The 138,481-nt window shown below is 47.4% G+C and overlaps 1 protein-coding gene across 1 annotated transcript; it reads left to right on the top strand.

Annotated features, from left to right (window-relative positions):
• Nucleotides 1-17,700: 17,700 nt before the first annotated feature.
• Nucleotides 17,701-116,011, top strand: LSM11 (LSM11, U7 small nuclear RNA associated). The gene is made up of 4 exons (XM_069653923.1): nucleotides 17,701-18,937; nucleotides 64,881-65,020; nucleotides 92,736-92,819; nucleotides 112,702-116,011. Exons 1-4 carry the CDS (start codon nucleotides 17,881-17,883, stop codon nucleotides 113,080-113,082), a joined length of 1,662 nt encoding a protein of 553 aa, XP_069510024.1. The 5' UTR covers nucleotides 17,701-17,880; the 3' UTR covers nucleotides 113,083-116,011.
• The last annotated feature ends 22,470 nt before the right edge of the window (nucleotides 116,012-138,481 follow it).

Raw genomic sequence — 138,481 nt, 5'->3', positions numbered from 1 at the left:
GTGCTGACGGCAGGCCTCAGGCCGCAGCACCAAATTCGCCGGCATATATTTGCAATGTAGTAAAATGAATTCGGGTGCCGACGGCAGGCCTCAGGCCGCAGCACCAAATTCATGAATTTGGTGCTGCGGCCTGAGGCCTGCCGTCGGCACCCGAATTCGTTTTACTACATTGCAAATATATGCCGGCGGCAGCTTGCAGGCCGCCGCCGGCACATATTTGCACGTCAGTAAAATGAATTTGGTGCTGCGGCCTGAGGCCTGCCGTCGGCACCCGAATTCATTTTACTACATTGCAAATATATGCCGGCGGCAGCTTGCAGGCACCGCCGGCACATATTTGCACGAGGGGGGCGGGTCCGGGGGCATCTGGGGATTTGCTTTGAAATATTTTCTTTATTAAAAGCTCTGAAGACTAATTGAAAGCTTGTGATACGACAGCAGATGAGGAGTTCGCGAACTCCCCCTGATTACAGGCAAAGCAGTATTTAAGATGTCTGGGGAGAGGGCGATGAGGGTGAGGGGGGGGATTGAGCGGAAGTGAAGCTGAGGTCAATGGAGGCTGGAAGGTGAGGGAGGGCGAGTGGAGGCTGAAGAGGCAAATGGACGGAAGCATGAGGAAAATGAAAGCTAGCTAGAAGGAAAGGCTGAGACCTGGGGGAGTGGGGGAATGGGGGTAGAAGGAAAGAGAGGCTGTGGGGAGTGTGGGGGGGCACGAAGCCCGGTGGCAGGAGGGGTAAAAGGCTGGAATGCTCTCGCAGTGTAGGCTTGTAGCTAGGCCGTGGGGGGTTGCAGGGACAGGGGGCACCGAACAGAAGGGTGTCAGGACCTGCTCCCAGTGGTGGAAATGGAAAACATGGAAAAAGGGATCCCACAAGTGCTGGCGTGGGGGTGGTATTTGGTGGAGGGGGCGGAGCTGGCAGTTGAACTCCACTCAATTGAAATCTTCACAATAATTCTTTAAACGGTGCAATTTCTTTCATGCTGCTTCTTACCACACTGTACATCAATTCCACCTTAAATCCTTTCCATGGCAGTGGTGCACCCAAAATACTGTTGGTAATGTAGTGATTTTTAGTACATAAACGGACCCATAGATATGTTCTACAGTAAAATGTTACATGGGTAGCTCAGCAATTTGAGAGACCGTTGCTGAGATGTTATATATTAAACATTGCTTGTTAATCGTATGACTTTTTGCAATTCCTTATAATAAAAAAAAAACAAGTGCTATAAAATGTGTTTGGCCAGGGCATGGGTTGGGCTAGTCGTTTGCTTATATTCAGGGCTGAGATCGGGGTATTTCTGCCCCTGTAGTGAAAGTCAATAGTTGGCACCCATGAACCCACAGTTTAACTTCCTAATAACTACTGTCAGCACAACAGAAGCATGTATTTGTAATTAAGCAGTTTGATAAGCATGTAACATGTTTGTAAATTTAACCTATGATGAGACACAAAGGAAAGGGCAAAACATTACACTGTATCTAAGTGATAGTCCAACAAAAAAAAAAATACACATTTCAAAGAACACTAGTGAATGGAAGTTTAAGCGCATTTTTGAGTTTGGAAATGACTTTTTTTTCTATGAAAGTGTAAGATGCCCGGTTGGCAAGCAGTAGTGTGCCCAGCATGTAGGAAGCCAGCTTTCCACAATGATGGCGCCCGCCCCAGTGATAGTCATGGCCATTGATTCCAGTGGTGTCCCTTCCAGGGCAGAAGAAAGACCACAGGCGAGCAAATGGAGCCTGCAAACGTGCGAGTGACTGCTGGGCAAAGGAGGACAGAGCAGATTGGATCACCGAGCCCCCAGCTCCCCTCTGGGAAGCTTGGAGGTCGGTACTGCTAGGGTGGCCAACTGTCCCGGATTTCGCTGGATTGTCCTGCAATTAGGGACTCTGTCCCGCAGTTTGCAGAGTGGCTGTGCTGGAGACAGGTTGCCTCCAGCACAGCCACTCTGCAAACTGAAGTGGCCATCTACACAGCATGGCTCTGCCACCTGCTGCTTTCTTTACCCGGGCGGTTCCGCAGCCCTGGCTCCTTTTGATGATCCATTCTTGTATGAAATGTCACAATACACTGATATCGTAACCATTTTTTTCTTAATGCACTGAGCGATAATGCTTTATTAGGCCACTTCCTGTGATGTCATGGTGGGGGCGTGGTCTAATGACATCACTTCCTGTGGGGTGTGGTCAAATGACATCACTTCCTGTGGGGTGTGGTCAAATGACATCACTTCCTGTGATGTCACTCTTGGGGGTGTGGCACTGTGATGTCACTTCCGCTACCCCTGGCATTTTGGTGAAATGACGTCCCTGCCTGGAACACGAGGGGATTCTGGCTACTCTTCTCAGAAAGGATCTCAGACTTACAGAGGTTTGATGTGTTGTGCTTCCAGGAGACGTGGTTGAGGGAAGTGCATGTATGTGACGGATATGCTGCCTACTTAAACCCAGCTCCAAAGGAGCTAACTGGTCGACCCTACATGGGTCTGTTAACCTTTATTAAATTGGATTCGGGTTGGAATATCAAAAAAGCTGAATGTCCCAATCCATATGTACTGATCATGGCTTTGGAACAAACGAGGCAGGCTCAGCAAACTGAATTTTGTTGATGAACAGATATTATTGAAAGGTTGAAGTACTCAACCGCAACAATAAAAAAAGAAATACAAAATTACAATTTAAAAAAAGACTAGGCCGATGTGGACCCTGGTGCCGCTTTACCGGCCTTTGAACTGTACCATCGTGGAAATGACTATCCTGAACAGACACTGGAGCAAAGTGAACTGGCCTCCTGCAGTCCTGCGAGTGCTCGTAGAAGACTCAGTGGACATGTGTTTAGATGCTGGGGCCCTACATGTAAATTATGTGCTTAAAGTGATCCCAGTTAAATGGATGTGAAACTGTGTTCCCGTAGGTTTGTAGGCATGCTCTAAATGGTGCCAGTAGCTAGCAACGGCGCCATTCAGTGGTGGAAGTTTCACTTACCCCAGGTTAATAAAGAGTTTTGTAACATGTGGTCGAACTGCCAACATTCCACCGGTGGTTCACCAACCGTGACTGTCACCCACCGGTTGTGTTTAGAGTGTGTTGATATGTGTTGTATGTCTATGACTATGACTATGTGAGCCCCATGTGTGTGGCAGTGGCATATCCTATTTGTTGTCGATCATACCATTCTGAAGTGGCCCAAGTAATGTCGGTCTGTAACGGGCAGGGGATCATTTATGTTTCAGTAACGTTTGTTTGTTATGAAAAAGGAGGAGTGTGGTGTGTGACCCTCCCAAGTGTGTTGCCCCTTTTAAGGGAATGTGTCCCTCCCATTTGTATTGCCCTTATAACATGGGCCATGACTTTGTCATGGCCCAAGCTAATAAAAGGAGCCCTTGCAGGCCCTGCACCAGAACGGCTGTAGACTCCCAAAGAGGAACGACTGACTCTGTCTCTCATTTAGGCCTGCAGGCCCACACCATGTAAGCATGGGCCTGCAGGCCATGATGCTGAGGGACCCTCAAGCCTGCAAGGTGGCAAGGGTCCGCATGGTCAAGGGTATGGCCTGCCCTGGCCCCATATAAGACTGGGTGTCCCCCGGCAATCCCCTGAGGCACTGGGCCTCCAAGGTGCTGATGACAGTAGCATCGTTAACAGCAATTATGAATGCTCAATAGTACACTGGTTTAAAAGTACGATATTGCCACTTCAGCTCGTTCTGAATCATAAATATTAAGAGCAACAATTCTATAAAACAAAATAGGTGCCAATTAAGGAGCTCCAAGGCAATAAACCTGCAGTCGCTCCGTTGTTCACAATTATTGGCACCCAATTTAAGAGTGTTAGAAGAGCTCTAAATGAACAGGAAGTTATTTCTGTGTATGCAGTAAATCCGTCTAAAAGTGCCTGTTCAAGGAGCTGAAAAGCAATGCGCAAACAGCCCAAAGTCGCTCTGTTGTTCACGATGTTAGAAGAGCTTTAAATTCACAGTAATAGTGATTTCTAATAAGCTGGGGAGCAGAGATGGCAACCAATTGTTCTTCCCCGTAAACCCAACCCCTTTGGGTTTGCCCCACAGATAAATGAGACATTGGATTTAGTGTTGCCAATAAAAGGCTGTCGATTTTATTGCAGATACACAAATCCTAAAAACATATTTGTAATTTATTTATAAATTACACTCCTAATATAAAGTCTCATCTCTAGTTGTACTTTTGGGCATATGGGCCAGAGGGTGCCCTCCTGGCCGGACCACCATCATCTTCCCACGACTTTGCGACAACGTTCGTTGTCCTTTCCTTCTCTGCTTCTTCCTTTCTCGTCGTTATTTTTCTTTCTGGGTCGGTGGTTTGTGGGAAAAGAAATTCAGTCGCCTGCGTTCGCAGGATGACTTTTGGTGCTCTGTTCGAAGTACCAAAGAGGACTGGAGTTTCCCTCCAGTGGCCTCTCCTTATATTTCTCATACATAGCATAAAGCTATGCCATTTGTTCTTTGTCTGGGTGCTTGGATGCACCCCTGGCTGGCTGGCACCAATGGCCCTTCACACTTTGATGTAACAGGGCTTTCTTCTTTTGTTGCTGTTGTCCTTTCCTCCCCGCCTCATCCTGTTCTTAGATCTTACTCACCTAGCTGCTATTAGCACCCTGGTGTGCCTCCCTTCCTGTCTGGTGTTGGTGATATTGGGCCATGAGTAATGGCGGGTGAATGCGGCAGGGATTTCTGATGATTGTTGCTGTTTATATCCCTGTTATATTCCTTATGTCCTATGGCATTGCCCCTTAGCCCCGGCTTATTCCCTCGTGCTCTGTAGCACCATGTGTCCCTCATTCCGCGGCACTGGCTATAAGCTGGGGAGGAGAGATGGCAACCAATTGTTCTTCCCAGCAAACCCAACCCCTTTGGGTTTTCCCCATAGATGAATGAGACATTGGATTTAGTGTTGGCAATAAAAGGCTGTGACTTTTATTGCACGTACATTAATCATAAAAACATATTTGTAATTTATTTATAAAATATTTATAAATTACACTCATAATAAAAAGTCTCATCTCTAGTTTGGGCACATGGGCCAGAGGGTGTTCTCCTGGCCCATGGCGTTCTTACTTATCTATCCCCTTTAGCAGCCAGCCCCCCTTGGCCTTGTGCCGGCGTTCCGGCCAAGTCCACAGTCGGGCGACATCTGATATGTTTGGGGCCCTTGCTGTTGAGCAAATTGTCAACCTTTAGCTCCTTTTCCCACTTTACCATGTCTATAGTATTATCGTAGGCTGCCCCCTTTATCTACAGTAGAACTATGGACTAAATTGTTGGATTCTTTCCAGGTGGCCAGGGTCCTCTACTATTGCTATCTAGGCTATCATAACTATTTCAGCTTATTTACCCCTTGGTCAGCTCTCCCTGAATGCCTGGTGCCCCACATTAGCTGCTTCTTACCCAGGAAATAAGGTCAAACTTTATGCGGTTTGATTAGTGACCCCTGGCAAATTTTATTCATGGGAAAACCCACTCCAATTCTAATAGTAGTAACAACATTAATGTAGGAGAGGCCCCAATACCCAGCCTATGATTTTGTTGCTTGTGTTTGCATGTCTTTATTGTTGAGCTCCCTCCACGCTCCTATGTGTGTGATAACTGGATTCCTGTTGAATATTCTGTTTACCCCCAGCCAATACCTGTTTTTCTTTAAAACACCCTCCTGCCGTTTGGTGTTGAATTGCTGGCTCCTTCTACTTTTTTCTCCCTGGCTGTTCAATGTTGGGTAAATGGTGACTTTTAACTCTTTGCCAATAGAGACCCTTGTTGGAGCCCTTTCTTTCCACCCCTCTGTTCAGTCTCTTAATGGCTAATCTCTCTGGTGTTATGGGAGGCCGTCCCGTCACGGTCCTGATGATACCAAATCTTCAGGCCCTCCTTCACGGAATACTACCCATTCATGCTCACGTGCCCTGCCAGGACGCAATGTTGTTTCTGCATGCCATTGTTCCCTTACTTTGATTGACCCGAGAGAGGGTTTCTTGTTTTGTCACCATCATTGTGCTTGTATTAAGTCAGACCTTATGCCTTTTCCTAGCAGTCTGTCCCAACACCCGATCTGTTTTGACATTCTGGGCTCCTACGCCCCCTTTCCGTGCTGCTGCTCCTGTCCTGAAAATGTGCTGCTTGTCGGGTCTACTACCCCCTGTGATTTCATCACGAAGGATGCTGCTGCTCATGCATGATAGCCGGGATCTACCACCTTCTGCATATAGGTGGTCCATTCTGCCATGCCTTTGGCACTGCCACAATTTTTTCCTGTGCAGCCCATAGTTCTACAGTGATCTTGTGGGGAAGATTTCCAGCAGCTTACTGTTTCAGGTCTACCCGTGTCCCTGCCATGCCTTTGGCCACCGAACATGGCAGCAACTTTCCCAACTGTGTGACCCCTAGCCCTAAAGCATCCCTGTGCCCCAGACGGGCTTGTACTTGTAAGTGTGTAGGTATTACTTCTTGCCGCTTTTAGGGAACTACAGTTTAGCACACTCAAATATCTTGCCTTAACGCACCTGCCACGCTGTGGCCTCATTGTAAGCAGTTTAGTTTAAAACATGCAGCTGTGCCGTGTGCCCCATTCTACTTTAACCTGGGGTATGTTGCCAACGATTTGGCATTTTGAAACAACCTGTGTTTTGAGGGGTTGCAGTACTGGCGCCTTATGGCGTTTACTTAATGTACAAAATGGCATTTCTAAACTTCTCGTAATACGCTATGCTGACCCTTATCGCATTGGCTTTCATTTTTACATAATGCCTGTGACTTATATAAGTCCCAGACCCCTATTAAATCAACCATAATGTCAGTTACATACCTGCATGTTAGAGTTGTATAATCTGTACCATGGCTACCCCTATTTTTCGTCGCTCTTTTCCAGCTCGCTGTTATTCCTTATGCTGAAAACATTTGATTAGTGCCTTAAAGCTACTTATTCTGTATTGAAACCGGCAGCAACCATGTATCTCTTGATGGGTTTTTTTGGGAGGCCTTTGTGCAGCTTCCTTAACTATCACAGTTACACTTATTGTACCCAAACCTTCAGGGCAGCCCTTGCTGCCCTTTGCGTTCTTCATTCTCCCATGTGCTTGTCCCCCTCTAACATCTCCTTGCTGGTGACCACAGACTGCGTCTGACGATTCACGCTGTCGTCATTGCTAGTGGCTACTTGTTTGATCTGAAGTGCAATCAGTGCTGCCCACCAACTTTCTCTGCTTTAGTTGGATTGGGCCCCTGCGTACCAACCCTTTTTGTTTCCTTGATCGAACGTCCGACTTAGTTGCGTGTTTTGCAGTGGCAAAAGATTTCCCTTGAGCTGCTTCATTAAGTGGCTGTACTAAGCAATTTATGTTTGTCCTTTGCCATGAAAGATGACCTTTTCTTAAATTGTGTCATCTGAGGTATAGTTTGCCCCCATTCTTCCCTTAATACACCCTGTAATCGCTGCCTGAGCCACTTTGGCTGCCAACGGTATCAACCAGGCGTTATGTAACGTATATCTGTGCAATTATTTCGTTAGTTACTGAACTCGGTTCCCTGGCCCAACCCAGTCAGTTACATTTGTGATGGGTGTGCTTGCACCCCCAATTTGACCCCTACTATATTTGGCTACCTACTGCCTTGTGACTGCCGGATTTCGAGTTTTTCGTGTGCCCTTGCCAGGATTCTAATAACATCATGCGGTGCTCTTATTGCAGTATACTGCGTACGCAGAATAATTCTGTTGTGCTCCATTCGGAGTTGTGCGAACTGGAGACCACTTCTTTCGGGTTCTCCTTGATTGGAACAGCACCGTGCAGTGCTCTTCTTGTTGGTGGTCGGTCAAAAGGCCGAAAAAAAAATCTCGAATAACAAAAATCTCGAAAAAAAAGGCCAAAAAAAAAAATATCGAATTTTTTTTTTTTATATATATATGTATTTTTTTGGGTCAGGTAAGTAAAAAACATAGGGGTAAAATAAAAAAAAAATAGAAAAAAGAGGGGTTGGGGGAACCCCCCATTTAAAAAAAAAAACGTCAAAAAAAAATTTGATATTTTTTTTTTTCAGCCTTTTTTTTCGAGATTTTTTTTTCGAGATTTATAAGTTCAGTATTATGACTATAAACCCTTCTTGTTGTAGTTGCAGTATTCTGCGTATGCAGAACAATTCTGCTGTGCTCAGTTCGGAGTGTTGTGCGAACTGGAGACCCCTTCTTTCGGGTTCTCCTTTTATTCGCAATACATTGTCTGATTCTTTGTCAATTCCCGCCGGATATCGTTTTCGTGTGGCCTTGCCGGATTTTGACAGCACTGTGTGGCACACTTACTGTTGTATTTGCAGTAATAATCCTGTAGTGCTCTGTTCAGTGTGTTGTGCGAACTGGAGAACCCTTCTTTCGGGTTCTCCTTTTCTTAGCCCTACATTATCTGGTTCATTGTCAGTCTTGCTTTTATTCTTCTCTCGATTGCTCTTCCTATGTTTCTTTCCTGGCTGGCTTGCTGTTTTCTTTCATGCTGCTGTTGTCATCCCTTTTCTTCTTGTGCTGTCTTTCTCGTTTGTTTCCATCTTCGTGCGATTTTCGTTTCATCGCTTGCCATTCCCCTGTTGCGGATGTTGCAGCTGAATTCGGTTCCTTTTGCTCGTCTTTCACCATCTTCTGCCCAAAGTCTGCTTTAGTTTCTTGGTAATATACTTTGTTCGGAAATTACTGCAGCCCTCTTCTTGCACCGTTCCCTCGGTCTCTGCTGCAATTGTTTACTATTATTCGGGTCTCTTATCTCCTCCTTTTGCTCTTTGACTTATTTTGTGTAGGTTTATTTGAGCACATATACTGTGTTTCTGCCCTCTTCTAGTGGCGTTCACTCAGTCTCTGATGAAAATTATTTAGCACTCCTTCTTCCCAATGAAAATGGTACTACTTTTCTCGACACAAACAAAAAAAGGGTTCCCTATTAGGGAACTCCTGTCCCCTGCATACTATCCATGGTCTGAATATTTCAGACAAAAAAGTTGTGTGTGGTATACCATGCCTATGAAAGCACACCTATAGATAGGGTAACTATGCTGGCCTGTAACCGTTTTTGAATGGAAATTCAGTTTCTCAAAATATACTTTAGTTAATACATATAGGATTATTACATTAGTAATTCAAATGACAATTTCATGTTTTCACAGGATCATGGTATTTATTGTACAGTTGGCCCAGCGCGTTTGAGTTTTGACTCATGATCAGGGGCAAGAAGTTTTTCAAAAATTTCTACAAAAAACATTAGAAAAGATAACCTAAATTAGACTCATAACTCACCGTTGATACTCAACTCAATTCAGTGAAAGTTACTTGGTCCACATTAGCGATCTTTCAATTCTCATAATTACATTCAAAGTTACATGAAAAGAATTACAGATTCTAACATGTGCAGGAAAAATCCACCTCTCAACAAAATCACACTAACCAACAAGTTCATAGGTAGTGGTAAACACCTAGATAAATGTGCTTGGCTGGGGATCTCCATGTAGATAAAAAAATCAAAAGACCCGTTCTGTTTTCGGTCGAGTAATCTGACTTTTGCACTGCCCTCTGCTCTAAACTTGTAACTTGTGTGTAAATGTACACAGGAAAATAATAAAGCTGTCATATTTACAAGATTTTCATGCGTAAGAAGGCCTGGTGCGAACCTTATCTGGAGGCCTGGCTGACACTTGTTTGTGTTCATTGAATTTCCAACATTAGCCATGTTGAAGGCATTCTTTTGTTAAATTATGCCAAGCGATGCCGTGCTTACAGCTGGGCTCTTGAGCTGACCCGTCCCTCCTTCCTTCACTGTTGTGTTGTTGTGACTCCGCCAGACTAGAGACAGAAAACTGGGTTTTCTGCAGCCGCTCCCTCTGTGCAGCTCTGTTTTGTTTATTATTACAAGAGTAACTCAGTGTTCTGAACACGCCTCTGTTTTTCCTGTCTTCCTCGTGGTGCCTGTTCGATATTCAACATCCGGAAGGAAGCAGCAATTTTACAATAATCTTTTTGAAAGTTGAGTGACAGCCGTAGAACGTTAGTAACTGCGAGCGTGATGAATGAAATTGACTAAAATTCTTTGCGGACCGCCTTGACTGCAGCTCTGTGAAGCCAGACAGAGGTAGTCCGCCTTGGCAGTTGCTTGGCAACCGCGGCCGGTCCATCTTCTCGATGTCCTTTTCCGCTCACTGCATCCCCGTGAAGAAGCTTGTGGCTGTGTCCTTGTTCCTGTCGGCCTCCGCTCTAATGATTTATTTTGCTGGCGAAACTCCACTATACAGGTACTTTGACTTTATCGATGCCTCTCCTCGTGGTCCCGGCAGTCGTTTGTGCATGCTGGAACTGCTGGTTTTCTTGGGTGAAGTCAACTTGCTTGCTGGTTACTTCTGAGCAGGGCAATGCTCACGACATCTGGTTTACCTCGAGCCAAGTGAAAAGCTTGTTGAGTGTATGAGCAGGACAATGCTCAAAAAGAAATTCAGTCTCCTGCGTTTACGGGATGTCTTTTGGTGCTCCGTTCGGAGTATCAGAGGACTGGAGTTTCCCTCCAGTTGCCTCTCCTTATATTTCTCATACATAGCCTGAAGCTATGCCATTTGTTCTTTGTCTGGGTACTTGGATGCACCCCTGGCCCGCTAGCGCCGACGGCCCTTCACACTTTGGTGTGACAGCCCTTTGTTCTTTGGTGGCTGTTGTCCCTTCCTCATCCTGTTCTTAGATCTTAGTCACGTAGCTGCTATTAGCACCCTGGTGTGGCTCCCCTCCGGCCTGGTTTTGGTGATATTGGGCCATGTGTGATGGTGGGTGAATGCGACAGGGATTGCTGATAATTGCTGCTGTTTATATCCCGGTTGTATACCTTATGTCCTATGGCATTGCTCCTTAGCCCCCTGTCTATTCCCTCGTGTCCTGTAGCTCGATGCGTCCGTCATTCCGGGGCACTGGCCACAAAGCATCAGGTCCGTGTGAAAACACCAATTCATGGAGCTCAATGGCAATCGCCCACAATCGCTCCGTTGTTCACAGTAATTACCACACCGCAATATGCTGAATTTAAAGATGTTAACAGAGCTCTAACTTAACAAAAGTAGTTATTTCTAGCAAAGCATCAGGTCCATGTGGAAGCACCAGTTCAAGGAGCTCAAGGGCACCAGCCCGCAGTCTATAAGAAGACACAGATTTTGCATGTCTTAGTATGTCTCTGGAAGCAGCGCTGGTCATTGGGCCGGCTCTCACTGGATCGGAGTTCCGGCACTAGATGTGTAGCCGGATTTTGGCATCCAGCACAAGTCAGCCGCGGCAAACCCCACACCCATGTTCTGCGCTGGGTTACTTTGAGAAAATTGAACAAAATAAATAAAAGCGCCCGCAACGGCACGCAGTAGGGCGGCAGAGCAGTTTATTGCTGCTATGAGCGTTCTGCTGGCTCCGCCCCCCCACGTATACACAGCAGGACTTTGATACAGGTCACAGCTGCAGGAAAAGCAGGCTGGGTCACCAGAGGAAGTTACAGTCCTCCGCCACAACCCGGTTTATTTATGTAATGTTTGTCGGATACTTGTATCAGACAAACATTGTATAAATAAATAAATACACTTATTAACATTGAAACTATCCCACAAGATGCGGCTGCTCAACTGCTTTCAGATGGGAGCTGCAGGAGCAGTGCCAGGTGTGGTGCAAGTAAAAGAAAACGTTGCTGATGGCGAACCAGCAGGTTTTCCTCGGTTTAAACCAGGATTTCCCTACAGATTATCTGCTCTTTCACCATTAGCTAGAGTAATTGCTCTTCTTAATGACTCTTTCAAGTCTGCTTAAACTACTCCTCTGCATGAGCTAGGATCGCAGTGTAGACTAACATTGCTGTTGGCAGTTCAGGTGCAGATTGCTGGTACGGGTTTCTCCCGTGTACATTGTGGCGGTGCCCCTTTAAGGGTACGCACGCGACGGAGTGACGTCAACTCCGTCGCGTGCCAGTTTAAATAAACGGGGCGGCTCCTGGTGACGTCAGTTCACCGGGGAGCCCACACCGACAACATCTCCGTCTCTGTGTCTCATTACCACAGGGGGTGGGGGGCTCACGGAGGCGGCCTATCGGAGACCGCTAACAGTGGCGACGAGACCGGGATCGCTTCCTGGGACACGCGGGGGAGTTCCGCCGCAGCGCAGATGATCGGATGTGAGCGCGCGACGAACTCCGACCGCAGAGAAGGAGCGACGCACGCGGCCGGCGGCCATTTTGATGAACAGGCCTCGGAGACTCACGGCTTCATAACGAAGCGTCGGTGAGCCATCCGGGCTTAATTTTTGGAAACTTCAGCGGCGGATGGTCGCTGAACACAGCACATGTCAATTTCATGAGGAAATTTTGACAATTTTCACGATTATTGTCGAGCAGAGGCAGGGAGACTCCATGGGGAGCCTGCTGTTGCAATAGGAGTCTATCTCTTCCTCTACTCAATTTTTGGACACACTATTGTCTGCATGCTGGCTGGAGTGACACCTTCACGAAGATCACGGCTGGTGGTGAGTTGCGGCCCCTTTCTTGCCAATCTTGTGGGGTGCCTGTGCGCTTTCCACCATGAACCAGGATGCTGCTGCTGCTGCTCCTGCTGTTGTGGCTCCGGCACCGCCTGTGCTTCCACCTGCCCCTCTGCCGAAACCACCGGGGTCCCTACAGCCAATGCCTGAGTTTGATATCTCGGGTGCTCCATCGGGCCTGGGACAGAGGTGGAAGATGTGGATGGATAGGCTGGAGATGTACTTCAGGGCCACAATGGAAACAACGGACGACGGCAAGCTGGCCACCCTCCTGTACTCTGCTGGTCCGGCGGTGCATGAGGTATTTATGTCCCTGCAGCCGGTGGACGGATCGTTTGCTGCGGCAAAGGAGGCACTCCATAATCATTTTCTGCCAATGGCCAATGCGGACTATGAACGTTTTCTTATGGGAACGGCTCGCCAAAAAGATGATGAGACTCTGGATGTATTCTTTGGGCGGCTGCGGCGTCTGGCAGCACCGTGTGCCTGGAATGACCCCGAGGTCATGATTAGGAACCAACTCATTCAAGGGTGCAGCTCTGGGAAACTGAGACGCCAGATCCTGCGAGAGCCGGGCATCACCCTCCCTCGCATCCTAGAACTGGGGAGGTGCCACGAGGTCTCTGAACTGCGGGCAACCAGGATGGAAGCGGGTATTCGCCCAGCCAAGGTGGAGGAGATCTGTGCGGTCGGAAGAGGCCGCGGGTTGAGGCGCCCCATGAACAATCAGAGCCAGCGCGCGCAGGGATCGAATGTCTCCTGCCCGAAGTGTGGCTATGATCTCCCGCACCCCGCGGAGTGCCCGGCAACGGGAGTCAAGTGTGGAAGATGCGGAGGCCCTGACCATTTCGCCAGAATGTGTAAGTCTGCCGCCCCCAAAATTGTGCCGAGGGGACCAGTTCGAGACGGCTTCTTCCGGCCCCAGAGGGCCTCCAACGTTGCCCAGGTGGACCAAGGTGACGAAGGAGCCCCTCAGGAGGAGGACGAGGATGAGGAGAACGTGTTTTTCGTGTCCAGTGTGAGCGTACTCAAGTCCCGCTCCAAAAGACAACCCAGGTGTAACGTGTTGGTTAATGGAGACTCTGTGCCGATGCTAGTGGACACTGGCGCATCTGTAAATGTAATGGCCCGCCAGCATTACAAGACCATGCTGGCCCCGCCTGCGCTGGCTGCGCCGAGGGCACGCATATTCACCTTTGGCGGGGACCGGCCTTTGCCTCTAGACGGTGTATTCGTGGCCCGTGTGCAGTATGGGGACTCACACATACGGGCTCGATTCTACGTTACACCGGTGAGCGACAACACCCTGCTCTGCTGTGCTGCGGCGGAGGCACTGGGTATTGTCACGTTCGCATACGCAGTATACTTAGAGGACATCCAGGTCCTCCTGGCCAAACATGGATCCCTGTTTGAGGGCATTGGACAGCTGGTGGGTGAGCCGGTCCGGCTCCATATCGATGAATCCATACAACCAGTGGCGCTGAAGCACCGACGGGTCCCTTTCCATCTCAGGGATCTGGTGGATCGGGAACTTGACAACCTCGTGGGGTTGGACATAATCGAAAAGGTTGAAGGACCCACCCCCTGGGTGTCCCCCATTGTCATCGCCCGCAAGCCCAAGCAACCCGATGCTGTAAGGATTTGTGTGGACATGCGGCTGCCCAATAAGGCCATAAAGAGGGAGCGACACCTCACCCCCACCATCGATGACATTATTGCAGAGCTGCAGGGTGCAAGGTTCTTCTCTAAGCTCGACCTGAGATCGGGCTATCATCAGGTGGTCTTGCACCCCGAGTCCAGATACATTACTACCTTTACCACACATCGGGGTCTCTATCGATATAAAAGACTAAGCTTTGGGGTGTCCTCGGCAGCGGAGGTTTTTCAAAACATAATAAGAGGTGCACTGGCGGATCTGGAGGGCGTCCTTAATATCAGCGATGATATTCTAGTGTACGCCAAATCGGAAACGGAGCATCTGTCACGCCTGTCCAAGACTTTTGAACGGCTACGGCTGCTGGGCCTCACTTTACACAAGGAAAAGTGCGAATTTCTGAAGACGGAGATCGAATTCTTTGGGTTCGTATTCAAGGCGGATGGGGTGTCACCAGATCCCCGCAAAGTGAGAGACATCAAGGAGGCGCGCCCGCCCGAAAATGTTGCGGAGGTGAGGAGTTTTCTGGGGATGGTTACTTACTGCGGCCGTTTCATCAGAAATCTCGCATCCCGCTCTGAGCCCCTGAGGTCGCTCACCAAGAAGGACACCACCTGGCAGTGGGGCCCTTTGGAACAGGCGGCGTTTGACGATATTAGAGGGGCGTTAGCGGCGCATGACACCATGGCATTCTTTGACCCGAGCCTGCAGACGGAGATCGTGGTGGACGCCAGCCCATATGGGCTAGGGGCATTGCTCACGCAAGTGGGAAAAGACCAGGAGGTCCGGCCAATAGCATACGCCAGCAAGGCCCTGTCTGACACTGAGCAACGTTACTCTCAAATCGAGAGGGAGGCCCTGGCGGTGCTGTGGGGCTGTCGGCACTTCCGCCTCTACATTCTGGGGCGTCCCGTGACCGTAGTCACTGACCACAAGCCGCTGTTGCCGATCATGGCGGGCTCGTCATCTCGCCCGCCAGTGAGGATTGAGCGTTGGATGCTCGCCCTGCTGGAGTATAGGGTGTCATTGATCTACCGTCCCGGTGCCAACAATGCGGCGGACTACCTATCTCGACACCCCAGGAACGACTCGCAGGTGTCGGCGTCGGTGGAGGAGGCCGACGAACACGTCTGCCTGGTCATAGAGACTGCGACACCAAACTCCATGCAGGTGGAGGAACTTGAGGCGGCTTCGAAAAGCGACGAGTGTTTCTCCATCCTGAAGGAGGCCATGCAGAAGGGTGCCTGGAAGACAGTGCTGGAGGCGGTGGAGCGAAGAACATGTGAGGCCTGGGTCACTCTCGAGCAGTTGTGGAGAGTGAGAGAGGAACTAACATTCTCCGAGTCGGGGCTACTGCTAAGAGGGGAAAGGATCGTAGTGCCCCAGGCCAAAGTGGCACAGGTCATCGCGCTGGCGCACCAAGGTCATCAAGGGGCCCCCAAAACGAAAGCTCGCCTCCGTCAGAAGGTGTGGTTTCCTGAGTTGGAGCGGAAGGTGGAGGAGTTCGTGGCCTCTTGTGTGTGGTGTCAGGCGGCGGCCCCGGCCCAGAAGGAACCGTCCATTGAAGCAATGCCCCGCGGGACTCGACCATGGGAAGTGGTGCACGCCGACTCTGGGTCTACATCCAGAGGCACGCATTTTCTAGTGGTGGTAGACGAGTGGTCGAGGTACCCGGAAGTTGAGTTTATAGACTCAGTGGCGTTTGAGAACGTGGTGGTGGCGCTGGAGAAGATCTTTGCCACTCATGGCCTCCCCTCTGTGCTGTGCTCGGACAACGGAGCCCCATTCCAGGGGGAGAGTTTCGCAGAGCTCATGAGAGAGTATGGAATTCAACACCGGCGGGTCACCCCGCTGTGGCCCCGCGCCAACGGGGAGGCCGAGCGAATGATGCGCACCCTCAACAAGGTGTTCCGCATTGCCCATGGAAAAGGGGAGTGTTTGCAGAGGGCTCTGTACGTATTCCTACGAGGGTACCGCACCACCCCTCATTCGTCTACGGGGGTGGCTCCGGCAGAAGCACTATTCCAGCGGTGCCCGAGGGATGTCATACCGGAGGTGGGGGACAGAGACCCCGCCGTCATCGACAATGAGCAGGTGGAAGAGGACAGACAGGTCAGGACACAGATGGAGAACATCCGGAGGGGGCTCAGACCCCCACACATCGCGTTGGGGGATAAGGTGCTGGTAAGAAATCGTCACCCTCATGGAAAACTGTCTCTCACGTATGAACCCGCCCCCCTGGACGTGGTAGCTGTCAAGGGGTCAATGGTGACTGCCTCGGATGGAACTTCATCGGTAACCAGGAATGCGTCGTTCTTCAGGAAGATTGGTGACCCCAGAGTGGACAACCCGGACAGCCGAGAAAGTGAAGGCGCTCTGGATGAAGGTGGGGGAGAACGCGCCGTAGTGGAATCGCCGGCTCGAGGCGGACCCAGTCCAGGAACACCAGCCAGGGACGGTGGCAGGAGGTACCCCCTGAGATCAGGGCGTGGGAAACCTGCCCGTCTCAGTGATTATGTTATCGACTGAGCTGGGAGGCTGACCGGGGACTAATGGTCAGGCCATGACAGGTACACACGGGGGATCCGGGGTGGCTGTCAATAAATGGGGGTTTTTGTTGAAACTTATAGAGTGATATGTGTCATATATGTGTGCTAGTTAAGTACTCCTATTTCCAATTTGTTGTTATGGAAAAGGAGGAGTGTGGCGGTGCCCCTTTAAGGGTACGCACGCGACGGAGTGACGTCAACTCCGTCGCGTGCCAGTTTAAATAAACGGGGCGGCTCCTGGTGACGTCAGTTCACCGGGGAGCCCACACCGACAACATCTCCGTCTCTGTGTCTCATTACCACAGGGGGTGGGGGGCTCACGGAGGCGGCCTATCGGAGACCGCTAACATACATGTGCGGGTCGGATTGGGCCACAAAATTGTCTCAGGCAACAATGAAAAAGTGGCCCATAGTTGTAAATGGCAATTCATTCCTTTTCTTACCCTGTTTGTATAGTACCCAAGGGGGATATTTTTTTAGAAAATGGGATGCAAATTGTGCATTTTAAAGAATATTTACTCAGCAGCAGTGGTCAAAACAATTATTCACATAGTGAAGTAACTAATCACCAGTGTCATGGAAGTGGTTTAAAGTGTAATTAATATATAGTTTGGAAAAAAGAAGCAGCATGAAAGAAATTGCACCGTTTTAAACTATTATTTTGGATATTTCCTTCGACAGAAGCGGAGGTCAACTGCCAACTTCCCCCCTCCCCCAAACCCCGCCTCCTCATTTTCTGACAGATAGCATTTTCTGACGTTACACCTGCGATTGCGATCTGTATAGACGATGTTCGCTTCCCACTAAGGCAGGCACTGATTAACCTCCCAAGAAAACCAAACCGCTTCTATTCCCACCCTACACTGAAACAATCTTACATCACACAGACTCCCTGCTCAAGCTCTCATTCAAGTAATCACTCGAAAAACCCACAACGTTCAGAAAAAAAATACTCCTTCCGGGTGAGGGGAGGAATTGAGTGCAAACAAGCAACATGCCGATGCCGGCGCGCATTGGACCAATAGGCTCGAGTCCCCCATCTGCTTCCAGGGGGAGACATTTCCAGACGGCGGACAGAATGTGTTGGTACACCACTGCGCTGTAGTTGCCGCTTCAAGGTAGTGCATGGAGGAGGGAGAGCGGCATCGGGCCTCACGGAGTCGAGGAACGGGCCAGGGTGAAGGCCACGCCAGAGGCCGGGACTTGAGTGGTCCGTTTCTCCGGGAGGGAACACGGAACCCGGGGAAAGGCCTCCGCGGAACCAGGGATTCAAGCGATCCGTTCCCCAGGGAGGGTGGCAGGGGGTCGGAGAAACGCCGCTATCGAGCTAGGGATTTGAGTGAACCCGTACCCAGGGAAGGACGCCGGAGCCTGGGTGAAGCACGCCCCAGTACCAGGGACTCGTCTGATTACGGTCGCAGGGAGGGAGGGCGCACAAGGGCAGCCAATGATACCTTCACCAACGAAGGAGGAGGGGTTCGGGGTCGGGTCCGTGATGTGGCCCCCAGAGACCTCGTCTCCAGGGAGGAGGGTAGGCATCCCGAGAGTGGACGAGATGGAGTCGCCGGCGTTCCCCTCTCAAGAGGGGGTGGCCGTGCTGGGGTCCCTAGTGATCCCCATTACAGGGAACGAGGCGGGGCCTCTGGGGGCGGCTACAGTAGACCCGCAAGGGATAGAGGCTATGCTCTAGAAACGGGCCGCTTAGGGGCACCCACTGATCTCTTCCCTGGGGAAGGAAGTCGGGCTGCTGCAGTAGGCAATGCTGGGGCCCTCAGTGAACCGGTAGCGGGTGAGGGGGGCCGAACCCCACGTGTATGCCACGCTGGATTGCCCACTAATGCATCTCCTAGGGAAGAAGCTGACAGCCCTCCAGGACCAGAGCTTGACGTGGGTTCTGAGCTCTTTAACCCACTCCTGGTACTCTACTCACCAAAGGTACCACTGCCATTTCCCGAGATCCGTGCTTTCAACAATTTGGCAGAATATGAGAGTTTCCAGCGCCGCGGCAGAACCCCAAGATCCCGTGGACCTGCGGCCAGCAAGCCCCGCAAGGGCAAGAAACCACCCCCTGACCCTGAGCGTATCCAGCGTCTCAAGAGCATGATCGTCAGCGGAGACACAAAACCTCAACCTCGCAGGAAGGGTCATCGTGGTCCTAAGAATGTGCTCACCAAGATGCCATGTGAGTACCAGTGTGTGAAATCTAATGGGGGAGATGGCGTTGTCAAGTGGAAAGAATAAAGTTTGTGAGTTGTGTATCTATTTTAATTTGTATTTGGGGATACATGGTGCAGGCGAACCTGGCTACGGAGCAACACACTGCAGGAAATATTGATGGTAAGGGAGTTGCAATGTATGTGGCAGTGGCATGGTGTAGTATTATCGTTCGGAATCATCATCTGTTAGTATGATAGAGTATTATATGTATTCCCCGGCTCCCCGCCCGCGCGTGAGTGGAACGTTGAGAGAATGCTGGGAGTGGATGAGAGCGTTCTAAGGGAGACCTTTAAAGTAGATTGTGAGAGTATGAAAGGAGACGTAGTGCGGGGCGCCGGTATATTGAATAAATGTAAATAAAGAATTTACCTACCTCCGAGTCCTCGACACTTCAAATGGCGACGAGGATGCCGGCGCCCTGAGGACCCACGAAGAGGAGTGAGAGCAGCTGCTCCGAACAGATAGGAACTACTTCACATGGGATTTTATGGGTGTGGGATGTGGTGCAAGAAGCAGAGGTATTGATTGAAGGGAAAGGTCTTCAGTTCCTTCCCGAATTGCAAGAGGGTTGGGCAGGTGCAGTCTGGATTATCATCAATATAGTGTCCCAGTAGGTAGGGGAGTAACCAGAAAAGGCCTGTTCCTTGTTTTTGTCAATGTCTGTAAGTTTCGTCATGAGCTGCCAGGAGGAGCACAGCCCACCTGACCTACTAGCCTTACAAAATGTTAGCCCAAAAATGACCCCCCCCCCCCCCCCAAGCATGCAATCACTAAGCAAACAAGCACAGCATTTTTAGGGCATTTTAAAGGGATTAGGTTCCTTTTATTCAAGTCTTGAGTCACAAAGGTTACAGGTAAAACGGAAGGCGAAGACCTACTGATCCCCACCACCCTGGTTGCTCTTTCAACTGTAACTCCTGGAATTTCTTGGAGGGAACCTTCCATACTATCATCCATTCCCGAACTCGCTGTGACTCACAGCTACGTGCTCGGCAACACAGAGGGAAGGGAATACAAAACACTACACATCTCCCTTTCTTCCACAACAAAAAGTACAGAGGGATAAGGTACATGGATCGGTCAGGATACCACACACCTCCCTATCAGCTTAACACAGATCCGCGAGTGGTCATACCCAATGTCGGAGAGAGATGATCAAAAGCAAAATGGACTACATAGACAGATGATGCACACCGACTCAATGACCAGGAGTGGAAACGGCCACAATCGGGACCACAACTCTCTGGAGGCCAAGAAAAACATAAACATACTCGCAGCATACACACACCTTGATTGGCCAAAATGGAAGTCAAGTAGACAACTATATAACAGCAGCAAACACCATATCAATGCACGTATGCCCTGACTCATATCATTTTAAAACCTTTCACTTCTATCGTTAAGTGGGGGATACTTTGCATAATCCATATCCATGCGTGTAATGCACTGAGTCATTAAGAATAAAAGCAAAATGTGCACCATTTTAACCCAATTCCACGACCTGTCGCATTAATGATTTTTAAGACCCTTTTTTTTTTTTTAAAACTATGACAGTATTTACAATCTCAATTTTTTTCAACATTGTTACAGACTTATTTTGCAACCTCTATTGCTGCACAAAGACCTGCTGATCTTTGTAACCATTGTATGCCATAGTACTTCCAACACTCCACAGACCCTTTTAATATTTTCAACTGAGGTCAAGCCTAAAATCACAAAAGCAATAAACATGGACAACACGTTTCCTTTTACTGTTCCACTAAGCATTAATAACTTTACAAAGGCATAACCGCATAGCGTCCTGTTTGACTGTTCACAGAACATAGTTGCAATTCAACCCTCAAGATGGGTAAGAAGTAAAAAGTCACCCCCCGCTGCCCACATGATTACACTAGTAAATCCCTTCCATGATGCGTCTCACTGGTACCGATCACATCTGTCACCGTTGACGCTGCGCTTTCCAGCGTTTCTTACATCTCAGTAAATTTAAAAGGTACTTTCTATGCACTCACATACGCTTCAGAGCGTGCACACGCTCAACAGTCCTTTCCTTGAAGCCAGATGTTTTCCTATGCATCGCGCGCCTCTCATTCTGACGTGTTTATTTCACCCCGAGCAGTCGAAGGAAATGGAGCTCCTGCTCGACATTTTTCGAACTTTCAACTTAATTGAAATACATATCAGGACAAATGACGGTGCTGCGACTTGACCATATTGGCGGTCTTAATTCAGAACAGCCCTCAGGTATTTTGTGCCGTTTGGCACTGTTTTTCATTAAATACATCCCACACTGGCTGGGATATGTGCCACAGGTGGGCCAAACTGAGGGGATATGATAAAGTATTTTTTAATTTTTTTTTTATGTTTGAGTCTGCAAAACTTTTAAAAAAAGAGAACAAATTCAAATCCATTAAGAAGGATGCAAGACGGAGTGAACACTGGATACGTAGAGAAGAGAGAGGAGAAAGAAAAGGCAATAAACTAGACCGAATTCATGTTCACAAATTTCAAGATCGCATTACTCATTTAACGTGTATCTTTCCAAGCCGAAAGGTTCTTAAGATTAGCAAGTACAGCTAGTTTAGTCAGCCTTAAATTCAGACAGTCTCTTCTCTAAAGATTCCAAGAATGTTACCAGAGCGAAAATTAACTTCCTGTCAGCTCCCTCGAACATCCTTTTCCACCAATTCTCTCTAGATAAACTGCGTCTAGCGTTCAAAAGTTTACCCATATCCTCGTTCTAATGTCTTTGAACTTTTTGCAGTATAAGATCAAGTGCTTTAGAGTTTCGTTTTCAGAATCACAGAATCTACACAGACGAATTTGGGTGGTGATGGGCGTAAATTCAAAAGTTCTTTGGTTAAGAATAGTTTCAATCGGAATTTCATATAAAGTCCTCGCTTTTTTACACAAGGAAATAATTCAATGTAGCTCGGTATCGAACCTCGAGCTCTTGCTTCAGGTGCAGCGAGGTTCATACCGCGATGAGCATTTCGGGTGTCACAAGTTTCACACCAATCGGCGTCCCACAGTTTCTTTTTGACCTGATTTGGATTTTGTATCAACGTTTCTCTGTCCGCGTTGACTTGTTCTAGAATGGCTAGACATCGACCCTCCCATTCTTCTTGTATTGAGGCGATAGATGGGATTACTTTTCGTTTGTCTCAAAATAGAGAATTGTGGGAGGTTATCTGTGCTCGTGATTTTTCTGAAGAGAGCCAGAGTGTTCCATGATACATAGGCATTTATGAATGTTAACTCTAATTCATATCAGGTACACGCCGAGGGTGATCCTTTCGGTAAGTGCAAGATTCGATTCCAGTAGGTGTTCTCACACCATGACCATATCTCGTACGGGCACCCCAACATGGCCTCGTCTCCAAAGATTAACGATGGCACAACCTTGGCCTTATAGTATTCAAGGGCCGGTTTTATGGAAAATTTTCCGCACTTCATATTTAGCATTGCACCTTGAACAGCTAAGAGCTTGCATTTTCTTTTGATCCTTTGGACCATCGGGTTGTCATTTATATTTGAGCTGAGCAAAACTCCCAAATATGGTACCTGACTGACACAATTAATCAGTTTGCCTCCGACATACCATTTGAATTTTGTTTTTCGGGTGGGTGTTACACCGGTTAGGCTTTGGAGATCAAGGATCTCAGTTTTTGAGGCATTTATCTCAAGTCCGTTTTTAACGGTATAATGTTCTAGTGCCCTCATCTGTAAGCCAATCGGTGTTGAATCGATGAGGATTATGTCGTCGGCGTAAAGCATATGCCCAATGTGGGCTCCACTGACCTTTGGTGGAAAAGCTCTTACTTCACCTAGGTCTTTATGAACGTCATGAATGAAGAAGCTGAATAAGCAAGCTCCCAGGGGACAGCCTTGCTTCACGCCTCTTGATGTTTGTATGGCCGTTGATAGAGAGCCCTTTTGATCGAGTCTGATTTTTACTGTCTTGTCAGAGTAGAGTTCTTGCACCGCTTTCAGTAGGCTCAATGGGCATTTATGTTTTATCATTTTGGCCCAGAGCATGTTGCGATCGACACTATCAAAGGCGTGAGCCAGGTCAACAAAGGCTAAATAGATCTTTGATTTCTTCTTTATCGCGTCCATTTTTAAGATGTTAAGGATGAAAAGATTCAACGAGCACCCAACGCCCTTTGTAAATCCAGTTTGTCGGATATCAGCAGCCCCAACGTCTTTGATCCATGATGTTATGTGGTTGAGGACTTGGGTTGCAAAGATCTTTCCGATCACATCAAGGAGGGCTATGGGTCTGAAATTTTTGGGGTCAGACCGTTTACCTTTTTTGAAGATCGGCACAATCAAAGCACATTTCCATGTTTTTGGCACCCTTCCTTCTTTTAGGATGTTACAGAAAAGGTTATAACAAAAATCAGCCCACTCCTCTGGATTTTGTTTTAGCATCCAATTAGTCAGGCCGTTGGGGCCAGGAGCTCGAGAGAGGCTTAGATTTTCGATGTTTTTCAAGATGTTATCTTTCGAAATCTTAAGGGCCCATGCACTGTGGTGCTCGATGGTTTCGGGACCCTTCTTTTGTTGGTTCTTGAATAGCTCAGTGTAATCGATCCACTGGGCCTCGGTGACTGTGGTGACCTTTAAAGAACGTTGACAGGCTTTCTGTATTGTTAATTAAGGACCAAAATGATTTTTAATTTTTTTTTCAATCAGGATCTTTGTCATCAACCTCGGCATCGTTTTGTAAAATATGATTTTTTTATGGCCTATCTCTATACGATGCTTTTGCTTTTTTCATTTCCAACTGGTAGTTGTGTGTGGAACTCTTCTTAGCATCTCGTAAAGATTTCCTCCATGTCCTTTTTCTGGCAACGATTTCCGGATCGTAGGAGTGCTGGTGACGAAACCCTATTTTTTGTGGACCAAGATTATGTTCGATGTATTTCTCCAGTAATCTTGGGTATTCGATTTGGACCTTAGATAGGGTTTCGTTATTCGAATGAAGGATGGTTGCGATATCTATGATGTGGTCTCTGTTTCGACCTGGCATCACGCTTATATTCGGGTTCCAAAGTTCTTTCTCAATGCGCCCCATGCCAGAAATTTGGATCTGTTACTAAGTTGTGGTCACTTTGTTTCATCAGGATCACAATTAGTTCGGATATTTTATTCACAATGGCATATGTAGAAATAGTCAAGGATCGAGGCTTTTTTTCCTTGAAACAGGTTGCTTTGGGAGGAATGTCCCCTCTGATGATTCCATTTAATAAAGCTAATTCACGATCTTCCATCTCGTCGTTCCATGCTGCTTTGATGTTGTAGGGATCTTTCGTTTTTCTATATGACTTATTTTTCAATGTGGAGTCAGGTTTCAGCTCAACGCATTCCATATTAAGATCGCTGCATAAGATTAAGTTTGGTGCTACACTAGACTCCGTGATGCGGTCAATTGTATCACAGATTAGTTCTAGGAAGTCCGATTCACCCACAGCGGCGTGCTGCCAATATATATTTATAATGTGGATAATCGTTATTTTGTGAGGTAAGTTTACATTTAGTTCGATGGTCGCAATCTGCAGGTATGGTGATGGATTTTCAGTACTTATTATTTTTATTTATTTTTTTCCATTGTTATTAGACCAGCCATTGGTCTACCCATACTTTGCTTGATTGCTGGGTTCAAAGCTATTTCAAAACCATCAGCACAAGGTAATTTTTCAAGCCACGTTTCCTGGAGGCAAATCACGTTCAATTTTTCAAGAACATTAGATGATTTTCCAAAGAGGTGCTTAAATCCTCTCGTGTTCCAGGAGCCCATCAATAATGATTCCTCGGGCGTGTCGGGTTGGCGTTAGAGCTCCTCACAGTTGTTTAGTGACGCTGATAGCCAACTCCTGAAGCCTAGACCCGTATCAACGATTTTCGGTCTTAAGGGTTGTTCACTGCCATTTGGTACATTCAGGTCGTTCTTCATAGTAATTTTGATTGTTTTATGGGACTACCGCGATTAACGTAGTCCTGATCATCTGTTCAAAGGGATCTAGAGGAGGGTCGAATAGTGTTCCCTTTCGGGGCATCAGACGGCTCTTTAGTTTTTTGTCCTCCCTTCCCGTTTGATTGGTTACTTGTTTGTGGTCTTACTTGTGCAGGTGTTTTTGCATCACACTTCTTTTATATCAAATCCAAGAGAATGTAGTTCTGAATTGCAGTTTAGAATCGGGTTGTAAATTAATTGTGAAGGAATGTGCAGTAAGACTGGCAGTTGCGGACTCAATTACAAATTCGACAATTTTTATGTCTTCTGTAGACCCTGCACGTAGTTTGGGAATGTGTCCAAGCAACTGAAGCACATTGCATCTATTCAAAATTAGAGAATCGCCCGATCTGAATATTCTCTCAATCAGAAGACGATTTTCAATTGGTAAGTTGGAACTTTTACTGTTTGTGAGAGTCTCCTTTTGCTTGAGGTCTCTTATCATTTCTCCATTGTTGAAGAAGATTGGATTGAGAAATTGGTAGTTGTTTTCAGTTGTGTTCGTTGACCGTTTTTCTTCAACTTCCAAACAAGCCTTTTCCTTTCCTACAGTATGTTTTTTTTTACAAATTTGTTAAATCGACTACAGGGTTCAGTCTCTTTAGAGCTCGATCTCTTTTTTTTGGCGATTGTCATGAATCTAGGTTGACCGCCAAGATTCAAAGGTGCATCTTTGGATTTTGCAACTGGATGCGTCTGAAAGGTACATGTTCTTTTGGAGGTCGTCCCAACTGCTACTTTGAGCAGGGAAGGGTGTACCGGAGACGGTTCAGGTTCCTCGTCCAAGATGTAATCCAGAATGTCTTCAGCTTTTATATCTTCGTCAGTAGATCCATTTTCCAGGTCGACTTTGTGAGTAGACAAGTTTGCCAGTAGTTCGATCATTCTCTCGTCTACGTTTTGTTGTTTTTTTTAGAGCGTTTGAAGTGTTTAGCGTGTGTGGTGATTGTTGGTCCCCCATATTTCGATTTTTGGTGTGGGATTTCAGTGACGATGGTCGAAGACTCGTTTGTTGGTTCTGTTAATATTTTAGCGTTTAGAGCCTTAATGTTTCTTAGAAATGTATTAAAATGTTTAGCTCTTACATCTTTTATGGTTCTTAAGTTTTTTTGTTTTCATTGTTTGCTTCTGCACCTTGCAAAATTCACCTGTGTTTTTTCTTTCTTTTTTTTTTTTTTCCCACCTCAGATGGCTTTCTTTTTTCAAAGATTTTCATCGTCGGGTGATTCCGTTCGCCTCCCTAATTTGAAGCCACAAAATGAGGGATTGGCGCACCATCAGCGGTTGCAGGGGCGAGAACATCTGCTGGTGTTGCAGTCAGAATGACACGTTTTGTTGTAGCTACCATCGAGGAAGTAATTACGTCGCTCTAAGGCAATTCTGCGTTTGTTTTGCGGTCAGATGATCAGAACCGTCAACTGCCTGGCTATACACCAATTCAGAATCTTGCCTGGGTTGTTGTACTCTTGGCACAGTAGAACTGGCACATGGGACTTCATTGGAACATGGAACAAGGCAACTCTTTTGCACTGATTTTATTCCACTGAAATTGTCAGTGCTCGTAAATTGGTGCTTTTGGAGGGTCGCTATGGCCCCTCGTGCGACTTCTGACAGTGGTTGTTTGTCTTTGGAGTTGTTTCTCAATTGGTCTCTTAGTAGAGTGTTTAACATCTCGTTATTCGTAAGTCCATTTGATTCTTGTTTTTTCAAGTCATGTAGGGCCTGTTCCATTTTAGTTATTTTAGAGTTAATTGTAATTAAAAGGCTTGTTTGGTCTCTGAATGCTTCATTCAAATGCTCGTAAAGCTTTAGCAACGGGGCCACAGTGATTGTCAGAGCGGACGTCAGGTTTGGCCGTAGCTCATTAATTATTTGCTCAACAACTGTGGTGCAGGACTCCCGTTCACTATCTGGTCGAGTTCTGTTATGGCGTCTAGGCAGTGTCGGACGTATTTTCGGGAAATCGCGTTCCATGAATGAAGAATCAGACATAGCATCTCCAGACGACCCATCCGAGGTGGTTGAGCTCTGATTAGATCTTCTACTAGAGTTAATTTTGGGTTTTGTTACAGTTCTGGTACCATTTGTCTTATTACATGGTAATCTTTTTTTGAGAGCAAAGTAGAAAAGGTATTGCACTTGAGTCGAGTTTTCTCCTTTTAGATGGAATGTTTGGCTCTGACTAATAGGAGCTTTGCACTCAGAAGTCAGACACACTGATTTTTCCATAACTCTCGAATCTGCAATTTCTTTGCCTAATTGTTCTAATCCCAGAGATTTGAGTTTTGCATTAGTGGAAATAGATGCATTCAGTTCTTTCAAGTTTTTTAGTAGCTTGTCGGCTACCATTAATGAGTTGCGACGCTCAGGTTTTTTGGGGCAAGCTGAGTGCGGATTGCATGGGACAGGACAAGGTGCGTGCGTTTCGCCAACCAACCTCACCGGGGGCAGCGGCGACTTGTCACCTGTGGCAGTCGTTTGCAAATGTGGTGCGACGACGCTCGCATCTTCCAAGTTGGTTTCTGGTAGGGGATTGGCGACTTCCAGAATGTTCAGTTGAATGTTGTCTGATAGACAATTGGGGTGCTGTGCAGTGACACTTAGATTGCCAGAGATATGATCTTGTGTACGTTTTTTAACAGTTCGCCATGTTAAATTTTTAAGCGTTGGAATCAATGGTTTGCAATGATGTGGGTTACTTTCTCTGATTTGGCACTCCTGATTCCTTTGGATGATAGACTTGTCTCTGTTGCAAGCGAAGGGGAGATGCTTGGATTCATCGAGCCATCCATCCCATTTCAGTTTTTCAGCGTGAGCGACAGTCAGATGTAGGCACCTTGTTAGTACGGATCGTGTTAGATTTTTCAAATGTATGAACCGCCATTGGGTTACAAAACACATCTGTTCGATTTGGGGAAGGGGGGGCAGGGCTAAACAAGACAAACTGCAGTCCGCCCCCTTCTCCACCCCCCGCTCCGAGCCCTGCTCTGGTGCACGTAGATTACAGCCAAACGTCAAAGAATTTTCAAGACAACAGTTTAGAGGGGCAACCAACACATCAGTTACTTGGGGAGCCTGGTGAGACACTCTCGTGGAGTCCGTGTCCATGCTAGAGTCCAGCTGAAGACAGGAGCCCGAAGGGGAGAGGCGTAAGAATTATACGAGCCAAGCGGAGGATCTTCCAGATGGCTTTGTGGCGCTCGGGTTTGGGCATGATGCAGTCCAAATCAAGAAGACGCTCTTTTTGATGTTTGGACAGCTTGGGCTTGTTGTGATATTTTCAATCTCTGGAGCACCAGGAACACTCCAACGCACTCCGCGTCCAGAGGTGTGTTTTTAAACAGTAGACAGCAGTAGAGATGAAAGAGGTACTCCAGCAGGGAAAAGAGCTGTGAACACCAGGAACACTCCGAATCCCTCTGTTTATACCTCTCAAACTCAAAATTAAACACAACCATACCTCTACAGCACAGCCAACCACACGGCACTTTACTACACTGCAACAGCGAAACAGACCGTGCATAGCCTCGCACAACAGCACATGACAAGCACCTACCGAAAATTCACACACATGCTTGCAGCTCTTGCACTTTTTCCCACTCTGTCCTACTAATTTGACCCCGCCCACCCCCTTCTACCCACACACCTTGCAGTCTTACTTTTCAGATCCAGTAAGGGACCACTTGGGTGGTGGTAGTGTGCGGTATAAATATCCTATAACATAACCAAATGCATCCATATGCTTGCCGCTTGATGATTTCAATTTCAGAAAAACACAGGAGCTCCTTTTAAATGTTTCTGGTGTTTGCTGAGTGTAAGCACTGCATGCGGATTTCCTTGGTTCAGAGATTTGACATTTGTTAAATGCTTAACATTAGTCTCTGATCCACTAGTAGCTTGGTTGGTAGCAAATGCCTGTTTAGATTCCTTGAAGCGCTTCTTTAATAATGATAAGGCCAGTTGCTTTAATGTATAGTGCTTCGCGCAAAGCTATACTTCCATTTAAGCTTCCTTGATGATGATCCTGGGTGTTTAAATTTCCAGCGCTTTGCCTTGCTTAAGTTTATCCCAGGATCTCTCTATGTAATGGTGCTTTGGCATACTTACAGCGCTTCACCTTTATCTTGATGTCATCCCTGGGTGGTGAGTCGTCTTTTCTGGGGTGGTGGGTCTTCTCATCTGGCTATCCCCTTCCACAGCTCCTTAACTGTATGGAGGATCGGTTTCCAGGCCCACTCAGACCACTTGTCGCCAGTGTAATAATTGAACGTCTGTGACTCGGGTGCGTAGAAGCAGGTTCCTTTTATTCAAGTCTTAGTCACATAGGTTACAGGTAAAAGGGAAGGAGAAGACCCACTGGTCCCCACCACCCAGGTCGCTCTTCCAACTGTAACTCCTGGAAGCTCTTGGAGAGAACCTTCCATACTATCATGCATTTCAAAACTCACTCTGAATCACAGCTACATGCTCAACAACACAGAGAACGGAATGCCAGACAGAACTATGCTGGCATACAGAGGTTACAATTTGGACCAGCTGGCACTTGATCAATAATAACGATAGTGGGCAAAGAAATTGGTAATATTGACATATAAAGGTCATAATGGCAATATTACCCATCAGGTTAGCAATTCAGATGATCCATTAGGGGATTTGCTATTCTTTTCAACTGATAAAGTATTATTAATAACGAAAGCAGGAAGGATTTTATGCTGCGTTGTAAACAAAGTCCATTACGCTGATTAATTAGGCTAATGGTCTCATCAGGGTGCAAAATGTACAATCGTCACTAGACGTTGGTTAGCGATATTTGACTCTTGGCGAGTAAGAAATGGTGTGATGTTTGTATGCATATAATTGAAGGGGCAAATACATTTTTAATAACTGGCCAGTAGCTTGCAAGTTTTTGCACTCTGGTTTCGTGCAGGATGACCCATCTATCACAACTTCATTGTATTGCTAGTTTATCCAACCCCTTGTCCTTGCAGGTATAGACTATCTCCTCCAGTGCATTATTGCCACCCTCTATCAGCTGTCCCACATGTACCTGATATATGATATGGCATTTGTAACGCGCCTATACACAAGTGTTTCAAGGCGCGACGAGGCAGGGAGGGGGGAACAAGGGGAAGACGGACAACGATCCTACTAGGCCAGGTATCATTTAGATCGCGCAAGTGCAGGGGTAGAGGGAAGGGAAAAAGTGCAAGGGGGAGGGGGGGGAAGTGCAGTACAGGGTAAGTAGAATAAAAAAAAAATAATAGGGCCAGCTGGTGGTAAGTGCAGACAAGTGCTGGGAAGGGGGGGGGCTGTAGGGATACAGAGACAGTCCCGCAGTGCAGGGGTTGCCAGGGAGGCAGTGCAAGTGGAGAGTGGCTGGGCCAAGGACCGAGGTCGGTGAGAGTGGCCCAGTTGCAGATTCAGTGCAGTTTCAGTGAAGAATTTAGCCGGGGAGAGGGAGAGAGAGAGAAAGCAGAAGCAAAGAGGAAGGTTTTGAGGGGCTTCCGGAACCGGAGATGGTTCTCCTCAAGTTTCAGGGAGGCAGGGGAGGGCGAGTTACATCTCGCCCTCCCCACCTAATCTCTGCCCCCCCCGTTTCCGAACTCTGCTTACTTCTTCCACATGCTGTTTTCCATTATCAATCTTCCCCTTATTCCTGCAAAGATCTATAGTCGCTCTCTAGCTATGCCAGCCATACCAACCGTCCTAACACCCACCCACATATCCAGGATGTAGTCCCTAATCTGCCATGGCACAATACTACTTTTCATCAACAATCCTGCATACACTTGTCCACAGCAAAGGATGAGAGGGAAGAATGTATGGGGAAAAGGAGGCACGGGGGCACATATATTTTGTGCACAAGTCGCGTATCATTGAGCCAGAAGATCTGAGTACTCCTCCCATCTTTCCTGTTTAACAAAAATTGTGTGCTCTTGGGCAAATCACTGTGCTGCAGTTTCCTTATCTGTCAAATAAAGGAATACCTAGACATAAATGGAGCACCAGTAGTATAACATGCTACATTACATCCAAAAGATTGGAGAGGAAAGAGGACAGGTATAGACTAACAGCGACGTTGCAGACTTTAGAACCAGTAGATCCAGGTTCTAATCTAGGCATCCACATTTAACCAAACCTCTTTGACCATAGGCAACCAGCATAAAGTGCAATTTTGCACCAAGGAGAGGCACTGAGAGGTATAATCTAATGGCTAAAACAAAGACTTTGGAACCGGATCCATTTCAGTGTAGAAACCAGCTTCTGCCTGATCGGTTAAGTCAGTGTGTGTTTTAACTTTTGATAGTCTAAGTAGGTGTTGCTGACAGTTATCAATTAGTTTATTCACTTGTGCATTGTAAGGTTTCAAAGAAATATTATAAAAAAAAATATACACTGGTGGTCATTAGGGTGCAGGATAATTTTTGTTGCTTCCTATGGTGTTATTGATTGGCCAAATGCACACCTATGTTTAGAAATATTTGTGCAGGGGAGGTAAGGACAGTCTTGGCACTAGGCTCTGGAGCAAGAGATAGATGGTATCCAAGAGAATGGATACCCCAGACCCCTAAGACTGTCAACGTTCAATGGGTTTAATTATTTTGGTTCAAAGAGTAGTATTCAACAATTGGTTAAAAACATAGATAAGAAATTAGATATTATAAGGACTACGAAGATCTGTATTTTCTACTTATAAATTAAATGTATCTCAGATTCCAATATTGAGCTCAACGCGTTTCAGGTGAAACATCTCTTCATCAGGAGCAATAGTTACATCTGTCAATAAAGAAGTGAAAGAATAGATTTGTTCAGTGACAGTTATTCGGAAAGTCTATAGTAGATATCATCTAACTCTTGCGTATAACCCTCCCAATTATACATGCATATTAATAACCAATTGAAAGCCTCAAATTAAATGTTAGAAGAGATCACATGGAGAAATGCTGTAGCACAAAGTTCCCAAAATAGATTGTGGGGGAGGGTGGGGGTTCCTGCTGTGATAGTCTGTTTTACAGTCAAACATTATTTATAATCAATATGTAAGCCTCATGGTAATCATAAGAATTGTTCCAAATTCATAAAGTCAATAGTAAAGAAGTACCTGTAGCTGAGAATAGCCCATCAAGGACCCAAACTACAAAAAACACAAACAAAACATTGTTTAAAAAAAAATGTAATAGAGACAAATAGGCAGTATGCTGGGAGTGTGTTACGGTGTGCTCTGAACAGTCTTTCTAGCATTTTCTTCAAGGCAATTGAACATGGAGAAGCCTACAGAACACCCAGCACCTCGTGGAGTGTGTTAGTGTTTCTATGGGCTTTGGCTGGGAGGCTTTGATCGGCTACACTAAACCACACGAAGGAACCAGGTGAGTGGTGCTGTGGCTGTGTTCTGACTGTTTGGGCTATGCTTTACAGCAACATCAATCAATCTAATATGTCACGTTTTAAAACAAAGGCATCCACAAAGCCCAGGACGCAGAAACTTAGAAATGGTAACCCTTATGTAAAGCCACCATTAAGTTGTGGCGAAAAGGAACATGAAGGTAGTGGTGAGGCTCGTGTGCTGACCCGCTCTACTGCAGCAGACAACAGAGCGGTACATAGCAGCCCGGCAGCTATTGGTAAAATCACCACCTATTTCTAGTCTGCAGATATTCATACTAAACCAGGACGGACACAGGAGCCTGCCAGCTTTAACACAGCCCTATTGGATTATGCGAATACACACTATGTGGACATTGATAATATTTTGTTACTGTCACTGTACTAGGAACTTACCCGCTCCGTTGCCAGGTGTAACGCCAATTGCTATTGTAGAAGGCCAGGAAATTCATTTCGGCACGAACAGTGTCACCAAAGCAATAATACATGGGAACGCTAAGAGTTGGCCCGCCCCGCAAAGCCCTGTCCCATTGGCTGAAGTAGCAATGGAGGGTACATCAACAAACTTCCAGGTTATGCAAGCAAACTCGCAGCGACTGTCTGTCGCCGAACCTCTTTCCAGGAACTATTAAGGAAACGGTAGACATATTTTATTTATATCGCGCCCATACACAAGTGTTTCAGGGCGTGACTAGGCAAGGGAGGGGTACAAGGGAGGACAGAACAACGATCTTACTAGGCCCAGTGACATTGAGAACGTGCAAGGTCAGGGGAGAGGGAAGGGGGAAAGTGCAAGGTGCAGCGGGGAGTGGAAAGTGCTGAACACAAGATCTAAACGGTAGTGTGGCAAGTGCATTAGTAAGGCGCAGACAAACGGTGTCTAATAAGTGCAGGAAGGAGACTGTAGGGTTGCAGATACAGACCCAAGTGCCAGGGTTGCCAGGAGGCAGTGCAGGTATGCGGCTGGGTGGGCAGAGATCTGGGCCCAAAATTGGAGGGTAGAGGGTGCCCAGTTCCGAAACAGATAGAGATCAAGCAGAAGAGGAAGAGAGAAGGCAGAAGCAAAGAGGATGGTCTTGAGGTGCTTCCGGACAGAACCGAAGATGATTCTCAAGTTTCAGAGATGCAGGGAGGCTGTTCGAGAGGGAGGCCCCCGCCGAAGGAGGAGATCTAGCCCCAACTCGTTGCTTGGAGAAGCGACTGGCCCGATGGAGTTGGAGGAGCGAAGAGCTTGAGTAGAAAGGTATTTCCGAAGGGAGAGTTGAAGGTATTGCAAACAAAGGCCCCAGAGGGCCTTGTGGACAATGAAAAGGGTATTGAACTTGATCCTTGCAGCCCCTGGGAGTCGAAGAAGAGATTTCAGAGCGGGAGGGATACGATCCCAGGGCTTGTGGCCAAGACAAGTCTCTAAGTCCTGTTCTGGATGAGTTGCAGAGGGCGGAGAGTAGTAGCAGATAGCTTTAGAAAGTGGCTGTTGCAGTAGTCCAGCCTGGCGAGAACCAGAGCTCTAGAGACAGAGCTTCTGGGGGAAGGAGAGGAAAAGAATACCGCTCAGGAGGTGCAGTTGGTAGTTTGTCTTTGCGGATGTTCAGGAGATCAGTTCTGTGTTTCTGGCTGTTCTGAAGCCTGGCTAATGGTCATGGAGACAGCCAACATAATCAGTGTGAAGATTAAGCTGGGAGATAGCCAGCCTTTCCAGGAGTTTGCCCAGGAAGGGGGTGATGGAGATTAGGCGATAGTTAGCCGGGCAGGAGGGGTCGGCTGTGGGTTTCTTGAGAAGATGGTGCACAAAAGAGTGCTTCAGAGGGGAGGGGGTGTTCCAGAGGCGAAGGAATGGTTGTAGAAGTTGGCCAGTGCAGTAGTAAGGGTGTCAATATGGTCCTTGATGGTTTTGGACGAACAGGGAAGAACCTGTTTTGACAAGACTTTCATAGATTGGACTTGTCTGGAGAACAGTGGAAAGAAAGAGGGAGGATAGGTGGCTGGAGGTAGCGGAGAATGAAGAGGGAAGAGGAGGCGAGGGCGAGGGGGTGGACAGGATATCCTGGGTTTTAGAGATGAAATGAGAGGCCAGAGCCGTGCAGACCAGGGAGGGGACGGGTGAAGTAGACTGCAGCAGGATTGGTCAGCTCCACAGCTCCATGCAGATTTTAAAGAGTTTGGTCGAGTTGTTAGATGCCGCAGAGACGCAGTCTTGGATGTGAGCTCCCTTCCTAGTGCAGACAGAGCCAGTATTGCCTTTGGAGTCGGCGGCAGGCCAGTTTGTCGGAGGATGCGCAAGATGCCCGCAATTTCCTCTCATCCACCCTACACTTGCATTTAAGGGTGACTAGGTCAGGGTTGCACTTGGCTTTGGACTTCACGTGGATCCTCATAACGGGCAAGAACATTGAGAGTATCGGAGCTGGCAGAGTGGAGCTTGGCAAGGGCAGTGTCAGGATGAGTCAGCCAGAGGTGGAGGAGGGAGAGAGAAAGTGGCAGCGAAAGCCTCACCTGACGCACGCTTCATGGGCCGGATGGCCGGGAAGGTATGTGGCAGTGCTGGAGCAGGACTAGCTTGCGGGGTATAGTGGGAGAGATGGGAGGTAAGGAGAAAGCAATTGCTCCAGGAGAGGGTAGTGGTGAGAGGGTTGGAGAGGGGGAGGTCAGAGGAGATGAAAACATGCAGAGTGAGTCAGGTCAAAGGGAAGAATAGAAAGAGGGAGAGGGTCGCGAAAGAGTAGGACAGGAAACATGCAGGTGGATATTGAGGTTTCCAAGGAGGGAGGGAGATGAGTGGTCGAGGCCAGGTGTTACATTTCCCTGTTTTCGCCCCCTCAACGCGGCATCCCAGGCCTTTCTCTGTGCAAAGGTGACATGTCACAGAGCTCCGTTTTATTCCCTCTGGAGGTTACAATGGCGGCGGAAACCTGGCACAACGTTTCGTTGCCCTGGTAGCAGCGACCACGCTGTCACATGATGCCAAATTAACGAGCAGCTGATTATCGGGTATGCCTCCGGCGTACTTTAAAAAGAAGCTGGGCTTACTGCTTCTAATTGAGAGCTACTCCCGACACCGACTTGCAACTTATTTTCTTTCCTGCTTACCTGGCACTTGACTCGGCTTTCGGCTAACTGACTTCCTTCCGCCTGATCCTTGTTCCTGAAAAACGTCCTTCTGGTTTCCGACTCAGCTACGTCCATGGACTGTTTCTTGGAGCTCCGATTCCGTGTCCGTTCTCCTGTCATCAACTGCTGCTCTGTTCAAGGACCTTTCAGTCTATGGTCTCTCACGAACCAGCGTGTGTGCTACAGGTTTGTGAATCATTCGTTGTCTTCTTTGTGCTCCACTGTAGTGCGACCACGATGTGTGCAGTCTGAGGCATACAAACTGGTGTTATCAGCCTTTCAGCGTCCCCGCGCTCTTCACATGTTCCACTCATTTCTGCTACGACATGCTCCTGTACCTAGCCAATACCAACAATAACAGATACGTACACCACCTTTCCAGTACTGTTACCTTTTAGAACTTAATCAATACTGCCAATAACAGGCTAACCGCGCTTCTTGAAATGTTATCCTTTGATTCATCTATTACTCGTGGGAAATCCTTGCATCGTATACTTCTGCTGTCACCACAGTTTCAGGGGAAACTCTGATGGCGTCATTTCAGTGCATAACCTGGGACGCTCTGCAGCTCTAGCAGTTTTGCACCATCCCGGTCCTAGTGCGACCCGTGCCGTTCGGGCATACTTACCTTTACTAATCCCCCGTTTTATTATTTTACACCTTTCGTTGATTAGCTTAGCTCTTTTTGGATTCCTGGGTTCTTCGTTTTGCTCCACATACTACATCGGTAAGTAAATACCAGTTATTCTTCTATCCTGTATTTAGTTTAGTGTGACTTATCAAGTAAAACTGAACTCTATTCTTTAGGTTCCAGAAAGGGATCTTACAAGTATTATTATTCTGCACATACAGGCAGGTGGCACTCTTTTGGTTCGTGACTGTAGCCTACTGCTGGTAGGGTAGTGGGTACTAATCCTCTTGCTTTCTTTTACAGCTTTGAGACATAAGAGTTGTGCGCCCTGCTCTTTTGTGTGATTTACTCCTGTGACTGTTTGGATATCATTGGCAGAGGGGTGTGTCATAAGAGGTTTCCTTCTAGAGAGGGGGCTTGGGGTAAGGAATAACCCAGGCTCTTCAATCAAGGCCAGCAGAACCATTGATTCACTCATCCGGGTTCAGTCCAGGTTTGTTGAGTAACACCAGGAGGGAGTAGGAGAGGTCAGCCCACTCGGAGAGGAAAGAGGTAGTCTGACCAGGTGACCGGTAGATAGCAATGGTGAGAGAGTGGGCGAGAGAGGGAGAGAAAGCCTACAGACCAGGCATTCAAAGGAGGAGTAGACCTGCAAAGGAATCACAGAGGCAGGAATCCACTCTGGGAAAGGCTACGCCCACACCAGAACGGTTGAATCTGGGCGCAGAGAGGATCTTGTAGCCGTGTCAAACTCGTTACAGAGCTGGCCGTGAACCATGTCTTGGTGAGACCGAGGACATTGAGGCTGGGTTCTTCCAGGAAATGGCAGGTGTCAGAGGAGTGTTTGACAACCGAGCGAGAGTTGAGAGTGGCAATATGGAGAAGGTTGCCAGCCTTGAAAGACTTCTGGGGAGGGGTACACATTGGGGGTATGTACTGTGGAGGTGTAGAAGGAGCCCAGGTGGGGGGGGGTATGGGAGGAAGGAGGAGAGGGCGAGGAAGCCAAGGAGGAGGCAGAGGTGGGAGGCAACGAAGCCAGAGAGGAGTGAGAGGGCACAGCAGGAGAAGGAAGGAAGTTGATGAGGCGCGGGAAGCTCTATCAAAGGAGGAGGCCTGAGGGCCTTGGGCCAGGACGGTGCCATTCAGGTAGACATTAATGATTACTTTAGAGGAGTTGAAATGGTCCAGGAGGGCCTCCCACTGGGTGCCACCATTAATGAGAGAAGGAGATCAGAGACCATGTGAGGAGTCCAAAGATCATGTGTAGGAACGACAAAGAGGATGTCGTGAGGGTTTGTCTGGAGGAAGCGCTGGTGTAGGTGTCAGCGATAGGGAGACCAGGGTTTGAGATCAAGATATCCTTTTAACTTCTTCCTACCAGATTTAGTGAGACTGGAGGGATAGTCAATGGTGAAGCAATTAGAGAAGATGGGGGGGGGGGCGTGAGGGGGGACAAGAGTGCCTTAAGTGATGTGGAGGAGGGTGAAGAGGAGAGAGGGGGGGGGGTGTGTTGCGAGTGAGAGAAGAGTGGAGTGGGGAGCACAAGAAGGGGGGGCAAGACAGGAACAGCAGGACTGAGTAGCGCAATGCAGTCACTGGGTGCCAAAATCAAAAACCCACAAGGGAACAGCTACATTCGAATTGGCAGCAAAGGTGGAAACGGTACAGCCACAAGGGCAGGCTAAATTCGGATTTGGCCGCAGAGGTGGAATAACGTACAGCCACAAGAAATTTCAAATTGGCAGCAAAGATGGATACAGTACAGCCACAAGAGAAGGCTACATTTAAATTGTAAGCAGAGGTGGAAAACAGTACAGCAACAGGCAGAAGGAGTGAGAAGTCCGGGAGGGGAGCTGAAGTTGGTAAAGTCTTTGGGGGGAGCAAATTGAGGGAGAGGCAACTAACCCATGGTCGTTGAGGTGTGAGTGTACAGTAGATCAGGCTCCCAACAGGGAGTCCCATTTAACTGCTGAGGGGTGTAGGGAGAACCTCATAGGACGACCAGGCAGCAGACAGGGCCTTGGAAAGTGGGCCTTTGCAAGGGCTGGGGCGGCTAAAGCCTGTCGGTCCACCATAGGCCAGTAAGTATTGTAGCTATCCAATCCAAAGCCATGGTGGCAGATGCTGGTGGCCCCAGTGAGCGTTCAGTAGCCGGAAAAGGTGGTGGCCATGTTTAAAATGCCACAAGGCCCAGGGAAAGTCCTCCTAATGTGGCTCTCACCACAGCAGTGAGCATTCTGGGCAGCGGCACAGTGTGGGGACAAAAGAATAGCTCATGTGCGGACAAAAGAATAGCTCATGTGCAATGGAGATGCACGGCCCGTAGGTGTACCATCAGTAGTCTTGTGGGGTCCATGCAGGAGACAGCCAACACTGGCCCAGAGAAGAAGGAAATGATGTTGATGATCTAACAAACGTGACGTGCTGTAGTAACATGCCAGATCTCAGCAATAACATCAATAACACAGATGGTGTTGCATTTTGTAGTACAAATCCTGCTTAAATTGTGTGAAGTCATTTTGGAGGTGGTGAAAAATCAGGGTGCGGTTTTAAGGCAATTGAACAATCCATCTTTAAATAAGGCGAAGTGCAAAAAAAGCATTGAACAGACCGAACCAGCCATAACAGAATTGGTACACGAAAATGTGGAACAAGTCATCCTAATACCTGCGGGAACAAACACGCGGGATGAAGCCGAAGTTGAATAAGACCTTTCCATGTATAAATCTTGTAAGGAAAGACACTTGGCTAAACAGGCTAGAATGCGGAGACCAGCAGCAAACAGACTAACCCTCACCAAAGCTCAAACTGAACCTGCTGATCCACTAAACTCTACATCAATAATGCCGGAGCAGGTTCCAAAATGGCCGCCGGTGAGTAGGGACGTGTGTTCCCATGCTCTGACCCTGGCCGAGAATAAGCAGACCCATCTGCAAGCTCTGTCGGTGGGTTGGGCACCATGGTGGAAGTCAGAATAAAGAGCACATAGGGGGGTATCTACTGGTGGCAGGTTGGCTCCCCCTCCTTCTTTTATGCCGTAGCTGTGAGGATTCCCATTAACGGAAGAACCTCAAAGGGCGTTGTCCCGGAATGGAAAAGGTGAAGGCCCAACCAGTGTAGAAGAGAATGAGCCAGACGAAGAATTGTGCTGTGGAAGTCAGATGGTAAAAGAGCAGTTCCAGAATAACTACAGAGGAAGGGAAAGGACGGCGGCGAGGACAAGCGTGCCGTGGCTACGGCATGTGGAGAAAGTAACAGCTGGTTTTCGTGTCGGGCAAAGGTCATGGGAGTTGGGGTGATCCGGATCGAACACAGCATTGAGGATATTAACGTGGAGATGCAGTAGGTGCTGGCTGCAGCAACGTGCTAACCCCCCAGGCAGAGGCGCAATGGAAAAATGAAGCGGACCGGGCATGCCACAGGAATCGTCAAAGAGCATGTAGCTTTCCCCCTCTGCACTGACGGGGGGGGCTTAGTGGTGGAGCAACGGCGGGTGCTCCCTGGATGTACAGCAACGGCAGCCCGTCTGAGGGAGAAGCTGTGCGGGGAAAGGCTTAAAACCTGAGACAAGAGCACTGCCCATTATTATAGTGGGTGAAGCCAACGTGCAGTTGGAATCTTTGTAATGGGCTCAATGCAGCATTAACGCTGAAGGACACCAGGCAGTGACCGCAAGTGCCCAAAGCAGGGTACTGTGGAATTCCTTGTAAAGCTCTGGTAATACTTGTTTAGCAGCTGTGTGGGCTCACAGTGGGAAAGTGAATGACTATAGATTGCATTCTGGTTGGAAGGTTAGAGGAGCTGCTGACTCTTTGGCCCACTTTTGATTTCGATCATTGAACCTGCAACAGTAAGAGCCCTTTAAAGATACCGTGATTTGGGCAGGGATAGAGACATTGCACTGTGGAAGGTGGTATACAGTTGACCGGATAACTTTGAGGGAATGGTTCAGTTGTATATGTGATAGAGGGCAATGTAAGGAGTAGTGGCACTAGGCTAAAAGAAAGCCAGTACTGGGTCTGGGTGTTATTTCATGGACCTTACTGAGTGGGGCTATATATTAGAAGCTGCACAAGTGGAACCCATAGTGGAACTAATATCATCCCGGAAGTAGGTGCACTGCTCAGAAATGCAGAGAAAGTGAGTGGGGTCAGCCACAATAACAGCAGTGGTACCTGGAACATTGCACCTTGAATGTGGTGGAGTGGTGGAAGGGTGGGCCACAATTATTGACTGAAGCAGAAACAAGTGAAGGTTACTCAGTGACTGGTGCTGAAAGGGGAACAAAGGTGACAAAAACGTAAAGCCACGCTGGCTGATGGCAGCGGAAACCTGCAACCAATTGTAAGTGGAAATTAATAATGATCGACGGCTGCTCAGGCAGAGAGGGTTAAATGTAAAAGCAAGCTGAACTGTTTTAGGACCACAGAGAGTGAACCTAAAAAGCTAACAAGGCCCTAATGTCAAAATCAAAAGATAAGGCAGCCCACGCTAGACTTTGACAGCCACCCGCGGGACAGGAAGGATTGCTCGAGCAGTGTTGGAAGCAGGGTGGAGAAGCACAGGCAGGCTCGACTAAAAAGCGCAGTGGGAAGGAAGAGAAAAGCGACAGATCGGAGCCTGGATAAATACTGTTTAGCAAAGAGGACCTTAAGGAATGTTGTTTGGAGATGGAAGGGAGGCTTACTGATAATTTTCAACAGCAATTCACATCACTGCGGGAAGAGTTGAGAGCCTCCTTGGCAGAAGTTACGCGGAAATGAAAGAACTAGGTGGCAGAGTTGATATTACAGAACAAGGCTTGAGAGTTGTCTGAGGAGGTCCGAAAAAACAGCAAATTGTTGGAGAACTTGGCTAGAGTCTCCAATAACTTGGAAGTACAAGCTGAAGATTTAGAGAGCCGATCAAGAAGATCTAACATTTGCATCAAAGTCTTAAGTGAATCGGTTACGGATGCAGATTTAAAGACTATGGTTCAACAATGTTTTGGCGGTTTGTTGACAAAAATATAGCCGAAGGTTGTAGGGATTGATCGGATTCACAGGATGGGCCCATGAAGGAGAGAGACCGGAGCTAGACCCAGGGATGTGGTGGCTGTTATGACGAAGAGAGACATGGGTCCAGCAACATGGATTTTGAGAGAAAACAGATTGTGTTTAAATGGACCTTTCCTTTTGGATTATTTACTATAGAAGGGACGCAACATCGCATAACTACGTGTTCCGTGTGCTACATGTAGAAGAGGAAGAGAGCCATGCAGGGTTTTTTGCACAACAAGGAATGCAGTGATGGGATTGGGTGCTGGTAAAAGATAGAGAGGGGGTTGGTATCTATGTAAAAGGCCCTTGAGGGATGGAGCTGGGAGGATGGTTGGAAGGGAGTGGCGCTGGAACCTCCTAAAGGGCTGATATCTATTATTCTGAGGAGGGGGGACTTAAGCGACTATAAGTGATTATAATAATTGCCAGATATAACTGTTGGTCAGGGAGGAGGACCTGGGGTAAAGTCCTGGGACTCAAGGGAGGTGGTAGGAAACGTCCCGCTGGCAATGTCACCAGGATTTATATCGAGCCTTAGCTTGGGGTATTTGTCCTGAAGTTATCATGGGCCTGGGAGGTGGGGGGGGCAAATTGGGAGGGGGGTGAGGAGAGGAGGGGTGGGAATGCCGAACAAAAGGAAAAGGCAGTGGTATTCATGGGGGAAGGCCTCAGACTGTCGTGAAACTAGGTATATAGAAAAAATTCTAAGTATTTTAGTAGGTTGAATTCCCCCGGCTAAACAGAGAAAGGTAGAGATGATAATTAAAAGAGAAAATGTGGATGTTATAATGTTGCAAGAGACGCATATTCGAAAGGTCGACAGGGCGCTAGGGAGATTTCGAATGTTTGATAGAATATACCAATCTAATGCAGGGGAAAGACTCTGGGTGTACTAATAGGTATTAAAAACCTTTGAAGGAACGGTGGTGCGACAGAAAGTAGACTCGGAGGGTAGCTATCCATTTGTACAATTGCAAATGGAACAGAAATTGGTAACTTAAGCTACAGTGTATGTGCCAAATACAGGTCAGGTGGCATATATATTGGATGTCTTAAACAAACTAGAAGAATTTGCTAACGGTGACATAATATTAACAGGGGATATTGATATGGCTTGGGACCATAAAGTAGATGGGACGGGGGTAGGGGGAAAAGGCACTATACAACCGTCATGAGCGCTGAAGAGAAGATTTGAGAAGTTGCGGGATGTGTGGAGGATGAGAAAGAGTGATGAAGGGGTATACTTGTTTCTCACATGCATGTTTACCATTCTCTATCAAGCATAGGCTGTGTGGGTAATGGCAGAACTGTTGGGTGAAGTGAAAGAAGTTGAACTGGGATCAATTGCACTGTCGGATCATGCCCCTTTGGTTGTTCAGTTTAAGGATATGGGTTCACAGTCGGGATTATGGGCGTGGACATTTCCTAGAGATCTTTTACATGGTGAGGTAATAGCTGATGTTCGAGCCAAGAATGAGGAATATTTTGCTATAAATACCTCTCATGAGGTGTCACCAGAGGCCCCATGGGATGCTTTTAAAGCAGTTATCCGGGGAGAGCTTATAGCGCTCAGAGTGCAGAGGGAGAAGATGAGGGCCAAGTTAGAAATAGATTTAGAATCTCAACTGCGGGAGATACAAATAGCTATAGCTAATTGGAGAACGCGGGCGTTCACTAATAAATTGAAAGTGGTGAATAGCCAGCTAAATTTATTGCGAACTAGAAACGCTGAGAGGTCTTTGTTGATAACTAAGCAGAGCTATTAAATCGGGGCCAACAAAGCAGACAGGCTGCTGGCTTATCAATTGAGGGGAGCGCAAGCTGCAAAATTGATACAAGAAATAAATCAATCGGATGGGTGAGTGGCAACGGGGACAGTGGAGATAACTGAAGCATTTGCTCAATATTATGAAACCTTGTATGTGTCAGACTACCCGGGGAAGGAAAGATTCAATAATATTTGAGCGAGACAAACTTGCCTAAAAGAACTCCAAAAAAGCGGACAGACCTGCATAAGAAAATAACAGAGGAAGTGTTGATAGCTATAAAGGCTTTGTCTATGAATAAAGCTCTGAGACCGGATGGATTTCTGGCAATGCTTTATAAGAAGTATGCTAAGCAACTGGCCCCGATGTTGACGGGACAATTCAATGCTATAGGGATTAAAGGGGCAGTCACGCCTACAATGTCGGATGCTAAGATAGTGATATTTGGTAAACCGGGGAAGAATCTGACGAGATGTGGCTCCTATAGACCTATTGCTTTGTTAAACATTGATCCAAAGTTGTACACAAGTATCCTGGAAGCGAGATTAGCACCTTGCTTGCCTGGATCAATTAGGATTTATAGTCGGTAGGCAAACCTTGGATAATATACGAAGAGCTGCACATATATTGGAAGGGGTTCAAATTAAACTCCCTGCAATTATAGTTTTCTCTAGGTGCTGAAGAGGCATTTGATGGGATAGAATGGCCTTTTTTGTTTAAAGTGATGGGACAGATGGGTATGGGAACTAAATTTGTTCAAATGGTGCAGGCCAATTATCAGTCTCCTTCAATACGATTTACGATTAATAAACAAATCTCACATAGCATCAGAATTAGTAGGGGTACTGGGCAAGGTTGCCCGCTTTGCCTCTCTTATACGCTTTGCATTTGGAACCATTTCTAAGTTAAATTAGGGTGAGAGAGGAAGTTCAGGGCATTTGGTTTGGGAATGTGGTACATCAAATTGCAGCTTTCACAGATGATAGGTACTGATACTGCAGGAACCCAGACAATCGATACCAACTTTATTGCTTGCATTGTGGAGAATTGAACGGGTGGCAGGGCTGAAGGTTAATATGTGGAAGTCGGACATTTTGGAATTGGGTCTGTCCCCAAGTCAGAAGAAGGAGCTATCTGCTTATTCGCCATTTACAGAGGCGGATATGTATATAAAATACGTCTGGGAGGGAGGATATTATAACAAGGATGCTTTCTCGGCTGTATGAATGCAACTACCCACAATTGTTACAGCAAGTGAAAAATCTGGGTAGATGCAACTCGTTACAAATTACATGGTTAGGTAGGATAGCCATAGTTAAGATGGTGTCTCTTCCCAGATTGTTATACAAGTTTCAAAATCTTCCAGTAATGATCCCTAGATCATACTTTAAGGAACTTAATAACGAAATCCGGAAGTATATTTGGCGGCATAAGGCGCAGGGCTTTTCATGTTTTAACGGCTTCTAGAGAAATATGGGGTAATGGCATTGCAGCACTTTGAAAAGTATTTTAAGGCCGCACAACTAGGGGTGCTCCGTAAATGGTTTAAGGATGATACTGGGAAACTATGGGTATGAATGGATCGAACAGTGGCTGGATGCCCACTAGAAGGGATGCTATGGTTGAAACGACAAGATAGACCTCCAAATGTAAGAGCTAGTCGCGTATTCTCAGTATTGGTAGAGGTATGGGATTGCCTGATAGATGGAGGTGCCTTATCCACACGTCTGTCACCATTCACCCCACTGTTTGAGAACCCACCATTTTATCCAGAGATGGCAAGGGGATTATTTAAGCAAAGGTGGAGAGTGGGCTGTATAAAGATAGGGGATATGGTACAGGGAGGGGCCATAAGCACGTTTTGAAGAGTGTAAAGAAAGAGTGGGGCTAGAGGAAAGAGGCTAGAATATTACCAATTACGACATTGGCTAAATAGTTCAGAGGTGAAGGAAGTGGCGGAGAGAGAGCTCATAATGTTTGAGAGATTCATCGCCACCCAATATACAAATGGTCTCTAAATTGTACTTGATCCTTCTTGAAGAGAAAAAAGAACATATTTGGGGAAATCTTGTTTTTTTGAAAATGTTAATAAAAATACTTTAAAAAATAATAATGCCGGAGCAAATTCAAATTAAGAAAACCAGGCAGAATTCCACCAAGAGACGGGCTGGTGGACAGAAGCCACTCGGCACACTGACCAGTTGGCTTTTTGTTGAACCTGTAAAAGTCAACAAGAGGTAATTTTGTGAGAGTTCACTGTGTCGCAGCTGAGATATCCCCATTGATGCAGAGTTACCAAAAGTCTATCTTGAACGTGGGATATGTGGTTGACTGTCCGCATGTACTAGCCCCACAGGTGGTCATGCACAATTTAACTGAGTCAACCGCCCCAAGGTGAGGGTGGCGGGTAAACAGGCAGTACTAGAAGATGCCATGGGATGGAAATTGTTCAGGAAGTTCCTAATGCAGCCGAAACTGAGTTTTAGGAATAGTCAGCTGGAACACCAGGCAACATATCCATCTCATAGACCCAAAGGACTCTCTTCCTCTACTCCATGAATTCAATGTTATCTACATACAAGAAACTTTGCTCACAGCCAAGATCCACATGGAGGGCTTTACTCTATTCCTGCAGACTGCGGCAAGGGGCCCTAGAGGTCAACCAAATTTACTTTAGTTTATTTGTAGTGCGCATCCATGAACCTGTAGGCGTTAGGGCAAAGGCATAGACTAACAGAAACAATTAACACATAATACAGAGCAAGACCACTGAGAAATAGGTTGAACTCTAGGGAAGACAGGATGAGGCTCCATGACCGGATAAGTGGAACAACAAGGTCTTAAGCTCTTTCTTAAAGAGAGGAAGGGAGGAATGGCCTTGCAATGCCAGTGGCAGCGAGTTCCATCTCAAGGGAGCAGCACTAAAGAAGGCTTCCGTCTGTGCCTTCTTAGTTCTGCATCTCGGCAGTTTCTCAACCACCGATTTCCACAATTAGGCTTCTCCCTGATATGATCTTGCAGTTAGGTGGACATGATCCCCAGTCTACATTTGAAGGTGATGACTAGAAGTCTAAAAGTAATACGTGCTTCCACTGGAAGCCTATGCAGTGAACATCTCGCCTCATGGTTAGTAAGCCCCACAACAACTCTGACTGCGCTGTATTGTACCATTTGGAGTCTGTCTATAACTACTTTGCGGACTCCTACAAGAAGGCTACTGCAGTAATCACTTTTCGCCCCTATTAATTGCTTGTGCAATTGATTCTGTGTTGGCTTGTGAGAAGTACGGTCTGAGGTGAGCCAGTAATTTGACATAATAGATAGCTGCTGATACCGTACTCCCTGCATGGTATTTCATATTTAGCAGCTGGTCATTGGTTACTCCAAGGATTTTTACTTTAGGTTGAGGCGAAATACTCACCTCCCCCAGTTGAAAATGCTTGTAGGTAGGGTCCAGCTTAGCCAGAGTCGCTGGCGAGCCCACGATCATGAGCGCATTCTTCCCTCTATTTAATGCCAGATCGTTGCGCATCATCCAATTCTCAATGATGGTAAATATTCTGTTAAGTTCAAGTTCATCTTGAGAATAGGAGCCTGTAAGAGGGATAACGCACGGAGTGTTGTCGGCGTAGTTGGAAAATAGGACCCCTTCCTGTTCCAAGTGTGCGAAGAATGGGGCCATTAAAATATTGTAGATGCATGGTAGCCCATACTGCACTGGAATAGGAGGGGCCATTGCTTCATCAACACAAACCCTGCTTACCCTATTTGCCAGAAAGGATCCGATCCAACGCACTGCATGAGGAGAGAAGTTAGCCACTCCTTCAATCTATCTAAAAGAATGCCGTGGTCCACCAGATCGAATGCTGCCAATTGGTCCAGAGAGATGAGAAGGGATGTAACGCCTTTGTCAATTCGACCCAAGAGCCTGGACTTCAACTCCTATAAGAAGGTCTCTGTGACAAAACCATGTCTGAATCCGGATTGAAGGGGGTTCAGGAAGGGGAATTGATTCAGATGCTGTGCTATCTGAATATAAGCAATGCGGTCTAAAATTCAGGAGGAAGGGAGTATTCGATATGGGCCTGTAATTTAATGGGTTGTCTTGTGCCTGTCCTGTTTTTATCAAAATAGGGGTAATCCATTCCTGCTTCAGGTCATCTGGTACGATACCCGAAATAAGGGAGGAGTTAATAAATTTCATATCGCCTCCAAAAGAACTGGTGGGCATGTCTTGATGATGAGGGAAGAGCATGGGTGACTCTTCCGTTTGGTAGCCTGCCTTCCTTCAATTCCTCCACTGAGATGGAACTAAAATTGAAGACTGGGTTTAGATGGTCTCTGACAAAGGATTTGGGCTCACTAATGCTGAAGCTTTCGGTAAGGGGGGCTTTTATAATGGTGCTGCCATCTCGAATATCTAAGTTTTTGGAGCATAGCATTTTAGATTTGCTGACGCCAATTAGAATCTTTCATGAGTGGGAGGCCTGGGGCTGGGGAGTGATCGCTTACTCTTTCAGAATTTGAAACCGCTCTTTAGAATATGAGATTGCGTTAGAGATCCTGGAATTGTGGAAATTCTTTTTTGCTTCGTCTATCACAGATTTATCGATTTTGGAGCCCCTTCTGTAGGCCGCGAGAGCTATGGAGTTTGGAATTGCTTTCCATAGAATAGAATAATTTAAGCAAGGAAGATCTCATATTTTGAAGTTCAGAGGAGAACTAAGGCTTTTTTTTTCCCCCTCCCGTCAATCTGCTTTCTTTTTACTTTAGAGGGGCCAGCGTATTCGCCACGTGGTCCAGAGTGGCTTTACGATTAAAAGGCATGGAATCAGGCGAGCCTCGTTCTGCATGAACAAGCCTGTGCTCCAAAAGGGATTACATTTTTTTCTAGGATCAGCTGTTTCAAGTTCCGTGTCAGAATAACATGGGAGCTCTTATGCTTGTTTTTAATTGGGAACGGCACTGTGAAGGGAAAATGCACAAAGGCATGATCTGACCAGGGACAGGGGGAGATCAGGATGTTGTGAAAAGACACGTGAGTTATTGATATCCGGTCCAATGTGTGCCCCAATTAAATGGGTTGGAGCATGGATTATATGGTCCAACCCCAGATCTGTAAGCGACTGTTGTAGCTCAGCAGCTGCAGTCTCATCAGGGCGGTCTAGCCAATAGTTAAAATCACCAAATAAAATGAAGCATCAATTTGGCTTTAACAGTGGGAGCAGATAATTAGAGCGGGCTGAAATAGTTTTCAGATAGAGAGGGTGGGCGATCAGCAAGAGGTTAACAGTCGCTTCCGCATTCATGACTACTTTGACATGCTTAGCTTCAATGCCCTCCATTATGTATCCTTGCATTTCCCAGGCCGACAAGGTATCTTTGAATATCATAGCGACTGTTGGGGAGAATTCTCATAAATGGCTAATTTCCCTTACCTAATGAGTCCCTGAGCAGCTTTGCTAGATTTCTAGGAGGATTTATTTTTTCACCTGGTAAGAGTGTGAGCCTTTTTTCCACTCCTACATGTGTTTTGCTGTGTGTGTTTTTACCATTTGCGTGATCTTGGGCTCTGGAACCTCACCTACTCCATGAGCACCATTTTTGTGTGTGTTACGCAGCACCTTCAGTGCAATAACACAGGGTTGTCTTTTTTAAACTTCCCTCTGACTCCACTTTTCTGGGAATGACTACTGTCTCCCAGAAACATGTAAAGTTGCCATTAACCTTTAAACTACAGACCCAGTACACCCAATCTTATATGGAGTATTGGAAAGGGTTAAATTATAACCCTTTTTGTCTGTCTTGTGGGGCTGTTTTTCGCTTCCTTTACATTAAGACTTGGCTGGTGGCAGTGGTAACTACCCTAACTTTTCTACCGCGGTTATCTTTATATAACAATGGTATTGTTTTAGGCTATCATATTAGCCTCAAACATAAACCTGCTTGACCAAATACGTTTTATTTCGACTCCGGCTGGGGATTGACAGCCAGGCTGTATGAATGGGGGAAAACTGCATAAAAAGCAGGTCTCTGGGACTGGAAAGGCAGAGTCGCCACTGGAACGCAAGAACCAATGAGGAGCTGACAGAAGAGGACCCCTTCAACGACTGTGCCGCCCGGTGAAGCCCTGATGCAGGTCCGAATTGTCAGAATCCGCCGACAGAAGATCCTCAAGGAAACCTCTTCCCTTGAGCTGGTGGGACCAACCAGTTCACCCAAACTGCAAGCCAGGACCCCTCCTCTCGTCGAATTCGCTGTACAGAGCTACAGTGGGCCGGATAGCCAGGAAGGTCAGACCCTGCTTGGGTTTTAAGGAGCGCACCTTTTTATTTGTTGATTTGCTCTGCTGCTGGTTTCTTCCCTGGGTAGTGGAGGACCCTCCAGTCTTCCTACTTCGTGTCAGTCCGACAGTCGCTTCAGGAACCGTGAGCCTGCAGGAACTACCAGGAACGTCGGCCTCCGCTACAGCTTCCTCTCCGTTTTAAGGTACTGTGCCAACTAGGTTGCTCGTTTCGTTCAGCCATGGGGAAAGTGTGTGAAATGTTTCTCCAATCCGAGGGCTTGTCCTTCTCTTCTTTTTAAACTAACTTTTCTACCACCCAACCTCATCCGTGGCACGAACTGTACTGCAAACTATTTTTAAACAGTTAGCAGGCGCTCCTCTCCATGAAGAACATGGCATGATAACCTGTTCTGAGATGAGTTTGCAGCACACGCTTTTTGCTGTACTGCGAACTACCCTGAACCGTGTGATCTTGAGCAAAAGACTTTTGTCCTATTGACTTTGGCCCTAAGCCTTTTCTACCTGATTCTATCAATGTAGTTCCTCTTGTTCTATTGCCCTGAGTACTTACCTGTTGGTGTGGTTCAAATTCTATTAACTTTCTTTCCCTCCCTTTTAAATTGCTGGAGTGCCATTTTGCTCCCACTTCATTTTGTGAGCTTAACTTGTCTGGGATTTAAGGGGTGTGGTGTATTGAGAGTTTCTTTTAATTTTCTTTTTTTTAAACTGCTTATAATGGTGTAATGTTATACAACTGTAAAGTGAAATAAATGTATATTATTTTACTTGAAAACCTTGAGTCAGTGTTTGCCTGAATCGTAGTAATTACTGTCCTTTGTGTAACGATTTGATACTGCTCACTTACTCTTGAGATAAGTCTGGCTGCTCTGCTACTGCTACCACTTTAACTGAGTAGTACAGGCTTGTACCAAAGGTGAATTTGTACTGTCACTTGTAGTCTTAATTGTGTGTGGTGTTGCAAAGGGTACTGCATATAATTCTGCCTAACAGCGACACCTCCTCCCCCGATCTGTGGTTCTATCTTGTTTTAGCACAGTAACCCGCTAGGATGGAGTGTAAGTGCAGGTCCGTCAGAACTAGAGCTCCAGGTTTCCGTCGGGGCGCAGATATCAAGGTTATTGTGTTCTAAGTAATCTGCAACCTCGTGTGCATGTTTTACCAGTGATTTGGTGTTAAGGAGCACGCAGCGCAGGGTGTCTACGGGGATCTGTGGATATAAAACAGAAGCTTGCTGATTGTAAAACAGGCTGAGAGGCCTCCTGCACCATAGGTGTGTCAATAAGCGCAGTTACTACTGCTATGGAATGAAGGACCACTGAGGCATCAGAAGGAATCGCTGGATTAGGAGCAGATAACCCAGTCTCCTTATTGACACTGCCATCTACGGATGGGTGTATGTCTAGAGGGATGGGTGAGGGCGTTACTACGGTAGATACAGTAGATCAGGGACTTACCGTTGAGGTCTTGGCTGGGGACGGGTGGGTAAATTTATTTCTGGCTGCCTCTATTGCAGCCAGGACTTCCTGCTATGCCATGACTGGCTGAAAACAAACAGTCTGCAGTATGTCCGTCACGTCCGGCCACTGACCGGCACAGACCGGCTAGATGCTTTCGCGCCACCGGGTTTATTGAGAAATAGGCCCAGAACTACACAGAATGCTGGGTAATGTAGTTCTTTTAACCTGCAAATGCTTGCAGAAAGCAGAAAATCTGTTTAAAGTCGCACTCCAATACCAAAGTAACAAGTACGTTTCAAAGAGAGCTAGAGATGTATCAATGCTATTAAGAGCAAATCAAAATGTCATAAACAAATTCAGGATACCAATAGGTTAAAACACAGTAAAAACGAGGAGTTAAAATGCAGCAGTAATAAAGGTAGATCGATGGACAAAGAAGTGAGGAAAGCATTTTTATAACCGGCACAGACCGGCTAGATGCTTACTCGCTGGTGCGTTCACGCCGGGTTTATTCAGAAATGGGCCCTGGCGGGCTAATTATGGGTATCAAGCAAGGCCTTTGACATCTGGAAAATTGATCACGAGCACAAAGAACGTACCGGCCATCGAGGCAGTGGTGAATGGGGTGGGTGAACAAACAGCGGTACTGTTAATATCTATGTATCGCAGGACATCGAAAACTTGGACCAGATCTACAAGACCATTGACCGAATATTTTCTTTCTGGGTAGCTGCTGGGGACTGTGAATTCGTGAATTTGTACTGCTAGGTGGGGATTTAAATGCAGGGTGCAAGGAAACTAGCCCCAAATATAGATGCGTCAAACCAATGGGTGTATTGAAAAACCGTAGAGGGCATAAAAAAGGGAAGGCTTGGCTTGACATGCTGAAGGAGTGGGATATGTTGGTGTACAATGGATGTACCCTGGGTGATTGGCCCGGGTCAGTGTACATGCTCCATGGGAAAGAAAGCTTCTACACTAGACTACTTTTTTGGTACCAATGCCTATTTCGAAAGACTGCAGAAGCTGGAAACCAGAAGTATGGAGTATAGTGACCATTATATGCTTATACTCACTATCCATTTACAAATAGAATCTGGAGGCCCGCGGGGGGGGGGGGGTGACTTAGAGGTTAACCATGGGGGAAAAACAGGATATACAGGACGCCTCAAAATCTATGCAAGGCATTGAGATACATCAACTAACTTATTACACACAAGGTGGAATTATGGGCAGGGCAGAGTGTAAGCCGCATTAGTATATGGCTGGAGCAACTGACTGTTGATACAGGGATGGTCAGACAAAGCCAGTTGGCCATTCATGAAGGCGAACCCTCGAAGGCCTTCGACATCGAAATACGAGATGCTAAAAGGCTAATGCGTAGACAGATGAGGAGTCAGAGGAGAGGCTTACTCTAACCCTTGCACCGAGGCTAAAATGAAAAGAATAAAAAGAGAGTACAAGTGTTGGTTGAGAAGAAGAAAGTACATAGCCCTTAATGGGCAGTGGCAACAGGGTTTCTCGGTAACTAGATCTATATGGCAAACGCTGTCCAAGGCTACGTGAGATACTCGAAGCTCCACAATAAATCCTATACCTGAGTGCAAATGGATAGAGTAATTTAGGTCTAATGTTGTGAGCACAGTAGGTGTAAATTTGTAATGAAGATATGAGGGGAGGCGGCTACTAGCCGTAAGTGTGGATTACATTTACACTGCCATAATAAAATAGAAGGGCCCACGAGCCCCGGGGCCCAGCGGGCTGTCCAATGCGTACTGAAAGTCGACCTAAGTGCATGGGCACTGGTGTGGAAAATTCTACTTGAAAAGTTGTGCAAAGAAAAAGCAGTTCCAGTGACTTGGTTAACGGCCAACCTATTGCCGTTCTATAAAAAGGGTGATCAAGAAAGCCTGGAGAATTGCAGATTATTATCACTGTTGGATGTAACGGGTAAACTGTTTAGTACGTTTGTGTTGCATGCCTTGCAGGGCTGGGCAGATGAAAACAATATACTGGATTTCACACAAACTGGCTTCCGCCCCGGGTCAGCGACCACACACTATTAGAGTTTTGGATACACTTATCGGTGAGGACGCCAAAAAGGGGAACCCTGCATTATACCTGATATTGGTGGATTTCAGTGCAGCATTTGATACAGTGAATTGGGCGCGGTTATGGCAGAAGCTGCGCACATGGGGTTGTCCCAAATTGTTACTGGCTGTACTTATCCAATTGTATTCAGGGAACAGTGTACAAGTGCGGTTGAATAACCTGGGATCCATGATGACCCCTGTTATGGTCAAGAGGGGTGTCGGACAAGGATGTGTTCTGGCCCCTGTCGGATTTGCAGTTAAGACTATTGGCAGGGGAATGGGTGCGCAGATAAGATCGGCTCTCGACATATAGCCAGTTTATTGTACACTGATGACCTTGTCTTGCTCAACCGCACAATAAGGGGCGTAAAAAATAAATAAATATTGACTGAGTATGCAAACCAGTACGACTTGAACATGAGCAAGACAAAAATTATGGCAGTATCGGGTAGTAAGATAGCCAGGGCCAGCTTGCAGACAGACTCCCATAAGGTGGAGTATGTTGGTAGCTATACATATTTGGGAGTGGTTTTACAACCGATGGAGATTATGGGGCTATAATTGATTGCAAGAAAAAGGCCAGACAGCTAACCTGTCTAAACAAACTTGCGAACCAAACAGCTGGTTATTCACTTGAAGGGATCCTAAAGTTGTACAAACTGAGCTTTTCACCAGCCATTCTCTATGGACTTTAAGCACTAGCCATGAAGGAAGTTGTGGAAGGACCATTTTGGAGGAAGCTCTTGAATTTGTCTCATACCACGGCAATGGCCTATTTGCACCTAAAATTGGGATTAGTGTCCCTCATGAGGCAAGCACTTATACGAAGGGGCTCACTCTATATTAAATCAAAAAAGTCTGCCCAAATGCCAACTGTTGCAACTTATTGGCTCAACGTATACACCATGTAGCTCTAATAAGTATGTAAAATTGCATGAGGAGTCCATCACTAACTTTGATTCGACCCCTGTGTTTGAGCAGGGTGCAAAGTACGATGTACTGAAGGCACTATATAAAAATACGGTGGAGCAGTGAGACTGGCTAAATAATTGTATCTACTTGCAAACACTAAATCATTTCAAATAGGTTCTGGGTATTGGCCATTGTTACCTTTTAAAACACAACAGTATCTTTTGAAATGCCCTAGTCTGGCAGTTCCATTGTTGTAAATTGCGTACTAACCAGTTGCCACTGCTAGCATTACAAGGTGCCTACATTAAGCTCCCAGTGGAGCAGAGAATGTGCTGTATCTGTAAGATACAGGAGAATATTGAATCACCTAGACATGTATTAACTCTTTGCCCTGAGATGGGATCTACTTAATATGACAAAGCTGGGGCAGTTTATTGGGAGCTGCGAGGCCATAAAAAGTGATGAATTTTGGGGCTACTGTTTAAATACTGACCTCAAAACTGTGCGCATAGCATTATATCATATTTGGAAAGTGATACTCGAACGCTTGTATAAGTAATATGAAAAACGATCGAGTAGCTATACGAAATTACTGACTTAGAAATTTTAGAGGGCTATACAATTAATTATTTAGCTTGGATATATGGATTTTATGTATATGTGAAATTAAGTTTAAAACAACATTTTATGACCACGTAAGAGTGTATTATTAGAGCAATTAAGCTAATATATATGTGATTAAGATGTGACAAAATTGTGTATAGGTTCCTTAAGTGTATGTTTTTGTAAATGTTCTTTTATGAATCGCTACAAATAAAATAAATAAATACAAATGAATACATTTAAAATTGCAGTGAGGCACTTTTTGCTGGCTTTGTGACTTGTTTTTCTACCAGCCAGGCTTACTCTGAAGCCTGGCAGTGTAGGGCTCTGTGTTTTAGTGGTCTGCTTTAGAGTCATTATGACTCTTAAGGAGTTGGGGTTCCATAAAGGTAACCCTAAGTCTCCCAGAGATGGAGCTTACCTATCTGTTAATCATGTAGCTAGATTGTGTTGCGTGCTTTTTCGCCTGTGTAACATCGTTCCTCTTGGCGGACTACATTTTACATGAATGAGTCTGGAGGTTGCATTTTGCCTCGAAGACCTGAAGGGTACCATAACTATTCAGGAGGTGGCCATCTTTGGCCCCCTGGGATTGTGTGTGTTCCGGGACTGGGTTCTGTATCTAAACTAAAACCAATTTGGCATATGCTTGTCTGGGACAGTGTGCATGTCTTCCTTTTACGTGAAAGCATTCCAGAATGCATGGGTGTGCTTTGAGTGATTGAATTATGCTTGGTGTGAGATTGGGTGCAGTGTTCACTTAATGGTTTCCCAAGGGGTTAAAATCAGTCCCTGCTTGCCCACTCGCAACAACACGCTTCTACAGTCCTTAGAAACTGACAGTACAAAGGAGGACAGAAGGAACCTTCTGCAGTGCTCTCTTCTCCTGATCTGGTTGGTAAAACTAGATGACAGCCCCTGCTCGAAGTCCTTGTCTCCTTAGAGCACCTGCCTGGCTTTGCATAGCCGGACCCAGACGCATGTGCCTCTTCACTGCCAGACCCCTGCATCTCGGGCACGCACTCTGGTTGCAACTCCCCTCACCTGGAAAGTTGCAGAGGCTGCGCTTCCTCAAATCCTGTTATTGCACCTCTGTACTCGGCGTTCCGGTCAATCTTTCATTGTTGGCTCCGCTCTGGTATTCACACTTCATTGGGGTCTTGGCAAGTCGGCCCCCATTCGCATGAACGGGTTCATGTGCTCGAGAATGCAGTGGGAAGGAACCCCGCATTACTGGCAACAGCAGCTGACTCCACTGTTTTCTCCTCCGGCTTGGACACCTGAACTGGAAATCTATAATCGTCTTTCCCAAGCGCCTGTGGGTCCCATCTGCGTCCGTGCGCCGTCGCTGCACTGCAGCCTACAGTGGTCACTGAACAACCCATGTAGCAACTGCCAGTGGAAACCAGAACTGCTTTTCCGGTCCCATCCGAAGCTGCTGGCAGACATTTCTTTGTTTATTTCTGCAAGTGTCCAACAGACGTTTTGAGACTGGCCAGTTGCCCATTTACTCGTGTCCAATCATTGAGTCTTCGAGTGCGAGTGAGAGATGCCTTAACGAAACAGGGATACATATAAATGAAACGGCGCAAAAATGCAGAATTTCAAGGTGAAGGGGTTCTGCAGACTCTGAGGAAGTCCGTGGTTCACAGTATGTGTTCCCTAAATTAAAGCCAGTCGTCATCGAGGTTTTATAGTACTGGGTCTAGCACCAAAGCAAAAATCCTTAATCCATAATGTCCACATCGCCAGTGAATGTATAACCATGTGATAAAAAAATAGGTGTATAGAACACAAATTGCACAATGGTGAGCAGTGTTGCCCACACATTATCTGTTTTTTTTTCCTTCCATATTTGGAGCATCTATTTTTTTTGTGTCAACTTTAATGGGGCACTTGTGGAAGTTGAAGCGACCTACTGGCATTTTGCTGTAATTATTCCACAAAACAGTATGAATCGTTTGCCCCAACACTTAACTCTGTTTTGCCACTCTACACTAGGGTGCAAGAATTCAAGCTACTAGTCAGCCAATAGTCACTTGCCACATCTATGCTATACATACACGCAGCACACCATTTCTTATTCAGAGTCAACCAACTGGTAGTTTCGAGTGCACATTTTGCAACCTGCTAACACTATACCTATGCGACTCGCACACATCAATTTAAATTCTCCAGCATGGGGTCTGGCATGGATTCACATGCTCATGAATATTCCCCGTCGTCAGGCTGGGAATCCTCGGTAAAGAAAAAACCAGTATCAGTTTTGTTTCTGATCTGTCTTTCGTAGTAGTAACCAATCACTGGTCTCTGCGTCATACTGACCACAGCCAATGACTGCCCTCTACCTAAGCACCGCCTCTGGCAGCCATCTTCAGATTTTTACCGCACGTTCATGTGTTGGGATCCTCGTGCTATTGCTCTCGAGCGTTAGTGCTATTTTTTCATGTTTTTTGCTCAAAAACTTCGTTTTTTCGGTCAAAAGAGCCTCAAGCTCCACCGACTCTCCATCCGATCAACGGGGACCCGTGTCGGATTCGTCTGCGCCCCTCAAGGGTGAAGATTTCGTCGAGCTACGCTTTGGAGGACTCCAGAAGCTTCTCAGGCCCGGACATGGCCCAGGAGAAGGGAAGCTCGACGCCCGGAAAGCTGTTCAGGGTCTGCCCTGGATGCCAGCTGCAGAACGTCTTTAAGGAGGACGAACACTCCTTTTGTCTCTACTGCTTACATGAGGACAAGACGCACGTGGAGAAGGACTGTGCGTTTTGCAGCAATATGTCGGAGCGGACCATGAAGGACCGCCATCAACGTCTCGCCAACTGGCTGGAAGGGAAGAGCCCGTCAGGCGAGAAGAAGAGGAAGAAATCCGAGCGGTCTTCTAAGACCTTTGAGGACGCCCCGGCGACGGGGGTCCAACACAAGGCCAAGCACCGCGAGTCCGCTGGCACCGGGAGCGCCGAACGGTCGGGCTCTACGGGCGCCAGGCAGGGCGCACCCTCCCCGGCACCTTCAACCACGAGCCAACGCTCTGGGTCGGGTAAGAGGAAGGGCGAGCACCCGGCAAAGCTCCTGGAGAGGCCCCGGTCGAGCTCGAAGGCCCCATCGGAGGGGGAGTGAGGCAGTGTCCCCCCCCCTCAAGGATAAGGCGGTGAGCGCACCTAAGGTGGTGAAGGCCTTAATCCATCCGGCCAAGCCCTCTATCGATACTGTCGCGGCGACCCTGGCTCAGCCTGTGGAGGCTACACCAGTGGTGGCGACCTCGGGGCTCAGTCTCCCTGCCACCTCGGAGGGAGTCCTCTTTTGTGCCCATCGATAGGACCCCCGTGAAATCCCCGGCGGGGAAGAAAAAGGGGGGGCAGGGCGTCGTCGTAGATTCGGCTTCAACCTCGGAGGAAGAGCTGATCGAGGTCTTAAGCCACGGCCTTGGCGTGGAAGAAGACCGGCCCGTCGGGATGGATCCCGACGCAGGTGACGACGACATCGTCGAGGGTGCCGACGGGGCCCCTGATCGCCCGTCGGATTCCCCTCTGCCAGCGCCGCAAGACAACTCGGCGGCCATTTTGTTGGCTATACAGTCCTTATGCTCAGAGATAAGGACGAGACTACCGTTGCCGACGGAGGAACCTCTCCCGTCCGGGGATCCTGAACCGGGACCTTCTGGCGTTCCCCCGCCCAAGTAAAGAAGGATTCACCCTCCACCTCCTTTTCAGCCGTCGCGCACCGTCCAGCCCTCCTCCCCGTCCACCCGAGGGGATGATACGGGGACTGACACGGTAGCGACGGGTACGGACGACGAGGTATACGACGAGGATCTACCGTCACCTCCCACCAGGGCTTCTCCGCCCGACGAGATTGGTTCGATCCACTCCATGATCGCCAGGGCATCCGAGCTTTTCCAACTCTGCCCTGAGGAGAAGAAAAAGGAAGGATTCCTTTATCAACGGCGCGAGGCCAAGAGGAAGACGGTCCTCGCGGTGCCTCTACTGGACGACATTTGGGATGAGGGCCTCGCCCTCCTCAAGAACCCTTCCACTACGCCAGCTAGAAGAGACCGGTACGAGAAGAAGTACCGGGTCCCGGACGCGGCCCCCCTGTGCCTCCGGGCGCAGCCTACCCCGGACTCCGTCGTCTCCGCGGCGGCCAGGAAGAAAGCGGGGGGGGGTGCGGCCTCCACATCGACTTCCCCACCGGACGGCGAGGGAAAGAAATTGGACACTATGGGACGCAGGGTCATCTCGTCTGCAGCGACGACGATTAAAGCGGCCAACGCCTTAGCTATCGTGGCCCGCTACGACAGGGAGCTATGGTACAAACTGGCTCCCCTGCTGGACTTCCTACCGGACGACAAGAGGGCGGATGCCCTGGAGATCCTACAGAAAGCTGAGGTGGCGTCGGACCACGCCATCACTATTGCGACGGACATCGCCGACACTGGGTTTCGCCAGTTGGGCAATGGCGTGTGCCTTAGGCGGCGTGGATGGCTCAAGGCTACGGACTTCCGTCAAGACGTACAGACCAGAGTCCTGGACATGCCGTTCGATGGGAACAACCTGTTTGGGAAAACAGTGGACGATTCCCTTCAGGCCATTAAAGCGGACACTGAGACGGCCCGGGCCCGGGGTTCTGCAGCAACGACGGACGCCCTTTCGGAGCAGCGGAGGCAAGGGCACCTCCAAAGGTTCCGGCGGCGGTTTCTCCACCTACCGTCAAGCGGCCCGCTCGTCGTCTCAGGAGGCCTACAGAGGACGAGGCAAGTCTGGCGGACCCCGCCGTCGTCGCCAAGGAGGTCAAGGCGGCAAAGCCTCGTTGAAACAGGATTGAACCGACCGTGGGGTCAGGCCCCCACCGATGCACCCCAGTGGGAGGCCGGCTGGCGAGCTTCGTCAGCGTGTCGGAGTCCATCTCCACCGACCGTTGGGTGCTGGACGCCTTAGCCCGGGGCCACGCGCTCAAGTTTCAAAGAAGGTGCCCACGCGTCGTCCCCCCCGTGGCCAGCAAAGAGCTTCACGTCCCTCAGCTTCTCCTGGAGGTAAGGGCGATGCTCAGGAATGGCGCCATCGAACTCGTCCCAAAGAGGCTTCGGGGCTCCGGAGTTTATTTGAGATACTTCCTCGCGAAGAAGAAGACGGGAGGATGGCGCCCCATCCTAGACCTGCGACGTCTGAACAAATTCATCAAGGCGCAGAAGTTCCGGATGGTCACCCTCCAGCACGTCCTGGGTCAGCTGGAGGAAGGAGACTTCCTATCGTCGTTGGATTTGGAGGATGCCTACTTCCATATTCCCATCCTAAAGGGGCACCGAAAATTCCTCAGGTTTGTGGTCCAAGGGCGTCACTACCAGTTCAAAGCCCTCCCCTTCGGACTACGGTCGGCACCCAGGGTATTCACCAAGTGCCTTGCACCGGTGGCGGCGCAGCTGCGCCGCGAGGGGATCCACATCTACCCCTACCTGGACGACTGGCTCATCCGAGCCAAGACGAGGGAGCTCGCCGTGGAGCACACGGCAAGGACCGTCCAACTTCTCACGGACCTGGGATTCTCCGTGAACTACGCCAAGTCCCACCTGGTACCCGCGCAAAACGCACTGTTTCTGGGAGCGAAGCTCGACAGTGTCCCTTCTGGCCTCCCCGTCGGAGGAAAGGACCAGGTCCATCCTGGGCAAGGTACAGCGGATGTTGGCTTCCGACGCGGCCAAGGTGAGGTCCATCAAGTCCCTCCTCGGAATGATGTCTTCTTGCATCTACCTCATTCCCATGTGCAGGCTCCGGATGCGCCCGTTGCAGGAGTTCCTGGACGCGCGCTGGATCCAAACGACGGGCGGCTTCGAGGAGAGGATCACACTCGACGAGAGTTTCCGCCGAGCGGTCCGGTGGTGGGGCACCCGCGCGCATCTGACGGCGGGCATGGACTTCCAGACCCCAGACCACCAGGAGACAGTGACCACGGATGCCTCCCTGGAAGGGTGGGGAGCGCACACCGAAAACCTGCACGCGAGAGGCCTTTGGCTCCCGACGGAGAAGTCCCTCCATATCAACGTCCTGGAGCTCCGTGCAGTGTTCTGGGCCCTCAGGTCCTTCCTTCCGTCCCTCAAGGGCAAGGTGGTGAGGATCTTCACCGACAACACCACCACCATGTTTTACATCAGGAAACAGGGCGGAACCAGGTCCCCAGCACTGTCCAAGGAGGCGCAGGACCTGTGGCGTTGGGCCGTCGCCCAAAGGATGTTTCTGGTGCCGTTTCATCTGGCAGGGATAAAAAAACACCATCGCCGACTCACTCAGCAGGGAGCTGCGCTCGTGCCACGAGTGGGAACTACGGCAGGATCTAGTGGATCGCCTCTTCCGACGGTGGGGCACACCCCAGATCGACCTGTTCGCGGCGGCGACGAACTCCAAGTGCCGGAGGTTCGCCAGCAGGTTTCCCCAGGCGAGGAGCATGGGCGATGCTTTCTCGTTCCCCTGGGAGGGCCTGTTCCTCTACGCGTTCCCTCCTTTGCCACTGCTAATCCGGCTCGTCAACCAGCTCAAGAGGTCACGGTGCAGGATGATCCTCGTCGCACCTGCGTGGCCGAGGCAGATATGGTTCCCGGACCTTCTGGACTTGTCAACGTCCCCGCCAATCAAGCTGCCGGTGGACGCGGATCTACTCTCCAGGGAAGGAGGCGCCATCCTCCACCACGACCCGAAATCGCTGAACTTGCAGGCCTGGCTCCTGCAGCGCTAGAGTTTGGAGGATACGACACACCGGCCGACTGCAGAGAGGTTCTTGCAAAGGCCAGGGCGTCCTCGACTCTTAAATGCTACGGACACAAATGGAAGAGGTTCTCTGTCTGGTGCCACGCACAGAAGATTAACCCTCTACGGATTACGGCTCCCCAGGTACTGCCGTACCTGCTGACGCTGGCCAAAGCTGGACTGGCACACGCGTCCATCAAGATTCATCTTGCTGCGATCTCCCGATACACCAGAACCACGGGGCGGACGTCCTTGTGGTCTCATCGTCTGGTGAAAGAGTTCATGAAGGGACTGTTCAGATCGTTCCCGCCGGTGAAGGCTCCGGCCCCGGCGTGGGAGCTCAACGTGGTGCTGACCAAGCTCATGGGACCTCCGTTCGAGCCTCTGCACTCGGCCCCGTTGAAGTTTCTGTTGTGGAAAACAGCGTTTCTTGTGGCCATCACCTCCGCACGACGGGTGGGAGAGATCCAGGCCCTTTCCTGCAAGGCCCCGTACTTGACTTTTCACGACACGAGGGTAGTGCTCAGGACGCACCCCTCCTTCATGCCCAAGGTACCGTCGGACTTCCATCTCAACGAACCCTTGGTGTTGCCTGTGTTCTTCCCGTCGCCTTCGTCGCCGGCTGAGAGGACTTTGCACTCGCTGGATGTGGCTAGAGCGCTGAAGTTCTACGTGGACCGCACGAATTGTTTTCGGAAGACGTCACAACTCTTTGTGAACTTTGGACCGGTCAATCAGGGGAAGGCTCTCTCGAAGGCTTCCATTTCCAGATGGCTCTCCGGCTGTATCATGTACTGTCATCGGTTGGCAAACCGACCTCTGCCTGGCCGAGCCCATTCCACCAGAGCGATCGCAGCTACCACGGCGTTCCTTTCTGGTGTGCCCCTGCTGGACATATGTAGGGCTGCTACGTGGAGGTCGACGCACACCTTCACGAAATTCTACTGCGTCGATCGGGATTCCAGGGAGGAGTCCAGGGTCGGCCAAGTGGTGCTGCGCAACCTGTTCGCCTGAGGTGAGCCTGGTGAGGAGGTAAGATGCTTAATGTTGAGTTTGATGTGATGCTTAATGTTGAGCCTTTGCCACCTCCCGTGGTTGTGCATGTGTGTACTGCTATGTATTCTTTATTCATGAGCATGTGAATCCATGCCAGACCCCATGCTGGAGAAGGAACAAGTTACTTACCTGTAACTGTTGTTCTCCAGCATGGGTCTAGCATGGATTCACATGCGAACCCTCCCGCCTACCCCTCGGCGGCTCTTCACTTGGTCATACTGCCACTTCACGTGCTTCCAAATCTGAAGATGGCTGCCAGAGGCGGTGCTTAGGTAGAGGGCAGTCATTGGCTGTGGTCAGTATGACGCAGAGACCAGTGATTGGTTACTACTACGAAAGACAGATCAGAAACGAAACTAATACTGGTTTTTTCTTTACCGAGGATTCCCAGCCTGACGACGGGGAATATTCATGAGCATGTGAATCCATGCCAGACCCATGCTGGAGAACAACAGTTACAGGTAAGTAACTTGTTCCATCCCTCTCAATAGACCTCAAATGACATAACTTTATAACCAATTTACAGACCACTACCCTGCCAGTGTACCCTAGCACTGTGGGCCCACAAGGCTCTCTGGACGCAAACTCCTCTATGCCTTTAAAAGAGATCTGGACATAGAACCTAGCTCCACTGCACACATCAGCAAAATTAATTTGCATGTTACATCTCTCCCGACTAACATAATCCACCGCCCTCTCCTTCAAATCTGTCAGAGCTTCTGGAGACCATGTAAATGGCAGTATGAATCCCAGCAACATTGCACCACTCCCTTCCCCCTGCACTTGCGCGATCTTACTGTCACATGGCCTAGTGAGATCTGTGTCTTTCCTCTGTTCCCCCTCCCTTACCTCGTCGCGCCTTGAAACACTTGTGTATAGGCGCGTTATAAATGCCATATCATATGCCTGATAAAAGCACATTTTTAGCTTCAGCCCGTAATGCGGCCATAACTCTTGTAGAACTCCCTTAAATACCAGAAGGAATCCTAATTACTTCCAGTTAGCTAACACAATTATCAGTATCCGTCATGTTTAATGCCGAAGTGTTGCCACAGATTTTCTTTACGTGCACGCAAAAAATGCGGGGGGTACGTTTGGGTGACAAAATATTGGATGGGGGAGGGTGGGTCTTTCCTTCCCGCTACATTTTGTGCCGATAGAATCGGTGAAAATGTGCTTTAAAATGCACTCTTCTTGGAAGCTTTCCTACCATGTCTTTAGCAATTCGAGCAACATAGTGATTGTTTAGTGAAAGCTAAATCTTCATTCATCTAAAAAGTGTACCAATAGCTTGTTCTTGGACAGAGAAGGTGGTCTAAAAGAAGGAAGTGCAGTCTCCTGATTTTCTATGAAAGGTTGAAAACTGAATCCCCCTAAAAGTTGGATCCAAAAACATTAGATGCATCTGGTGTAACCATCAAAAATGCTTCCCTGAATAAGAGAAAACCTATTCCACAAATGACTTGCCAAAAACATCACCACCAGCAAAATTACTTTCATAGAGCTCTACATTCTTCAAAAGGCTCAAAAAAGCAACAAGACCAAATCTCTGGCCAGCACCAGAATGAGGTCTACCAATAGCAAATCTTCTTAGAAACCCGCCAATCAGTGAGTTCTCCCAGTCACCTCCGAGGCACGCCCAGCGGTTCTCTGCCATATTCCTAACCCATGGCTGCTGAAGTGGCACAAAAGAAAATCCATATTGTATTTCTTAAGACGGGAAGAGGTACTTCTGCAAGAGTCTGGCTGATTTGCCTTTACCAAGATTGAGTACCTTACATAAACTGCAAGGACAGATGCATTAAACTGGTGTAGTAGGGAGGCTCATCGCCAAAATGTGTCCAAATAAAAGTGTCTGTCCTCGGTCCAAAAATCTACTCTAACCCTACCACTAATCTACAGAAGTGTTCAGCATCCAAAATGAAAATAGTACCAGGGGAATGACTCCCTTCTCCGTGTGAAGGGGCTCAGTTTTTTTCTTATCTAACGATCCTTTGCTCAAACTTTTGATTCAACAAAGAGTATGGTTAGGAGAATAACTCCCTTCTTCTGACCCACCTTGCACAGCCTTGAGAGCAGTCTTCGTAAAGTCTTTAACAATAGTCCTCAAAAGTCTCTTTACTTCTTCACAAGAACCCTGTCTCATTATGTTATGAATATTACTTCCAGACAGCTGTTGGTGTCTAGTATCCCCTTTGCTCTTATCTAGATTACCACTGTGACGAGGGAGATTCCTCCCGATGCACTCTTGACATGCATTGGGTCTAGGGTGGAGACTGGACCACAAACCTTGATAGTCTGAGTTTTTTTAGTCTGTCGATTTGTGGGGTTTTCTGATCAAAATGTTCTTTTAAGAGACATTGTCAATGTTTAGGCCAGGCAATACTGTGATAACTGTGCTATATGGTCTATTGCCTTCTCAAGTTTGGCATACTATTGATGCGCCAGGGGACCACTCCGGTGGTGATAGTACGCAGTACAAATGTCCTTTAACATTATCATACTTTCAAAGGTGCCATGGTATGCATGCAAGTGTTTACCTTGAGAAGCTTGGCGTTGTTGGGTACTGCATGGAGCAAGTGCCAGTATTTAAAAGGATAGGCTGATTGCGGGTGTGTAAATTAGGAGTGGTACATTAAGAAAATAGGCTGTTAAATGTTACTGCATGTTGTAGCAGATTTAAGATTTTGAGGAAAGTGGTTATTTAAAAAATCTCTTGTAACCTTGTGTCCTAAGGGAGGGTGGTGGGTTTACAAGTTTGGGATTAAATAAGGAATCTCTGTGCTTCTCTCCCCAGTGAATGAAGGTAGTCCTCTGGGAGAACTTCACCGCTGTGTCCGTGACCGTGTGAAAGTCAACGTCCACATTCGCACCTTTAAGGGACTGCGTGGAGTGTGCTCTGGGTTCCTTGTGGCCTTCGACAAATTCTGGAACATGGTAATTATTCAGAATTCTGTATGATAGTATAACACTTGCCGCACTCATTCAGTTCAGCAAGGAGGGGGCTGTAGGTATGCATTAGGTTTCAAATGTTTACATGGCGAGGCAAGTAAATGGCGGCTCAGCAGTCTACACACCGCGGCAACGTATATCGCCCTGGATCGTCTATCTGTAAGTCAGAGGCTTCATGCAAGATACGGCCTTCAAAGGGTCCAGGAAACGATCATCCGCTATAGCAAAAACAGTTAATGATAAACTAGCAATCCTCTGGGGAGGCCTGCACTCTGTTTCTGCGTGACCACAAAACTTGAAATTGAGGATTGTCTATATACGTATATGGCAGCAATAGCCCCTTCTCATTAAGGGGCTAATATCTTTTTGTAAAGGCCTGGTAAGAACTCCCTGCCACCGTTAACACACTTCACACATTGCATCACAGCTAGCCTTGCCAATAAATCTCATTGCTGTTGGGTACTGTGGGAAGGATGTGCTGTGCAAGGAGAACGGCAACAGGGCATATACCCTGTGTGCATTATGTACAGGGCGCCACACAGTCTGACCTGTGTATGCTGCAGCCTGGCTAATGCTCTTGGGGCTTTATATTAGCCATGCCTGTAGATGCGCTCTCAAAGGCTATATACCCTGTTGGTATAGTGGGTGGGGGTATTGCAATGGGGCATGATACCTCGCCTGTGGGCAGGACGTCTTTGACAGGGCATAGATGTAGTTATGGCCGCAGTTCGTTTTGGATCACAAGCGGCGTGTGGTGGGGCGATGTGCTAATTTTCCAAGTAACCATGACCTGAAATGCGATTTGATGTTTGGATCTTAGCCATAATCTCTTATGTAACGTGTTATACTTTTTTCTTTCAACATGGACTAGTATGGCATCGTGGGGTGAATGTGTATGTAATGCAATTATGTGTGTTTTATGAATACATATGTATATATTATATGGATTGAAATAAGGATTTGTTAAGCAGGAGCTAAAAGCAGCTCCAGGGTATCGGAGTCGTGCAGTAAGCAGGAGCTACAGCTTGATAACAAGGATACAGCTTCTCAAACTTTTACAACTTCCAAACGAGACGCACTCTATAACCTTTGTCCGTTATGTATGCCTCGCTATGCTTAAATGTCTGTGTGTGTGTGTGTCACTACAGCATTCTCAAACGCACAGTTAAGGTCTGATGGGTAAGTGTGTTTGGTACTTATTGACCTGACTAGTCAAAACGAACTTGTAACTGTTGGTGTTAAGTTGAACAGGCTCTTCTAGACCAGCCAGTTTCAAACCCTAATATATATACACAATGCTGTAGATCTGATTGTAAGTCTTTTGGAAACGGCTCAACCTGCAGAGTTGACCCTAACCCATAAGCAGCTACCGAGGGGTTGACTGATATGCCAGCCCATTTTGATATGTTGACAGTGAAGGCCTCCGGGCTCCATTGAGTCTCGCGTACACACAAATCCACTTTATCCGAAAGCCTTGCTGTCCTGACACAAGAGTTGCATGCACCAGACAGAGAGAAAATCTGTAGCCAGAGGCCCCTGATCGCTATTCGAAAAAAGAATGTTTCAACAGGAAAGAAATCTAAAAAGAATGTTAAGTCTTCAGCCTCTTCCCTTGACTGCCTCTTATTGACGACATCTGCATCAGCGGGACCAGATGTGCCCTTCTAGCGAACCAGACAGCTCCCCTATATACCCGTAGCAATTCTCCTTCAGTTTGGCAGGATCTCCAGTAGATTCACAGAAATGCTTCCTGTCGAAAGATCATTTTGATCACCATCAGAGAAGTCACTTAATCCCCAGAACTGTTGCTCTCTCACTTTGTGAGTACCGACCGTTGTCTGTCAGCAGTCGGAAATTTCAGAAGAAACCCGTATTGTTTCCCTGCTTTCAGATTGTCTTTGGAAAGTTGATCTATGCACCCCGAGGCGATATTCTACCCTTAACATTGGGGCATAAACTTGCCATTGGGTACTGCTCGGCATTGACACGAGTGTCCCACGCTGGCATTGAAAGAAAGCCATTAATTCCTTTGTGATACTGGGATTGTCCTAGAACGTAAACCTAGTTCTGACATTTTATATAGTGGTTCCTAGTAAAGTGAAGGAAAATGTCAAATCTTTCATTTTGCCAGAGATGATTCTGTTTTTTCAGAGAAGTTTGATATTGCCAGCATGAAAATGTGGTCTCTGCTTCTACATCTCTTGGTTTTTATCAGCAACACTTCTTTCCAAGGGCTCGGTTTTGCTTGAATAGCTTTCCTGTAAAAATTATTTATAGGTGATGTGTTATGCATGAACGTACTCGCTACAGCACACAGATGCTTTCTGCTAGTGATCTGAAGGCTACTTAAGATTCTTTTTGGATTGTTGGACATCAGTCCGGCTTTCCCATGGGACATTGCACACCTTATGATGAGCAATTACTGCTTAGATCATGATTACTCATTGTGACCTGCCAAATGTTTTCGACTTTAGCACCCGTTATCCCCATCCAGCATATGAGTAACCATGGTTTAGATCTTCATTTGGGCCCTCTACAGTGTCTTCTTTAGAAGGTATCGACTCATCGTGATATATTTCCACCATCCTCTAGAGTTGTTGATTTGTGATGTTTTTTAAGATGAAATTATTTTGGAAGTGGGTATCCATTAGAATAAATTACTTAGTATTAGTAATGTTCCTTTAGATGGGTAGGATACTGCTTCTACACATTCCTTTTTGACACTGCCTCCTATGCCACTGTGTGAATAAGATAACTTTTGACCAACATCCTTTTATACCCCAATAACGATTAGTTTATTTTGGTTGTGTATAGCACAGTTGGGTGATTGAGTAAGTGTCTGCAAGAGGCTCCATTTTAAAAAAAAGAAAAAAAAAAAGTTTGAATACCGGAGCGTCCTTTGCAGCAATCCCAGATGCTGAACCCGAGTGATAATAACCCATGTCAACAAGCAAAGAATCTTCCGGTCTGTCCAGTACTGCAGCTGTTGAACAAAAACAAGAAAGTAAGCTGGGTGCCAGATCTGGACATTTTGCAACCTATTGAAGGGTGGCCCTTTTCAAAGCAGTCTATTTGAATGATGTGCAAGATTAAACCTTTCTTCGTGTCGCCTGAACACCGGTACCAATGTGATCACTGGCCTTGAGGTGGGGAAAATTGCAGTATACCTTCTTTATGTGGAGGTCCCTAATTGCTTGTGTTTCTGGATCTCTTGCTTTTTTACAGTCAAACATTGTGTCCTTGTATCTGATTTACTGACCTGCCTAGGGGTAGGCGATGGGTTCTTGGGAGTGCTTGTCCTTTCGCTCTGGTTGAACGTATGGTTGGCCAGGTATAGGTCTTCAGGTTCAGGCTCATTCTCCTGACAGGTAGTCTAAAGGGGCTTTCCCCTGCATGCCATGTTTTTTTTTTTTAACATCCTCGTGCAGCCACCAAGGGATTCGGAGATAAAGCATCTCTATCAACCATAATGGTGGTGATGCCAAATTGTATCAGACGGTGGTGTCCACTGTGGGACTGTCTCAGTGCTAGCAAAGCCGGATCATCATTTTTTCAAGTGTAATCTGGCAAAAATATAATTCCTTCTCGCTTTCTCACCTTATCCCTATCTTCCCTGCTCATGCTTGGTTGTTTGCACTTGCATCAATCTGCATTACTTTGCCCCATATATCCGGTAAATTATTTGCCATTTTGATCCATAAACAATCAATGTTCTACTCTTGCTCGGCCCACGGCTACTATGCCAACCCTGCCCTACTATCACATTGCCAAATCAATCGACTTTAAAGCGTGACTCTCACCACACACCCAACGGCCGCCTATGGTGCCTCTTTTATTACAGCCTCAACTGAGTTGCCATTGACCTATCTGCCAGCACTATACTGCCATATTGTATGACCGCTTTACCTGCTGTTAGGACCAATTGCTAAATACTGTCCTTGCTATTAAAAACCTTAATTGTGAATACCTCGCACCTGAATACGAGTCGCCATAGCCAATTGTTAAATGCTGTCTTTGCTATTACAAACTTGAATTGTGACTAGCTCATACCTGAATACTGGTCGCCATAGCCAATTGTTAATTACGTTTCTTGATATCGCAAACCTAAATCGTGATTACCTCGTTCCTTAATACAGGCTGCCCAACTCGTCTGCCTATTCAGCAACTGCGTCTCATAATAACGTGCTGAAAAATCTATCTGGTTTCATTACAGCTTCACCTCCCTGATGATGCCTAACTAGGCTGGAACACATGTATGGGGTTGCTGTGCTACTCTTGTTCAGAGGAGAATTGCCTAGCATTTCGGTGCTGGACTGCCCCTGGGCAGGACAAAGACTGATATGCAGGGACATTTCTTCTCTGTGAAAAGAACAGTGAACTAAAGACTTGGTTGAGACTCTCCCAGGGGCCATCCACCCAAGAATAAGTCAATGGGCTGTGTTTGTGCTGGTAGAGAGTTTCCCAGACCCCCCTCTGGTTTGATTACAGCTCTCGCTGCTCAGTTTCGAAATCTCGCTGCTATTGACTGTTTTACACGACGAATATCATTTGCTGCTACTCCACATGTTGTGTACCTCGCCTAGCCTTCCACTAGAATTACCACACCATGAACCTAAAACTAAATATTTTCTATAGCTGCCTGTTTCTAGTACTGCCTGTCATTTATTGCTGCCTGCCCTCTGTACTGTTTACCAGTTACACAGCCCAACTCCTTGCACCCTCCTCATCTCCCCTTGTGATATGGCCATTTCTATCCTGGGTGCAGAGGAGTAACCCCCCAACCACCCCTCGTTCCCCTCCTACCTGCACACCCTAGCCTGTCCATACCTATACTAACGTGAAAAGAAGCCACCACAGCCAAAACCCCTGACTCCTTAGTCCGCAGATTCACCTTGCTGAGATCTAGCACCAAACCAACACAATTCCATGCCTGCCCAAAGTCAACTGAACTCGGGAACTTCATGCTGGGCCGGCGGTCCTCGCGTCCCTCTGTCCCACTTGTTCAATCTCCCCCTCCATAACTGAATTTACCGACCGCCCCTCTCCCCAAACTGCACAATCACCATCCATACCGTTTACTTAGCCCTGGGCCTTTCCACAGACTTTCAGGAAAACCGACTCTATCTCTTAGCAGAACCTAAAAACGACCACAAAAACTATCCTACTGGGGGATCTTAACTTGGGCCTCAACGATCCTAAGGACAAGCAAGCCAAAGCCTTGACCAAAGAACTTAAAGATTTGGGATTTGTACAAAGGGTCACTGAACCCGCACATTCCAAAGGACGCACACTTGAGTGGGTTGCAGACCTCAACTGCTCTGCCACCATTAGTTCCAACACCCCTTGCCCCTGGACCGACCACCGCCTCATTCACTTCACTATCCCCACCACTTCCAAGCCAAACACTCCCATACCCCATCACTAGCCAGGATTGCACGTAAACTTACCAAAGTCAATATGCAACCTTTTCTAGAAGTCCGTGCTTCAAGCCTCCCTTCTCCAAAGCCCCAGTGATTCTAGCAGAAATGTACAACCGCACCCTTAAATTAGCAATTGATACCATAGCGCCGCTTGAACAAAAAAAAGCTAAAGTCTTGAAGCATGCAAACTCCTGGTTCACCTCCGAGCTTCAGGAATTACACACCCTCAAGCGCAAAGCACTCACCAAATGGCAAAACAATCCACAAGACCCCCTCAAGGAAGATTTAAAAAACGATCAAACCAATATAAAAAGGCCATTATCACGGCCAAAGCTAACTCGTACAACACCAGAATTTCCAATGCCGCATCTGAATCTAAAGAAATGTTTGCCATCTTTAGAGAACTAGCTGCTCCTGCCACCAATGCCCAAGACATCGATAAAAATGAAGCCTGGTGCTCAAGTATCCAAACAGCCATGCTGAACAAAATTGACCTCCTGCAGACAAAAATTCAAGTACACCATAAAGCCCTTGATAAAACCAACCTCCCCTCTCCCACCGAGGACGCACTACACCAGGACAGAAACTTATTTTCCTTCAGGGATGTCTCAGTATCTGAAGTTGTGGCTCTGCTCAAACATCTAAAACCATCCAATTGTAAATGGGACATCTGTCCAGCCAAAATAGTCAAAGGATGTGCTGAAACCCTTGCTCCGTTTCTGATGGCATTCATTAATGCCTCTGGCATCGTCCCACCCTGCCTAAAAGAAGCCTGGGTTCGCCCGCTCTTGAAAAGCAAACCACTACCGTCCCATTACCATAGTACCGTTTTTGTTAAAAATCCTTGATAAAGCGGCCTATATGCCAATCCAGCACTTCCTTGAATCCAATTGCATTTTAGGAAAGGGGCAATCGGGCTTTCGCCTGGGCCATGGAACTGAAACTGCCCTACTGGATTTTAAAAAACCAACTGGCGGAGAAAATGGATGAGGGCAAACCCGCTCTTCTCTTGATTTTATCTGCAGCTTTCGATCTCATGGGCCACAAGATCCTCTGCAGACACCTCACTAAGTCGGCACAATTCCCACCACAAGCCACTACCTGGGTCACCTCGTTCTTAGAAGGGAGAGCTATGAAAGTATCCTCAGACCAGGCCTGTGCAACACCTACCACCATCCATTGAGGTGTTCGCTAAGGCTCCTGCACTTCGCCTACTCTTCAGTTGGTTCACCAAACCGCTTTTTGACATCCTTGACGCTTGCCTTGACGCTCGCGGCATATTTTATACGAACTATGCTGACGACACGCAGGTCCTCCTTCTCTCTGGCTCATCTGAACATGATGCCATGACACTGCATCTGGTCTACTCCACCATCCAAGCGTGGATGGCAGCAAACTGGCTATGCCTCAATGGGGCTAAAAACAGAAATCCTCATAGTTGGCTCCAGGTAAATTCTCAGTGAGCTGGATAAACAATATATCGCCTTCATGGGGTATCTGGTCCTTGCATCGAAAGCCATACCATCGAATGCATTTGCATTGATATTTCTTACATCTAAAAAATTTGCAACGAATGCATGTTTGTGGAGTAAAGGGTTAATTTTTGTTTTGGTGGATTTTTAAGGGTAAAAAACGTGGGTTTGGTGGGGTGGGCCCAAAAAAAGAAAAAAACATGCAAAGGCACCTCGCTGCAAGGGATTTGATGCAATGACCATAAACCCTTCATGGTAGACAATACAATAATTTCTGTCTCGACCTCAATAAAGACTTTAGGGGTCTAACTTGACTCGACACTCTCCATGACTCCCCAGGTCAGCGCCATTGCCTCCTCGGCTGCATTCACAACTAAATTCATTAATGCAGTTAAGCCATACCTCTCCAAACAAAATTGCCTCTCAATAGCTAGAGCCACCATTGGGGCCAAACTCTATTATTGCAACATACTCTTTGCTGGCACATCCTACAAAAACCTGCACTGACTCCAAGTTATTCAAAATAATGGGCTCAGGACCGCATTAAATATTCCTAATAGGGAGCACATCTCCCAGGCCAGGCGCGAGGCCCAGTGGCTTCCCATCAAAGAGCGTATCACTTTCAAGATGATATCCATAACGTACAAATGCATCGCACTCACAGCCCCCTCTTATCTCTGACAAAATTGTCAGAAACAACTCTGCCAGACCAAGAAGAGTGAATTACACCAACCAACTTCACCAACCAACTGATCTTTCCCACCGTAAAAAGGGCCAAAGCAGGAGGTGCCAGTTTCCTCTTCCTTGCGCCTAAACAATGGAATGCTGGCCCAACCACCCTCAGGAAGCAGCCCTCAAAACCACTCTCCTCAACTAGCCCTGCTTGCCCCCTTCTGTTATAGCGGACAGTCATCCCATATCCACTTAGCTTCATCACCTGGCTCTTTGCTAACTCCTATTTCCCCCTTCTTCTATGTACCCTTCATGTGTTTGTCATGTGTTTTCTTAATTCTCCCCATTGTCACTATTGTATTGGTTCACTGTAACCACGAACCACTTTTCTTATGTCCTCCATTTTTTATTTTTTTATGTTGTCATGTAACTTAGAAAAGTTTGTGCCTGCAACAGCGCCACAATTCCCAGGGGCTGCATTGGGCGCTTTACAAATGTAAAAAAATAAGATTACTATTTGAATCGTTGCTCTGGCCAAATCTCTGGGGTGCACTTTAGAGTGCACTGTTAATTAATATTTGCTTGTTAGCAGCAGATGCCACTTGCATACTATTCCTGCTCTATTGGTGATTACATTTAGAATGTAGTCCTTTTCTTCCAGCCACAAGTTTCTAGTCCACTGTGCAAATTGTTACCCACCATACAGCTTATAAAGTATGTCTTGTTTTCAGTATCAGTTGTCAACTCTGTTTCAAGGCCCAGACCCTCCCCTTTTATTGGAATTTCGGGCTAGAGGCAACCAAAGGCATCCATTAAGAAAGATTGCATTATTTTAGCTTGCAGGTGGTTGCCTGCACATGAAAATCCACGAACTATCCCCTCTAGGGATGTGGATTGTAATCCCGGTCACTAATGCGGTCCCTCTCTCTCGCACACTCCCTTCTGCTCCCCCACCCCTTCCCTCCACTTACCTGCTTTTTCGCTCTTCTTTGAAAACACTTCCGTCTGCAGCTCATCGGCTCCCAAGGCACTACTTTTGCCCTTCCTTTGCCTTTTTTTTAATTATTTATTTTTTGCAAAACTCGACTTTCCACAACAGAAAAAAATGCTTTTAGTACCCCAGTTGTACGGGCCAGGGTACTAATAGCAATAAAACCCTCAAAGGGGGGCATTACCACTTCAGGTACCTGAACTGGTAATCCCCCCGCCCCCCACCCGGGGCTTATTGCTTAATTAATGTCCCCCTGTGACTGGCACCTGGTCCCTTATGTGTCTTGGCCATGCCCCCCTAGTCCATTCTTCCCCTGCATCCCTAAACCAGCACGTGCCCTCTTTGGCTCCCCTCAGCACTTGCCCTACCTTTAGGGGCTCCCATCACTCATGCACTTCTCCCACCCATCCATTCTCTAATCCCCGTGCACTTAATGTCACTGCACTTGCATGGTGCATCGAGCAAATGTCACAAGGCCTAGTAGGACCATTTTATCTCCCTATAGCTATGAGGTGTCCCTACCCATATAAATAACTAAGGTGCTCATCGGTCATCCGGAAATGTCCAAATAAAAAAAAAACGCTGTCTTAACACTAATCCTATCTGACCCTACCACTATTCAAAACAAACTAAGGCCAGGAGAATGACACCCTTCTCCTGGTAAAGCAAGGTTCTGGTTTGCTTTAGGGTTATTTTAGTATCTTATTTTCAAATCGTCTTTAGCCACCTCGGTCACCAGGGCTTGCAATTGTCGGTCTTTGGGCTTTCCCTCTTCTTGTGGGATTACCTTCCAAGGGTTCTTTCGTGAAGTTTGTTTGATCCTTAAATCCACATGGTTTGGGTGGGTATGACTGTGGGTAATACATTCTCTTGGTTGGGGTCTCTATTCTTTATTACCTCCCTACCCTCAAAGGGGGGAGGCTTCCCCTTGGGAGAAGGGGCACATTCCCTAAATTCTTCACACCAGGGAATAACACATTGACATGTTTTCATGACACCATCAGCCCCTTAGGAGTCCGAATTAGCTCCTGGTTGTTGGTTTCAAGCCAAACAGGTTTTCCCAGCCTAAAAGCAGGTGCTAAATAGCCCCCCGCAATTTCAAACCCTGAATTTTGAGTATGTTATTAACACCAACCTTTCCTTAAAGTCAACCACCATATCACCAAGCAATTGAAAAATTTGTTTCAATAATTTTGGGCTTTGAGGAAGAAAAAATAAATAAATCGAGAATATAACTGTGTGTATATATATGTGTGTGTGTGTGTGTATGTATATATATATATATATATATATTTCTGATGTTTGTTAATCTGCTTAGAATCACATGCTGTGCATAGGTCCGACATCCAGTGGTCACTGCGGAGTATTGCATTTTGTTTTTCGTAGTCGAAAAGGGGACGTCGACAAGGCGTGTCTGTAACACTATCCCTATAGTGACGTGCGTTGTACCCACAATCCCTCACGCGTCGAGGTCCCTCAGATTGTTTTTTTCCGCCCAGCTTATGGTCGCCTTACGCGGAGCTCCTAGAGAGACATTGCAAAACAATTACTACGGACCTCGGTCCTTAATATATACTTATTGTAAAGATCCCTCCCCTCGACGTTAGCTGTGAAGCTGTTTCTCCGCCGTGCAAGTTTTCGACGGAGAGGAAGAGACGGAGGAGATCCCTCGGCGCTGCCGAACACGTGGCCAGGCCTCGCCGGCCAACATAGAGTAGGGAGAGTGGGGGTTCGAACTTCTATCTTCTCGTCGAGAATGTCTTTCTTTCTCCCCTATCTTTCCCTTGGGGTTGTTATCACCAGTTTTTATTGCCTCAGCTATCGAGAGGACACCTTTTAAGTTTTGCCCACGCTGTAGGGGCAAATACACTTGGAAGGACAAACGCAAGCTCTGTAATCGTTGCTTGCCCCTCGATCATAAAGAGGACAGCTGCGCGGCCTGTAAGCTCTTGAAACCAAGAACTCTTAAAGAACGGAAAGTTAAGAGGTGGGCGGACTACGCTATGTCGAAGTCAGTTTCCTCACCCGCCGCTGCTGTTACAGAAAGTGACGAGGAGGGTGATAACTCGACGTCCATTACGGAAGTCATTAACCCCCAGAAGGAGCGCTCGCGCTCCTCGACGTCCGTCCCCGGCCCCGACGGGCTCGGCTCACGCCCTGCTTATGGGGATGAACACCCCGGCGACAAGGACGCACACAGACCCCATAGGCCTAAGCACACAACCCACGGCTCTTCTTCGTCGAGGACGAAGGATCCACCAGCGCCGAAGGGGACGCAGGGCACTCCGGCGTCGACCTCAGACCGCAAGGGTCTCAAGCCCCACCCGTAAACGCAGCCGCGACCAGCGATTGGGCTTTCATCTAACACGGGCGCTACCTCAAAAACATCCGACGTAACGCTCCATAGAGCAGCCGTCGAAAAACAACGCGCAGCGCAGGCAACGCCGACTCCAGAACCCTCGACTGACGAACTCGTCGTCGAGAGTCTGCCGAGAATTGTTTCCGAGGATAAACGTAAGCGGACGACGAAACAGACGTCGAATACCGCACCCAAGGAAATAGAAACGCCGAAAAAGCACAAGAGTAGCCAGGAACTGCCCCATTCATCTAAAGGCACTTCTGAACTACCGGAGGGCTTTTCTGAGGGCGACTGAAACCTTTCGTCGACTTTGTGGGAGCGTTCGAAGCGTTTTGAAGGTGATAACACTGATTTCCCCCCTCTAGACTATTCAGGGGTTCCCCATGAGACCATGGAAAGACTCCATTCTTGTATGGAAAAGATGGAGAGGTTTTTGGGTAGCCAAAACCCACCCACACCCAAAAGACCAAGAGAATGGACCCAGGATGACCCTAGGGTCAAGATTCCTAGGCTGTTTCCCCCTTCTACAGATGCATATGACCTCACTGAAGAGGAGCAATACCTCCAGGAAGATGAGGAGTGTTTAGGTGGAGAGGAAGAACATGAGGAGGAGAGGTTTGAGGAAGACCCTTACACTAGCACAGGAGCTTTTGAGGAAGATACAGCTACCTCACAGCCCTGGCACTCCCCATCAGTGCAGCCTTGGCAATCCCCATCAGTGCACTCAGACCCTGATGTCTTTCACCCTTCTCCTCCCAAGGACTCGCCTATTGGCAACACCTCCCCCATAGATGACCAGCCCTCACTTAATGCACTATTGCGCAAGGCAGCAGCGCATTTTGAAATAGACACAGGGGAGACTCTTCCGGACATAGACTTTGTAGAAAAAGTTATTAAAGAAAAAGCCCCGGTCAGTCAATCCATTCCGCTCCTGGCTTCTATAAAGAGAAGAATAACTCCTTCCCTTTCCAATCCGGCCTTAGTCAGAGGGGTCAACCCTCGGATAGAAAAGCTCTTCAGCCCTTCGTCTTCTGACCCTTTGTACATCAGGGGACATTCTATTCCGGACTCTCTGGTAGTTACTAACGCAAGAAAGAGAGCGGGGGTACCACTATCTACTAGTGAGGCACCACCTGACAAAGAGGGCAAGAAGCTCTATGCACTTGGGAAGAGAATCACGACCTCCGCCGCCTTCTCAACTAGGATTGCGAATAACAATTCCCTATTAGCTAGCTACGCAGATGCACAGTGGAGCAAGCTGCGCAGCGAAGCAGAGGACGCACCAGAACCCCTGCGTTCACGCCTGTTGGCTACCATATCAGAGGGAACTCTTGTAAACCAGGGCATCATAAAGAACTCCTTGGATGCCGCAGAGACAGCTGGACGTTCCCTGGTTCAGGGAATACTTCTCAAACGCCATGTCTGGCTGCGCAATTCGGGATTTAAGCCAGAAACCCAGGCTTCCCTAATAAATAAGCCCATAGAGCAAACACATCTGTTTGGAAAAGCAGTTGATGAGGCCCTAGAACATGCGAAGAAGGAGTTTGATACCATCAAGACTCTTGACCAAATTTCTAGGCCACCTAACGGACGCAGCTATGGCAATAGACGCTCCTTTCGTGGCTAACGCCAGCAGCAAAGCCAACAACAATTTTACTCTGCTACCAACTGGCCCTCTAACCAAAGCACCCAGTTCAGTCAAAGAGGCCAACGTCGTGGCAAAGGAAGAGGGCGCGGCTCCAGTCCAAAAGGCCCCACGCCCAATACCAACAAATGACCCAAAGATTCGGGTCCCCTCCCATGCATCACCGGTCGGGGGGCGGCTAACATCGTTCCTTTCAGCATGGGAGGGAATAACGTCAGACCGCTGGGTATTATCCACCATAGCCCACGGATACTGCATCGAATTCAACGGTTCCCCAAAATACAGACCCCCACGGAACCGGCGCATGACACCGGAACACCTCACTATTCTTCTTCAAGAAGTAGAAGAGCTACTGAAAAAAGAAGCTATAGAGGCTGTCCCCCTATCGCAGGTAACAGAAGGTATTTATTCAGTGTACTTCCTTGTACCCAAAAAGGATTTAACCATGCGCCCTGTATTAGATCTGCGTCCAGCGAACAATTTTGTCAAACCCCAAAAGTTTCGTATGGTAACCTTGCAGGATGTAATCCCACTGTTATCACAGGGGGATTACATGACAACACTAGACATGAAAGATGCATACTTTCATATTTTAATGTTGCCAGCGCACAGAAAATACCTCAGGTTCAAGATAGAGAACAAACACTACCAGTTCAAAGTACTACCCTTCGGGATAGCATCTGCACCAAGGGTATTTACGAAAGTACTGGCAGTAGCAGCGGCCCACCTGCGCAGATTATCCATCCCGGTTTACCCGTACCTCGACGACTGGCTCATAACAGGGGATTCTTACGAAACATGCTTCTCCAATACCCAAAAGACCGTAGACCTTTTGTCCCAACTGGGCTTCTCCATCAACGAAAAGAAGTCCAGCTTAGACCCCAGCCAAATCAAACAATTCCTAGGGGCTCTAATTCGAACAAAGGACGGCCTCGTCTTCCCCTCCAACGAGAGGGTCCAAAACATGCTGTTTCAGATCCCCCATTATGTGGCAGGTCGAGAGGTTACAGTACGCAAAGCAATGCGTTTGCTAGGGATGATGGCGTCATGTATTTATTTGGTACCTCACGCGCGCCTGCGCATGCGCCCAATGCAAGAGTGGCTCTACAGCCAGTGGTGTCAGGCCAGCGGACAATGGGACGATCTAGTGGTGGTCTCGCAGGCCTTGGTTCTCTCGCTACGGTGGTGGACAAAAGAAAACCTGTTATTAGGGAAAACTTTTGCCACACCCGCAGTGGAAGCCACTCTAACCACAGACGCATCCCTTACAGGATGGGGGGCTCACCTATCCCATCACACTGCTCACGGAGTGTGGACTCCGAGCTTAGCATCCAAACATATAAACCTGCTGGAACTATTAGCAGTGTTCAAAGCACTGAAAGCCTTTCAGGAACACTTACAAGGAAAGACAGTGATGGTCCTCACAGACAGCACCACAGCCATGTACTATCACAACAAGCAAGGGGGCACTCACTCTCCAGGACTGTCCAAGCTGTCCCAGAATATATGGAAGTGGGCTCTCAAACACAACATGTTTCTACTATCACAACATGTACCAGGGGAACTCAATCTGCTAGCAAACGAACTCAGCAGAGACTTCCCCCTACCCAAAGAGTACGAATGGCAATTGCAAGAAGACATCGTCTTAAACGTCTTCACGCAATGGGGTTTCCCGGAAATAGACCTGTTCGCAACCCTGGAGAACTCACAATGCCAAAGTTACGCCTCCAGGTACCCCCAGAACCAGTCCAAGGGGAACGGTCTGTTGATTCAATGGTCAGGGAAATTTGTTTACGCCTTTCCCCCGACTCCCCTCCTCAACAAGGTGGTGCACAAGATGCACCAAGAGCAGGTGACCATGATACTAGTGGCCCCAATGTGGGCCCGGCAGCCATGGTTCGCTCACTTGATGGAGATGCCCCTATCTCCCCCAATGAAACTTCCTTGCCCGTACAACATGCTGTCACAAGACAAGGGCAGGACACTGCATCCATGCCCTCAGATCATGAACTTAGCAGCCTGGCTCCTGAGATCATAGAATTTGGACATTTACATCTCCCTCACAGATGTATGGACATCCTCGGGGAAGCCAGAAAACCTAATACTCGCCACTGCTATTCTAGCAAGTGGAAAAGATTTGTCATCTGGTGTAGAAGTAAGAACATCAACCCGGTTGACTGCTCTGCCACTAACATTATTCTATACTTGACCCATTTACTGGATTCAGGTCTAGTGTTTAATTCCATTAAAGTCCACCTAGCGGCACTTTCTGCATACACCACTTCCCAACGTAGTGTCGTGTTGGAAGATACCAGTTATAAAGGCCTTCATGGAAGGGGTAAAGAGAATACACCCCACAATAGCTAGCCCAGCTCCCGGATGGGACTTAAACGTGGTACTTTCTAGACTCATGGACACTGTAACGCTCACCTGATTCCCGTAGAGGCGCCGGTCTTGACTGGGCGTATACCGTATCTTCAAAGGTGATGTGTAACACACAGCTGGCTCTTTGGGCTGGACCTCTGTGCACTGTATGTCTGACTCGAAGGGTAAGATGTCTGCAGATAGAAAATATGGGATTAAGGAACTGGGTTATTGAATGTCTCTCTCTTCTTCCCTTTCTCTTCTCCTGTAGAACCCCAAAGGTTAACGCTCTCACCTTAGGTAAGTGAACGCCGTGCTCTCCATCTGCCTCGGGGCAGGGTGCTGTAACCAGTTTCTTCACTGGATAAGGGGAGCAGGCCTCTTGACTTCAGAGGACTGCTGTCCGTCGTTTACTGCACGAACGGTAAGTTTCGAGTAATTCTAATGTCTTTAAAGTCTTTAGTAATGATGTTTCTTGTTTTGCAGGGTTCCGGCGATGGCGGATGACTGGCTGAAGTGAGTTGAAGATGGAGCCCGTGTGATGAATAGAAGCGCCTGGAAGCACGTAAGTAAGCGCTTGTTGCCTGCTTCACGATGCGCTCTAACTGTCTTTTTATTTTGCAGGTACAAGTTCGGAGCGGCTGCAGGGTGCCGGAATACCCACTGGGTTAGATGTGGAAAGGAGTAATGGCACGTGAGTATTAAAGTTCCCCAATGTCTTTAAACGCACCTTGTTTTGTCTTTCAGATGCGGGATGCAGTGCCGAAGGCCTCCGGAGCGTGCGAAGAGTTGGTAAGCTTTTGTCTTTCAGATGCCGGAATGCAGCGCGAGGCGTTGGTGACAGCCGATGGACCAGGTAAGTGAAGAGCTGTCACTGAAGACCGTAATGCTAACCTGTTCTTTCTTGTCTTTATAGGTGTTGCTGAAGACTGGATTCAGGATGGTAAGCCTTTTTCCTTAGGCCCAGGATCAGATGCAGAAGACACGATGAGCGTTCTGCTGCAGAGGATGCAGAATAACGCAAAGCAAGATTCATCCATCGGGTGTGGTTTAAATAGCCTCCTGTAGTGCTTAGGTGTCTCCTTCCACAGCCACGCCTAGGTAAGAAAAGAGTTCCTGCTTTCCAGAAGAGTTCCAGTGTTCTGAATCTAGGGAGTGGCTCCTGCCACACCCAACAGGAAAAGTAGTTCCAAACAGAAGAGGATCAGAGGCTCAACTGGCAGGCAAGTAAGCAGCATGGTCTGCTGCAGGTAAGTCCACCCAAGCATTATGAGCCCGGCGCTTCCAGCGCTGGGACTGGGCATATTTATGAGCCTGGTGCCACTTGCGCCAGGACTGGGTCCAAAAGGTCCCAATTGGGACTGGTTGGCACTCGGAACCTGGGTTATGGATCTGCTTCCAAGGGAGTTGGGAAAACCCTGACCTTTTGGAAGCAGAGATCATGACAGTACCCCCCCTCAAGGCCCCTCCCAAACCGGGCTTCTCCGGGGGTTTTGGCTTGTCAGGAAATGTTCGGTGAAATCTTTTGATTAGGCGAGGAGCGTGGACATATTCAGCAGGTTCCCAGGATCTCTCTTGGGGGCCGTAGCCTTTCCAGTCAATTAGGTAAAATAGTTTAGATTTGGAGATCTTGGAGTCCAGAATGCTTTTGACTTCAAACTCGAGTTCTCCATCAACTAGGATAGGTTTTGGAGATTTAGTTAGTCGGGTTTGAGGTTGCATGGGTTTTAATAGAGAGACGTGGAAGACCGGATGTATCTTCATGTGCGGGGGCAAGTCCAACTTGACCGCTACTGGGTTTACTATGGTAGTGATGGAATAGGGACCAAGGTATCTTGGGTTGAATGTGCGTGGCCCTTTTAGAGGTAGATATTTGGTGGATAACCAGACTTGATCCCCTACTTGATATTGAGGGGCTTCCTTCCGATGTTGATCTGCTCCTTTCTTGTATTGTTCTTTAGCCCTTTGAAGGTGAGAAACAGCTTCCTTAAAGGCTTGGGTGATTGTAGAATGCAGGTAGTCTACTGCTGGTGTTTCAAGATCTTGGAGGGGATCCAACTCCGAGGTTCGAGGGTGACTGCCGTATAAAAGAAAAAACGGGGTTTTCCCAGTTCCCGAATGGACAGAGTTATTGTAGGCATATTCGGCTATCCAAAGGATGTCTTTCCAAGTTTTTTCAGTTTGTTGCAGCATGCAGCGTAAATACTGTTCCAGAGTTTGATTGGTCCTCTCGGTTTGTCCGTCGGTCTGAGGGTGGTGACTGGTCGATAGTCTCACATCAATTTGAGCCGACCGACAGCAACTTCGCCAAAAATGAGAAATAAATTGACTATCTCGATCCGAAATTAGAACCGAAGGAAAACCGTGCAGTCGGACGATGTTTTCGAGAAATTCTCGGGCCAGAGTTGCTGCTGTTGGCAAGCCTTTGAGCGGAATGAAATGCGCCATCTTGGAGAATAAGTCCACGATTACTAGAATCGTATTGTATCCGGAGCATGGAGGTAGATCGGTGATGAAGTCCATAGAAAGCGTATGCCAAGGGCGAGGTGGGATGTCAATAGGGCGTAAGAGGCCTGCTGGTCTTTCCTTTTGACTCTTGTTTTGGGCGCATACTCCACAGGACATTATAAAGTCTCTGATATCTTTTTTCCAAGACGGCCACCAGAAGTAGCGCTTGATCTTTTCTGAGGTCTTGGCCATACCGGGATGTCCTTCCATTAAAGAATCGTGATAACAAGAGATTACTTTTTTCTGTAAATCTGTGCTGGGTAGGTATAATCGTTCTTGGAAATACAATAAGTTGTCCTTTACTGCAAAGTCCTTTCCCTGCAGATGCCAATTCTGTATGTCTGCTGGAGTTACAAGTTGCCTGGCTTTATCCTTAACTTCCTCTATGGATTCTGTGGCGATTACACCCAGAATTCTTTGTTCGGGAATGATTGGTACAGGTTTAGGGTTGATCAAGTGTTCTTCCACTCCCATCCGAGAAAGGGCATCAGCTTTACCGTTCTTTGTACCAGGTCGATAGGTAATTATGAAGTCAAACTCGGCAAAGAATAATGCCCAACGGAGTTGTCTAGAGGATTGGGCTTTTGCGGTTTTCAAATATTGCAGGTTTCGGTGATCCGTAATCACAGTAACGGTGTGTCGGGCCCCCAGCAGATAATGCCGCCAAGCCTTAAAGGCAGACTTGATAGCCAGAAGTTCCTTGTCAGTAATCGTGTAATTGATTTCAGGAGGCGAGAATTTGCGGGACCAAAATGCCACGGGATGCAACTGATTGGTTACCGGGTCCTTTTGTGATAGAACTGCCCCCATGGCAAGGCTTGAAGCATCAGTTTCCACGATGTAGGGGAGTTCGGGGCGAGGGTGTTTTAAGATTGGTGCAGAGATAAATTTAGTCTTCAAATCCTGGAAAGCTTGTTCCGCCTCGGTAGACCATTCAAAACGTTTGTTTTTCTTTAACAAGGCAGTGATGGGCTGGACTATTCGAGAGAATTCGGGGATAAACCTGCGGTAAAAGTTAGCGAAGCCTAACATGCTTTGCACACCTTTTACGGAGGATGGTGATGGCCATTTGAGAACTGCATCGACCTTCTTTGAATCCATACGCACTCCGCCAGGTGATAATATGAATCCCAAGAATTCAACTTCAGTCACGTTGAAAACACATTTTTCCAACTTAGCGAAAAGTTTGTGTTGACGCAATCTTTCGAGGACCATTTTCACGTGTTTCCGATGTTCAGATTCCGATGAAGAATAAACGAGGATGTCGTCAATGTAAACAACAACACACACATCTATGAGCTCTCTGAGGACATCGTTCATAAAATATTGAAAGGCGGCCGGGGCATTGCAAAGTCCGAAGGGCATGACCTGATATTCAAATAGCCCATACTTGGTGCGGAAGGCCGTCTTCCATTCATCGCCCTCTTTTACTCGTACCAAGTGGTAGGCTCCTCTAAGATCCAGCTTTGTATATATGCATGCTTTTTTGACTTGGTCCAGGAGTTCAGGGATCAAAGGTAACGGATATCTATTCTTAACGGTGATCTGGTTCAGGGAGCGATAATCTATACAAGTTCTAAGGTCTCCTTCCTTTTTTGGAACGAAGAACAAAGCTGAAGAAGCAGGGGACTTGGAAGGACGAATAAACCCATTTGCCAGGTATTGATCCAGGTATTGTCGAAGGTGAAGGTTCTCAGGCTCGGTGATGGCATAAATTCTACTACAAGGAGGAGTAGATCCAGGTATCAGGTCTATCTGGCAGTCATAAGACCTATGAGGAGGTAGAGAGTTAGCCTGATCCTTCCGGAAAACATCTTGGTATTCTAGGTATTCGGGAGGTAACTGGGGAGTCTCTGAAGAAATTGCTGCCAGTGCAACACTAGGTGGAGGGTGACAAGTAGAGACACATTCTGGAAACTGGACCGTTCTTGCTCGCCAATCGATCAGAGGATTGTGTTTCTCTAACCAAGGTATTCCTAGAATAATCTGAAACTGAGGGGCCTTGATCACATCGAACACGATCTTCTCATGGTGTCCATCTTGACTTACTAGCGTCACCTCTTGAGTGGTATGCGTTACTGGCCCGGAGGCTATCTCCGTACCATCCACCGTAGTAATGACGTCCTTTACAGCCTTGGGACAAAGAGTTAGATTCATCCTCCAAACCATTTCATGATCCACATAATTGCCGATGGCACCGCTGTCGACGTAAGCTTCAATTGCATGTAATCGATCCGGATTATCAGGGCTAATGAGGACCATAGGTATCACGAAATGCGAGGTCACGGAACTGGTTTTCACGCTCGGCAAGAGGACCTCTATTCTTGTCGGGCGAGATCGTTTCCCTGCTCAGAGTTTGTAACTTTGGTAACTGCAGCTCCTACTGCCTTCTTGGCAGGTTTCACCGGACAGTCTCGAAGAAAGTGCCCTGAGTTTTCGCAATAGAGGCATAATTGCAACTGTTTTCTCCTTTCCCGCTCCTTTTGTGTTAGAGGACCTTTCAGACCCCCTATTTGCATGGGTTCCCCGGAGTCTACTCCTTTGGAAGGAGTTGGCGGTTTGGAAAATACTCGAGCATCAAACTTGGAACGATCGGCCTTCCTGTTCTGCAGTCTGTGATCTATTTGAACAACTAAGTCTATATAGTCCGAACAATCTTGTGGGGGATTCACTACTTGGGCTAACACATTTTTGAGCTCTCCACGTAGACCTCTATAAAACAGCGTAATCCTTTTGTCCTCAGGCCATTGAGTTTCCACTATCAGTCTGTTGAAAGACGCAATATAAGCCAAAAGGTCTTGATTACCTTGTCGCAACGAAAGAAGCTCATTGTCCAAGACCTGCCCCTGTGAATGTCTTGCGAACAGTTTTTCTATACTGAGCTGAAAAGCTTGAAAATCATGGAGGACCGGATCATCTTGATTTACTAGAGGGATCGACCAGTCTGCCGCATTGCCACTAAGGTACGAAAGCTACTTTAGCTTGATCAGTTGGAAAGGCTGCTGGCCGGCATAAGAAATGCAACCGGCACTGATTGATAAATACTGCAAACCTCTTTGGGTCACCAGAAAATCGTTCGGGCGGAGCCAGAGGTACATTCCCAGGTAGGTTGATCTGCACTGGATTCATAGAGGATGTAGAAGGAAGATTTCCCCCAGATGCGGGTAACGGGGTCTGTCCGGCTTGTGACTGTAGCAATTGTCTAGCGAGATCATCTGTTCGCTCCTTGGAAATAATCAGTTCCCTTCTTAGAGCGTTCGTTTCCTGACGGGCTGCATGCACTTCTGCCCTTAGTTCCCCAAGTAACTGGGCTAGCTGGTCGGTATCCGAGGTTTCCATAGCGCCTGGACGGGAGTTTTGTGGTAGGCTTTGCGTTCTGTAACGCTCACCTGATTCCCGTAGAGGCGCCGGTCTTGACTGGGCGTATACCGTATCTTCAAAGGTGATGTGTAACACACAGCTGGCTCTTTGGGCTGGACCTCTGTGCACTGTATGTCTGACTCGAAGGGTAAGATGTCTGCAGATAGAAAATATGGGATTAAGGAACTGGGTTATTGAATGTCTCTCTCTTCTTCCCTTTCTCTTCTCCTGTAGAACCCCAAAGGTTAACGCTCTCACCTTAGGTAAGTGAACGCCGTGCTCTCCATCTGCCTCGGGGCAGGGTGCTGTAACCAGTTTCTTCACTGGATAAGGGGAGCAGGCCTCTTGACTTCAGAGGACTGCTGTCCGTCGTTTACTGCACGAACGGTAAGTTTCGAGTAATTCTAATGTCTTTAAAGTCTTTAGTAATGATGTTTCTTGTTTTGCAGGGTTCCGGCGATGGCGGATGACGGGCTGAAGTGAGTTGAAGATGGAGCCCGTGTGATGAATAGAAGCGCCTGGAAGCACGTAAGTAAGCGCTTGTTGCCTGCTTCACGATGCGCTCTAACTGTCTTTTTATTTTGCAGGTACAAGTTCGGAGCGGCTGCAGGGTGCCAGAATACCCACTGGGTTAGATGTGGAAAGGAGTAATGGCACGTGAGTATTAAAGTTCCCCAATGTCTTTAAACGCACCTTGTTTTGTCTTTCAGATGCGGGATGCAGTGCCGAAGGCCTCCGGAGCGTGCGAAGAGTTGGTAAGCCTTTGTCTTTCAGATGCCGGAATGCAGCGCGAGGCGTTGGTGACAGCCGATGGACCAGGTAAGTGAAGAGCTGTCACTGAAGACCGTAATGCTAACCTGTTCGTTCTTGTCTTTATAGGTGTTGCTGAAGACTGGATTCAGGATGGTAAGCCTTTTTCCTTAGGCCCAGGATCAGATGCAGAAGACACGATGAGCGTTCTGCTGCAGAGGATGCAGAATAACGCAAAGCAAGATTCATCCATCGGGTGTGGTTTAAATAGCCTCCTGTAGTGCTTAGGTGTCTCCTTCCACAGCCACGCCTAGGTAAGAAAAGAGTTCCTGCTTTCCAGAAGAGTTCCAGTGTTCTGAATCTAGGGAGTGGCTCCTGCCCCACCCAACAGGAAAAGTAGTTCCAAACAGAAGAGGATCAGAGGCTCAACTGGCAGGCAAGTAAGCAGCATGGTCTGCTGCAGGTAAGTCCACCCAAGCATTATGAGCCCGGCGCTTCCAGCGCTGGGACTGGGCATATTTATGAGCCTGGTGCCACTTGCGCCAGGACTGGGTCCAAAAGGTCCCAATTGGGACTGGTTGGCACTCGGAACCTGGGTTATGGATCTGCTTCCAAGGGAGTTGGGAAAACCCTGACCGTTTGGAAGCAGAGATCATGACAGGCACTCCTTTCGAACCCATGCACAAGGCAACTCTTAAATACCTCACTCTTAAGACTGCTTTCCTAATAGCTATCACCTCCATTAGGAGAGTAAGTGAACTACAGGCTCTTTCTGTATTAGACCCCTTCGTATCAGTTCACAAGGATAAGGTGGTTCTTCGCACACACCCAAGGTTTGCACCTAAATTCATCTCTAAATTTCATGCAAACCAATCTATAGAACTACCAACGTTCTTTCAAAACCCTTCCAACTTGGGAGAAAAAAGTCTGCATACACTAGATGTACGCAGAGCTGTCATGTTCTACATGGAAAGAACCAGATCACTGAGAAAGACTAATCAGTTCTTTGTCTCGGTGGCAGCAGGAAGAGAAGGAGATGCAGTCTCTAAGTCCACTATATCTAGATGGATTGTATAATGCATCACTCTCTGTTACACTCTTGCTAAGGGAGAACTACCCTTCAAGCCAAGAGCACATTCCACTCGAGTTACTGGGGCATCCATAGCATTCATTGCAAATGTTCCCCTTGAGTCCATCTGCAAAGCGGCTACCTGGAGTTCTGTGCACACCTTTACAAAACACTACTGTCTAGATGCACACTCAAGATCTGACTCCCAGGTGGGACAGGCAGTATTAAGACATCTTTTCTCTACTGTTCCTTCTCATAACCCACCGCCAACTCCGGGTACTGCTCGCTAGTCTATGCACAGCATGTGATTCTAAGCAGATTAACAAACAACAGAAGACAATGCATTACTTACCGTAAAAGCATTTCTGATGGTTGTATCTGCTTAGATTCACATGCGCCCACCCTTCCTCCCCGCTCGGATGGAAGGAACATAGACTTCCTTTTATAGCTCTCTTTTCTGTACTCACTCACGTCTAGAAGGCTCCCTCAGGGCAAAAAAATACAAACAGAGGGACCTCGACGCGTGAGGGATTGTGGGTACAACGCACGTCACTATAGGGATAGTGTTACAGACACGCCTTGTCGACGTCCCCTTTTCGACTACGAAAAACAAAATGCAATACTCCGCAGTGACCACTGGATGTCGGACCTATGCACAGCATGTGAATCTAAGCAGATGCAACCATCAGAAATGCTTTTACGGTAAGTAATGCATTGTCATATGCGCAATGGCGTTAAATAATGCAACTCCTACCATTTTCACTGTCCCTTGGTGCCTGTGTTGTGATGTTTAAATGTTGTGTGGTCCTGCTGCCCATCTATGTATGCTGAGAGAATGTTGGTGCTTGGAGTGTTTTGACAGCTCAGGAGAAAGTTGTGCATTTGCTGGTGAGAGTTCTGAGAGTGCCAGTTGGGGCCTGAACTGCTGTGCTAGAGGCTGGCTGGTGGATGGTGTGTATCCATGTTTATACTAGAAGGGTAACTAGAACCCCCAAACTTTACATATGTGAATAAATCTTACCTGGTTGACTCACAGATGGTCGGTACTTGGACTACATCTGCCCAACAGGTTAAAACATAACGAGGTATGACAGAACCCACAAAGCAACTGCAAGTAGCAGGCGAAAAATAACAAGAACGGTCTTACTAGGCCTTGTGTCCTTCGGATTGTGCAAGTACAGTAACGAGTAGTCCACCCTGGAAAGGCCCAGAGCGCTGGAGACATGAGTTTTTTGGGGAATGTGAGGAAAGGGAGAATGCCTCTGAGGAGGTGCAGCTGAAAGTGGGCCTTCTTGGCAAGGTCCGCGATCTGAGGAGAGGAGAGTCGTCGAAGATGACCCCAAGGTTCTTTGCCTCCCAAGAGGGTGAGGGGACTGTTGGAGTTCAGCCAGAGGGTAGGAGGGAGCTAGGGTCCCAATGAGAAGGATCTCGGTCTTGCTGGCATTAAGGCAGAGATTGTTAGCATCGCACCGTGCCTGAATAGCACTCAGTCAGGAATTGGAGCAAGGAGAGCTGTGTGACATCTACATAACTCTGGAAGTGGGAAGAGAAGGCGGAGATCAAGTGGGCCAGAGGGGCATGGTATATGTTGAAGAGCCACAGTGAGAGGATAGAGCCCCGAGGTACGCTGCTGCTGGAGAGCATGATGGAGGAAAGAAAAGGGCCCAGTTGAACCTGGGAAGGACGGTCCGAGAGGAAGGAGGTCAACCAGTCCAGTACCAGGTCCTTGATGCCAAGAGTACCGGAGCCATTTTGTAAGGTTGGCATGATTGACTGTATCAAAGGCAGAGGAAAGATCAAAGATGAGAACGAAAGGAGAGTGGAGATCGAGATTTGAGAACAAGTCTTCACAGGTGTATCGACGTGCAGTTTCCGTGCCTCTGGCTGCTCTGAAGCCATATTGGTGGTTGTGGAGACAACCAACAGATTTAGTGTGGTGGATCAGTTGGGAGAAGCGAGTCTTCTCCAAGAGTTTGCCCAGGAAGGGAGTAATGGAGATGGGGCGATAGATGGCCGATAGCTGGGCAGGAGGGGTCAGCAGAAGACTTTTTGAGTAGAGGGTGCTCAAGGGAGTGCTTGAGGGGTAGCGGGAAGGAGCCAGTGGCAAAGGAGTGATTGCAGAAATCAGCCAAGGCTTGGGTAAGGGAGGCAATGTTGTCCTTGATAGTTTGAGAGGAGCAGGAGAGCACCTGTTTGGAGAAGACTTTCCTAGAGAGGATTTGTCTAGAGACCTCATCCGGTGCTATGGGCGAAAAGGGAGAGTAGGAGGGTATCAGTGAGGGGGGGCTAAGGGAGACCTGAGACTGCAAATGCCCGTTGCTTTGTGGTGTTTGACATTCCAAAACGGAATAAATATTCAAGGGGAAACAAAAAAGACCCATGTGCACATCCTGGCTGGGACAAGTGGTTCTTCTGAATATGGTTTTGCACTGTTACTCCCACCCTGCAATGGTCGAAATTGGGATTTGAGGAGCTGTGTTACTTAGCTTTTGAATAGCAGGGCCTGAAGGAGGATCAGGCAGGGCGCGGCCCGCAATAAGTTTAGCCCTGGTCTGGTCAGGAGCCATTCTGGAGTGCATCCGCTCAGTCTGCAATCTCGAGCACGAACCGCTTTCGGTGCATGTGCATGTATCTTGGTGCAGGCGTGCCCCGGAGAGTCCTCTGGTTGCACACTTGCCTCGTAGAGGCTGCTGGGGGACTGTAGTCCTCCCAAACTCCTGGCTGGGTCTTGTGTTGTGTGGCAGTTGCCTTTTGTTGTCTGGGGGGGTGTTGATTTCTGTTGTCTCCTGACCAGCCTTAGTAAAACACACCTACAAGTGGGGCAAATGTGGCACCCGCTATGACTTACATGGCTTTTCCTGGACTTTAATACATGCACAGCCCCACTTATTGTGCCCCCACCACCCTTTGTCTGACCCCATGTCTCCTGACATAAAAGGCAGATGAGTGGAAGATTAAGAGGGTAACTCCCAGGTAGGCTTTTATCCAGTATCGACTGTTTCTCGGATGATATGTTGACTTATACCGCGCATGTCTGGGGAAAGGGAAATCCATGTAAGTAGAGCAGGAAGAGAGTGGAAGTGAGAAGAAGCACAGGGAGGGAGATGTGCCACAAGGGTAGTTGAGGAGACCGGTTAGCGATTATGTGAAGTCTTGTTGGATGGAGGAGGATAGATATAGTGGTGCCTTACCGTGGAGAGATTTGTGAACCAGGAGAATAAATTTCACTCTGACCCTGTTTTGCATCGTCGGTCGACGGTAAAAGGAAGTAGATGTGAAGGGAGAGTCCAGGTAGTTAATGATCTTGTCGCGAGAGGAAAGAGCATCGTTTGGGGGGGGACCAAAGAGGATCCTGGCACAGTAAGTAGTCTGGTTTAGAGAATACGAGTGGTTAAGAGATGCTTGGTGGAGCTGAAAGGAAAGAGGTGCCTATTTTTCCTACTATTTAGGAGGTTGAAATGAGCCGCTGTTGTAGTTTTGGAGATCAAAGTAGTGAAGGTGTGAGAAGGGTCATAGATGACATAGGTTTATAGTTGTAGAACAGTAGGGGAGAGTGTTAGGTGGTAAATGGATAGGCAGGAAAAGATGAGCGTATTTGAGAGGGGAAGAAGAGCACCTCTGTTTTGGTAGTTTAACATAGGAGTTCAAAGCCATCCAATATTAAATGGCAGTGAGAAATGTTGAGTGATCAGTGCCCCAAAAGCAGAGGTGTAGAGTGTAAAGAGCAGAGGACCCAAAACATAGCCTTGTGGAATATCAACCATTAGAGTGAGTTGAGAGGTGTTGCTCCAGGAGACGAGAGAATTTGCAGGGTAGGATTCAAAGCATGCAAGAGCCGATTGCAAACACCAAGAAGAGTATTAAGGAGAAAAGAATGATGTGAAAGTCAGCAGACGGGTCAAGGATAATTAGGATAGTGGATTGGTTGGAGTGCTTATCAGAGGTGATGAAAGGATTTACATCCGTCTCAGATTTCTTTACATATCATTACAGTGGTTGAAATTGGGATTTGGTGACCAGGAGCAAAAAGCATCTCCTAGGTATCGAGCATGACCTGTTAGGCAGGAGTTGGGGAATCAGGAGTCCACCAATAGCATGAAACAAATGTAGCACGAGTGCAAGATGCAAACTTTAACTTGCTCACAATTGGCATATTATACAATATGCTTTAAATTTCACTTGGTGGGTCCTTTATTCTCCTGTAAACACATTCCCCAAAACTATGCAGTTAGAAACCCATAGATGTGTGTGTTTGGTACTTATTGCCACAGGAGTCAAGTGAAGCCCCTGGTAGCTGTTGGTGTCAAGCTAAGTTCCTCTGGTCTAAAACCAGGAGCTAAATGGCTCCCAGCTCCTGGGAATTTCCAACCCTGCCCTGCTCCATGTTTTGGGACAGTAATACTACTTTCTAACGTATGCGCAACATGTTATTAATGATGGATGCTGAAAAGAAAAATATTGAATGTAACCATGGATTTGCAGTTTGATTTCAGAACCTCTTCAATGGCACAGGTCAGGGATGCAAATGAATCTGTAAACATAAAAGCGAATTGTTAATACCTCTGCCATGATTTCAAGAGTGGACAAAAATGACCAACCTTAGGTGGTGACCTGGTCTGTGGCCTGTTATGGGCTTCAGGATGATGTCCTAGAGCATTCCTATGGCAGATAACTACTTTTTAAGCTCTTAAGAAAACAGGTGGAATCCCATAACCTATGGCAGAACATGAAATTGTAACATATAGAACGTGGCAAAACCACTGTTCGTTTACCTTGTTTAAGAGGGAGGGAGGGAGGAGTGGAAGGAAGGGGGAAAAGGTTCATACGGTCCTGTTTTCAGCAAAAGCATATTGTACAATATCCACTTCTCATAGGCAGTCTGCATTCAAAGAATATCTTTACAAAGCCTTTTGTGCACTTGCCTATAGTTCACTGTCTAAAAAAACGTTATATTGTACAGTTCAGTTGATTGGGTGAAGTCGGGTGGGAGTAAACTTCGTCCCTTCTTGGCAGTGCTGGGCACTTCATGCTTATGGGAAAGTACCATTATTTAGGATATGATGTTTTAGCCTCTCCTTGCTTTCCCACAGGCCCTGACCGATGTGGATGAAACCTACAGGAAGCCTGTGCTCGGAAAAGCTTTCTCCAATGAGCCTCAGCTAACTCTCACCAGGGTAGGTTCGTATACTGGATTCATGTGATTTTTATGTCCGCAAAAAGTGGCTGCCGAGAGAGTGGTTACAAAAAGCAGTAATGCAGCATTATTAGAGCAGGGGTGGACTGCACTGATAGATGCTGGCAAGATGGGCTTTCTAGGACAGACCATGGGTGCTGCAGGTCAGTAATAAGGGATATGCTGGTATGTGAGGACACTCTTCCTAGGAGTCATTTAGGACCTGCTACTCCTAAGTTTATATCAACCATGTAGTAACTTATCCAAGCTACTATAACCTGTAACATCCCCTTTCTACAACCCCCCCCCAGTCCCAACACACCGCTCAGTTTCTTTCTAGCTTGATTTAGCGTATATAAACCCATATACAAATGGAAATACTAACCCTGATTGAAGGTACTTGTATTTTAGAATTGTGAAGCGCTTGGTGTTTGCGCATTTATCTCTTTGCTTGTAGCGATGGTATAGGTCATAAGAGTAACACCACTACACCAGTATTGCTGTTAACGTAAGTCGGGACCGAATGGGAGGAGTTTGCCATGATCACCAGTGTTTAGTAGCAGTGGCACAAGTGAGGAGGAAGGATTGAGGTTTGTATTGGTCTACATACAGGAATAGTCGGGTGGGCTGCTGGTCAGTGTTGGGTGGCATTGTGAACTGTGTAAGTTGGGAGAAACAGGGGTCCATTACTGGAATATCAAGGTCTTTACATGTCCGGATACAAGTAATTGTGCCATGCTTTGCAACAGTATGGCTGTTGAACAATATTTTCCATCTTTCTTCAAAACAAAGCGGTTTCAATGCTGAAACCCAAAACAGCCACCCAGGGGAGTTTGTCGTTCTGGCTATTAGCATCCCTAATTTACGATTCCCTTCTTTCAAAGAAATACTAACATGGCCACCATGGAAATGGAAGCAAGGCTCCAATCGGAGTCGCACTTCCATTTCCATAGCCAGCAGACATGAGAACAGCAGCGCCAAGATGAGTCGGCACCTTCCAACAGATCCCCTGGTCCCTTCACCCACCCCACCCCACTCCACAACCAACCCCTAGCAAACAGCTGCTTCATAGATCACGGAGCCTAAACAGGGCTCCACCCACCCTGCCCATATAGCAACCACCAGCTGGGGCCATTCTCTGCCCAAAGCTTTGTCTGCCCCCCGCCCCCCAGAGTCCCACCTGAGCCAATGACAATTGAGCACCCAACCATGTGGTTCAGGCCGCTGCATACAGCTTGCAAGCGAGTAGTCGGGGGAGCAGGTGCAGTCCACCCACATGTGGCCCACTGCACATCTAGCACTAGGCTTCCCCAGGAGCCGACCCCACAATTGTCTTTGTGGTACGGCAAGGCTGCAGGTATGGGTGTGCGATTGTGACAACCCTAGTTGGACCTCCCAGTGGGACGTTCAAACACAGAGCGACAGAACATACAACATCTATGAAGCACTGAGGCGTAGCTGTCCCAGGGGGGGCCACTGGGGACGATGGAGCAAACAGCTAAACCGCAAGTATATGTACAATAAATGCAGCACAGAAATCCTCGGGGCACACACCAAAGAATTCTAAATTAAAAGAATCCCAATATTTAGGGCTGCTTAGCTAATATAGAGCAGATGACTGACTCAAACCTATTTTTATTTTGTTTTTTTTTGAGTAGCAGAGCGGCTTTACCATGTAAATCGCCAAGAGGATCATCAGAAATAACATTGCAGAGCCTCAAAAGTGCATGTGATTTCTAAAGCTTTACAAAGAGATGAGTGCTTCGACATTGGTGCCATATCAATCTGCAGTACAATCCACAAAAACTGGCAATATCCTGGTAAAACATCAAAAGTGCATCTAATTGGAAAAGCTGTCCCAAAAAGGGGAGAGAAAATGAGTACAAGAACAAAACTATGTTGTCAGTAAAGCGGTTGCAAAAGGATAAAAGCTCATACATACTCGTTCTAAATTGGAAAGCACAAAAACATGGTCTGAAAAACTCCTTAGTGGGTATACTTCTTAAAATTGCCACTATAGAGGCCAATCTAGATGTGGCAGTGGAAGAAATGGCAGTTGGTGTGAGTAGAATTGTAAAATAGAATGCTCGTAATTCCAAACTGAGTAGTTGGATCTCTAAAGAGGTGCAGAAACTTGGCCTTGAACGGACTTGTGAAACTCAATTCCCCAGAATGCACCATAAGAGAGCAGACCAATCAGAGGACCAAAGTACAGAAACTAGCGCTCTAGCTAAGCACATACTCATCACCCACACCACGGGATACACTAAACCCAGCAGAATGCTAGGACCTGGTTAGAAATGTGCGTAGCAGGGTTGGTACTGGTGAGAATCAACAGACTACCGGGTCAGATTAATGATCCCTGTGGAGATCACTGGCAGAACCCGTTCTGCCTGCCTGGTAACGGGTTGATGGATTAGGATAGTGGAGAAGGTCTTGGATACCATACAGCTGTGCGGTAGGTAGGAGTTGGCACCAAGCTGGGGGATTTGGAGGGGGGGGGAGAAAGGAAAGCGTGAGTGATTGAAGGGAATTGAGGGAGTAATAACAGCAGTGGAAATGTACATACATATATTGTCTTAACTTTGTTGAAGGCAGACCGAACAATGAAGAGGAGGGTGATGAAGGCAGGGTCACAGAAAGTGAAAAGGCAAGCCCTTTGTCCCCAGAGACTACGATCTCCTGTGCTATGTTTTGTCCACCCTCTGTTTTGCAGTAATCCTTAAACAAAACTTGTACTAATTAAAGAATACCTAACTATGAAAACCTACTGTTTTCCTTAATTGCCCTGAAACTAGAATAACCTACTGTTGTGTAGCACCTCTACACAGGTCCTAGAAGTCAGCGGTTGCAAAGACACTGAGGGCTTCTTTCTGGGATCTTAAGTAGCGGCAAACCCAAAGTGGTATGTAGCACTACCGGTTCACTGTAATGGAGATGCCTGACAAGCGCCTGGGGGCCTGCCATCTTGAGGGCAGGCGCCATGCCAGATGCCAGTCCTGCAGCACTCTGCTTGTCCGCTGTCCCTGGAGTGCAGGAACCTGCAGGCGAAGGCCTTCCCCCTTGAGCAGGGTGTGTTCAGGGAGGTCGGGAAGGCAGGCATGGTACAGAGTCCAAGCAGGTCTTTTCCTGTTGTACAGGAGCAGTCCAGACACCGAAGACTCTCGAATGCTGCAGCGCTGCCAAACTCGAGGAGGGGGAAATTCCAAGAACCCATGCAGCCCAGCATCTGGGCTAATGGGACCAATAATGTAATTGGCAATACCAACGCATGGCAATACCAACGCATGACTAATAACAAGAGGAAATAAAGCTATAAGACAGACTAGCTAATGCATAGGTGAAAACACAGTATCCGTGTTAATAACCTATTGGGGACAAGCTTACAAACGGCAGAAAAGCCTCATGAGTATAAAGGGGACTGTGAGATTTCATTCAGGGTCTTGGACCTTGAGGCAGCAGACGTACCTGCTGATGCTCTCTTGATACACAGGGAGGCTGCCGGAAGAAAATAGCTGCTTCCTTGATGGAGGCAGTACAAGCCTGGAGACCTGGAAGCCCTGGCGGAGGAAGGCTCACTAGAAGGGCACATCAGCCCCTCTCGTCACCTGGGTAATTGGTAAGCTAGTGCCAAAGATTTTCCACCAGTGACCCCCCTCCGCCTCAAGGCAACTGCTGAGGCCCATGTCCCTGCCTGAAAAGGAACCAGGAGAGAAGGGTGGGTGAAATGCAAATGTAAAGCCAATGTCCAGTTGTAAACCCTGAAAGAATCAAGGGACACATCTGTTAATTTGCATTAGAATAGTAATTGCTTTGAGAGTGTGGCCAGCAGGCGACCAATGTGTAGCAGAATGTACGAGGCTCCCGCCGTCTGCCTGGTTTTATCCTGATTAAATCCTGCTAATGGTGACGCTGTTGGGATCGACTGCCAGATCCGTGTAGGGGCAGGTGAGGCATCCGCATGTGCCTCGGAACAATAGCACAGACTGTTTCTCTGAGAAATAAGCCGGCGAAGAACAAAGCTGTGCCGCAAGTTGGCCGCTGCAACTGCTGAGCCTGCGGTGGCTCACGGAGTGAAGATAGAGGAGGCCAGGGCCGCTACAGGGCGGCCAGAGTGAGGGTCCAGACCCACCTCTGCAAGTGGGAACAAGGTGGGCTGGAGGAGAGACTGCCGCAGCTGCAGATCTGTGGACCGTAGCTGCTCTGGAGCATGTGAGGAAACGCTGCTGCTGGCCCAGAGAGGGAGAAGCGGGGGCCAGCGAACCTGAGTCACGCTGCAGCGGGGGCCCAGTTTGGATTGCACTCCCCGCCGGCATCTTTGAGTGGAACTGGAGCTCGTTGGCAGTCAGAGTGCCTCCCGGACCACGCAGGTGAAATTGGTTGTACTAGACAGGTGAGCGAGGAGCGCCATACAAAGCTGCGGGAGAAGGCGGGCTGCAGGGCAAAGCCCAGCGTAAATGCACACTTGGAGAGCAGCAGTGCTGGGGCAACAGGCTAACTCCCCAGAGACATGTAGGTGAGAGCAGCTGGCAGTACACCCAACCCAGGCCCTGCTTGCAGTGAGCTGGCAGTTGTGAGCCAGCAGGAGGCAGCGGTGAGGATCTCCTTTCTCAAGGGAACTAGCAGCGCAGTGCGCCCGGGCAGGAACCTGGGGGAAGGAACCAAGTCCTCCCCACTGCGACCCTGTGCCGGGGTGCACACTGCAACGACCAAAGCAGAGAGGGATACAGAGGCCAGGAGAAGCAAGGGGCAACCCCCACAACTATCCCAGGAGAGCACCAAGCTGGAGTGAGGCAAGTGACCGCACCATGCAGGGGTCAAAGGGCCCCCAGATGAAGCCGGCAGGTGCTCATTCCAGGGTGTCTATAAGGAGGTGACCGTGGACACGTTCAAGTCTGCCCCCGCGGGTAATGGACTGCTGTAACAGGTCCGCACATATTCTTCGCTGCACTCACGGGGCAGTGAGTGCCGAAGTGTGCTATGCCATTAAGGGGCCGCAGGGTGGAACTACCTGAGGAGACTTGGCTGTCTGGTGAGGAGAGGCAGGCAGGAAGGACTTAAGGTGGGCATGATTGCCACCATATAGTGGCGCATCCTAGCTGACTCCAGACAGGGCCTGGAGTTCCCAGTCATGTGACCTTGCCCGTGCTCGGCTCCAGGAAAACTGGACAGAAGATTCCCCAGAGTGTATTACCTGAAGCTGCAGGGTAGACCCCGCCAATTAATCCTGGAACCACCTCGCCCTGAGCTTGAGCTTTAGGCGGCGCCAGGCCATAAAGAATGGGGGCAAGGGCCGGCAGCCCAAGATGGACAAGTTACTACCCTGATCGCACAGCCGCTGCCGCCACCCTCCCCAGGACATCACCTCTCCCTACAGCAAGACAAACGGGCACCAAACCTTTAGAATAGAATAATGGAGTTCTTAAAAGTGGTGCAGAGTTCCAGGACTGCACTGGAAATTAAAATGAGCATAATGGATGAAGAACTGAATCTCATTAGAGTGGACATGCAGAAATCTGCAGAGAAGCAGAAGGCGACATACGTACGGGGCACGGCAATGGAGTAGAAGTTGCAGATAGTCGAGAAACAAGTAGCCACACTCATGATGCAGACCACGTAAGTCCTTGGAGGGCCACTCAAGAAGGAACAATGTGAGCATATTGGGTCTCCCAGAGAATGCAAAGGGGGACTCCATGGAATTATTTTTGGAGAAGTGAGAAGTAGCTGCCGGAATACCCTGGAACCAAGTGCCTGGCAGAGTGGTTTGCTGTGGAATGGGTGCATTGGGTGCCAGCACAGAGGCCGGCACTGGGAGCTCAGCCGAGATGAGATGTGGCCAAGATATTTAGTTACCGCGACCGGGATGTCTTGCTGCAAGCAGCCAGACGAAGAGGCTGAATAGGAGATGGGACTTCAACTCCCCGGTCATGGTGTTCCCAGACTGAGACATGTGCAGCAGCAACAGCACATTTTTGAGGAGATAACAAGTACTGAGGGTCAATGAGGTTTGCTACATGCTGCTATACCAGACGAAGCTCAAAATCATAAAAGGTGACCGCCACTTGCTTTGTAATACCCCGGAAGAGGCCTGGGAGTGGCGGGAGACAGAAAGCAACTGGTCAGCAAGTACACCCTGGAGGCAACAGTTGCCACCCTATCATAGTGTAATGGTACCACCAGAGGCGAAAGAGAGGCAACCTCCAGAAGACCAAGCTAGGTCGACCAATGTCCTTGTTGTGGAAGATGGGACACATCAGCTGCATGAGGATGAGCAACCAGCGGCGACATCGGCCCAGATTTCTGAGGGGAAATATCCCCTGAACCAAGGACACATTCTGCACATGAACACGGAGTGACAGTACAGCTAGATCGATAGCAGCAATGCAGTGTCACCGTGGCAAGTACATGGGCGTGAGGGGGCCCTGAGAGGATGACTCCCTGTTCTTACAGCCAACATTCTATTATGTGCATGGTGGTTTCATGCCCCTGCGGGACAGTTTCAAGAAGTGCACCCCAGGCACAACCATATGGTCTAATTCCTCCACGGAGGGGTAGACTGTAAAGGGGCGCAGATGTTGAAGGTATTTTCAAACTGAGTTTTACAGTTCCTATGGGCATTAAGTGGGGGAGGTGGAGACATTTGCACCGGACAAATGGGGTCAGTAACGATTCTCACCTGTAATGTGAGCGGACTGGGGCGGGCGGCTAAACGCCCAGAGGTACTGGGGTTCCTGAGATGGTGGGGGGTGCAGATAGCAGTCCTCCAGGAAATGGACCTTAAGAAGGCAAAACTGGATAAAGTGAAAAGTACTTGGGACAGGGAGGTACACAGCACAACCTACTCCTTGTGCTCCAAAGAGATAGGTCTTAGCCTGGATAGCGAGCAGGGTTCCCTTCCAGACCACCCAAGTCATACAGGATGAGGGAGGAGGGCTCTCATTCTCTTGGTGGCAATGGAGGGAGGGAGAGAGACATGCCTGGTGAACTCTTATGCCCCCAACATTGACCCCTATTTCCCAAAGGTGGTTTACATGGGTGGGGGGCATATACAGGGAGCAAATCTGGGGGATGATTTTAATTGTGTGCTCCAACCTCAGCTTGACAGGTCAGACCCCAAGGAACACAATAAGCCTTTGGCTTCTAAATCCCACTGTTGGACAATGCCCCCTGAATGGTACAATGTTCTAAGGGGTATGAGGGCATGTTCCGTTCCCACTTGGCAGCTACGGGCCAAGGCCCCAGCGGATGGGGCTTACGCGGAGGGGTTCAGGCGGGCCATAGTGGAGTATTTCACCCTCAATGAGGGCTCAGTGGAAGACTATGGGATATTATGGGAAGCGTTCAAGGTAACGATCATGGGTAAATGCATAGCCAGACTCGTGGATTAAAAGGTTGGAAGGGGAATTGGCAGTGGGGTCACTGCAGAGGAGGCCAAAAAACTAGATTAGCCCCTGTCGGAGGAGGAAATTAAAATGGCAATAGAATCCTTGGGGTCTGGGAAAACCTCAGGGGATGACGGCCTCGTGGCCAAATTTTATAAATCCATTTTTAAAAAAAATATCTTTTTATGCAAGTCAAGTTTTCATAACATTAAGTAGCATTAACAACTACATATTCCCCCCGCCCCCTCCCTGGCCCACCCCAAACCCACCAACAGCTGATGCTTATACATTTATATCTGTTACTCAGATTCAGACCAAACCTAGTAGGAGAAAGGCTATTGTATATAAGGTTGTGCCAATAGGGCACCATACACACTAGATGACCTTGGGATGTGTCATTCCGGTTGGGCAATTTTATCTTGTGCGCTACTGGTACCCCCACCTCGCATTGTGATTGTCCTATCATGCCTCTGTCCGGGTCCAGGTGTGGGTGGGGTTGGTGGGGTGTCTATCTCGACTAGAAGATATGTCCCGAACGTGGCCCAGTAGTCCACTGGTCTAGCACCTGGGGAAAGAGGCCCGGTATGATTATTCCCGGTTTTCAGATTTTCAATATGTGGATCCATTCTTGTACCACAGGTGGTCTTGATCTTTTCCATGTTTTAGCCATCAGTGCCATAGCCAGGAGTTTCCTCTCCATCTTATTGAGGACGTCAAAGAATGCTAGTAACCAAGCCATCAGGAAGTCACATGGACAGTCTGGGACCATTGTGCTCATAGCTCCTCACAAAAGGATTGCATATGACGGCAGTCCCAAACCATGTGCATGTAATCTGCTGGGTAAAAATTACATCGTGGACAGGTAGCTGCTCTCTCGTGGTAATATTTGTGAAGTCAAGCTGGGGAATAATGGATCTGGTGTATACATTTAATATGGATCAGGCGAAACCTAGCATTTAGGGATATCTTCTGAGTCATCTCACAGTTCGCCTGCAACTGGGACACAGACGGGAGGTGTCCAGTGCCCTATCCCATCTCGCCCTGAACAGTCTAGGGGGTGGGTTGGGCGTAGAAATTTGATGAGTTTGTATAACTTTGAGATTACGCCATTTGAATTTAGGTGGATTAGTCAAACTGGGCCGGAGGGTGGGTGGTGCCCGAGGGAACCCAGCCCACATATCTCAAAGGGTTGCGCGTAACCTGAAATAAAAAACATTGCGACAGCGGTTCAGGGGCTGCGGTCCTGAAATCCATCCCACTGAGTGAACTCGCCATCTGTCACTATATAACCCAAGGTGTGGACGCCCAGCTTCTCAAATTGAGTTCTAAAGATCTTCTCGAGTTAGGGGAAGCCCATGAACTGCATAAAGAGAAAAGTCAGTTTTGAAAACTACTCTTCGTGGTATCACTGGAGGTGGCTTGATCTCATCCTCAGTGAGTTACATCAATAGGTGGTATTCCCCCCCCTTCTCAGTGTGTCTAGGTGTACCCCATAGCATGCCCTTCAGATAATCGGGTTGGGCGGTAGCTTTCTTGAGTTTAATATGCGTTAGATCAACCGAAGGGTGCAACCACCACATGGAATACTGGATCTGAGAAGCGAGATAGTAAGCATATAGGTCTGGATAGTCTAGACCCCCCGACAGCGTATGGTTGTGTAAGTGTTTCGAGTGCAACCCGCGCTAGTCACCCAGTCCATACCAATCTGGATAATAGTGACCGAGTGCGTTTCCAATACGAAGCAGGTGGGATCAGTGGGACGTTATTATAGATGTATAACATCTTGGGAACCACAACGATTTAGGCCAGTGCCAGACAAGCGGCATGGGATGGAGGAAGGTGGATCCAAATACCGACCCTGTGTTCCAGATGTTCGAGGACTGCCTGACCGTTTTCTTCAGGGTTTAGATGGGGAGGTGAGGGCACCATCCGAAATCTGTTCCAACATCTGTCGGGAGTACTGTCTATGTTCAGGGTAGAACCTCTGATTTAGACCAGTTAATCCATAGCCCTGAAAATAATATATTTCCTGCACCAAGGGTTTTTTGAGTTTTTGACGAACATAAGTATGTCATCAGCATAGAGGGAGATGATTGAAATATGTGAGGAGATCTGCACCCCCCTGAGCGAATGAAACTACCTAAGGGCGCATGCAAGGGGCCCAACCGTCAATGCAAAAAGGACAGGAGAGAACGGGCAACACTGTCTCGTACCTATGGTTGGAAAAATGCTATCCAAAGTAGCCGGATTCGTCAATATCGCTGCTCGGGGTGCCCTATAGATCAGTCGAATCCTTTCAATATACTGGCGCCCTAAACTAGATCTGCAGAGGATTTCAGATAGAAAGGGACATTCGACCGAGTCTGTTTTTTCAGCATCAAGGGCCGCAACTACTATGGGAACATTGTCATTGATATTCTGCATCAGGGAAAACAGACTTCTCAGGAACTTGTCATTCCCAGCTCCAAAGAATGGAGCAGTGAAGAAATAGACAGGGTTATGAGGAGAAAACCTTCCCTGGCTGATTTCTACTCTAAAAACCCGGAACATTTCCTCAGCTATACACCAGATAACGCTACTCCTTCAGGATCCAGAGACCCTCAGCCCCCTAGTAAAAAACCTCGATTTGGGACTCCCAACTCAGGGGCTGGGTTCAGACCCTTTCTACATACAACCCTACCACAGTATGGTGAAGATCCTCAACAGTATGAGGATACAGATTTAGTAATGTTGAACAACCAAACGGGGGTTGATTATTATGGAGATGACGAGGGCCAAGATGGGGGGGGGGAGACGTTGCAGAGGTCTACAGGATAGAGACTCCTGTTAGCAAAGAACCTCAGGTTACCAACTCTCCAGTAGATAACCAGCCCCTCCTAAATGAGGTCTTGTCAAAAGCTGCAGAGCACTTCAGCATAGACACTCAAGGGGTGCAGGAAGAGAGGGACTTTGCAGAAGAACTAGTAGGAGAAAAAAGACCCATTGCTCAAGCCATCCCAATTGTCAAGTCCATCCAAAGGAGAATTGATCCTTCCCTTCTCACTCCTAATGTCACCAGGGCCGTAAACCCCAGAATTGAGAAATTGTTCAGGGCCGCCCAGTCAGACCCACTTTACATAAGGGGTCAACTGAAGCCGACTCCTTGGTAATTACAAACACCAGAAAGAGAGCAGGGACTCCTCTATACTCATCTGAGGCCGCCCCCCCCCCCCCCAGACATTACATTACATTAAATTTGTAGTGCACGCTATTGACCCTCAGGCATAAAGGCGCAGATCAGACAAACAGGTAGTATACAACAGTAAAACACAGACGTATCCTTCTCTTGAGAGAAGAAAGGTAAGAGAAGAGAGGGGAAGACCGGGTGAGGGGAAGACAGTGTTTACAACTGGGTGAACCCTTGAGATCAAAATTGCAGGATTCTAGATAATGGTGGATCGAGGAGTCATAGCGGATAGGTTCTCCAAGTATAGATTAGGTAAAGAGATGTGTTTTAAGTTCTTTCTTAAAGACGTACAAGGAGTTCTGATGCCTTAATCGATCCGGAAGTTTATTCCAGAGGGAAGGAGCCCTGACATTAAAAGCCTCGTTTTCTACCTTAAAAGTCCTACTTCTGGGCTGTACAATCAGGTTCTGAGTTCCTGATCTAAGAGAACTTTGGTTGGGTTTCTCAATAATGTGATACTGTAGGTAAGTGGGCACAGCTTGTTGCCCACACTTAAAAGTGATAACCAGCACTCTAAACACTATCCGAGATTCTATTGGAAGCCAGTGAAGAGATCTTCTGGCCTCAGTTATATGACTGCACTTGGGGAGTCTAAGAACTACTCTGACTGCCCAGTTCTGGACAACCTGCAATCTGCGTAATTCAAGTAGACTAATGCCTAGAAGAAGACTGCAGCAGTAATCCAACTTTGCCCCAATTATTGCCCTGGCAATAGTCTCTGCGCATTCTTGTGAAATCATAGGCCTTAAGTGTGAGAGAAGCTTAATATAGTAAGCAGCTCCCGCCACGACTATGGAAACATGAGCCTTCATGCTTAAGGTAGAATCCAGGGTAACTCCTAGGATTTTAGTTTTAGGCAATGGAGAGATGTAATCTCCTAGTTTGAAGGAACTATAGGCTGTATCAAGAGTTTTTAGAGCCCTTGGACTACCAACGATCAGTAGCTCTGTCTTGCTACGGTTCAGGACAAGGAAGTTTTCCAACATCCACTGTTCAATTAGAGTAAATATTCTATTTACTTCAAGCTCATCCCTCTCATGGAATCCTGTTAGTGGAATGACGCATTGAGTGTCATCAGCATAATTTGAGAAAATGGCCCCCTCCTCTTCTAACATGAAGAAGAAAGTTGCCATGAAGAGGTTGTATAGACAAGGTGATATGCTCGCCCCTTGGGGGACTCCGTGTAGCACTGATATTGGAGTGGCTTCTGCCGAAGCCGTGAAGACTGTACTGCTTCTATGCTCCAAGAAAGATTGGACCAACTGTGCTGCTGAGACTGAGAGATTGGCTACATCTTGTAATCTGGGGATAAGAATAGTGTTCAATCAGATCAAAAGCGGCTGATTGATCTAGGGAGATTATTGACAGTCCCTTTTTGTCCATATCTCCCAATAGTTTCATTTTGAGCTCTAAGAGCGCTGTTTCCGTCCCAAATTTTGTCCTGAAGCCAGACTGCTTCGGATGGAGAATAGGGTATTTTTCAAAGTGTTCTGCCAGTTGGCCATATGCCACCCTATCCAGAATTTTCAATAGGAACGGGGTGTTTGATATAGGAAGTTGAGCGGGTTGTCCATTGGCAGACCCGTTTTTTTGAGAATGGGAGTAACCATGGTGGTTTTAATCTCATCTGGGACGCTATTTTCCTTTAAGGAAGTATTTATGAAAATACATAATGCTTCGAGGAGCCATGGGGGACATTTCTTAATGATCATTGAAGAGCAGGCATCTCCTCTGCATTGAGAGGGTTTCATATGTTCGATGATTATTTGAAGTTCACTCTGAGTAATGGGATGAAAATCAAATTGGGGTATCTAAACTTCTGTTGGTATCCTTACTTGCTGGAGTAAAGTTTTTTTTTTTTCTCTAGCATTGTTAAGCGAATATTGTGTAACTTATTGAAGAGACCATCTTGTATTAATTGGCACCAAGAGGCGTCATCTTTTGCTAAGTTGTCCAGGGGAGCTGGGGTGTTCTCCTGTTCTTTAAGAATCCTAAAAATGTCTTTTGTGTCAGATTTAGCTGTATTAATCCTGTTATTATGGAATTCTCTCTTTGCATCAAGGATCATCTTTTTATAATTGTGTACTAGGTTCTTATATCTTACTAGACTTGTGGGAATGCATTCCTTTTTCCAAGCAAAGAAAGCTTTACTAACTTCGGTTTTTTTGAGCCGTAGCTCCTGTGAGAACCAGGCCTTACTTTTATGTTCTAAGGTCTTATCTTTTTTTAGCTTAAGCGGCGCTAGTTTCTCTGATATGTGAGACAGATTATTTAACAATGTCTTTGCCATCACCTGAGGTGAACATTCAGTATGAATGTTAAGAAGATTGTTATTAAGTAATGGATCAATATTTTCTATCGTAATGCGTTTCAAGTTCCTTAGCCAGACTTTGGGTGGCTTAATCAGGGATTTTACTGGAAGTGGCACGTGCAAGGTGAAATGAACGAATGAATGATCGGACCATGGGCAAGGGCTGGCAGCAATGTTGCTACAATCTAAATTTAAACTTCCTAGCCAGTCAAGTGTATGGCCAGATATATGGGTTGGCTTTATCATAAATTGGGAGAAACCCAAGTCATCTAGGATTTGTTTCATTTCAGTGGCATGGGGGTCCAAATCTACTCCCAACCAGTAATTGAAGTCACCCAAAATTACGAATCCGGTAGCTGGCTTCAAGAGTGGTATGAGGTAGGAGGATAAAGCTTCAGCCAAGGGAAGCTTTGAGGATGGTGGACGATTATAAAACTTGAATGTTTATCGTAGCTTCGGGGTTCATTCCAATTTTCATGTGTATCAGTTCAATACCTTCGAGTGAAAGACCCGGTGTTTCCCAGACAGTGAGCGAGTCCCTGAGAATTATTGCAACTCCCCCACCTCTACCATCCAGTCTATCTTTACTCAGCATTACATAGCCAGGTGGAATAGCTAGATTAAGTGAAGGTGAGGAGGCACAAGAGCTCCAAGTCTCTGTCAGGGCACAGAGATCTATGTTATTTACTTCTATATAGTTAGAGACTTCTAAGGAGTGTTTAACTAAGGATCTGGTATTTAAAAGCATACAGTTTAACTTAGTTACAGAATTGGTGACTTGTGCAGGTAGTACCTGCTGCGGGTTCCCTAGATCTATCGGTTGACCCGTTCCCAGGGGTGGCGTTGTAGTAGGAGTTGAGTTGGGAATACTGCTGTCTAGTCCTCCAGTACTGGTTGAAGGGGAGTTAACGATCAGACTTTCCTGAAGACATCCCAAAATCTCTATTTGTCCCAAATTGCTAGTCACATTGTGCTGCCTCATCCATCGTGATTGGAGGTGTAGAGGGCAGAGTACTGGTTTGCAGACTTTGTGCTATCTGAGAATTAAGGCCAGGAGTTTTTTTTGGCCTTACCTCTGACAAGACCGTCAAATCCCTTGACATGGCTAAAGATTTTTCTTTTTCTGCCATGATGACACGAAGTACTTCCGCAATGCTCATTGGCCTCACTGGTGCCTAATGCGTACTAAGCGCGGACTGGCGCAGACTGGCTTCAACTCGCTCGTGCCGGCGCGTTCGCGCCGGGTTTCAGGAGAAATTCCCTTCCCGGAACTACAATCCTATTGGGGTTTGTAGTTATTTACCGTTGTGGGCGTGCCTTCAGCTCGTACTGTTTCTGTTGCTGAAAAAGCCCAGGAGAGTGCGTTAACAAGCCCAGAAACACAACGTGGCAGGAGCACCCCAAACTAATCTTGGTTTTTAAAAACACAATAATTGCCTAAAATAATTACAAATGTAAAACAGGTTAAAATTGTTCTAAACGAAAAACGGACTGCTAGTTGTGCTGCAACAAATAAATTCTATCTCTGGGGAGGAGTGAGTGCCCAGTGCCTTTAAATACTGGCGCAGACTGGCTTCAACTCGCTCACGCCGGCAATGACAAGGAGAGCAAGAGAATTTACGGGTTGGGAAGGAAGGTAGCCTCCACTTCTGCTTACCAAGCAAGGATTACCAACACCACCACTCTGCTGGCAAGTTACAATTGCCACCAGTGGGAGCAGGTAGCTGCCCTCATTGATTTTGCACGGGAACCACTAACGGGTCAGTTGGCCCAGATCGCGTCGGAGGGAAGAGCCATGTGCAGTTGCATCCTTAAGACAACCGTTGACGCCGCAGACCACGCTGGCCGGCTCATAGCAGAGAGCACTGTCATTAAGAGGCATGCGTGGTTAAGACAGTCGGGATTTAAACCCGAAACACAGGCATCCCTAATCAACATGCCGGTGAAGCCTAATCTTCTGTTTGGCAAAGCGGTTGGGGACACATTAAAGACTGCCAAAGACGAGTATAATACTCTGAAGTCCCTGGGACAATTGACAAATAAGCCCCCTAATCAAAGAAGGAATAGTAATTTTCATCGCCCACGCTGCCAAAATTACCGAAGGGGCTCCAATTATACACAGGGACAGGGTACATCATGGGGTAACAACCAGCAGAGTACCCAGAGTTACGTCAGCGGAAACAAAAGGAGCCGCGGTAGAGGCAGCCCCAGCAGAGGCGGTATGCCTCCCGCAAAGCAGTGACGTTCCGCTCAGGGTCCCTTCTCACGCATCACCAGTAGGGGGGCGCATTTCTAACTTCACCCAAGCATGGGAAGGGATCGCATCAGACAGATGGGTGCTGTCCACAGTGTCTGCAGGATACTGCATCGAACTGCTTGAGCGCCCCTGAAACCACCCTCCATGACAGAAAATGCATTCCCTGGACCACCAGAAGATCCTCCTCGAGGTGATCATCAATCTTCTTGCAAAGGACGCGATGGAACTCGTCCCGGGCAACCAGGTAAACAAGGGTATTTATTCAACTTACTTTCTTGTGCCAAAAGAAAATTGACAATGCGCCCTGTATTAGACTTACGCCCTGCAAACAAGTATGTCAAGCCCCAAAGATTTTGCATGACTACTCTCCTAGAGGTAATCCCCCTCCTAAAAAGGGGGGATTACATGGCAACATTGCCTATTTTCATATTCCCATGTTCCCAGCGCACAGAAGATTCTTGCGCTTCAAGGTGGACAGTACCAGTTCAAGGTGCTGCCCTTCGGTATAGCCCCGGCTCCAAGGGTATTCACCAAGGTACTGGCGGTGGCAGCGGCACACCTACGCAGGGAGGCAATCCCAGTGTAACCTTACCTAGACAACTGGCTCATCACGGGGGAGACCACAGTAATTTGCAGGTCAAACATTCAAAGAACAATCAACCTCCTCTTCCAATTGGGTTTATCTATCAAAGCGAAAAAAGTCAAGCTTGGTGCCAAGCACCTCCAAAGAGTTCTAGCTGTCCTAAACACTCGAGGGGTTGGTCTTTCCATTCCATCAGAGGAAAGAATTCGGAATCTACTACTGCCAATTCCCCTTTATCAGCCCGGTTGCCAGCTGAGGGTGCGCAAAGCGATGCGTTTGCTAGGCATGATGGCGTCATGTATTTATCTGGTCCCCCACGCGCGCCTTAGCATGCGACCCATGCAGGAATGGTTGGCGAAACAGTGGTCTCAGGAAAGTGGTCATTGGGACGATCTAGTGGTCGTTTTGCCAACGCTTGTACAAGGTCTTTACTGGTGGAGAAGAGAAAGCATGTCAAAGGGGAAACCCTTTTACGATCCAGAGATACAAGTGGTACGAACTACAGACGCGTCCCTGTCAGGGTGGGGAGCACACCTCCTCCACCACACAGCTCAGGGTCTCTGGTCTCACTCAGTGGCCAAGAATCATATCAATCTGCTAGAGCTTCAGGCAGTCTTCAGAGCGCTTCGAGCATTCGAACCCCACCTGTTGAACCTATCAGTACAGATCCTAACAGACAGTACGACAGCAAAATTTGACATAAACATACAGGGAGGGACTCGTTCGCCAAATCTGTCCAGGCTTGCCCAGAAAATGTGGACATGGGCACTCAGACGGAACATTTACCTGTCATCTCAACATGTTCCAGGGGATCTCAATTCACTAGCAGACGCGTTAAGCAGAGATCCCCTCCCAAAAGAACACGAATGCTGTCTATACAGAGAAGTCGTAGAAGACATCTTCTCACAGTGGGGTTTCCCCACTACAGACCTATTCGCCACAAGCGGAAACAGACAATGCCCAGGATTCGCATCCAGGTTCCCTAAGCCAGACTCCAAGGGGAACGCCCTGTGGATGAACTGGTCAGGGATGTTTGCCTACGCTTTTCCACCAACCCCTCTCACGAGGAAGGTGATCAACAAGATGTGCAGGGAATCGATTACGCTCATCCTAGTTGCTCCCATGTGGGCGAGGCAACCGTGGTTCCCACACTTACGCAGACTAGCGGTGTGCAAACCCATCAGACTCCCGTGCTGGTACAACCTACTGTCCCAGCACCAAGGTCAAACAGTGCATCCTCAACCCAGCTCAATGAACTTGGCAGCATGGCTCCTGAAGTCATAGAGTTTGGACATCTCAACTTACCACAGAGATGTAGGACATCCTAAAAGAATCTAGGAAACCTAACACGAGGCACTGTTACTTTGACAAATAGAAAAGATTTGTTATCTGGTGTCGGAATAGGCAAATCAACCCGGTTGATTGCACTCCTTCCAATATTGTCACAAACATGCTTCACCTCCTGGATGCAGGGTTGGTATTTAACTCCCTCAAGGTACACCTGTCGGCCTACACCACCTCATATAACAAGGTTTCGTGGTGGAAAGTACCAGTGGTTAAAGCCTTCATGGAAGGGGTAAAGAGACTCCACCCTCCAATTTCAAACCCACCACCAGGATGGGACCTTAATGTGGTGCTTGCTAAGCTCATGGGCCCACTCTTTGAACCCATGCATAAAGCCAGTCTCAAACACCTGACCTATAAAACTGCCTTCTTAGTAGCCATTACATCCATAAGAAGGGTCAGTGAAATTCAGGCTCTGTCAGTGCAGGATCCTTTCTTTACTATTCATAAGGATAAACTGGTTCTACGAACACACCCTAGGTTCTCACCTAAGTTAATTTCTAAATTCCATGTTAACCAGTCCATTGAGCTTCCGGCCTTCTTCCAAGAACTCAGAAGCTCTACTGAGATGAAACTACACACTCTAGATGTGCGAAGTGCAGTCCTCTACTACGTAGACAAGACCATGTCATGATTCCTGCCCCTCATGTCCCCAGCCCTCCAAGATGTCCGGCTGGAGCCAGGCCGCGATCACCTACATGGCCCTCAAGGGCCTCTCCATCCCTCCAAAGACCCACTTGGAGTCAGAATTGGCGCTTGTGGCACCAGACTCACTCACTCCCATAGGATAACATTGGGGATTGGACTTGTAATGCATTGATGGGGACAAGATGGATGCCCCCACATAATTCGGTTCCCAGAACTGCATGTGCGGTCTAGTCCTTTGGGTGTGGTTCAGCCCAGAGGCACCTGGGATACCCAGAGACTATTTAAGCCACACCCAGGTTGAGAAACATGCTTTTTCTGCACCTGCAGCGTGACACTCACTGTGTTCGGATCGGTCTCCAGTAGGCCTGCATCTTGTAGGAGCATCTTCGGCGGTGTCATTCCCATCCAGGCACGCCGCTTCCAAAGGAAAAAGAACAGAAAAAAGGCATTAGTAAGCATTCTGCTAATTTTCGCTTATTTTTAAATACTGTACGAGCTTCAAACGCTTACCTGAATCCCAGCCGCTCTGGGGGAACTCTGTCTCCGGAACTTCTCATCCATCTGCAAGAGGGAAAAGACACTCCATGTTAGCGTGGAACCATCTAGAGACGCTGCATACCGCGCTTACCCACCGCATTTGTTCTTCATAACCGGCATCCACGCTGAAAACGTCACGGTACCTAAAAGACACAGAAAAAGAACTCGGTTCAATGCTAATATGAAAGGGGTGCATTGTGCATCGTGCTCTCACTCACCTTCAGCGCTACTCATCTCAGCAGCATGCCGTCATCCCCGGACGCCGGCCATCATCTAAGGAAGGAAAGGAACGAAGTTGGAGAACTGTTCAAAAGACTCATTATACTTACCTGTTGGACTCTTGCCAGTGAAGTAACTAGGCAGCAACGAGCCCGCATCAATCAACGCGCCCCTGCACTGAAGGCAGGACGGAGAGCACACTATCCAAGAAAACAAAGTGAGCTGTTGATCAAAGGGAAGGTTTGGGCCCCGGTGAAGAAGGGGTTCAAGCACATAGAGACAATAGGGAGTTAAACTCTACCAATCCTGTGCTTCAGGCCCAGTCTCCAGTCGAATAGCCTCCAGGGAAGGGTTCGAGGTCGTAAGAGGTCCGAAGAGGCGGAGTGACGTCCCGGTGGATACCAGGTGAGCGTTACAGACCAGGCCACTAAGAAAAACAGACCAACTGTTTGTCTCCGTAGCTACAGGCAGAGAAGGAGATCGCGTCTCTAAAGGTGCCATCTCGAAGTGGATAGTCAATTGTATCCAGCTATGTTACTCCCTTTCTGAAAGAACTCTGCCTTTTACGCCAAGAGCCCACTCTACTAGAGGCACTGGGGCCACTTTGGCTTTCATTGCAAATGTACCCCTTGACACCATTTTCAAAGCAGCTACATGGAGCTCTATTCACACTTTTACTCAGCACTACTACATTGAAACTCATTCCAAGACAGATACTCCAGTGAGACAAGCGGTTCTAAGACATTTATTTGCTCATGCCCCTTCTCACATCCCACCTCCTTCTAACACTGCTCGCTAATCTATGCACAGCATGTGATCTAAGCAGATTCCACAAGCCTCAGAAGGGATACATTACTCACCGTAATCTTATTTCTGATTCTTGTATCTGCTTAGATTCACATGCGCCCGCCCTTCCTCCCCTCTGAGAGAAGGCGCATGGATGCTTGTAGTCTTATCTTTCCATCTATCTGCTTGGATAATCTATACTCACGCTACTGCTCATGCTACTTCATGTAAAAAAAAATACAATCTGAGGGTCCTACATGCGTGAGGGATCATGGGTACAGTGGACGTCACACTAGGGATAGTATTACTGGCACGCCCTGTGTCCACGCCCATTTTCGAGTTTCGAAAAACAAACTGTAATACTCTGCAGCTTCCACTAGATGTCGGCCTATGCACATCATGTGAATCTAAGCAGATAGAAGCATCAGAAATACGATTACGGTGAGTAATGTATCCCATAGTTAATGATTGACATGCAGTGAGAGGTGAGCATGAAGCTTCTGGGGTGCATGCAATTACCAGATTGTGTTAAGTTAACCAAAGTAATAACTCTGTTTTCAGGAGGCTCAACTTGTGTACTTTTCTTGCAGCTGTTTGACCGGCTGAAGGTGCAAGAGGACTCCAAGACCACCACAGAGGCATTGGTTGCACACCAAGACTACACAACGTCTGCTTCAATGGCAGATGCTAGGTATGGGAGCCCTCCTGGGGGACATGACACCACCAGCCGATCCAACAGAGGCCAGTGCTCCAGAATGAAAGATGCAGAGTTGCATTTACCATCCGGAAAGCAAGCCGGAAAAACACCAGTAGCGAACCAAGTTGACATCAGAAGCAGCACATATGTGAAAGGTCAAACGCTGACCAGATCGCACAGGCCCAAAGTGGACTATCAGCAGGTGCACACTAGACACATAAATCAGATGTTCATCCGTGGCGAGAATATCTTACTAATTCATTTGGCAAAATGACTGAAGTGCTTCATAACGATAATATCCAGCAGCTTTGCTTGGAGGACCAGTGTTGGGTCTGGGACCCTCAAAGAAAGGCATTTTTTGATTGTATGGGACAGCTTACACTGTAACCTCACGTACAGACCTTGGCCATGGTGGTCCCTTTTTTGACAGGTGCCAGTAACCAGACGATACTCCGTTTCCTCCTGCATGCAGAAAAAGCACTGAATGTCCTACTGCATGTACAAATGAAGAGTAAGTTACTGAATGAATATCCTGTGATGGAACCTTTTAGCTCTCATACAGAGGGCAGGCCCCTCCTCTATATGCGATAGAACATGGTTTCCTTTGGGGTCTGTCCTAACACATTATGAGCAATACATCTCAACTCACTCGGGCATGAAAAGGCATGGCCAGCCGTTCATTGCCTTGCACATGATCTAGGAACTAACCTATATTGTTCATATGTTGGTTGCAGAACAGGGTCTTGATTGGCTCGCATGCACATAATGGGCTCTTGAGTAGTTTGCATGCACTGAATGGGATTGGGTAGTTGATTTAAAAGGAGACTAGGTTATAGATTGCTTACCTGCAGAGAGCAGGAACTTAGCTAGGTTGCATGTGTAAAAGTCACAGTCCCTCTTACTCACCCTCTCACTCGTGCTCTAAGTTTGAGGCACGCACAAACACTCTTCTCTCTTATATAGTCTTATTTGCTTCTATCCACCTACACCCCGAAATACCTTGTATTGTGTTGCATGAAGAGTAAAGAAGCATGGGATCCCTTGTGCCTACGCATGCTCGACCCATGTCTGCACAGAGGTGCACTCTTATTCTAACGCATTGCTCCCTTATTTGCAGAAATAAATAAGGTTAGGTTTCATTGTGGGTGGTATTACTCCCTTTTACTTGTGAGAGGCTATTGTGTGACTACTTCATGCCTATGTAGGAATATTGCCATACTCCCTTGTGCACACACCCAACTGTTCTAAACATGTATACCTCATAAAAAGTGACCTCGTCTTCTTTGACCGACGACATGTTTAAAGATTTTGCCCATTTCGAAACCTCCTTCCAGTAGAAAGACGTTGCCGAATAAATCTTCTGTGTCCCCCTGTGGCTTGTAAGGACTTAGTTTAATAAGCATTTTTGGGAGGCCTAATGTTCCTATGTGGTATGAATGATGTGCTTCTGGCTATCTTTTGTCTCCTTTTAGTCTCAAGTGTAGTTGGGTGCACATGAGACCACTAGATCCTGAGTACGGGGCCTCATGCCAATAAATTGAAAATGGAAGCAGTATGATCTGTGAGCATTTTTTGTTTTGATCATGAGGCTGGCTCTGTATTCATGCTGATGTCTGTCTTTCAGCTGACGGATTCCCATCCTCCTACTTTCCTCCCGAGGACTGCTCCGCTGTGGAATGTCTTTGTGTTGCTATGCCCCATGAGAATGCCTTACTGCTAAGGGAATTGATTTCTCCATCAGTAACTTGGTGCGAAAGGATTTCCTCGTTTTTCAGTACGAATCTGTTAGATTCACATGCTGAGCATGCCCCTGCAGAGGACATAATAGAAGTATTTTCACAACACTGAACGTTGCTGTGAGATGAGGGAGAGCGAGCATGTGGCTTGCAATGCTCCAGATAAGCTGCGTGCCTGCCTCCTTTACTCCGTACTGTGCTCCAGATAAAAGGCGTGCCTGCCTCCTTTACTCCTTTAAAATACGACCAATATGCCCAAGCGAGAAAAAATGGGCATAAAAGGCATGCCTCTGTCTGACCATTTCTGCCACCTGCACATTGTGGTGATATGTTCAGACCAGTAGCATCCAAAAAGAGGACCGCTTTTATGTTGCTGCCTAATGTTAAGACTGCCTAGATCATAAAAAAGCTTCTTATGATCATTACCTGCTACAACAAATGTTTGTATTACAAAATAACTGTATTATAAAAAAAACTGAAATGTGCCTGTCTGAAATAAGAACTTTTACTCCAACTTCTCAAAATATGGGGAAACTACTTTTACCTCAAATTGTATCTGGAACCCTATTGGCAATGATGGCCTAGGGAAATTATGGTTTACACAAGTGGGTTGTCATGTCTTTGATGGGTTTTAGTACATGTACATGCTCATGCATACAAGCCATCAGCATCAAAACCGTTCCTGTGGATTTTTGACTGTGCATGATATAGAGGCAAGACCAGCATCTTTTTGTTCTAATCTGGATGCTTTTGGTCTGTTTGCTGCTGGTGTGGTGGCATAATCTTGTGAATTGACAGCCTCCCTCCTTGTACCCCCTTCGGCAGGCTGACACAATGGCTACGTGCCTGGAACAGACTGAGCAGGAAAGTTCCCATTATCCTTGACCTTTTGGTGGATAATCAATCCAGACTGCGAGGGAATATCCTGTGCCCTGAACCGTATCGCTGCTCATGGTCTCTTAACACCCCTTAGGAAGCTGACAGTCAATCCATGGGAGTAAGTTGCCAAGGACGTGGCAAAGGTCCCTATACTAGTTTTGGTTTCTGAGGAGGAAGATTGGGGTCCATTTGGGCATGTTGACGCTACATACAAGCAATACAATCTAGGTACTCTTTGTGAAAGGTGTTAGATCTCCCATGATCACTCATGATTGACTATGCTGGCTAGGACTGATGGGGAATTGTGTGTCCTCTCTAAGGAGATTCAGTTCTTAGTCTATTATGCTCATTTTAATTTCCAGTGCAGTCCTGGAACTCTGCACCACTTTTAAGACATCCATTATTCTATTCCACAGGTTGGGTGCCCGTTTGTCTTGCTCCAGGGGGGAGTAAAATAATTTGAAGGTTAGGGGATCCAAGATTGTAATCTGGATTGGTTGTTTTCATCACCCTGATAATTGTGCTGTATTGATTTGCGTGTTTATGTAATGTATCATGGTCTGTAAATACAATCTATTTTTGCATAAAGTTGCTGGCTTGTCTTTTTTGGTGCCTCAGAAAAGTTCTTTGACCTTGGTTTTACAGCACTTCTGGAAGACTGCGCTCCTCGAGTGGAGGTTTGTTTGGTGCCTTAAGCTATTCAGGATTGACGGTGCAATGGAATTAAGGAACCGATTTGGGTATACAACTCTTGAGATTTTTCCACAGCCAGCGGTGTGAAACAATCTATACTAAAGGCAATATCGGTTTCCAACCGAAATATACACCAAAGTCTCCGAGTAGCAGACCAGTCCGGTTTCATGCACTGAAATACAGACTTTATTATAAGGTTACACAATGCACTCATAGTTTGTTACTCTAGAAGTGTGTGTGAGTGGATATTCACACACATCCTGTGTATGCAACTGAAACTTGTGTGTGCGGACATTCACACCCGTACCAGGCGTCTGCAGTCTGTGGCTCTCCAGATGCTTTGGACTAGGTTTTCCATGATCACTCATGATTGACTATGCTGGCTAGGGCTGATGGGACTTGTAGTCCAACACATCTGGAAAGCCAAAGATTGCAGGCCACCTGGCATAAACGGACCCTTCCCTTCTTAGAGCTAATGTAGGAACCTGTTGGTACACTTAGTACATTATATGATGCCAGGGGATGGGAAGAAACAGGTTCTCTAAATACAAGCAGCACCCTTAATTGAGTCATGTTGACAATCCTTATGCCTGTGTACACTCACTGCGTTCTCTGCAACCTCTTGTGCACAGTAAAACGGGTAGCACATTGGTTGACCATATACGTAGTGTCCCTCCTAGAGGCGAAGTGGGTTCAATGTCAGGATATACATAGACTTATACCAGACCTTAATAGCCTCAATGCACTCCTAGAACTAACTAGAAACAAAATAACCAAGGTTGGAGGCAGTAACACAATACAGCTCTATGGACAGGAGTGCAATTCAGTGAATTGTTTTATTAAGTGCTCTAATAATTCACAGAACACAAAAAAATCCAATCTGATGTGAAATTCCATGTATCCAAAGGGAGACACCAAACCTCTTTAAACAATCAGGCAAGTACACTTTTTTTTTTTTTTTTTTTTTTTTTTTTTATAGTCCTATTGCAGGAGTTAAAAAGTTTCCCCACAGGAAAAAATGGGACAAAGCCAGGTAAGTGAACCAAATAGCGTCTAGTGAAACGATCCCTCTGACTCTGTAGTCAAAACGACTGCCTGTTATTGCATGTTGTTCAATTTAACCAAAGAATAAAATTAGAAACACAAGTCGACAAAGTACTAATTGTCTTTTAATTTTCTCATTCATTTGCATATTTTGTAAGCATAGACCTTCGCTGCATATTAATCTTCAGGGCAGGTTTCTAGAACAAAACAATATCGACCACTTTCATGAGTGGTGACATTTTGGTATACTTTTTTTGACTCATACCTTCAAGTCGCTTTCATTAAAAAACGTAATCAATCCATCTGGACCTTCCTACCTGTATGACGGGGGGGGGGGAGGAAGAGAGGAAGAAGATTATCTAGTCGCCTATGGAGTATCAACCTTGTGTGCTTAGCTTTAGACCTTGACCGAACTCCTCTGTATTCACAAAACCTAATCACTATATGTATTTTTGTATATATTGGGCTAAAGAATAATGGTAAACGTGACAAGTTCTTACTGTGTGGTAATTGCAAGAAATCGTGAATACTCGGCAGGTGCTCCACTATTTGTTTTTCAATCATGTGTACAGGAAATTCTGCAATAAAATGATACTTATCTAAATATTGTCCATATGGGGCAGTGTACGTCTATTCCCAAATTGCTAAAATACATGAAAAACGGTGTGGAGTAAACAGACACTGTCTTACCTTGTACGTGATTCTAGCGTTGCATAATCCCCTGACATTCCTAAGTCGAAAAAATTGGTTTACAGAAAGCAAAATAGGTCCAATTGCTCATTGAGGCCGTTGGGAAAGACAGTGTCGAGTTTGTCAATCCAAAATGCCTCACGCTGCTCCAGTTTCTTGCTGGTCCTCAAGTTTATAACGTTCACTACCTCTAAGATTTGGAACCTTATCTGAGACAGTTGGTGTTTCTGCTGCTGAACATGTCTGGCTACCGTTGACGGTTGGTTGCAGGTCCTAATGTTGGATTTTTGCTCATTCCAGCGTATCCTGGCCTTGCAGCTGGTTTGGCCTACATATAATAGACCACAGGGACATTTGATTGGAATAAAACACATTCTGAGTGTTGCATGTTGAGTAGTTTTATAATTTGATCTTTACTCCTGTTCTTGGGTGTGTGACCAAGTATCCTTTAATAATATTGTTGCAGTTATTGCATGCCAGACATTGCATGCCAGACATGGGTATGTCCCATTATTCTTTGCTTTCTGTTTGGTCACTCTCTTGGGTTGGGTTTTTACTAACCGGTCTCTCAGATTGTTTCTTCTCTGGAGGGCAAAGATAGTTTTTTTGTGGCAAAGAGGTGTTGTAATTTGCTGCCACAGTTTAATAATGGCTAATGTTTTAGTATAGATCTTTTAATCTTTCCAAAATACCAGAGGTCCTTCTGTTGGACTAGTTGTAATTTTTGGTATCAAGAGCGATGATCGTTCTTTCATTTCAACTTTGTTCCTGGCTTCTGTCCGCTCACTTACTGTGTATCCTATACCATGGAACTTACTCGTCATTCTGTCCAATTCTTGTTTGCATTTTACATCATTGTTGACTATACATTTGACCCATAGTAGTTGGCTGTTAGGTAGGCTTCTGATGGTTGAAGGTGGATACAATCTGTGGGTTTGTGATATAGTGATGTCTCAAATCCAGGAGCCTTGGGTGGGAAAAGAGACTGATTTCCCAATTTCGAAGGTGAATTGGATTCTATTGTCCATAATGTTCAAATATGTTAGAAACAATGTCAGTTTCTGTTGTATCATACCAAACCAGGAAGATATCAATGTAGCGTCCCTAGTAGCGAGTTGCATGATTATCCGCAAATTTCATCATCCTCAAATTGAGCATGAATTCATTTGCAAATCCGAGTAAGTATCATTTCTACCCCACATGTATGCCCAATCAATCAACTAACCTTAGGGAAGGGCATCTCCCTCCCTTCCCACAAGATGTGTTCCAGATTCGAAGTCCAGCCAGTCTAGGAAGAATGGGATGCCAAGCAGGATTCGGTTCAATGGTAATTTGTGGTAGAGGAAGGCCTACACCATTCAACTACTCCCAGGGTCATGGGGCCCCTGAAAGCTGTTCATGGGAATATACCAGGACCCAGGGACAAGTACCTAGTGCGCCAATCCCTAAGGGTTAAGCTCAGAAATGGCCAGAAGACCTGGTAAGAGCAGCTTCTATTTCCAGCAGATATTGATGCTATAGGTATGTTGAGGTTTAATAAGATGAGCTTATGGATAGGCGATGGCCTTGAACTTTCTAATGAGTAGTGTTGGCTGTTTCGAACAGATATAAGTGTGTTGAAACTCTAATAGTTTTAATGGGAAATCAACAGTCGAAACAAAAATGGGTGCTAGAAAATAGTTGAGACGTTGTCCTTTTACTATTTCCATGTGGGGGATACTTGGAACCACGGTGGTGCAACAACTGGTTAAGTGGATGAATCGGGTGGAGATTTCTGAGGGCCTCTGGAGGGTAATATGTGGATGGAGAGGACATCTGTGTTGGGGGCTTGGAGGGGTAGTACAAAAGGGAAGTGGAGGGTTGCAGTTCTAGGGGGGGAAAATGACTGGTTGGGGAAGTGGTGCAGGAAAGGAGCATGTACTTCTACCTGCAGTTCAAATCCTCAATCCTAATCCCCAAGTGGCTTCTGCCACTCCACATTGGCGTCAAGAAGACATTTTCTGCTCTATCATGTGTATGCGACTCTTCAAAATGTTAATTTTGATAACTAAGCTCACTGGCTCGCAACTGCAAGATAGATTTGCTACTTTTTATTCAGAACCACATAACCAGTTATGAGCTGGCTGTTTGCCTTTCGCTGCTTGTTGGCAGAGCATGTTCAGTCTGACCTTCCACTGTACTCCTAATAAGCATGGAAGAGTCACCCTATTGAGGATTTCTGAAACAGTATATTGCTCTCTGGTTTTCACAGGAAGCCCTATATTTTAGGTTCTAGAAATCTTGCAGCTGTAAACTGAAATGCACTTTGGTACAGTTGTACACCATAAAAGCACTCTCTAGGCATTTCGTAACACAGCTTAAACATAGTGTTAAGACGTATGATATGTAGTGTAAGGAAGGCATGGTATCAATAGTCGACACAGACACAATAGATGCAAGTTGTGAAAACCTTTATTTTGCTATTTTGGTTGGGTTGTTAGACTTCCGAACTGGCCCTAACTCTAGAATGAGAGTAGTCTCGACCATTAAATAACAAACAAGTCCAAGTCAATCTAGTCAAATTAAAAAGGCCTATACTAAAAAAAAAAAAATAACTTTGCCCTCCTTCTCAAATGACAAATGTGTTAAGGGAATACAAAAGGAAAAATAGTGTCTTAAAAGAAATGTCTGAATGGCTTATGTAACAACTCCCTTCCCCACGTTCAGCAGCACAGGGTCTCGAGAGTTTCTTAAAAAGGATAGGTGGATGGCACAGTTTGCAGTTTGTGGCTTACTGGTACAATTCAGGCTTGGGATTCAAGCTTTTGGCAGTTAAATCAGTTCCTTTTGGCTTTGTCCGCCTTGTCATAAATGCACAGTTCTGCTATTGATTCTTACTGTGCCACAATTTGCCCTCTTGGCATATTCAGAGTTCACATTCTTTGCTTTTTACTTATTCAACTTTCGGAATTGCGGTTACTTTCTTGCCTTCGATACTTGTTTTAATACACTTCAACTCAGAACATTTCATAGAGACTTTTGAATGTGCGAATTCTGCCGTGTAGGATCACTGTTACTTTGTATACTTTCTCCATTTTGCATTTTATCAACTTCAACTTTTGGTAAGTTACTTTTGCTTTTAACACAAACTGGGCTTTTGTTGCCTTCGATTACTCACTGGTCGTGTGACCACAAAGAATTTGGCTTCTTTCTTCAACGCTTTTCATGTAGCAGTCTAGGCAGTTAACGCCTCCTTTGCTCCTCCCCAACTCCGTCGTTCAGCCGGGAGGTCAGAGGGCAGCTTTGTAGCACCTTGAATGTTTCTCCTTTCCACTCACTTGGTTTGTCTTGGAACGCTTGCGTGTTCCCGAAAAAGTGTGGAATTCTCACCCGGCTCTCTGCTGATCAGCCCCATGGCCTTCCAACTTCCATAGCTTGGTTTGCATCAGCCCAGAAAGAGCTGACCCTTCTTGTACCCAGCCTCGCTCAGTGAGCCTGTGCACGCCACCTGTTATCCTGACCGGAGTGTTAACAAGTATCAGGTGTGTATAGTTTGGATTACCTGCCTGTCTCTGCCTGATCTCATTAAAGGGACAGAGCCTTTGCAAGTCAGTAGAGGTAATCTTCCTGGCCTCATTCCTCATCTTCCTAGGCTCAGTAGTGTTTTGTGAGAAACCTGAAGGTGTCTCCCCCGGGAATCTGTCATCCAGGTGGCCAGGACACAGCCACCACTTTTGGATCCAGTTCTGGGGGTGTACCAGTGCGGGAGGATCGTCTGTGTGAGGGGTCTTCTGGGAGTGGCAGTGGGTCACCGGATGTCGAGACGCAGTAGCCACTGCCCTGTAACTCCTTTACCCTATCCTACCAGATACTTAGGAACTCAGCACCCAGCCCTTACCCCGGTTACAACACAAACACTTTCACACATACAGCTCATTATGAGAGAAAACAGACTAACACCCGAGCCGTGTCCCAATACAATGGTCCGGCAAGGTCAGACAATTGCTGATCAGCACACACACCTGACTCCCATTACACTTCTCCACACGGATTTAAAGGCAGAGCACAAGCACTCTCTGAGCAAGGCAAAACACACTAGGAAGCAGCAGTTCCAAGATGGCAGTTTAACACGAGGCGAAAGACTGCAAAACAAAAGGGGATCGCAAGGAGGGAAGTGCCCTTGACCTTTTCGACGAGGAACCGTTACACTTTCTATTCTCGCTGGTTCATGAAAGTAAGACCAGGAAACGAGGCTGAAGAATCCTGTATTGTGTGTCGGAGGTACCTGTGCCCTCCCGCTTTGATAATCAAGGTGGGGAGAATCGCCTGCTGCTGTGGTACTGTCTTTGGCTCCTACAACAAAGCTGTACCATTGAAATCAACACAGCTGGTGAGTTGTGGAGACTGATGCCATACTGGTCTGTGCTGAAGCCAAGGCTGCAAGCAGCAACATTGTATGTGGAGTGCTGTAGCAAACCGTGTGTTAAAACGCGAGTGAAGCTGAACAGATGAGTGATTGAACTTTCAAACCAAGATACGATACCTTTTACAGAGTGGTCCGGCACTGTGTGCGTGCTCATTCGAAGGTCTCTGTAGGGTATCCAACTAAGAGTGGAGAAGGGTGAAAGAGTGGCAAAGAACTGTGCATCGAAGTGGTCCTGTGACGGTTCAAGCAAAATCCAGTGCACAATCGAAAGTCTTCGATGTTGATTCTACCAATCGAATTGATGACAAAATAGAATTAAGTTGGTCTGAGACCGAACGAGGGAGATCAAGTGAAAGCTTTTGGGATAAAATAAGTTTTGTGTTAAAGAGAATTAAATTAGTTTGAGGCCCCCCTGAGGGAGACTGAATGAACAATGTGTTAAACTGGATCTGAGCCTGGCTGAGATGGATCCCAGGTGAATAGTGAAATTCTGAGAGGAAAAGATTGTATTGTTTTTGTCGCATGTGGCCCTATGAAATAAGAGACTTTCAAGGGCAAAGAGACTTGGGCACAGAGGGCCCTAATGCTAAAGTTTGAACTGCACCCTGTGCTAAGCTTGAGTGTACCATCTTGTCCTGTGCTGAAAACGTTGGACGGAAGGCCAACGGCCTGAACCATCCTGACATCATTTCTTGAACACTTTTCTTTTGCGTAACATTGTTTCCCACACTATTTGTAGTTTAGAGAGGAGTTACAATACACTTATTAGTGTAGGCCCTTTTATTTTGACAAGACACCACTAGGACTGCGTTACTATTATTTGATGGTCGTAGCTTGCTCCCATGTTTAGATTTAGGATTAGATGGGTGTTTTTCAAACCCTTTCATTTGAAGTTCAATAAACACCCTTGAACTGTGGTCACTTGTGTTTGATACCATGCCTTCCTTACATTTGTCAATGTGAAGTGTGGAGGAATTATGGGATATGTAGTTTCCCATAAAATAAGCAGGGATGAGGGTTAGTGGGCTGTGGAAAAAGGGGGATACTATGTATCGCCATCAGATTCTTCTCCTCGAGGACCCCCTATCCCAAGACGCTCCATTCACATAAAAAGGCCTATACTAGAAAAAAACTAACCTTGCCCTCCATCTCAAATGACAAATGTGTTAAGGGAATACAAAGGGGAAAAATGGTGTCTTTAAAAGAAATATAAGAATGGCTTAGTTAACAACTCCTTTCCCCACATTCAGCAGCACAGAGTCTCGAGAATTTCTTAGAAAGGATAGGTAGATGGCACAGTTCTAACAGTCTTGCACACTTTGTCTTTCTTAAATGCCTTTCATGTAGCAGTCAAGGCCATTACCAACAACTACCTCTGCTCCGCTCCAATTCTGTCGTTCACCCGGCAGGATAGTGGGTGGCTTTGGAGCACCTTAAAGGTTTCTCCTTTCCACTCACTCGGTTTCAGTCTTGGAATGCGTACAGTGGAATTATCGCGCTGCTCTCGTTCTTCGCAACTGCCGATCAGCCCCTTGGCCTTCCAACTTCCATAGCCTGGTTCACATCAGCCCCGAAAGAGCTGCTCCTTCTCATGCCCAGCCTCGAGTGTGCCTGTGCATGCCACCTTTTTATCCTAACCGGGAGTGTAAACAAGTGGCAGGTGTGTATAGTTAGGATTACGTGCTTGACTGCCTGCTCTCATTAAAGGGACAGTCATTGCAAGTCAGTAGAGGTAATCTTACTGGCCTCATTCCTCATCTTCCTGGGCTCAGTAGTGTTGTCAATGTGAAGTGGGCAGGAAATGTGTGAGCTGTAGTTTGCCATAAAATAATTAGGGATAGTGGGTAGATGGGCTGTGGAAAAAGAGGGATACCATATCTCGCCATGGGGTGCTTCTCCCCCAAACCCTGAGGACCCCTTACCCAGGTGATCCTCTGTCGCTTCTCCACTCCCAGTATCGGGATTCAAAAGCGATGGCCTTACCCTAGCCACCTGAGTATGGGGGCCTGTCATTTTCGACATGCGGTTGGAAGAGTTGAGTCTGAATGACACCGAATGACAGTGGCGGATGACGCAAAGAACAGTGGCTACATTGTCGAGGCTTACAGTAGGGAGAGCGAGGGAGACTTTAAATAGCACATATTATGTACATTCCCCATTCGAGAATACTCATCCCCCTGATCTTTTGGATCACTTGAGACCTCAATTCCTTTATGGAGAACACACACACTTACGTTTTGCAATTCTAAATTCCCCTGTCAGTATACACACCATGTGAGTAATAATTGCTTACCCCGAGACCATGATGAAGACCACTGCCATGCGTGCCAGAAAGGAAAACTGAAAATGCTTAGAGAGCAACGTTGGGTGACATACACAATTCAGTCTGAGTCGGCACAGGGTGAGACCACAACAAAACATTTGGTAGTTGAAGTTTCGAGTGAAGGCATACAGGCCAACCTCCAACAGGCACCAGTAGGGAAATCCTTGCAGTCGATTTCCCACAGCTCTGACGGCTCGTCGAACAGGTTATGGAGAAGTCCTCGGGTGATCTGAGCCAGCAAGACACAAATCCAAACATAAGCATCCTAGTAGTTGATAAAAGAGCAACAAGGGGTCCTAATCAACACTGAAGGGCCACACAATTACAAAGCTGTCTCGCTGAATTGTGCCTAACACCAAAAAGGGAAAAAAACGGAAACAAGACCATGGATAATAAGGATACCCCCACTACACATAAAACATACCTACACAGAAGGGTCTAGCTCCTTTTGAGAAACTGAAAAATAAAGCGAGCCATGACCGCCCCAAAAAGAGAGCTTCTGTTCCACAACAAAAGGAGACTCCTGCAAAGAAGGAAAGGTTCCTAGACCCGACTAATTCCCAGGAGGACAGTTGCTCAACTTGTGAGTTGCAGGACCTCACAGAGGATGAAGACTCGCACCTAGATTCTCAAGAGTACTTCAACGCAGATGTTATATAATGGCGTCACCAGATGCAGAAGAGCCAACAGTCATCCCCTACAGGGGGCACCTTCCTGTATACATACCTAGTCCCAAAAGCAGCACAGTGATTTGGGGATTATGGCAGAAGAACTTAGCCAAGAAGTAGATTTCATAGATGGTATATAGGAGGAAAAGAGAGGGTCTTCTCTCCTGCGCACCTGGCTTAGCATTATATCTGGCCACTTGCCCATTTCATCTGGTGCAGCCTACTCTGGATGGGCACTGCCCCTCCAGCATGGCCACCGTGATCGGCTTCATCAGCAGCTGATTTCCCCCATCCCCCAACATCCTGGCTGCGGGAACGGCGTGATTGGCTGGGCCTCTGTTTTTGCCAGCAGCAGACTTGACCTGGGAGCCGGCAGGCAAACGCTGGCCCCATGAAAAGGCCACCTAAAAGGGTTTTAACTACCCATGTCTGGCCCTGTCTGGAGCTGGAGCCCCCCTCTCCTGTGCCGACAACCATCCTGTGACCTGGCCGCTTGTTAGCCCGGTAAGTGCCACCTCCACTGCAGGCATCGTGATGGGTTGCATTGCCCCCCTCCACTGCCGGATGGCCCACCTGCATTCGTCTTTGCCTTCCACAGCGGTGCTGGCCCACAGCCTTCATTCCCTCTTCTCCCTGCTGCCACAAGCTATAATAGCTGTCGTCCTCCTCCCCCCCCCCCCCCCCCCCCCGGTGCATTGCTGTTCTGTTCCCGACTGGACCTCCTTGCTGGGACCGTCCCATTCCAACCTGCCATGTGGTATCTCTGCTGCTCTTCGAACTCTACCTCCTAGCTGTGTGTTACTCATATAAACGCTCCCATGATCTTGTATGCTTCTCCCACCTGCTACACCATCTCTCACCCCATCCAACTTTATCCTCAAGGCTCTGATACTGTGACTCCATTCAGCCTTCACCCCCTTGAAGGCCATCTAAAGGTGCATTTCATTCTCTGAACTCTGGCGATGCTTTTAAACTGCAGACACTGGTTTTGTGCAAATATTGTATCTAGATGTTTTCAAAGTTCAGCTGCTGCATTGTAACTATTGGCATTTTTAACTGTGCAAAATCCTATCTAGATGTTCCAAATCTGCTTGCAACAGTCATGTATGTTTGAACTCTAATCTGCATGTATCGAATACATATCTGCTGCCCTTGTGCATTCTTGTTTATAGAACCTCCTTTATCTGCTAGGCTGCCTGGTGATTTCCTCATGCACTACATAGTTCTCGTCTCTCTCCCTACTCTGTGAATCACTGGCAACATCCTCCCTACCTCCCCATCCCCAAGAGCCCGGTTGGACCTCCATCCGCCCGTCTTTGGCAATAGACTGCCTGGTGAGTTATCTGTGCCTGTGCTGTTCCTCCGTCTCTCTTGCCCCCCGTATTACTATGGTATTCTCGATCTCCCCGATCTATTCCAACTGCTACTGTCACCTATCCTATCTCACTCAAGAAGCCTGGAAGAAAAAGTTTCTAAAAAGCTCTCCTGACCTCTAATCCAGGCCTACCTATTGCTCACACCTACGTCAATGCTTCCTCCAGGTAGACTTACCAATATCCTCTTTACGTTCCCCTCCTCTGACCTATGAACTCCCTATTTCACCTTAACCCTCTCCCTGTTTTCCGCTTCACTCATTAATGCTGGCACTAGATGGGAAATGCTCTTGGCACACTTCTCATCCTTTAGGTGCATCATTAACGTCTATCATCATGGCACTGTCATAGCCCAGGGCTCTCAACCTAATCTCTCCTTGATCGGTGGCTGCCGTTGCTCATTAACTTCACTTCCTGTCTTCTCCTGCTACCCTTTCTTTCTCCTCCCCTCTAACATCTTCACCACCACCACCCACAGCAGTACCCCTGTGCCCCCCCACCTCAGAAAACTTTGAAAGGTGGCAACCAGCTTCACTTGGCTAATCTAAACACTCAAGATCCTCTCCAAACCCATGCCGAACCGGTCTGGAGGTGGAATGGCCCTGATCTTCCCTGAGTGGGCTCCTGCTTCTATCATGCCTACTCAATCCTAATGCTCATTTGAGTGCCTTGTCTGTTGGCTCATGTCTCGCCTACTCTCTCTCACCCTCATCTACAGGCCTCCTGGCCCTATCTCTCTTCCTCTCTGGATGAGCTAACCCCATTTCTTCTCTCCTGACCTCTACTGCTAAACTCCTCCCCCTTGGATATTTCAATATCCATCTTGACTCTCCTGAATCTGCCAGTTCACTGTTCCGCAACCTCTGCAATTCACTCTCCCCTACCATTCCGCCTTCCGATCTGACCCACTCAGCCGGACACACTCTGGATGTCTTCATCTCTGCAGACATTGCCATCTCTAACCCACTAGCCACCCCCTCTCATGGTCTGACAAGTTTCTCTTCCTGCCTGGGGCCCCTCTGCCCGAGCAGCCTCCTGCACCGCCAGCCTCCTTTGCCATCATTCAACTGTTGAAGCGAGTGTCAGTTTCTGCTTTTGCTTCCTCCTTCATGCCCCTCCCACCCCTGCTTTGGACTCTCCCACGGACTTTCTTTGCTAACCTTCATTTCTCCATCTCTAATACCCTTGACGTTCTTGCCCCTGTCATTTCACCTGAATCCTGCCTCCAAGCGCGATGGCTGGTATGACTGTGATCTAGCTTCGCTGAAATGTAAGTGCAGAACGGAAGTGGCAGACCTCAGGTACATGCGCTGACAAAATGGCATGTCGCCTACTCCAAAGACACGATCGTGTCTCCATCTGCTCCAAGAAGAGGGTCTGCATTCGAGCTTGCATCTCTCGAGCCATTAACGGTACAACTGAACTTTTCAAAATCTGCAAGGAACTTGCCAATCCAAGTGCAGTCTCTACCTTTCTCTCTTCTTCCTATGCTCTCTGTTCTGCTCTCCCATTTCCCATCTAAAACACAGGACATCCTGTCTTCACTCTCCACCTCCTCTACCCCCGCTCACCCTCCTGCTCTTTTGCCTCCCTTCGCCCCCCTGTCCGCACCGCACTCTCTCCTTCTTGCCCACAGCACCTGATGAAGGTCTCATCCAAACAAGTGCTCCCATGTTCTTCCAGAACTATTAAAGGCAATATCTTCTCTCTTGCCAATCTCTGTAACCATTCCTTCGCCACTGACCCTTTTCCCCCATCTATTGTGCACCCTCTCCTAAAAAAGCAGTCCTTCTGACCCTTCCTGCCCAGCTAACTATCGTCCCATTTGTACCACCCCCTTCCTGGGCAAACTCTTGGAAAAGCTGGTCTTCCCCCAACTGACCTATCACACTGAACTTGCTGGTTGGCTCCTTGACCATCAATCTGGATTCTGGGCATCCAGAGGCACTGAAACTGCTCTCCTGACCACGTGTGAAAATCTGCTTGCTAATCTTGACTCCACTCTCCCGCTGCTCTCATTCTCCTCTGCCTTTGACAGTGTCAACCATTCTATCCTCCTAAAACTGCTGTATTATACCCTCAGCATCACAGACCAGGCACAAGATTGGCTAACCTTAACTGCCTGCCATTCCTAGGTGCAACTGTGCCCTCTCTTCTCCACCACCTCACTCTCTACCTGCAGCATTCCACAGGGCTCTATCCTTTCACCGTGACTTTTCAATATCTACATTGACCCCCTCTTGCACACCTGATCGCCTCCTTCTCCTCATTTTAGTTTCCCTCCTGCCCTCTGGCTTCCCTACATTCACCGTCCAGTGAGGCCAAAAATCTCGGAGTCCTCTTCGACTCCTCTGTCCTTCACCCCGCACATCTTGGACCTTGCCAAGAAGACCCACTTTCAGCTTCATCTCCTTGGAGGAATTCTCCCTTTTCCCCCTTTTCCCAAGAAGCTCAATGTCTCCAGAGTTCTGGTCCTCTCCAGGCTGAACTACTGCAACAGTCTCTTCCTCAATCTGCCTCTTTTCTCCCTCCACCCCCTTCAACTAAACCAGAGTAGGGCTGCAAGACTTATCCTTGGCCTCAAGCCCAAGGACCGCATCTTTCCAGCCCTAGAAATACTCAGCTGGCTCCTGGTGGCTGCGAATATCGAATTCAAGACCCTCGGCATAACCCACAAGGCTTTCTGGGGTCTGGGACCACGCTATCTCCAACTCTCTCTCCCAAAATACCTCCTGTCTCAAACCCTCCACTCTTCTAGCTCAAACTCTTGGCTATTCAAACGCTTCTCTAAGCAGAGAGTGGGGGGTAGACCTCTCTTCGGCTGGCACCTCCCTCTGAAACAGCCTCCCTGCCCCTCTCGGACTTGAGTCGAACCTCCTTAAATTCCAGAAACTTCTCAAAACAATTTTTCCTACCTCTTTTCCTCTCTTCCCTCCCCTGCTACTGAAACTGGCGGCCTGGTCCTTCATGACTCCAACAGGATGTGAGGCCTTCTGTCCAGTTGACACCAGCACCTCCCCCTCCTCCCACCCCAAGCACTTCCCTCTGGGCCCCAGTCGGACAGAGGTGCACCCCACACCTTGCACTTAGCCATTGGTCTCCCCTGGCACCTCCCTCATGGGCTCACACTAGCACTTGCCCTGGCACCCCTCTGCACTTCCCATCCTGGGCTCACACCAGCACTTGCCCATACCCGCTCGCTCCTCCCACCCCTGTACCTCCCCTCACTGCACTTGCATGTCTGAATGTCACAAGGCCTAGTAGGACCATGATTGATTGTTATTTATTGCTTTTGCTTTGTTTAATTACGCCCCTTCCCTCTTTTGCCTTGTGGCGCCTGGAAACACCATTGGGTTGTATAGGCGCCTAAAATATGCTCAATAAATAAATAGCTACAGCACACAAAATGGCAGTTAACGAGTATCAACGAGACAAGGAGAGTAGATGACTTAATGCTCTGGGGAAAAGAGCAACCACGTCTGCTGCCTACAGCAGAAGAATTGCTAATGCAACAGCGCTCTTGGCCAGATACAATAGATCCCAATGGGAAGACATTGAGGGACTGACCAAACTACCTGAGGGAATACAGGGAGCTTTTAGGAAGATCATTGTGAAGGTTAAACACTCTGCAAATGCATTTATTAAAAATAGTCTGGATGCAGCAGAGACAGTGGGGTGGCAGATAGCGGGTGCAACCATTGTCAAGGGACATACTTGACTTAGGAGTACAGGATTTAAGCCAGAAATGCAGGCTACCCTTACAGATAAGCCAATGGGGGAAACGTGCCTATCTGGGGCACAGGTAGATGAGGATCTATAGAGAGCTTAAAAAAGAAATCAATACACCCTAAAAACTTTAGGTCAAATCTCTGGTAGATCTGTTCAAAACGGATAGTCCTGACAAGCGGTCCTTCTGGTCTGCAACATATATGCAGCCAAGCTCCCAGCAAATATAAAAGGGGACTATTGATTCACAGGATCTTCGGCGTGAGCAGAACACGCCTTATTGAATTATGCACAGAGATAAACGTAGAGGGTAGAGGACAATACACATGAGGGTCGTCGTCCACCCAGAAAAAACTCTCGAGTTGGATCCCCTTCCATGCATCCCCAAAAGGAGGATGAATACAACTTTTCACACATGCATTGGAAGGCATAACCTTGGACCAGTGGGTGTTAGATGCAGTGTCACGTGGGTACTGCTGTATCGAGATATTTAAGCCTCCTCTCAGCCTGCTACTGTGGAACAGGAACACACGTCACTATTACAGGAGGACAATGAGGCCTTAATACTGAAGAATGCCATCAAACCCATACCTCAACATCCAATAAAAACAAGGGCATCTATCACTTTATTTTCTAATCCCCAAAAAGGATTCTAAAAAAAGAGTACTAGATTTGCACCCAGCATAAAAGTATGGAAAACCCAAATGATTTGAATGGCCACCCTTCAATAAGTCGTTCCCTTACTGAAGAAAATATACATGACCACATTAGACATGAAAGATGCATACCTTCCTATCACCATGTTCCCCTGTCACGGAAGATTTGTAAGATTCAAGGTAGAGGCACAACAATTTCAGTTTAAAGTGCTACATTAAGGAATAGCTTCAGCACCATGTGTGTTCACAAATGTTCTCGCAGTTTTGGCAGCACCTCTATGCAGAGAGGAAATACCAGTCTGTACCTACCTAAACCATTGGCTTATAACAGACGAGACACTGCAGTGCTGCCTAGAGAAGGTAAACCTATTTCACATACTAGGTCTCGCCATTGAGAGAAAATCAAGCCTAGTACCAACTCAGTCTAAATTCCCTGGTGGAATAATGGATTCAGAATAAGCACTGACCTACCCATCGAAGAAAGAGTGCTGGCGATTCTAGTACAGATCCCCACATATCATATGGGGCAAAGATCAGCACAGAGTAATGATGTTCTACGCATAATGGCATCCTGCATATACATTGTCCCACACGCCTAACATGCGTACTCAATCCAGTGGCTCTTAATCCAGTGATCTCTGACGGATGATGATTGGAATGTCAATCCAGATACCACAGACATCGGACGCGACCCTGCTGGGTTGGGGAGCATGTTGCCAAAAATTGACATCCCAGGGAGCATGGTCCCAAAAGGAAAATGAGTGCCACATAAACTTATTGGAACTCCTACCCAACAGAATGGCATTACCATATTTCCAAACAAGATTAACCAACAAATATTCTGGTCAATACTGACAACACCACGGCAATGTCCTACATAAATAAGCAGTTGGTGGACACAGTAGTTCTATCCCTTTTGCCACAAAACATACCGAATTGGTGCATCATGAGGTATTTGTATCAAAGCACAGCATCTTCCCGCAGAGAACTGCCTAACAGACAGCCTAAGCAGAGTGTTGCAACAAAATTACGAATGGGAATTTAACACCAATACACACAGATTTTCATGAAATGGGGTCACTCCACAGTGGATCTTTTCACAACAGCACAAAACTATGAATGCCCCGCCTTCACATCCAGGTACCCAGAGAAAGGGTCACTAGGGAACGCACTAATGGATGATCTGGCCAGGGACATTTGCTTACGTGAACCAGCCCCCCAACCCCCTGACTCCACTCCTATGCAGGGTGGTACACAAACTGTTAATAGTTAACTCTGATACTAATTTCGCCAATGTGATATGATAGTTTATTTAGCGCCTATACACAATGTGTTTTAAAGCGCTTCAAGGCAAGGGAGGGAACAAGGGAAAATACAATGACATTCTTACAGGCCATTAACAGTAAGGATGTGAAATTAACTATCGTACTCGGGCTGATGACATTTCAGATAGTGCAAGAGCTAAGACATTGATTAGGAAGGGAGGGGGAGAGTGGGAAGGAAATGGAAACGGACAGGCGACTACAGTACTAGGACTGACGACATATCTGGTAGAGCTGGAGAAAAACAAAAGGTGAGGGAGAGGGGAGGAACAAAAAAATCGACTATCGTACTAGGCCTGATGACATTTCAGATGGTGCTGGAGGGGTAAGGGGGAGGTTGCTATCCTACCAGGTCCAGGGACAATTCTGATGGAGTAAGTGCTTAGAAGAAAGTAAGGGGAGGAGATAGGAAAAGGAAGAGGAGGAGAGAACAGAGAGTAAGCAATCAAAAAAGAGCAGAGAAGCAAGAGGGGAGATTGAATACAAATGCAGAAGTCAGTAGTAACACATAATGTTGCAAGCCAGGATATAAGATGAAGATGGGACAGCATGATTCAGGGCCACCATGAGCGTTGAGAAAGGGTGATGCACCGAAAATCAATGAAGCCCATACAAGTCAAATCCAGCATTAGCCACAAGACGACGATGGTGAAACCAGAATATATCCGGACAGATTCCTGCAGAAGAAAGCCGGAAGGGGCGGGGGTATGGTAGAAGAATCAAGCCAAACAGGCAACACCTGTGTGTGAAAAGGGTGGTGGGGCACAAGGGAATATAAATGTGGGCATGACAGACATAGTATCTACATATCCTGAAGGTGACCTGCATCTCCCGATCAAGTTGCAGAACAGATGAAACTTGCCAACACAATACTCCTCCCTTATCCCCCATACCTCCCCTTCCCTTCCTCTCACAGCCACTCGACTTCATATCACATAACTGAACGTTACCCCTTCCCTTCTCTCCCTTCCTTCTCACTTTCCCTCATCTCCAATATCCAAGGAAATTGTTCTACATATTGTTACACTGGTTTGTCTCATGTTTAACTTGCTTCTCCATTATTGTATCTTGTTTTTTTGTAAAGCGCTTTAGTGTAAAGCACTATATAAAATTAATAAACATAAATATAATACGGACAAACTAATACCTGCTTGCACAATTTGTCAGCTTGGCTCCTGAAATCATAGCATTTGGCCACTTATAAAATCCAAGCAAATCTATGAAAATTCTAAGAGAAGCAAGAACACCAAATGCAAGACATTGCTACTCCAACAAATGGAAGCATTTTGTCATTTGCTGTAAAACAAATCACATTGACCTCATCAACTGCACACCAACAGATATTGTAATGTGCATTGATAGAGATGGACACCAACCCTCAATCCCTTAAATGTAATGGGTATACTGTTTGTTGCCTTTATTATTTATTTATTATTATTTAGCTGTTTCTCCTCTGTTTTGCACTTTCCACTTCTCCCCCATTCCATGCACTTTTCCCCTCTCCCTCTCCCATGCACTTGCGCGTTTTCAATGTCACTGAGCCTTGTAAGATCGTTATGTTCTCCCCTGTTCCCCTCCCTTGCCTTGTCGCGCTCTGAAACACTTGTGTACGAGCTTGATAGAAATAAAATATCAATATCTTGCAGCACTAGCAGCCTATTCTACCTCCCAGCACAGCATCCTGGTGGAAGGTAGCAGTTGTAAACAGTGGCTCATATGCCACCAGGATGGGACCTTAATACAGTTCTTGAGTCATGTGAGCACCTTTCCAACCTATACAAAAGGCTTCCCTAAAGGATCTAACTTAGAAAGCGTCTTTCCTAATAACAGTAACAACTATTAGAAGAGTATGCCAACTGCAAGCTCTATTTGTTTACAGAACCGTTCATAGCCATTTACAAACATAATCTAGTATTAAGAACGGATCCACGGTTCTGACCCGAACATATCAAAATTCTTCCCCAACCCTTAGAGTAGGGGAGAAAAGGCATTACACCCACACTAGATGTGCGCAGAGCAGTAATGTTCTACCTTAACAAGATGAAATGGAAGCAGACAAGCCAGTACTTTGTTTCATTTGCAACAGGCTGAGAGGGGGATCCTGTTACTAAGGCCACCATTCCAAGATGGATTGTCCAATTTATCCAACTGTGCCACACACACACGCACATAGCATGCTACCATTTACTCCCAAGTGCAGCACTGCGGCAACCTTAGCCTTAGAAGAGATTTGTTAATGCTGCAACTTTGAGCTTGGTATGTACTTTTACACTACTATTGTGCAGACACACAGACGAGCGAACTCACAAGTGGGACAAGCAATTTATTTTTCCCTTTGTTCCTACTTCTCACCCAAAACATATTTCGGGTACTGCTTGCTATTCTGCATAGCATATGAATCTAAGCAGATTCACAAACTCCAGAAGACAAATATTACTTACCCAGTACTCTTCTTTCTGTAGCTTCTATCTGCTTAGATCACACGTGTCCACCCTGGTCCCCCCCACAAGAGAGAAGTGGAGCAGCGGTTGTACAGTTACACAAATAATATACTTAGCGCAGCAAAAACAAACCACTTGAGGACGTTGACGTGTGAAGGATTGTGGGTCTCTGTACATGTAGGATAGGGAAAGTGTTATAGGATAGCTCTTGTCGACACCCAGTTTTTCGAATTCCAGAATGATAGAATACTCTAAGTCCATCAATAAATGGTGGACTATGCATAGCATGTGACTCTAAGCAGATACAATCGACAGAAAGATGAGTGCTAGTTAAGTAATATTTATCTTTAATGTTAGCCCAATACATAGTACTTTTGGGAGCACTATGTTAGTCGAATGCATCTTCCCTCGAGAGGGAAGTCCGGCAGGTCCTCCAAGGGATATACCACCCCTTATCGACAACCTTTCCACTCCATGACACGAGGGGTACAGAAGTCGCTCACATGCATACGGCAGCGGAGGACATCGTCGACACAGGCTAGAGCGCCAGTGCTGAAATAGGCCTGAACCGGCCGTGGACTCAGGTCCCCACTTGTGCACCCCAGTGGGAGGCTTGCTGACGAGGTTTGTCAGCATGTGGAAGACCATCACCACGGACAGATGGGTGCTGAACATGCTCAAGCAGGGGCACACCTTGGCGTTCTAACGTAGGTGTCCCCGTATTCCTCCTGTGGCTCGACAAGAGCAGCATGTGGCACAGCTGCTACAGGAGGTCCATGCCATGTTAAAAAAGGGGCGATTGAGCTTGCCCCCCCAATGCATCTGGGGCTCCAGAGTGTACTCGAGATATTTGGAGTCCCAAAAGTTCAGGATGGTCATGTTGCAGCATGTGCTCGGCCAATTGGAGGAAAGTGACTTCCTGGCTTTGCTGGATCTGAAAGATACCTACTTTCACGTCCCCATCCACAGGACATTCCTATGGTTCGTGGTCCAGGGACGAAACTTAGGTGCTCCCCTTTGGACTGAAATCGTCCCCAGGGGTATTTACCAAGTGCTTGGCTCCGGTAGTGGCGCATATTCATCTTGAGGGCATCCACGTCTACCAGGATGATTGGCTAGTCCGATTGCGCAAGGACCATACCCATGCTGACGGATCTGGTGTTTTCCATAAATAATACAAAGTCCTGCTTGGAGCTATCGCAGAATGATCTGTTTCTGGGTGCCCGACTCAACATGGTCGCTTGTCCGGCGTCCCCTTCGTTCGTAAAAGAGGGTGATGGCCATCCTGGGGAAGGTACAGCGCCTGTCGTCAGTGTGAGCAGTCAAGTCGCTGTTGGGCATGATGTCCTCCTACATCAACCTCATCCCTCTTTGCAGACTACAGATGAGGCTTCTCCAGGATTTTCTGGATGTGAGGTGGCTGCAGGTCTTAGGCTCTTGTACAGACAAGATTGCCCTGAATTAAGAGTTGCGGCTGGCGATCCAGTGGTGGAGTGTGCACCCTCCTCTCATGTAAGGAGCTCCATTTGAAGTCCCTCCCTACCAATATACGGTCACCACGGATCCCTCCCTGGAAGGTTAGGGGGGGAGCAAGCACCATGACAGAGGCTTCTGCCTACTGGAAAAAAGATCCTTCACATCCACGCTGTGGAATTTCAGGCAGTCTTATGGGCCCTCGGGTAATTCCTGCCGTCACTGAAGGGGAAAGTGGTGAGGATCTGCACGGACAACACCACCACCATATTCTACATCCAGAAGCAGGCAGGGACGCGTTATCCGGCTCTCCCGGGAGGCCCAGGCCCTGTAGCGCTGAACCATTGTTCAGGACATGTTCCTTGTCCCTTTTCACCTGGTGGGCACCAAGAACACCATCGCAGACTTGCTCAGCAGGGAGCTACGTTCTTGCCATGAATGGGAGCTTCGCCAGGATGAGGTGACTCTTCTGATCCGCGAGGGGGGGTCCTCCCCAGATCGACCTCTTTGTGATGGCGGCGGCAGCAAACTAAGTGTCAGAGGTTCACCAGCAGGTACCCGCAACGGAGGAGCATGGGGGATGCTTTGTCGTTCCCATGGGAGGGTCTCTTCCTCTATGCCTTTCCTCCTTTCCCACTCCTGCTATGAGTGCTCAACACACTCGGACCGTGTGAATGCAAGATGATACACTCACTTTGGGTGACCTGCTACGTCTGTCAGCGGCTGCATCCATCAGGCTGCCCCTACTTCCCGATCTCGCCAGAGAAGGCAGGGTGATTTTGCACCACAACCCAGCGTTGCTGAGCCTCAGGGCCCGGCTCCTGCAGCCCTAGAGTTTGGACATTTTTCCTGCCGTTAGAATGTAAGGACATCCTGGCCAGGGCCAGAGCTTTTTCGACATTGACGTACTACGGTCATAAGTGGAAGCGCTTCTCCATGTGGTGCCGGACTCATAAGATTACTCCTCTGCGTGTCACAGTACTGCAGCTTCCACCATACCTCCTTTCCATGGCCAAGGCGGGACTGGCTCATGCCTCTATCAAAGTGCACCTGGCTGCCATATCCCGTTACACCAGGATGCCGGGTAGGCCATCCCTGTGATCGCACACACTCATCAAGGAGTTCCTGAAGGGCCTCTTCAGGACTTTTCCACCAGTAAAGGCTTCAGCCCCAGTTTGGGAACTCAATGTGGTCTTAACTAAGCTCATGGGGGGGCCCCCTTTGAACCGATGCATCAAGATCCACTAACGTTTCTCTCGTGGAAGACCGCTTGCCTTGTGGAAATCACCTCGGCCAGACGTGCCGGGGAGATCCAGGCCCCGTCTTGCAAACAGACGTACTTGCCCTTCCACGCTACAAGGGTGGTGCTGTGTACACACCCCACCTTTATGCCAAAGGTGCCGTTTGATTTCCACCTCAACAAGCCTTGGGTGCTACCCGTCTTCTTCCCAAATCCATCGTCACCAGCGGAGAGAGCTTTGCAAGTGGCTCATGCCTTGAAGTTTTACGTGGCACGCACAAAGGGTTTTCGGAAACTTCTCAATGGTTCATCAATGTTGGACCTGTGAATCACGGGAAGACATTGTCGAAGGCTTGCATCTCCAGGTGGCTCTCTGGCTGCATCATGCACTGTCATTGCCTGACTAACAGACCTCTTCCAGGCAGGCCGAGAGCCCATTCTTCCAGAGCCATTGCAGCAATGGCAGCGTTTCTCTCTGGTGTGCCCCTGCTAGTCATCTGCAGGGCTGCTACGTGGAGGTCCACGGCCACGCACACCTTCACAAGGTTCTACTGCATCAATAGGTATTACAGTGAGGAGTCCTGGGTCGTCCAAGCGGTGCTATGCAACCTGTTCACTTGAGGTGAGTCTGTTCCAGGGGTGAGTGTTTTTACTTCTGTTAAGCCTTGCCACCACCTGTGGGTTTGTATGTGTACTGCTGTGTAATCTATGCCAGTCCCCATGCTGAAGAAGGTTTAAGTTACTTACCTGCAACTCCTGTTCTCCAGCATGTGTCTGGTATGGATTCACATGCAAACCCTCCCTCCTACACCTCTTTGGCTCTTCTTGGTTCATACTGCCACTTTAGGTGCCTCCCAAATCTGAAGATGGCCACCAGTGGTGGAGCTTCTGGAGAGTACTGTCATTGGATTTGGGCAGTATGACCCAGAATACAGTGATTGGTTTAGAGGAGAAATGTAGTTTTCAAGCTAAGGTGAAACTGTTGTCTTTTTACTGAGGATTCA

The sequence above is a fragment of the Ambystoma mexicanum genome, chromosome 3q, assembly GCF_040938575.1.
Source record: "Ambystoma mexicanum isolate Mex_15411 chromosome 3q, UKY_AmexF1_1, whole genome shotgun sequence".
Classification (NCBI taxonomy): domain Eukaryota; kingdom Metazoa; phylum Chordata; class Amphibia; order Caudata; family Ambystomatidae; genus Ambystoma; species Ambystoma mexicanum.
The sequence above is the reverse complement of the archived record's forward strand: the minus strand, read 5'-3'. Positions and strand labels throughout refer to the sequence as shown.

Bases quoted from the DNA above. Each gene is read 5' to 3' on its own strand.
- LSM11 (XM_069653923.1), top strand. From the start codon at position 17,881: ATGGAGGAGGGAGAGCGGCATCGGGCCTCACGGAGTCGAGGAACGGGC. The intron at 65,021-92,735 runs GTAATTATTCAG...GCTTTCCCACAG, and splicing joins TCGACAAATTCTGGAACATG to GCCCTGACCGATGTGGATGA. The intron at 92,820-112,701 runs GTAGGTTCGTAT...CTTTTCTTGCAG, and splicing joins CTCAGCTAACTCTCACCAGG to CTGTTTGACCGGCTGAAGGT.